This window comes from Engystomops pustulosus, chromosome 2, assembly GCF_040894005.1.
Source record: "Engystomops pustulosus chromosome 2, aEngPut4.maternal, whole genome shotgun sequence".
Classification (NCBI taxonomy): Eukaryota; Metazoa; Chordata; class Amphibia; order Anura; family Leptodactylidae; genus Engystomops; species Engystomops pustulosus.
The window spans coordinates 82,178,005-82,322,183 of record NC_092412.1 but is presented as its reverse complement, the minus strand read 5'-3'; the positions used below and the strand labels follow the sequence as shown (position 1 = coordinate 82,322,183).

The 144,179-nt window shown below is 39.5% G+C and overlaps 2 protein-coding genes across 7 annotated transcripts; both read right to left on the bottom strand.

Annotated features, from left to right (window-relative positions):
• Nucleotides 1-12,595: 12,595 nt before the first annotated feature.
• SLAIN1 (SLAIN motif family member 1) lies at nucleotides 12,596-53,638 on the bottom strand. Of its 3 annotated transcripts, none has more exons than XM_072135403.1 (8): nucleotides 53,556-53,638; nucleotides 37,934-38,073; nucleotides 29,646-29,792; nucleotides 26,214-26,363; nucleotides 22,504-22,857; nucleotides 21,450-21,602; nucleotides 16,494-16,779; nucleotides 12,596-13,565 (listed from the first exon to the last, which is right to left on the bottom strand). In XM_072135403.1, the coding sequence occupies exons 1-8, from the start codon at nucleotides 53,621-53,623 to the stop codon at nucleotides 13,490-13,492; spliced, it is 1,374 nt and encodes a 457-aa protein (XP_071991504.1). In that variant the 5' UTR covers nucleotides 53,624-53,638; the 3' UTR covers nucleotides 12,596-13,489. The 3 variants fall into 3 exon arrangements, with proteins under 3 accessions (XP_071991504.1, XP_071991502.1, XP_071991503.1); XM_072135401.1 differs by lacking the exon at nucleotides 53,556-53,638 and adding an exon at nucleotides 52,758-53,300; XM_072135402.1 differs by lacking the exons at nucleotides 29,646-29,792; nucleotides 53,556-53,638 and adding an exon at nucleotides 52,758-53,298.
• A 9,162-nt stretch (nucleotides 53,639-62,800) lies between these two features.
• SCEL (sciellin) lies at nucleotides 62,801-126,652 on the bottom strand. Of its 4 annotated transcripts, none has more exons than XM_072135396.1 (25): nucleotides 126,522-126,652; nucleotides 108,768-108,816; nucleotides 107,735-107,861; nucleotides 107,137-107,199; nucleotides 106,757-106,822; nucleotides 103,544-103,609; nucleotides 100,034-100,057; nucleotides 99,885-99,950; nucleotides 90,202-90,270; nucleotides 87,161-87,193; nucleotides 85,377-85,451; nucleotides 82,433-82,477; nucleotides 81,044-81,109; nucleotides 78,820-78,891; nucleotides 77,616-77,675; nucleotides 76,939-76,998; nucleotides 76,131-76,187; nucleotides 73,136-73,189; nucleotides 71,777-71,836; nucleotides 70,223-70,273; nucleotides 68,446-68,856; nucleotides 67,550-67,624; nucleotides 67,038-67,146; nucleotides 64,581-64,683; nucleotides 62,801-63,565 (listed from the first exon to the last, which is right to left on the bottom strand). In XM_072135396.1, exons 2-25 carry the CDS (start codon nucleotides 108,799-108,801, stop codon nucleotides 63,549-63,551), a joined length of 1,863 nt encoding a protein of 620 aa, XP_071991497.1. In that variant the 5' UTR covers nucleotides 108,802-108,816; nucleotides 126,522-126,652; the 3' UTR covers nucleotides 62,801-63,548. The 4 variants fall into 4 exon arrangements, with proteins under 4 accessions (XP_071991497.1, XP_071991498.1, XP_071991499.1 ...); XM_072135397.1 differs by having other exon boundaries at nucleotides 99,885-99,947; XM_072135398.1 differs by lacking the exon at nucleotides 103,544-103,609.
• Between the last annotated feature and the right edge of the window lie 17,527 nt (nucleotides 126,653-144,179).

Below are 144,179 nucleotides of genomic sequence, written 5' to 3'. Positions count from 1 at the left end.
AATACATAGAGTACTATAGCTAGAGCCAGTTGGCCTGGCAAAAAATAGCCAGTTGCCTCTGCTTTAGTGTACAAAGAGGAGGAGAAGGAGGAGAAGAGGAGAAGGAGGAGAATGAGGAGGAGGAGTGAATACATGAGAATTATTCAGGTTGAGCTGCTTTCACCTGCTGGAGAATGGAAATCATGAGAAATCCATGCTTGATTCATCTTGATAAGCGTCAGCGCTGTCATCCGACGCTTATCGGTGATGATGCCACCAGCTGCACTGAAAACCCGCTCTGACAACACGCTAGCGGCAGGGTAGGCAAGAACCTCCAAGGCGTACAGCGCGAGTTCGGGCCAGATGTCCAGCTTTGAAACCCAGTAGTTGTAGGGAGCTGCGTACTCCCTCACCATCTTTCTGTAAAGATCAGCCCTACTCTGCCGAGACTGGGGACAGGTGACAGTGTCTTGCTGGGGTGACATAAAACTGGCAAAGGCCTTGTAAAGCGTACCCCTGCTAGTGCTGGACAAGCTGCCTGCTCACCTACTCTCCCTCGCTACATGTCCCGCAGAAGTATGCCCTCTGCCGCTAGCGGTGTCAGATGGGAAAGAATGTTTCAGCTTGTGCACCAGGGCCTGCTGGTATTCATGCACTCTCACACTCCTTTCCTCTACAGGGATGAGAGTGGAAAGATTTTGCTTGTACCGTGGGTCCAGGAGAGTTAATACCCAATAATCGGTGCTGGAAAAAATTCTTTGAACATGAGGGTCACGGGATAGGCAGCCTAGCATGAAATCTGCCATATGCGCCAGAGTCCCAACGCGCAACAATTCACTCCCCTCTCTGGCCTGACTCTCCATTTCCTTCTCCTCCTCCAACTCCTCTTCTTCTGCCCATACACGCTGAACAGTTAAGGACTGAACAATGGTCCCCTCTTCTGTGTCGCCAACATTCTCCTCCTCTTCCTCCTCCTCATCCTCCACCACCTCCTCTTAAACGCGCTGAGAAACAGACCGGAGGGTGCTCTGGCTAACAACAAGGGAATCTTCTTCCCCTGTCTCTTGTGACGAGTGTAAAGCTTCCAACTTCATGTCGACCAGAGATTTTTTCAACAGGCCAAGCAGCGGGATGGTGAGGCTGATGATGGCGGCATCGCCACTGACCATCTGTGTTGACTCCTCAAAGTTACTCAGCACCTGACAGATATCAGACATCCACGTCCACTCCTCATTGTAGACTTGAGGAAGCTGACTGACCTGACTACCAGTTCTCGTGGAAGTTGACATCTGGCAGTCTACAATCACTGTGCGCTGCTGGTAAAGTCTGGATAACATGGTTAATGTGGAATTCCACCTCTTGGGCACGTCGCACAACAGTCGGTGAGCGGGCAGTTGGAGGCGGTAGCTCATGAATCATTCTAAAATCATCTTTCTTTGTTATGTAAATGAAGCTGGGCACCGGGAGAGAGAAAGTGATGTCACCCCTGTTACTCCTCCCCTCTCCTGCCCCTGCTCATGTCTGTGTGTAATGTATGTGTGTCTGTGCTTTATCTGCTGACAGGTGTGTCCTCCTATACACAAGTGTGAGACACAGACATCAGCTACACAAGTACCTGACATGTTCTCCTATACACAAGTGTGAGACACAGACATCAGCTACACAAGTACCTGACATGTTCTGTTATACACACGTGAGAGACAGACATTAGCTACACAAGCACCTGACATGTTCTCCTATACACATGTAAGAGACACAGACATCAGCTACACAAGCACCTGACATGTTCTGCTATAAACATGTGAGAGACAGACATTAGCTACACAAGCACCTGACATGTTCTCCTATACACATGTGAGAGACACAAACATCAGCTACACAAGTGCCTGACATGTTCCCCCATACACATGTGAGAGACACAGACAACAGCTACACATATAGATGACATGTTCTGCTATAACATGTGAGAAACACAGACATCAGCTACACATGTTGCTCATATGTTCTGCTATACACATGTGTAAGACACAGACATTAGCTACACATGTATCTTGCATGCTCTGCTATACACATGGCTGCATCCTGGAGCAGTTGAATACACACACAGGCTGGAGGGGGCGTGGCCACCAGCACTAGGAAGTACATGGAGGAGCCAGCACCAGGAATGTCACATCATTATACAGGTTGTCAGTCATGTGTATAGGAGTATCTCATACACACACAGGCTGCAGGGGGTGTGGTCACCAGCACCAGGAAGCTTATGGGAGGGGTGTCACATCATTATACAGGCTGTCGGTCGTGTGAATAGGATTATCTCATACACACACACAGGCTGCAGGGGGCGTGGCCACCAGCACCAGGAAGCACATAAAAGAGCCAGCACCAGGAAGCACATAGAAGAGCCAGCACCAGGAATGTCACATCATTATACAGATTATCAGTCATGTGTATAGGAGTATCTAATACACACTGGGGCTGCAGGGGGCACCAGCGCCAGGAAACACATAGAAGAGCCAGCACCAGGAGTGTCACATCATTATGCAGGCTGTCAGTCATGTGTATAGGAGTATCTCATACACACACAGGCTGTAGAAGGTGTGGCCACCAGCACCAGGAAGCACATGGAGGAGCCAGCAACAGGAATGTCACATCATTATACAGGCTGTCAGTCAGGGTCGGCTCCTGGTTTCAGTAGGCCCTGGGCGACAGAGCCTCAGTGGGCCTCTTGGGAGTGAACTCACATGGTCTTAAAAATTCAGAGCCTAAAACAGTCTTCTGTTCCCTAAAATATTCCCTAGTTTAACAACCCTTTCATTGTTATTTTATATAAGCCCCCCTAACATCCAATGGATGTATTATATACAGCACCCCCCTCACCCCCATGGATTCTTAATGTACAGACTTATGTGGGCCTTCCAGCAGCTCTGGGCCACGGCACTTCCTTGGGTATGCCCATTGCTGGCACCGGTCATGCTGTCAGTGATGTGTATAGGAGTATCTCATACACACACAGGCTGCAGGGGGTGAGGCAGCCAGGACCAGGAAGCACATAGAGGAGCCAGCACCAGGAGTGTCACATCATTATACAGGCTGTCAGTGATGTGTATAGGAGTATCTCATACTACACAGGCTGCAGGGGGTGTGGCAGCCAGCACCAGGAAGCACATAGAGGAGGGAGCACCAGGAGTGTCACATCATTATACAGGCTGTCAATCATGTGTATAGGAGTATGTCATACACACAGGCTGCAGGGGGCATGGCCACCAGCACCATGAAGCACATAGAGGAGACAGCACCAGGAGTGTCACATCATTATACAGACTGTCAGTCATGTGTATACTAGTATCTCATACACACAAGCTGCAGGGGGCACCAGCACCAGGAAGCACATAGAGGAGCTAGTATAAGGAGTGTCACCTCAGGCTGTCAGTGAAGTACTGGGGTTGTGGCTGTGCCTCCCAGTCATGAATAAGCTTGACATCTGAATATGATAATGATTCATTGGACCTTTCTAAGGTCATTTGCATACAGCTTTAGTACCTGATTGCTTAAGTTTACAGGCATGTAGAGGGACAATGAAGGGAAAGGGGCAATGCTTTCTAATAGGAGTTTATGAAAACATAGTTAGTTTTGGGGGTTATTTGCCTGACAGGTTCTCTTTAAATAAGACCAGTGTCGGGATTGTGATGAAGAGGAGTGTAGGTGAGTACCTGTAGTAGTTTTGTTAGTTGTCATGGTAATTTTCTTTTAAATATAATGAATTAATCAAGCTGAAGGTAAAAACAGCTAGAATAATCTACTAGACTGATATGCGTGTGCGTGTGAACCTAGACAAATCTGGAGAGAGACACCTAAAAACCATGGTTGAAAAGGACCTTGACCACACCCATTCTTAGACAATTACAGAGGAAGGGCTCACAGCAAGGCAGGGAGTGATGGGTTTTGGACCAGGTGGAGACAGTATGGTGGTCTGTCCCGAGAAGTCTGGAATCCACAAGGCACTCGATTGTGTTCAGTTTAGCAAGGCTTTAAGATGGGGACTATTTGGGGACTAGGCTGTTTGTTATTTTCATTCCTCCAAGCCTTTAAAAACAGAATAAAGTTGTTTCTTTAGAATTCCAATAGGATTCTTTACATTTGGCACTCAGCATCACAAACACATCTGTGAGGCCCCGAAAGCTTCAACCTTTGAAACTAAATTACACACAGGTTTCTACACTTTTTTTTCCATTTGATGCTTCAGACGCAATTACCATCCACATATTCTTGGACTAAAGGACAAATTTGTGTAAATAATTAGAAATGTGATTTGTCAAAGTGTTGTAACCTTGTCTAAACATCAGATAATGTGAAATATTTATGTCAGAGTACAATGAACTTCGCCTCTGAGGAAGTTGACATTGATTGCTCTTTTGTTGCTTATATCTTACATCAGTTACTATCATTTCTGGACTTCAAGAATATCTGTAATATTCTCATTTCTATTACTGGAACACTACTATGTAGAAGTGAATGATTACAGTAAACAGCAGATAACCTTCCCCAATGTAGATTTTGCTGTTTCATTCCCAAACTAGTACTGTGAAAATTCTGCAAAGAACACAAGGGATCATTTCCTACAAGCCTTTTCCATTTCAGAAGTAGAAAGACTGTGGTCTAGGGGCAGGGATATTTGTGTAAAAAGATTTCCTGCAAGCCAATATATCATTTAAAAACTCTTCATATTTATTTTACAATTCAGTAAAAAAAAAAAGGGTAATACATCACCAAACTTCTCTTCATTCATTGTCCATAGTTTTATAGTAACAACAGTGAGTATAGCATCTAACAGTCCATGGGGCTTCATGGAACAAACAGGTGTGAATCACCTGGTGGGACTGTTGGACCCCATGGACTGTTAGACGCTATGCTCATAAGTTGTTACCATAAAACTATGGACGATGAAAGAAGTTTGGTGATGTATTTTTTTACTGAATTGTGAAATAAATGTGAAGAGTTTTTAAACAATATATCAGCTTGCAGGAAATCTTTTTGTGCAGTTGTGGTAAAGACTACGGGAGCCTTCTTAAAGTATAGCCTGATTGAGCGTCTAGAAATGGCTTCTTATTGATGTCTTAAATAGAATATTTGTGTGCCATACTAATGATGGGGAGGTGTCGTTTGCAGCCATATGGTGGCTATGGTGCTCATACACCATAGAAAAAAGTGCTTTAGGCTGATCTCAGAACCAATAACTTTGTAATTTAACATGGATTTGTCGCCCACCACTTCTTTGTTGACTGTTTTAATAATATGGTTGAATTACTAAATAAATCACTACACTGGATAATCTTGTCTATGCTGTGTATTTTTTACCATTCTAGAAATTTGAAAACATTTAGCCACATGGGTGTTACCAATTGTATTTGTCACTGCATACTGTGATACTATCAGCACTGACCGGATCAGACTGTACAAGGGCCCAACTGGTAAAATCCAATTGGCAGGAGACATCTGCCTGGTAAATTCTGCAATGATTAGACGGATCAAGAAGTCGTCATTAAGTTTTGTACCCAAAGAATCATCACTTGTGAATTGCCAGAAGCCAATTCTGCTCATGTCTGATCAATGGATAACCATTATAGCTTGTAAGATAGCTCTCAGGATGTGAAGTGTCATTCATAGAGTGTCAATGAGCGAAGTCTACCACCCGTGCCATAGGTTCACCACTGCATATTATGTTTGATTACATTGATAGAATTAAATCCAACAGAAAAACCTTCAGTCTGCCTTGCTTCTTCTTTTTTTTCAACTTACATTTTATTGAATAAATGCAAATTTTCACAGAAATAGCCAATGCAATAGGTTAACAATATAATCATGGAAAGTGTACATTAAGCTCAAATTCAGTAAGTCCATTTAGGACCTTCAAGAATAGTATCAGAGCAGACACAGCAGGTAAACAATGAATTGGCCCAGTAGAGGATTTGTCACCAACAAAAGGGACAGGAGAATAGGAACTTCATGTAGCACCCTCTGCTTTCTGACCTCTAATCCATGTTGTTAGTTTTTATATAGGCTGTTTCTTCTGTAAAGTAGCGTTTAAACAATTTGAAGAAATAAACACAAACATTTCCAAAGGGAAAACAATAGATAAGAAAAAACTATCCATTGATCACTCAATATCCCAACAATAAAGTGAGGTTTATACCGTTAAGGGAGGTTGTCTCCTATAGCATACAAAGCGGCCAAGGTTGTACAGAACTGGTCCATCTTTTCATGTAAAGAAGCAGTCATATACTCCAGCGTCCATGTGTCGTGTGCTCGAGCAGATATCTGCCAAGGAGGGCGGGGGTCGATCTAGCGACCATTCTTTCTATGGAGATGTCAGTACCAGTGCTGTACACTAGAGAGCAGCAGCAGGTCGTCTTATGTATTGTACTGTATGTTGCTCAGGCATGTCTCTGTGCTGGGCTGAGAAGCCACATAGTGTTCACACACTTGTAAAATACAGTTAATTCCTGTACATAATTCATCAGCTTGTTTTATAAAGTGATATTTTATGGAGTGAAATTTATAAAGATGAGGTTTTTGCTAAAAGAACACAGTATCAGGTTCTATATGAGCACATCCTATAATACTCTTTATAAGGACCATCAGACTTTTATCTTGGAAGACATATCATTTTATTCATGCCCTGACTTTGGGTGTCCATCATCTACTAGATGGGACCTGATGTAACCACCACCTGATGACCTACCGGAGGCTTTATGACATGATGAGGGATTAAAACCAAACCAGTATATCTATTACAGAAGGAACAGACTCCCAACTGTAGACAGCACCGTTTCCACCTGGTTGGGTCATCTCAATACAGTATAGGGAACTGGTTTGGCTGGGTGAGAGAGGGAAGTAAGAGTTCTCTTTACGGAGACTGCCATATACAGTTATCATTGGGAAGGTTTGTTCAATAAAATTAGATTTATATTCTAACGGGTGAAGACGTATTACACTGACTGTCATTTGCATCGACCATTTAGGAAAAATCAGAGATAAATATAATCTGCATAAAAATGTGGAATGTCGAGTTTATACAAAATTAAAATTGCATATTAATATAAAGTGCGTTTTAAATATTAGAACTGTTGATTACAGTAGGTATCATTTTTTTCCTGCGTCGAGCAGACTTTATCGCTCCCAGAGTAGAGAGACGATTGTTAAAATTTGAATCCCACCCCTGCTAGGGAGTTTGTTGTGGTTTAACCCACACGGATTACACTCTGCGTGTCCCCATTCATGAGTTTACTTTTGCAATGTTTAGTTGGAGGGTGAATGATGTGATAAATTAGTGCAGATACAAGACAGTTGTGTCTCTGGAAACAATGCAATTTTTCCATTTGGCTGAAGTTCTGGAATAAAATACTTACTAGAAAGATAGACACCACCCAGAACTGTAAAAAGCCTTTATAATTGCACTGTGGTCTCTATAAAGATTATGTATAGGATGTGTCCATATACAACTTTATACTGTGTTCTTTTACAAATAACTTCATCTATATAAATTTCACTTTATAAAATATAAACTTAATTCACCAGCAAGTTTTATTATATGGAGGAATTAACTGTATTTTACAAGTGTCTGAACACCATGCGGCTTCTCAGCCCAGCACAGACACAGAATACAATACATAAGACGACCTGCTGCTGCTCTCTAGTGTACAGCACTGGTACTGACATCTCCATAGAAAGAATGGTCGCTGATGTACAACAACAGAGAATGTTATAGACACTAGAATGCTAAAGTTGTTCTAATTATAAGGCCTCATAAACCACATATACATATAAAAGCCTAATAAAATGTTTAAAACCAACGTGGGAAGTATTGCACCTATAACTGACTTCAGGCTTCATGGTCCACTGCATACCGAGGAATACTAAAGGTTTTCCTGTTAGATTCCATATAATTCTATCAAAGTAATTATACATCATATAATGGGTCTATATTATTGATGTACAATAGGGGGATATGAAATCAAATAAAAGCATTGCATGCAAAAAGTTATTATTGTAATTTTCTTGTATGTCATGAAGTATTTTCAACACACAAACATTTTTCTCTTCTTTATTTTAACATTGAACACAAATTTCTGAATTTTAGGTGTAAACTTTTAACCTTATTCATTTATAAAATCAGGCTGATAAATTGATGTGGTGGTCTCTTAATTGGGATTTCATATATCAGTTTAGTACCGTGTCATCTTTATTCAATACCTCATTTTTAATTCCATGTAGTTCAGCTATCAATAAAGTGCAAAAATCACTAGCACAGTTTTTGTACATGAGCGGAAATATTAAGTGGGCATTAAGAAATTATTAAGTAAGTTGTGTGCAGACCCGAACCACAACATCCCTGAGCATAGACTTAGCTGGTTGCTTTTAAAGAGTTAAAAGTTGCGATTGGTGCAGGTGTTCGTGATCAGTTCAGTTACCTGGATCTTACTTTTTTTCAAATTTGGCCCGATATGATCATCACTGTTAGGAAGACCTTGAACTTGTGGTAGGTGACCACCGTTAGCATAAGAGGAGAATCCCCTAGTTAATGACATATGAGAATTCTAGGTGCACAGAGCTGTAGATATCCACTGTTAAATTTACGGTGGGCAGTGGGAGCTGTATGTGAATCACACTCCTAGCATTTATGAAATTCTCCTATCTAAAATATACTCAGAACTCTGTTTCTAGGTGCTACATATGGCTGTTTGTAATTCAGGCTTATTTTTTTTGCTTATATTTCACACCTACTGGATCCTGCAAAATGTATATCAGCAAAATGTACCCTTATAATAGGGAGGCTGAGCCTTCATGGAACTGACTAAACTAGTTTTCTAAAATAAACAATAATAAAGATACCATCTATGATTAAATCAAGTTAAAATGCTTCCTGGGTCGGTTCCAAACTCAGTACAAAGGAAGGTTGTTAGATATGTGTGGTTCTGTACCACACTATGAACAATTGATAAAGAAGAGCTATCACAGCTCTGCCCTTCATCCACCACACAGTGAATCAACTTTGGATGTTTGTCTCTTTTTATCTCATTTGCTTTCAGATAGTGATGGTTTAAACATCACATCTGCCAAGCAGTAGAGAACATTCTCTTGGGTGCCTTGACTTTTTGAAAATCTGTAAGTTGATATTTGGGGCTTTCAAAAGCACTCCAAGCTTCAAAACATTGGAGAAGATTAAAAACATACTTTCACCGCTCAGAAAACTGTCTCAGGAATAAAACAAAGCAATTCCTTATTGCAGGCCGGTCTCACACTTATTTTCTGGAGTTTTTTCTTCCATCAGATGCCTTTTCTTGCTCTTATCAATGTGTGCTGCCGAGCATTCTTTGTGAAAGTATTGCTTTGGCTGCAAGTCCAAGACATAGCCTTGGGCTTTCTGAGTCTAATGAGCAGTCCAAGCTCTTGAAGCTTAAGGCTAAGCCACAGGCACCATGAACCCGGACTAATCATTTGAGATAAACAGAAAATAAATACATAAATAAAATAACAATTAGTAAGTAGCAGGAAACATAGTTTAGGAATGTGGAATGTATCATTATTATAGTTCAGTTTTGTGCACAGAGAATGTGCTGGAAAAAATCTGAGGTAGAAACTTTGGGAACCTTAACAAAGCAAGAAAATGAATGGTATGTAGGATGGGCCCATGACACATCTGGCCGTTCAGAATTCAGGCCTAAGCTGCACACTTTCCTTACTAACTGTGAACAGGGGCATAACTTGAGGGGGTGCGGTCCCAAACGGGCCCAAGAAGCTTAGGGGACCCATAAAGTGTCACTTTCCCATATGAGAAGAATAGTACTATAAACCATACATTATAGTTGGGGGCCTTGCACTGGGGCCCATCAGCTTTAAGTTACGCCACTGGCTGTGCATAAAATTCAGGTTGCCTACATCTTGCCCGACACTTTTGAAGTTACTTTTTCCATGATTAAATTGTGCCAAAATACTTGTGGGCCTGACACAATGAGGAGAAAGTCTAAGTTTAAAGTCCGTTGCCCACAAGCAAGTTTGGTCCAAATTCACTTTCAGGATTTCAGGACAGAGAATCGCTGAATAAACATGCCGAGTTCAGTTCAGTGATTCTAGGCATGGTCCTTAAAATCCCGCAAGCACACACAGCAAGTTTGTAGGACCAAACATCAAACTGACTTGCGGGTGTAACAAGCAGTAGGTTGTCAACCAGAGGGCATAAAGACAATGGTGCATGACACCAAGCATCAGAAAGCCTTGGTCTTGAAAGGATCAAAGGAAATCTGCCATCAAAATCAAGCATGATAAACCAGGGACGCTTACTCATAGATCCAGGCACTGTGACTTTGGTAATCTTCTTATATTTGTTATCCATTGCCTCTTTCTAAAATCAACTTTTAAAATTATGTTTATGAGCCAAAAGAGCTCTGGAGGGCATTAAGGGAGCTCATCCATGCTCTGGTGTCAGGATTTGAAGCGGCAACCTTTGGCCTTACTAGTTGGTTCTCTATCACTGTGCTACAAAGCCTGATGGTTTATGCCTGTCTTCTTGTTACTTGTTTCTAGATTACCTGCTGCTGTTTTTTAGTTCTCAGCTGGTTTTGTCATTCAGTCTTTGCTAGCTATTGTTGTATCTGTAGCTTGTTTTTTTGACGGTGTGAAATTTGTCTGTTCTCTTGTATTCTCTCACCACTTTCCTGTCTGTTTTCCGTTGTGCTTATATAATTGTAAGTGCCTTGTGGACCTGCTCTGGTTGTTATCCATTATTCCTGTCCTCCCTATCCTTGGTTATGTGTTTGTGTGCGTGCTGGGATTGCTAGCTTGCCAAATTTTTCTTGCAGTATTCGTTTCATTAGGGGGCCTAAATTTAGTACACCAGACCCTAGTATCAGTCCTTTTCCCTACTATCTGGAAAGGTCTTCTTGTTCAGAAAGAGAGAGAGAGTTGTCGGGTCTGAAACTAGCCCAGTTAAGCAGACCATCACCTTCAGACAAGGTCTAACTTAGTCTTAGCCTAAGGGACAGTTTTCCCTTCCCGGTTTCCCTACTTGCTGCGCTCTTTATTCGGTTTTCTGCCTTTTTGTAAACCATGACAGCTTGTTTCACAGGCTGATATACTTTCTCCCCCTTTCCTTGCTTCCTCAGCACTTTCCCCTCCATCTGCCTAATGTAATCTCGCTGCAGGAGTTTCAGCACACAGTGGGAGGGTGGAGAGTGTAACAGTCTGTGAAGACAGAGAACAGAGGGGCTCTGGTAACACCCGCCAAGAGCCCTATTGGCTTACAAGAAGAATTTAAATGTTGATTTTAGAGGGAGGGCATGAATAAAAATATAAGAAGATGCTTATAGATCCAGGTCCCTGAACTATGGTTATGTGCCCCTGGTTTATCATGCTGGATTTTGATGGTAGATTTCCTTTATGGAGGCCGTGCCTTCCTTTGCGGGCATAGGAAGTATTGCAGGTTATGCTGTGCTTAAAATTCTGGGTGACAGGTATGCAAATATATTTTTGAAGATGAGAAAAGAATAATTATGTTTACATTGCTAAATTTTCAAGTCAGATCCTCTCCAACCTTTGTAATGTTCGGAGCTCTCTCAGGAACATGCACTACAAACAACAACAGTCAACTCACCATGTATATCCCTAGCCTAACTTTTGCAAAGGGGGTCATAACTTTAAAATCACATAAAACTATTAAAACAGTCCATTGCACTGTGCAGCATATTTACAGATTCTTAGTTCTCTCTACTTCTATCTATGATGACTGTCAGCTTCTACACCAACCTTAAAGGGCTATTCTCATCTGGGCAGTCACATTCAGATTCATTAATCTGCCATATAAATACACATTTCTTCAATAAGATGTCATTAAAAAATGTTCTTGTGTGAAGATAATTTTTCATAAATGTAGTCATATGGTCCCTTAGAAACAAACCTGTGTCCTTGGATACGGTCACCTCTGCTGGAGTGTGGTCAGGCAGAGCTCAATAGTACATGTCTAGCCACCACTGCCAGAATGTGGGGTGTTCGTATCCAAGTAAACCTTCTGATTTCTAAGGGACAACATGGCTATGTTTATGAGAAATTATCTTCACACAGGAACATTTTGGTTAATAACATCACATTGAAGAAATGTTTACATATTGCAAATGAATTTAATTAAATGTGAATGTCCAGATGGAAATACCCCTTTAAGTAAGTGTTGTAGCCTATAAGACACTATAATTACTGTCAGATGGACTAATGTTAATAATATCAGCATGGTGGCCATAATATCTTATCCTGCATGCCCCATGCATAGAGTAGTCAGAGAAGCATGCAGGCATCTCAGATAGAAGTAGACAGCTCTGACTAGGAATGATCAGATCTAAGCTACACGCTGATGTTTTGAGCTTTAGAAATAAGAAATGTTGTTCCCACTGAGTTATCAGTTTCAATTTATGCTACAATGGCATAATAATGCAGAATTTATAGGGCTAGCTGTTTTGATCACATTTTTTTAAATTTTGATTCTGCTAAAGAAGCGGCGATATTTTTGGGGTTGTATGCGATATGGTAAACGTAAGATCTGAGTTATGTGTATAAAAATGAAATAAAGAAATGCTGAAAAATATTCTTTATTACTGAAACATTCCAAAACTGCAGTATACAGAGGTCATTGATATGAAATCATATACTGTCTTATTAAAGCATTAGTGCAATTTAATTTTGTAAAACGCCTATCAAAAAGTTTTATGTCCATTGAGACCTTTGATTTTTCAGTACTTTGACATAAGTAAAACAGTTGTGTACAGAAGAAAATCCCACTCCCAGATGCAGTATAGCTGCTGAGTAATTACAATATTAATCAAAAATCATTTAATAATAATAAATTAACATGAAACATAAAAAAAGGGACAAGACATAGTTCTGGTGGATTGTGGAACATTACGGTGTTTCTTCTTCGTGACCTTTGTGCTTTGCAACAAAAATGTGTTATGTACAGTATGTTGCTAGTAAATCTAAAAAAAAAAAGTGTTAAAAGTGTATTTTACAATATTTTATGGCACAAAAGTGAAGCAGCGTCTTGAGAGGTGTATAATCATTCATGTGTTACATCATTTAGTATTAAATACACAGATTCCCCAAAGGCTTTAGTAACCAGTATTGCAGTGCTTACTTCAGTGTACAAAAAGAGGTTAAGTGCATTGGCAAGTTAAAAAAAAAAAAAAAAGAAAAAAAGTTAAGAAAGTGGAAAAATGTATGTAAATCGTTAGTTGCTGATGCATTCTGCATACGTCCCATACAATATACATGTTGTTAAACAATATACAGTTATTGTTGTGAAAAGTATATATACAAGTCCACAGCAAACATTAAGGAGCTACATCGTCTCTGATAGCACGCCCACAAAACACATATGTTAAAATTTCAAGAACAGTTCAGTAGTACATGTCTTCTTCCCAGCCAGCTGGGATACATAATACACATAAAAGCATTACTCATAGAGCACAGCTCAGTAGCATCCATCCCTCCAGTTTCCGTCACGTAGAGTGCTCAGTGATGAAAGGGTCTTTGGAGGCTGTATAAAACTGAAAATCAAAAAGTAGAAAGGAAAAGAAAAAAAGAATAGTTACACATTTTTATTTCATTGAGTACACTGCTGAAAGTGAACAACCCCTTTATGAGACATATTATTGTTCGTATAATTAAATGTTCCTCAATTATATTGTTAATATGACGTTTTATTCCTTTATTTTTATTTATTTTTCCTTTTTTTTATATTGAGCACACAGTTTACACAGCGCTACACAGAGCTTGCCAAATCAGTCCCTGTCCCCATGGGGCTCACAATGTAATCAGCCTACCAGTATGTTTTGGAGTGTGGGAGGAAACGGGAGGATCCGGAGGAAACCCACGCAAACACAGAGAGAACATTCAAACTCTTTGCAGATGTTGACCTGTAGTGTTAACCACTGAGCCACTATTCTGCCCTATCGGTTTTCTAGAACTCTGCTTGCTGTCATTGAATAAGAAGGTTCATTGTTAACGTCCGGTGAATAAAAATCACTTTGGTGTCCATTGGATACTGGAAGAAAACAATGTAGCTTCCTACTGATCAACAGCAAGCAGAGATCTACAAAAGCATGGGGAACTGAAAGTATATTTATACACTGTATATTTCATTGCACAAACAATGACATTCATTTTCTGAAACTGTCATTTGGATTATTATAATATTTATTTATTCTACCAACTTGAAACTTACAAATCTAGACTATTGCATAGCAGCTATGGTTAACCACAATGATATGGAGAATAGCAAGGTAAACTAACGTCAGCGTAATATCAAACCAATTAGGCAAGTGTAACAACAGGATTCCAGAGCGTGTTCGACAGGTTCCCATTTCTGAGATGTGGGTGTTCCATCAGCTAACCTTAGTTAAATCAATCTCGGTGATCAAAGAGCACTTTTTTAATATTTACAGAACACTTACCCTATAATCTGACAGTATACTGTAACTTCCAACAGGCCTTGTCAGGAGTCAAGTTTTAAAGATTTTTTTTGCTGGCTTCTACATTTCTCAGCTGTTTTCTACTGAAACCTATAAAAGTCTTGATCCTTAAAGGGGTATTCCCATCTGCACATTTAAATTTCATTGAATTCATTTTCCATATGTAAACATTTCTTCAATTGGATGTTGTTTAAAAAAATGTTCCTGTGTGAAGATAATTTCTCATAAATGTAGTCATGTTGTCCTTAAGAAATGAGAGAACTTCCTCGGATACGACCACCTCACATTTTGGCAGCGGTGGCCAGACCTGCGCTATGGAGTCCTGGCTGTGGGCCATTTCAGTAACTCCAGGACATTATATATATACAAAAACCTTTTGTTTCTATTTGCAATCCCTCCAGCAGGGAGGCCGTATCCAGGGACAAAGTCTTTTGAAATTATCTTCACCCAGGTAAATTTTTTTAATGACATCTAATTGAAGAAATGTTTATATGGCAGATTAATGAATCTGGATGTAAATGCCCAGACGAGAATAGCCCTTTAAAGAAAACCATCAACATATTTTACCACATTAAACTACTGGCCAATGATATGTTATGGAATGCGCTTTCTAGAATTCCCTGGAATTTGATTTGATAAGCACTATGGAAAAGGATGGCACTATATTTTAAAAATTATTGTAAAGATTATGTTGGCTTTAATCGTCTCTTCCCATGACATCATCTAGAAGTGACGATCTGTCTCTTTGACAGCCTTGAGTCTTTTTAAGGCCCAAGGCTGTATGTTTTCTGGCCACTTGTTACAATGTGCCACATGTAACATACAAATAATCAAGACACACAATAAGTGAACTTCAATGGGTTAAAAGCCATGTGTGGTACAATAAATAATTATATCCATGTATATGGGTAGGTAATAAATTTGTCATATAGCATAGCCCCAAGTAAACATGCATAAGACAATGGGGTTAAAATAGATGCACAGATAATCCTGCAGGAAAGAATGACAAAAGGAAAGTGGAAAACAAATACCATACCAAATCAGATCACACATGGGAAGTTGCCCCGACACGTGTTTCGCTATGAGCGCTTTATCAAGGGGGCGCTTTATCCCCTTGATAAAGCGCTCATAGCGAAACACGTGTCAGGGCAACTTCCCATGTGTGATCTGATTTGGTATGGTATTTGTTTTTCACTTTCCTTTTGTCATTCTTTCCTGCAGGATTATCTGTGCATCTATTTTAACCCCATTGTCTTATGCATGTTTACTTGGGGCTATGCTATATGACAAATTTATTACCTACCCATATACATGGATATAATTATTTATTGTACCACACATGGCTTTTAACCCATTGTAGTTCACCCATTGTGTGTCTTGATTATTTGTATGCTACTAATAAAGATGGTAATTTTTTACATTTATTCTTTGTAAGTGTTACATCACTTTTTGGTCAAATTATTAGTGTTTTGTATTGGGACCCGAGTGTGGCCGACAGTATTGTCCACATATATCGGGTCTATCAAATTCTGTTGGTGTTCTAAATGTGCCACATGTGTAATAGTCAGTAATATTCTCCAGATACTACCATACTGTACCCTGATGATATATCATAGGATCAATTAGACAACTTAAAGTACCGCAGGGGGTCTAAAAAAAAAATAGTAAAAAAATAAATGGTAGATATGGCCATGTCCCAAAATCTTAAATACTGTCACTATGAAGTGCAATTTGTTACACAGAAAACAAGCCCTCACACAGCTCTTTACTTTGAAAAATAAAAAAGTTATATATTTTTGTAGGTGGGGAGTAAAAAAAGGGCCTGGTCTAAATATATTTATAAGGGTCTGGTATAAATCATCTATCATCAGTGAATCAAATGGTAGATGTCTTTTAAAGCAAACCTGTCATCAAGATTTCACATTTTCACCCATTGCTCTGGCATGAAAATAAGAAATTAGAGTCAAGAACAAGTATCATGATTTATAATGAGACTTCAATTACCTGCGTGGTGGAGTAGCAATCTTACTCCGGGGAATACTGCTTGCACCAATGCTAGACAAAGCTGGTCTTGGTAGACCACTTCTTGCAATAGGCAAGGAACTTGCAGTCTTGTTGGGCATTGGGATTCCAGAGCTTGATATAGATTGTAGACTAACGGAGTGCGAAATGCCTCCATTGGCTTGAATAGTAGGGCTGACATAGGCTGTAGCTTTAAGAGGTGGCCGCACAGACACCGGGAAATTTCCCACACTATGTACCCTTTGCTGAAGTTGACCTGGTGGTGGAACTAAAAAAACAAAAAGATTATATACATTATTATAGTATATTTGTCAACAGTACCCTTTTAGATGCTTTCTCTGACTGGGCTTAAAGGAAATCTAACACTTTGAAAATGACTTTAAGCTAAACATACCTCGTTCTAGCTTACTACATGGTGATGCAGGAACTCTTCTTGATTATCGTTTAAAACCTTGTCCTTTCTGCAAAAAAAGCTTTTCAAATTATGCAATTTAGTGCTGGACGTTTCTATGCATATAACACAGTGCACTCCGGCTGCTTCTTGTAAGCTCTCATGCATGTGCCCTTATCGTCTCTATTGCCCAGGCGACTGTGAGAGTTCCTGAGAACCAGGTGACGTCAACGGCTCTTGGGAACCGTGGTATTGGTGTGAATGGGAAACTTATGCCTCACACAAGGAGGTACATAATTAGAAGTAGCCGGAGAGCCTTGTGTAACATGCACAGGAGTGCCAGGCGGTAATTTGCATAATTTGAAAATATATTTTTTGCAGGAAGCACAAGGTTATAAAGGATAAGAAGAGATCCTGTATCACCATGCAGACAGCTAGAAGAAGGTATGCTTACTTAAAATAGTCATTTTCAAATTGGTAGATTTCCTTTAATAGGCAACTGTTCATAATAACCTGAAGGCCACTGTAAGACCTTCAGTTACCATGACAACCCCTGAAGGTGGCAGAGGGGAGAGTGGAAGCTCACAACTTTAACACTTGGATGTTATTATTAAGTATTGATCATGGCATTGGAGAATAAACCTGCCAAAAAAAATAGTTACCATATTTTTTGGACTATAAGGTGCACCGGATTATAAGGTGTCAATAAATGCCTGCTAAAATGTCTAGGTTCATATATAAGGCGCACCGGAGTATAAGGCACACCTGATTATAAGAATGAATGACCAGCAGGTGGCAGACCTGTGCACAGTTCAAGGCAGCTGGTGTCTGTAAGTACAGTATTTTTCGGACTATAAGGCGCACCGGAGTATAAGGCGCACCATCAATAAATGCCTGCTAAAATGTCTAGGTTCATATATAAGGCGCACCGGAGTATAAGGCGCACCTGATTATAAGGATGAATGACCAGCACAGTTCAAGACAGCTGTTGTCTTTAAGTATGGTTCATATATAAGTCGCACTGGACTATAAGGCATACCTTTGATTTCTGAGAAAATCAAAGGATTTTTTGTGCGCCTTATAGTCCGAAAAATATGGTACTGCCAAATCAGTAAGACTGGGTGCCAGCTAGATTGTATAGCCAGCACCTGATAGTTATGGTCCTGGCACAGCTCCCAAAGTCTGTGTCATCACTGCACCATTCCCTTACACCGACAGTCGTTTACCACCTGCTCAACGCAACATAATTTTATGGTACATAGCACAAAGTGGTTAATATTTAATACAGTTTGTAAACGTTATAAAAAATGAATGGAGTTTAATAAAAGTGACTTGTTTCTAACCTTTTTTAAAGCTATTATAAAGACTACAAAACACTGAAATCAAACATCTTTCCACATTTTAAGCTACATGTCCCATCTGCACCCGGATTATGATTTCTGTATTCATCCAAGATACTTTACGAATAGGAGAACAAATCAATATGTACACTTCCTAAAAAGCAGATTCCCATAGGCGGCCAACTATTCAACTGCCAGAGCCAGAGGTGAGACTTTGATGACGTATTCCTCACATCACCAAGCGTTCATTGCCAGAGCAATGAGTGAGTTAGCAGAATTCCAACTTCTTTTGCTTGGATCAAAATAAGAAGTTATTGATTGAGGTGTTAGGCCATAGACAAAACAATATCCTGAACCTGGCAGATCGGTGTTGTGGCAATACCTTGTTAATTATTCATCATCTTCCACCTTCATATACTGAGATAGATGCAATGTTTTATTACTTGTTGAGAAGTGAAACTTTGTTGTCAATGAAAACATATCTTTAACCCCTTATCACAGACACTAGTTTTCAGCTTAATGACCAGACTCGATTTTTCAAATCTGGCATGTCTCACGATAATTGGTTATAACTTCGGAACGCTTTAACATATCCAGGTGATTTTAAGACTGTTTTCTCGTGACACATTTTACTTTATGTTAGTGATAAGTTTTGCGTTCCGTTCTAAAAAAAAAAGTGAAAATTTGGCAAAAGTTTGTAAAAATTCTTCATTTTCCAAGTTTGAAATGTCCTGCTTTCCAGACAGGAAGTAAAACTACCCAAAAAGCTTGATAATTAACATTTACAGAATGTCTTCTTTATGCTGAAATGATATTTTATGCGTCCTGTCATTTTTCTAGGATGTTATGAGGTGCATAACTTTAGGTGCCATTTTTCTCATTTTCATGAAAATTGCCAAAACTCACATTTTAAGGGACAACTCAGATTCCAAGTGACTTTGAAAGGCCTAAATAATAGTAAAACCCCATAAATTACCCCACTATAGAAATGTTACCCCTCAACATGTGTAAAACAACTTCTACTAAGTCTATTAACCCTTTAAGTGTTTCACATGGGTTAAAACAATATGGACTTGTGATTTAGAAACTTGAATTTTTTGGGAAAATACATTCATTTAGGCCAAAACTGACAGTTTCAGAATAAATTAAATGATGAAATGCTCTGCAACATTTGATGCCCAATTCCTCCCGAATGTAGCGATACCCCATATATGGTGGTGTCCTGCTGTACGGGCGCACGGCCAGGCATAGGATGAAGGGAGGCGCCCTTCACAGCAGATTTGTATTTTCACATTGTACAAGCTATAAATTTATATTTTTTTTTGGGAATGCAAACATATGAGGCTTATTATGTACGGGATGAGATACAATGTACTGTATAGACAATTCATTTTGGGGGTCTATAGCTTATTCATAAGATTTTATTAACTATTTCAAGGAGGACACAAACAAAATCATCAATTTTTATTTGGGATTTTTAGCATGTTTTTTTCCCCTGCTCACCGTAATGTAAAAAAAATATTTTATATTTTATTCTCTTGTTCACTACGACTCCGGTGATACCTCATTTATATAGTTTTTCTCATCTTTGCTCAATTTTCCTGAGCAAAACCAATATTGGAGAAAATCTTTTTTACGACAACTTTTTAGGGCCATAACTCCTGTATTTTTCTGTTGTCAGTTCTGGTTGAGGGCTTATTTTTTGCGAAAACAGTTGTTCTTTTCAGTCGTATCATATTAGGGAACGTAACTTTTTTTGATCACTTTTTAGAATATTTTTAGTGATGGTGTTTGATGAAAAATGGTATATTACGGGAAGTTTTTAAAGTTTTTTTTTTACGTCATTCACCGAGCGGGTTCAATATTGATTTAGATTTATTGTACAGATTGATACGGACGCGGTGATACCAAATATGTACGTGTTTTTGTGTTTTAAATACTTTATTTGCATTTTGTGTGTAATGGGGGGGGGGGTATTATTGGACTTTTATTTTATTTATTTATTTAATTATATTCTAAAATGACTAAATCTTTTTTTTTTTTTTTTTTTTTTTTTTTTACTTTTTTACATTTTCTAATTCTTGGCTTGAACAAGCGATCATCCGATCGCTTGTTCAAGCCCTTACACTGCAATACACTTGTATTGCAGTGTATACTGTAAGTAACTGAGCATGCGGAACCCAGCACAGAGAGGAGCCGACAGCCTCAGGTCACTCGTCGGAACCCGGGGCTGAGGCAGGAGGGATCGGATCCCCCAGGAAGCACACCGGGGGGGTCCGATCCACGGTGGGGACACTTACACGCGGCAGTCATGCTTAACCGCGGTGTGTAAGGGGTTAAACACCTGGGATCTGAGTTTTTCCGATCCCGGGTGTTAGTGCCAGGTCTGGGCTGTGATATCACAGCCCGACACCGGCACTTGCAGGACCCGATGTCCAGAAATCTTCTTCTGATGCACCGTCGTAGAAAGGCGTTGCATCAGAAGAAGTACCCTTAATGACCGCCGTAAAAAGCTGCGGCGGTCATTAAGAGGTTAAATATATCAGTGATGGTATAAAATTATTTCAGCCTTTTTTGTGCATACAAGTTTACTAGTGTTTTTCTATGTTTTTTTCCCAGTTGCCAAATAAAACAACCAGAGAACTCTGTAATATGAAACATGAAGAAAGATACAGTATTTGGAGTTTGTTTACAAACTGAAATCTCTATAGAAAAGGACTTATATTCTTCACTGAATTTTATTTCAAGTTCTCTACACTATCTTGCACCAGGGTACTGTAACACTCCGGTTGTTCTGGGGCACTATGACTATAGGGTTTTGTGTATGGGAATTGTGACTACTGGCTTCTGTAGGGGCACCCACACACACACATATATAATATAAATATAAAATATATATATATATATATATATATATATATATATATATATATATATATATATATATATATATATATATATATATTTATTATCAGCAGAATGACAGGACTGGGGATCATTCGTATCCGATTCCTCCTGTGTACTTCCCCCATGTGGTCTGCAGCTACTGGGACAGATATGTGCAAGTTCATCAATATGTACAATTTTCTGAGAGAGTAAGGGGGTCCCATTCAGAAGTCTGCTATGCGCCACTGTCTGGAGAGATTGCTGCGGTAATCCATATGAATGGGCAGTATATATAATAAGTAGACAGGTGAAGATACTCACTACTTGACTGCAGTCTGGATAGCCCATTTGCAGCACCATGCAGATTAGAATCAAAACTTTGGCTGTTGCGTACTGTAACTGGAGACACCACAGTGGTAGTTGTTGTTGTGCTGGGCATTCGAGCCAGGTTGGGCATACTTCTACGCAATTTGTCTAGAAGAAAAAAAAAAGGAAGAAAAATAACCTTCATTTTGTGAATGCAACACCTTAAAATTACTAATACATATTGGTATATTGAATCCTGGGATGTTTTTGTCATATATTTCAAACAAACGAAGAATTGAAGCATAGTACATTAATCAAATTTTGTGCTTTTAGATATCAGGGAAAGCCAAATGAGTATATATATTCTAAAAGGAACAGATTCCCAACGGTAGATAGCAATTTTGATGATTTTTATGTATTATAATACTCCAAAATGTCATTAATCAAATGCTACCTACAACACAAATGTGTGCAATATTGGGCTACAAAAACAAACAGTTGTTTGAGGAATGTTTTATTGGTGTGTGAAGACTGCTCACGCGCCAACAACCATAGAAAAAGGCTGCTTGAACCAAGTATGAGCAGGTAACACATACACAGTGCTGTGTAAAACAAGACCTTGTATGCTGTGGAAACAAAGATTAGGGGATGGCCAAAAAACAACACTTGCGTGCATGTATCCTAGGGGTCCTTTAACATACACAAAGAATTGTCTATAGATGGTCCATAGAAAGGACCATCTCTCGAAATTTCTTCTTACAAACAAGCAGCAGCATGTTAGCTTATACTGGTGTATATACTATCGAGAGTCAGCATTTATATCAGCAGTAAAGATTCAATACATTTTTTTATGGTTTTCTTTGGCAAGTTAAACCCAGTGTAAAGTGGATATTGGTAACAATGTTGGCTCAGCCACTATCTTTGGTAATAACATAATCGTCAGCTAAGCTTAAGAGCCACAAATATGCAGACGCTCTTACCTTGAACACTAGATCAATGAATTATTCAATGCAAAGCATTACACCGACTTGCTAAAATTCTGTATAGTCCCTGTGATAATAATGTTTACCTGCAGTTGTTCTACTTTGTGGTTGGTCTGAAGTCTGAGCTTGAGAAGAAAAACTATATTGCTGAAATCCATTAGAATTCAGATACTGGGAACTGGGGCTTCTCCTGCAGTCCCGAATACTGGAGAAAGTCTGCGAGTGAGGAATGCCTCGCTGGAGAGGGGAACATCGACTGAGTCTAGGCTGAGGTGGTGGCAACAGATCAAACTCTTCATCTTCATCATCAACACTATAACGGTCTGAATCCTGGTCACTACTGGCACAGGAAATTTTCTTTCCAGAATACAGAGACAGGCTTGAGCGATGTCTTGATACTGAGCTACAAGTAGAGGTAGATGCAAAATCTTGCCGAAGGCCTGCAACAAGATTGAGTGGCATTAGAATACATTTATTAATCTTACAGAAATATTCATCAAGATGCTTAATTTCAGCGTATACATTTTTTCCCCATCTACACTTCCAGTTTTGATGCAGAATAGCAGAAATATTTGCTATCTTTTTATATTCCAGACATTATACAGGACAACATTTTTTGATACAGCGTTACAAAGTGATCTCCTTTTGACAAATATTTAGCGTGGCTACTATTACATCCCAATAAATACTGAAAATGTTTAACCCCTTAACAACCTGGCCTTTTTGTTTTTTCATTTCTATTCTTCACTCCCCACCTTCAAAAATCTATAATATTATTACACGTAAAGAGCTGTGCTTATTTTCTGCATAACAAATTGCACTTCATAGTGACGGTATGTAATATTCCATGCCGTGTACTGGGAAGCGGGAAAAAAAATTCCAAATGCAGCGAAAATGGTGAAAAAATGCATTTGCGCCGTTTTCTTGTGAGCTTAGATTTTACGGCTTTCTCTGTGCGCCCCAAACGAAATGTCTACTTTATTCTTTGGGTCGGTGCGATCACGGGGATACCAAATTTGTATAGGTTTTATAATGTTTTCATACATTTACAAAAATTAAAACCTCCTGTGCAAAAATATTTTTTTTTATTTTGCCATCTTCTGGCGCCAATAACTTTTTCATACTGCGGTGTACGGAGCTGTGGGTGGTGTCATTTTTTTGCGACTTGATGACGTTTTCATTGCTATCCTTTTTAGGACTGTAAGCCCTTTTGATCACTTTTTATTGATTTTTAGGTTTTTCCAAATGGCAAAAAAGTGCCATTTTCGACTTTTGTGCACTATTTTCCTTTACGGGGTTAAATGCAGCAAAAAAACACTATTATATTTTGATAGATCGGGCATTTTCGGATGCAACGATACCTAATGTGTTTATGATTTTTACTGTTTATTTATATTTATATCAGTTCTAGGGAAAGGGGGAGGGGGTTTATTATAAATTTTTTTTTTACCTTTTTTTCACTTTCACCCGCAAGCCCTCTCCATGCACCGGGACCCGACATGCGCCGTACTAGCCGGTATTAATACACATCAGTATTAATGATAGTAAGAACATTACTATTTATGCTGTGGTAAGAAAACTACTGTAAATATGCTTATGACATTTTATACAAGCTGACCCCAGCTTAAAGGGTACCTGTCACCTACAGTATATCTACCCTCAGGCAGGGCCGACATGCCCATGGCAGCTAGAGGGAGGGGGCAGGATTCTATGGGAAATAAAAAATAATATTTTGCATACTGCCAATTTAGGACTACTGTTGGATAGCGGTGTTACCATTGGCGGCAGTGCAGAAGATGTGGAGGAGTGGCACCTCAAGGCAGGATGCTGAAAGTGATGAATTGCCGACCCTCCGAATGCAGCACAACCGTGAAGAAGTTTATCAGTACACTGCTGTGAGTGAACAGAAGCTGACTGTGCAGCCATCCCCTATGATGAGAGGTTATAACCTCTGCAAAAGTCAGCTCATTTTATGGCTGCTCTGTCCTGTAAGAGAACCAGCTCCATCTCCTATCTTCTGCTTTATGGCACTTATAGTGCTGAGGAAGAAGCTGCCCCAAATATAAAAATCAATATAAAAAGACAGGCAGGTATGTTGTATAAATGCTGAGTGGTGTTAGAGTATGAGGACACGGTCTAAATAATGTAGGTGTATTTTTGTGTATTTTAGGTTACATTTACAACTCATTTTATGTATATGATCAGTGTATATACTAGAAAAGCTTCCAGCCTAGATGTTAAAAGTAAATATGGACATATTGGTATAGTGTGGAAAACACAGAAAGGAAAGACACAGCAAGTTGCATTTTTCCATCCTGCTTGCACCTGCTGAGCAATCTATACACTCAGTGGAGGCCATTGGAGCCAATAGGGGACTGATGCAAAGTACTGTATCCGCCCCCAGCCTCCCAAGTGGAGGATTAAGGTGAACCCTAGAGATGTCAATGTCCTTATGACACAGTGACATCACTGAGGATGCGCCCTGAATATCCCTGGCCGCTGCAGATGTTCACTCCTCCTAGTTTTCAGGTAATGGTAAACCAGGTGGTGATAATGTATCCCATTGATATCAAGCACAACATGTTTTGCATGTGAACAATGCAAAGCATATATTGCTTGTTCCAAAATACAAAACTGTGTTTTGAAATGCAATTCAAACTCTGTTTAAATCCATGTGAACGCAGCATATACAGCATATAAGGACCTCCAATCTGCATCAATAGATACTGTATACGTGGAACCTACTACCTGTGCTTTTAAGTGAAAGCTTTATTTAAAGACCCTACTTGCATCGTATGTGACCAGTGGCTGTTTGGCAAAGAATAATATGGGGTGCATAGAGACTTTGTGCCTAGGGCAGCATGCCCTATAAATACAGCCCTGGTCCTTATAGGCCAACAGTTTAGCGTCCCAAATATGCTTATATTGCACTTGTGTGCCTCATAGTTAAAAAAAAAACTTCTACTTACCTTCAAAATGCTGCTCTTCAATGTGCAGATCTATGATGAAGCAATGGCACGACAACTCGGCTTTGCTGCACATGCCCCAGACATCCAGTGCATGTGCAGTATGGCCAATGGGAGGATGTATCATTAGGCAGGCACCTTGCAACAGTTTTTACTAGTTTTGCCATATGATGTGTTCAGGATTGTAGTATATTCACGACTTGTCATGTGAAAAGTGACACTAAAGTTGCAAATTTGGGGGCAAACAGTTCCTATTTATTTACTTCACCAGGAGGGCGCTAGAGTGGATTCGAGCCAAAATCTGAAACTTTTTTTTTTTTAATGCACCCTATCAGTTTTCAGTCAGCTTTCTCAAGGGGGTGGTGACAGCAAAAACATGTGTTTACCTACCACTACATTCTTGCATTATATGATTTTGGACAAATATATTTTTGATGGCCTAGTCTGTTATTTGACTGAATAATAAAGCTTTTATGTACTGTAATTGTAGCATTGGGTTTTGTTTTTGTGAGAATATACATTTTGTTGTTCATACGGTTGTTGGTAAAAATATTTTGAAGTGGGTACCAGGTCAGTTTACTGTATAGGGCAAACAGTCAGTGATTGACTTGAAATACAGATATTTTCCTACAAAAGTAATATAGAGCTAGATGATTTATCTACCCTGTTCTCTTTGCTGCTTGCATATTCAAAGTAAAAAAAAAAAAAAAGATTTAAAACACAGAATTGTTTGTGTTTGATAAGCATGAAATAATGCAAAGGTAAGCAAAATCCTAAACACCTGCAAGTAAGCTTCAACAAAAAGAAAAAAAACAAAACACAATCCTTACTTTCTTCTTGTAACCGTGCCATGATCTGGACATCAGTGAGGTCCTGCAGTTTGTAACCCATGGAAATTGAATCATCTTCTACCTCTGATGTACTAAGTTCACTATCTATTGAAGATTGTGGGCTCAAGGGTGAAGTCTTCATATGGTAACCTGAAATGGAAAGATAAACTTTACATTCATTTACTGTAAGTAGAGTACATAAAATAAAAACCATCACTCTCCTCCACCAAAATGAAATGAAAAAGACAGACTAAAAAGATACTTGTAATTTTTTGGTAACGACAAATTGTCAACATTTAAGAAACTCATGTCATATTTTGAGAATCCTAGGTCAAGCAATTGAGAAATCACAACTAGATAAATCACTACATATTTATTTAAGTTTCTGCAGCAAGACTGTGAATTAGGTATTTTTTTACTCACAAAAAAGGTAAATTGGAATTGCTCCCATAAAAGTTATTGTCAAGATAGCATCTTTTCTATCAACTTTCACTTGGGCAAAGGAAATAACAGAACATTCTTTATGCATTTTGTTTTAGTATTTTATTTGATGTCAGATGTAAATAAAAGACAGAACTTTTCAATTATCCAAGTATAAAGATATTGTATGCTTAGTGTTTTTTATGGCAAAATATAAGCTATCGCAAAACTGTACCATGTTAAGTACAAGTTCTTAATATGGTCACCCATATAGTACTTGTACCCAGGTTAATTTCCTGTAAAGACGCCATGATGTCCTTTGGCATCATGTGTCCAACAGATGGAGGGGAAGAGCAGACATCACTATCATAACCCTCCAACCACTCCAACCACTGCTATCACTATGAAGTTGGGTTGTGCAGAAAGTAATCTTTGCCCAGTTCCCTCCATCCACCAGAAGCCAACAAAACATGGGGATCAAAGGAAGTCCCGAGTCCTGTTCCCGTCCGGTCCCATGACCAGCCGATCTTGGGGCTTTATAGAAATTATACCAGAGTACAATATGAGTGACCCTGGTAAAGCGATAATGGCCAAACTTTTTTAACACACACACAATAACTAAATAATATATGTATGTGGCAGCACTCAAGATATGGCTGAGAACAACTCAGGTGCACATCCCAGGACCTAGACCAGGGTCCATCCACATACAAAAACGTGAATAAATGGCAGCACTCAGAGATTCATAAATGTGGCAAAAAACGTACTCGTTTATTAACACATGTGTCACATAAATATATAATATCGCCCATTCAATTATGACCTTCTTGATAAGAAACCATTTGATAGTATATATTTTCAGCGACTTACAAATAATAAAAATAATTTTTAAAGTAACAAACATTACTTGATGCTTCATTTCACAATACTGGTCTCACATAAACTAAATATAACTAAATGGAGAGTAAAAATTCAAGGACAGACACATTTGTATTACAATATGTACTGGAGATAATAAGCAAAAGAAAAATATTAGAAGCTTAGGTCACTGGTCAGGGAATCTGCCCATTACACCATATTTGTTGATAAATACTGGTGCCAGTGAGTATATACACAATAACTTTTAACACAGCATAATTGATTTGTGAATAATGACAAATATATAAATCCTTCCAAACACAGACAAAAGTGAATCTGTTCTCAAATTGAAACTGCCTACTGATGTTACGATCCCTTTCTAAACATGACATGATAGAGATATGGATACTGTATGTATCTTTTTTGTTAATCAGGTAAATATGATTTGGATCTCAGTGAGAACCAGAGCAAATCATGGTTTTTCTTCTGGGAAAAACAGTGGGGCACATTTACTTACCAGTCTCTGGCGCGTTCCCCCGATTTCCTGCATGTGTCACTTCCCCGATCAGGTCCGCCGGTGTTCACCTTCTTCTTTCCGGTGTATGTAAGTGCGTGTCTTGCGACACAATTTTAAAGTTAAATTCCACACTCAGTCCGAATCCGTGGGATTGTTCGACTGCCCGCCCCCCCCCCCATTTCTGTTGAATGAAAGCCGGCATGATTGCGCCAAAATCCGATCGCGTGCGACACAATCCCCTTCTAAATACCTGCCACAGCGGCGCAAATCCCGAAAATTTCCAAAATCAAAAAAAAGTGTGTTCCAGAGACCCTTAGTAAATAAGCCCCAGTGAGTCCGAATACCCAACTCTTCCCAAAACAAAGAGATTGACACACAACTGATACAGTAAGAAATAGAATTCACTGTGTGTGTGGCGAGGCAGTGGGGACTCTTTCTGAAGAGTCATGGTAGTATTTACGCCGGAATAAATTCCTGCTCCAATGTACCGTAAATTAAACCTGTATATCATAGAGCTGTGGTCTTCTCTCCCTGCCATTAACAACTCCATATAAGGGAGCTTAAGTAAGAAAATCAAAATCAAGCATGATAAACCAGGGACACTTACTCAGTCCTGTAAAGCCAGTTCACAGAGAAGCTAGGGTAGCCCTTCAGACTCCTTAGCATAATTTTAAAAGTTGACTTTAGAAATAAAGAGACCATTGATGACACATATAAGAAGATTGCCACAGTCACAGTGCCTGGATCGTTGAGTAAGTGCCTCTGGTTTATCATGCTTGATTTTGATTCCCTTAAACATTATGTTTACTTAAACACAATATCAACATAATGGTTATGTAATGTTAACACACTGTAGTCGCAATGTGTCAACAAAGACTCCCACTCTATAGATTTTAATGAGCTGCAGTTGTAACCTGACCCTTTAAGGAGGTGCTAACCCACAAAAAAATAGATATAATTAGGAAAAGAGAGAGTGATCAGTGGAGGAAAGGGATGGCTTAGGGGTAGGAGACATGTCTGCTAAGTGTCAAAACAGAGCCATTTACCAGAAATAAAATTTAGGAGCTTCTAAATATTTAACTGTAATAATAAAAAATATCAAAATACTTGTTAGAGCATGGTTGAACAAGTCCATATACCCTTTCTATGTATTCATGTTTAGTCATTTATTTTTATTGTCAAGGTCTGAGAACCACAAAGCTTTAAGTAAATTCTGAAGTAACAAAACTAATGTGGGTCTTTACCCCAATACAGAAATTTAAAGTAAAAGTTCTTTATTATATTGTGATACATAAAGCTACAGAATTCAAAGAAGATTAAAGTATTTTAAGGTGGCGCTCCACTATTGTTTACTTTGGTTTGCAGGGTCACAGTTATTCCAATAGATACCTGGTCGTCAATACAAATTGTTTGATGGGTATTTCATTTATTAAACTTTACAATTAGTCAAACATCGGCAATATAATTAGTACTATAATGTTAACAACAAAAAGTTGCAATGAAAAAAATAAAGATGCAAAAATTATTAATCACAAAATCATCACACATTAAATGAAAAAATAGAAATAACTCACTAAAAAGAACAAAAACCCACAACATTTTTAAAACAAAGTTAAAATAATAAGTTGCAGGTTTACCTGTCTTTTCTGGTGTTAGTATTGCTTTAGTTGGGGTTTTAAGGATGCTGGGAGAATTTAAGCCATTGCAAAATGGGGTGAGCCTTGCAACTGGACTATATGGGAAAGAGGAAACAGGAGTAGAAAAGAGACTCCTCCAGCGACCAGCTAAATACAAAAAGGAACAAAAATCACTGATTAGTACTTCTTGTTAATCAAAACCCAAAATATGACATGGATCAGATCGATTAAGAAAATCCCATCACCGTGTGACAATTTTATAGGTTTTATAGGCTGGTAGCAACAAGGATCCATCGTACTTGTTCAACAAACTACAAGGATAATGTACCAATTTACCAAGCGGTAATCCTGCAACCATCAGAAACTAGCCAGCTACATTCTGCCGCAGCCACTGGGTGAAGCCCAACCTTTCCATTGCAAAAGAAAGAAAGGCGTTTCCACCGAGGATGTTTTCTGCATTGTGTGTACACGATTACCTACTCTATTATGCTCGGGATTTGATTGCACAGATATTTAGAGCTGCGAATCTGCAGCTAATTCCCTAATTGTGCAGATACTCTTAATATGAGTGAAAGGGTATACATTTTTGTTGTAAATTGGGCTCTTAGAAATGAAGACTACTTATTATATTAGGTCACTGTCCATTTCTTAAGGTACAGTAAAAAACTTGCTGCATACAAACATCGGTTTGCTGCCATTCTAGTCAGTGGAACAAGAAAGTTTATATTTTGTGTGGGATGCCATGGTGTTTCCACGAGGGAAAGTTAGACCCTATCCATGGGATAGGACCTAACTTGCTGATTAGTGGGGGGCTCAGTGGATAGGGCCTAACTTTTCTTCATGGGAAAACCCCTTTAAGGGAAGTCTGCCAACAAAATTACACATGATAAACAAGGGACACTTACTCCTAGATCCAGAAACTGTGACCATGACCTCCTTCCTCAACTTTTATAATGATGCTAACGCCTCTGTAATCTGGCTTCACAGGATGTTACTCAGTCTTACCCTCCCACTGCTTCCTTAGAACTTGTGCAGTGAGAACTTCCTGTTGTATTCTCATTGCTGAGGGAGCAGGAGGAATGGTTAGACAGTATACCAGCCTCTAAAGCCAAATCACAGAGGCGCTATGGTAGCCGCTCAGCCTCATTCACTTCATTTTAAAAATAGATTTTAGAAGGAAGGAGATTATCACATCACAGTGCCCGGATCTATCAGTAAGTGTCCCTGGTTTATTGATGGATTTGTTAGATTTCATTTCAAATTTTATAGGTACAGTTTGTATTTATCGAAAGAGGACACAACTACTTTGATTGCATTGTGCCATGGACTGTTGTAAAATTAAAGAGCAAAGGGATTGTACATGGTGGCAATTTATTTTTTATCAGCTAAACTAAATAATACTGGGCAATAACATTGTCTCTGTGAATGCATACATATAAGGAAAAAATAAATCTACAAAGATTCTGGTACACAATATATGTACATAACATGGATACAATATGCATTGCTCTCCTATTTAATCATTTCTTTGAAGTATATTGAAAGTATATATTCCATTGTGTAAATAAGTCATCGGTTTCTCAATGTTCTTTCTTTAAAGAAATATCCTGTTCAAGGTTACCTTTAAAAGACTATGAACCTTTAAGTTTAACCTTTCTACATCAGCCCCCACTTTATCAAATCAATGTTTCCCAGCACTGGTAACGATTATTGAACCCGATTATCTTCATCAAGCTTATTTACCATAAGGAATACAGATTAACATTATAGATGTTCAGTGTACAATTTAAGCACAGGGAGGAAAATACAGATCACTAAGTGGCTTATACTGAAGATCTCACATTACAGCCCTTGGAGGTTACTGATGCTGAAAAGTGCTGACATATGACCTTGGAAGATGCCAAGAACATTGTCTCCGATTATATAAATCTGATACTCACTGTATAGTCACTGTTCCCTTCCCATAAAGGCAGAAGAACATCCATTCCAGTAGCTCAGTTTCATCTTGAATTTATGCCAGTAAAACAATGATATCACACAGAACAGGCCTACCCTACCCACACATCATTCATGGATTGATACAACAACAAGGACTGCAAAAAACAGGCTGTCTTTGTTTAGGATCATAAATGAGTAACAATGTTTCTTGTATATGTTCAACAAATACATTATAGATAGATACACAAACACAAGCCTATCTATGGCAGGTTAGATAGTCCTTCAGATGAAAAGAACCTACATCATTGCTGCTCAGGGGCCTTTTTATAGGAAAAAAGAGATACAGTGATACATAATCTTTGTAACATGTAACCTTGGTGCATATCTGAAAAAATATTATGAAAAAAAAAATACTTCAAAATGGCCATTTGAAAGATGCAGCATTATACCGAAAAAAAAAAAAATCAGAAAACAGGTTTTATGAATCAAAGTTACTGTAAATGTAAAAACCCTATTACACAGCCATTCTGAGAAACCAGCAATTTGATGTTAAATTGTCAGATGATTGCAGTGTGTACTATACAAACAAAACCAATGTACTACACCAATTGATGGGGTCGGCTGACTATCTTTGGTTCAGCTCACAACTGCTTTTGGACCTACGTTACAGTCTTTCGTCACTTAAAAGACAATAATGAAAGTCTAACAGATCCGATAAAAACAGCCATTGATTTAAATAAACTCTGTTAGTGTCCGTTAGCACCAATTCCATTAGTGCTTCCGTTATTTTTAACAGAAAATTGGATGGGCTGCAGAGCCATTTTTTCCACTTTTTTCTGCTAGAAAACCAGAATGGGCCGATGGCTAATGTACATGGGACCCTTAGGATTTGAAGGGAATACAGTATGCAATGTTTGACACCAGTAACAAACACATTATTGACGGGACCACATGTTCCCATCTAAATTAACTTACATACTACAGGTTCAATATAGTTTTGCTTGGCCAAATGGACGATTCTTTAATATTATATTGTAGAAAGTTTTTTCCTTGCAGATTGCAATCCAGTAATGAGACAGATCCACTGAAAAAGAGCTGCAGCGGCAACAAATTGTCACTCTTAAGTATTAACTCATCAATAATGCTTGTACATCATTTTACTAGATAAATTAATGGACTTGTAGTATAAAATGTTATATATTATATTTGAAATTATGACAAATGTCAATGCAGATTCTCAATGCACACATTTAAAACAAACTTTTTTTTAACGTTTGTTTTACTTTTAAGAAGGGGATAGAATGAAGTGGAAATGAAAAAAAAAAAAAAAAGCCGCAGCCAGAATATGGCTATATACTATAATCCAGAATTGAGAAAAGAACTCAACCATAACTCCAGAAAATTGTTATAAACTTCACAGAGTCTCAAGTGAGACAGAAACAAGATTACAGCGATTAGGAAAGAGCCAGGCTATTGAGGCGAATCGTGAATGGCAAGCAATTTCTCACACAAACCAGTGAAGCGATCACAGAACACATCCCATTCTCCTCCCCGCACATGAGCAAACTGTATCAAATCTTTCTATGAAATAGAAGCAAGTTGCCATTTAATAAATCATTGGATCTATTATGTGCAGCAAAGCTGTGTTTGTTCTTCATGCAAGCATACTACAGATTATCTGCCTCCATTATTTACATGGGCACTGCAGAGGTTCAATGTGCTAGCTCTGTAGATGGTATGGCGTCCCCCTATGCTGCAACTCTAAGTCACAACAGGTTAGTTGCCAGAAAAGCCATGCTTACATTTGACTACAGTACAGTAATATTTACAGTAGCTATTATGAGCATGGATACACTGCAGCAAAGGATACATTTGTGTTGCTGTGCATTTACTTTCTATAGGTCGAAGAGATCCATTAGCTGCTGGACAGGAGAAGGATCAGCTTATGTGCATGGGGCCTTTAGGACTGGAAGGGAATCTGTGTGTTTAACTGTGGTCAGTCATAGATACATAGTTCAAACACTACCTCCAGTGTAAGGGACAATATATGGGAAAATCTATGCATGTCTACAGTAATCTGTTTATCCGAAGATAAAATGATTGCAGGCATGGGGTTGTCAAATGGGGTTGTCCAACACAAACACATTGCTGCTTAAAGGGATCCTGTCACCACATTTGCACATATACAGCCAGTGACAGGTTCCTATAGAGGTCTAACTGACACCCCTCTTTTAGCTAAAAATTGTTTCCTTCACATTCCCATATATCAATTTTATCTTATATTACCTGATATCAGAGAGGGCGTGTTTTGTTAAGCCAGCCCCTCCCATCTAATGCTCCCCATGCCTTATACCTCCTTACTATTCAGCAGTTCATGTCATGTGACCAGGGTGATATCATCAAAGTCCTGTACCCTTTACATTTGCAAAATGTACCCCATGTATGTATCTGATTACATGAAATCACATCAGCCTCCATGGATTTCTACTTATCTCCATCCTTCATGGTGGCTCCTGTGATTTCATGTTATCGGATACAAACAGTAAAGAACAGGTACAGTTTGCTAATCTTATGAGGCTAAAAGACCTGAGATGATGTCCCTATGGTCACATGATATGAATGTAACACAGGCAGAGCTGTCATTTAAAATAAGGGAGCCTGGATCACTGGTAGAGAGAAGAGTCAAAGCCAGAAGACATGAGTCAGCTCATTTTAGTTGATATAGGGAGTACTTGTAAGGCTTTATCCACAGGCATTGTTAGGTGGGGTTTGAAATTCTGGTGACATATCTTATTTAAATGCAGGGGTGTGGTTGAGTTAATCATAAAACAATATCTACCCACCCATTTATATGCAGGTACTTTGGTAGCAGTTATAACAGCTCATGTATTCTGGAGCCCCAAGCCTCCCAACGCAGGTCATTGCCGGTTCAATCGAGGGGCTTGGCTGTGACCTCAACATGAATGGCACATCACTGCCAACTTCAGTCAGTGACATGCTTCAATTTCAACAGATATTCTGGCATCACACATTTTTTATGGAAACTTTTGACATCGTTTTTAGATCCATTGATTAGGGAAGAAGAAGGGTCATCCTTCATTAATAATTATTTTTCAATCATCCCTGACTTTTAAAACAAACTGTACCAAGAACCTCCATAAAACATGTATGTGTGGTTCCATGAAGGATAAATGTTAGTTTTCAAAGTATACAAGTTGTTCAGTCACTTTACACCGCACTGCAGGAGATTTTAGCTGTCTGAATAGGAAACTCCATGTAAATATGTTGCTTTCGGATAAATGTCCAAACTCTGCTGTCTGCATTATAAAACAGGAAACCTGATTGATTTAGTCACACATGGGTAGTATATCCACTATTAAATTTCCTTTTGTAAAGAGAATTCCATGCTAGTCAACAGAACAAATATTGTTTGAGTAAATATTGCAGTCAAAGAGATTTATATTTAACACTATCTAGCAGGAAGTATGCCTGGCATAAAGATAGCATTAGATAGCATCAAGCCAACAGCTTTCTCTCTTCACTCCGCCATACACATGCACACATCTGCCATTGCGACTCTATCTACTGTGTGGTCTGTGAGTCTATCAAATATAATGTATCTAATAAATGGCCAATATAATCTATAATTTCCTTACAAATTATAATCAGACAGTGCAAATTATCCATCATCTTTCCAGTTTCAGAACTACTGTGCTGGCTTCAACAGTCCTATGTAATGTCTGATTGGGCAAGGTTCAAGATGCGCCTTGCAAACTGATCGAAATAAGCATTTAGAGCTTAAAAGGAAACCTACCATAAGGGTGTGGAGTAGCCTTAGCTCCCAGTGCCTGGCCAGGCTAGTACACGCCCCAGTAGCCTCTGCAGTTAATTTAAATATTACTAAAATAAAGTTCTTAACAAGTTAGGTTAGGGCAAGCAGAAGGCATCTACCATCATATATAATTCTGATGGAAAATTCTTCATGGTAGGTTTCCTTTGAAGTGGTTGTCCCATGATAGAAAGTTCGACACTATCTACAAGATAGAGCCTAACTTGCTGATCAGTGGGGGTCTCAGTAATGGGACCCCATGGATCAAGAGAACAGGGGTGTGATGTACCCCCTTCGCACCCAGAGATGCCTGCAGCAGCCGGTCGCGCATGTGCAGGCTGCACCGTTAATCTGTGGAGCTGACGGAGATAGCCGACCACTGTGCTCTGCGATCTCAGCTTCTTGAGCAGAGCAGACTGTGCATGTGCGACTGGCTGCTCCGGGCACCTTGGGGTGCGACGGGGGTACATTGGACCCCGTTCTCGTTACCCATGGGGGTCCCATCATTTATCGCTTTCAGCACTGTATATATGGGGTTTTCCTGGAAACTCAAACACATGCATTGTACTCTCTATTGATTGGAGCATTACTTTTATATCTAATATATAAAGTGTGCGTGCATGCGTGCCCGTTAAAGGAATCTGCACCATCACGTTGACAATCAACAAATTCAGTTAGAAGCTGAGCTTTAGCTGTCTTGTAATCATTGCCTATAGTAACCAGTCAATGTGTTAGGTAAGAGGGATAGAGATAAGGGAGATTTACAGCATCAGAAATGCCCGAGTTAAACTGTTCCACTTGCCTATGGAAACCAATCAGAGATCAGCTGTAACACACACAGTCAGAGAGAGATAGATACACAAAACATTTTTTGGTTACCCATTCTATTTTCTTATAGCAATAAGCAGTTATTTGCTATCCCGGGCAATGCCGGGAGCTACAGCTAGTTCTTCTATATACATTATTATTATAGTTTATAAATATAATACTATATAACAAGGCAGCATGTTACATATTAAAAGGGTACCGATTTATTCCCTATTCATAGGATTTTCTGCACTTTTATGTGGAAGGCTGAGATAGCAGAGCGCTGTGCTCAGAAATTTCCGACACTCCTCTACTATTAAATAGACCAGCAGGACGCCCCCCCCCCCCATCAGTAAGGGACATCCATATTGCAAAATCCTGGGGATTCCGATCTTGTGATCCAAGACCCTCACTACCAGCTTTTTAATCTATTCACTGTATAAAGGGGACAACCCCTTATGTACCAACACATTTTTGCACTTGAAGTATTAAAGTAAATCTATTATCAAAATCCAGCATGATAAACCAGGGACACTTCCTTATAGATCCAGGCACTGCGACTGTGGTAACCTTCGTATCTTTGTTATCCACGGCCTCCTTCCTTCTAAAATAAACTTATATAACAATGCTAATTAGCCAATAGGGCTCATTACAAGAGCCCATCCATGCTGTAGCTTACGCTGTACAATGACAACTTCCCCCTCCAACTGTGTGCTAGTAAGAAATACAAGAAGATCACCACAGTCAGTGCCTGGATCTATGAGTAAGTGTCCCTGGTTTATCATGCTGGATTTTGATGGTAGATTTCCTTTAAGCACAATTGAGGTACATGTTGTCTGCACGCCTCTTTTTGTGGTTCAAGGTAATCTATAATATTATGAAATGAACCAGTTCAAGACTTGCCTATGTTCCCCCCATTTATTAGAAATTTATATACATGCAGTTTGGTAAGCAATAGTGTGCTTTCTTTTACTTTGGCTATTCAAATAAAATTTTATTTTTAACACATTATTTCCCAATCTTCTAAGAATCAAAACGTTATTGTTTTTGAGCTAATGTAGAAACAAGAGGGATTATTTTGTGAGGATGTATTTTGTAATGGCACTGAACAACTTTCCATATGATGTATTTGTGGGCCAGAAAAATTATGGGGAACAATAACTTTTTTTTCCTTTATTTCAGCGTTTAACAATGTCCTGCACAGGATAAATACTTTTATATTGTGACCGTCTGTATGTTTATGTGTCCAACAATAAAAATGTCGGTTGACCAGGTTTTTTTTTGTTTTTTCTTAAAGAGGGTGTTTAATTAGTATCCTGTTTTCTCCCCCAAGACAACTTGTGATTATCTGTGTGTGAGTTGAAAGTCATTACTATTAAGCTGAGCGCACTGCCAGTAAAGGCCACCCATGGTCACCATAACAACACATAAGCATTTAGAAAGAAAGAAATACACCCACTAAAGCGATTGATATGCAAAGAAGTTCCCGGCACTTCCAACAATTTGTGGTCTTCATAACTTCCACCTTAAAACACTAGTTGTGGATGGCCATTCCCATCAGCTGTGTTGAAGATCTGTCAATCAGCCTTTAATCCTTTATAAATGTTCATTACGCAAGAAATTCAAAAGGAATATCGGATTTGCAAAATGCATAGAGACATTTCTAGAAGGACTTAATGCTAAAAATAGCGCAGGTCAATATTATATTGATTACCTTGCTCAAGGCGAAAGCAAAGTGATCTCTTTGCTGCGTCTATTTCAGGGCTTGGATGATCCAGAACTTGCCTACACCATTCTAATGGACTAATGGTAGACTCATAGGGTTTCTGCTTTTTAGCAGGCGACACGTAAAGCCTAGAAAAGAGAAACATTAAATTATTTATACAGTACTATACTTTATCAACCTATAAAGAAGACCAACTTAATAAACAATCTGATCATTTAGCAGCATCTCCATGACTGTAATGGAGACTATATGCTATGGAATTTCCATTTTTCTGAGTCTAACAGCATAAGAAACTTGCACTTTTACTTAAACCGTTTAAAAGAAGCTGTTTGCTGTTAATGTAAAACCATCCATCAGGCCATCAAGGTTAAAAGACTAATAAACCTTGACCTTGTGTCCAGCAACTAACTCTTTTGCATTTGAGCATGATGATTAGGACCATTCAATGAATTAAAGGGGTTGGCAACAAATCAGAAAGTTTATCAGGGTGAGAACAATATTATACCATAGTATTGTACTTTCCATTGAGAACTTTCCCCTGTGACCTATGACTTCCACAAGAATATCATCAAGCCCCCAGACCATACAGTACTGTAATGAGCGCACATCCACCTAACCAAATGGAAGTTTGCAAGACATGGGACATCACAAGAAGTCCTCAAGTGACCAGCAGCTGCTACTGATAAAATGGGAAAGATTCCCAGGGTAAGTACTATATGGGTGACCCTACTGGAGTATTGTGCTTACTTTTCAGATTTTTGGCCCATACCTTTACCTATCTAAACAAACAATATAATTTACATACTCCCAATTTACACCAATACCTTGAATAAAAAAAACATGCATGCTGAGGAAGAAACATTTTCCTCCTTGTCTGTAAGGGATGTCTCCTTGTTAAAGGAAATCTACCATTACAATCAAGCATAATAACTCATAACTCTCTTACTCATAGATCCAAATGGTGTGACTGTGGCAGTCACCTTATATTTGTTACCAGATTACCACAGTCACGGTGTCTGCATTTATGAGTGGTGTATCGCGCTCGATTTTGATGGGAGATTTCTTTCAAGTAAATATGAAATGGTCAGTGGACAAATTATGTAATTGACTTACAACACAGATATAATGTACATAGTGATAAAGCCATTTTCAATAACTCCAATTCCTGATAATTTAATTCACATTTTCCCTCAACAGTTTGTCTTCTTCTGATGGCATCCACCACCTCCTGGCTTGCTTTGTTTTCTAATACAACATTATCTAGATCAGTGATGGCCAACCTATGACACGCGTGTCAGTGCTGACACGCATAGCCATTTTCAGTGACACGCGGTCGCCAGAGAGTTAAGTTTCATCCTCGGCTCCTACACGGCCAGGTGCAGTAGCCGGGAGGCTGAGAGATTGTCCAGCACATTGTAATAAATAGATGATGTGGAAAATCCCCATATACTGCCATACTGTAGTACATGGTAGGATCAATCACACAACCTAGGATTAAATTACCCTAGAAGTTAAATAATTATACATATTTGTTATTTAAACTATAAATATCACAAAATTATGTTTTTTTTATCAAGGTGACACACCACCCGAGTTATGCTCGGTTTTTTGGCGAATTTTGACACACCAAGCTCAAAAGGTTGCCCATCACTGATCTAGATGGTATACAATATTTAGCATGAGATAAAGCTTTCTTTCTGTGCATCTATGTCTCCCATCATTAGTTATTAAGGTCATGAATACCTTAGCAACAGCTTTCCCATCAAACGACAGTCACTTCTCTACCCTACCTACAGTCTTCTCCAAATCCCTGTGTAATACAGTACAATCCTCTTCTGGGCCAATTACTTTACTAAATTTTGTGTTATCAGCAAATATGGAAGTTTTGCTCTTTAAGGCGACACAGAGTCATTAATCAATATAGTGTAAAGAACAGAGCCATGACTAACTCCTGTAAATCCCTGTATTACTGATCAGCTGTTCTTGGGCTTATCAAAACATTTTTAGAGCCTCTATTAATGAATTTTAATTAAAAAAATATAAATTAAAAATTTTAAGAATATTATTTTGATTCACCAGATCCCTAGAATCTACAAAATCTTCCCCAAGGTAATAGACGGCAAACAAGCTAACTAGTATCCATTTTTTTAAAATGAAGTTTGAAGACTGTATTATCTTACTTTACATCTTCAATTTGCTGTCTCTTATTTACACCAGAACAATGAGGTTACTCTTGACGGATTTTCTAAATTTATGGAACAAATCAAGTCAAGTTTCCATTTTCAGGTCTTTGAAAAAAAAAAAAAAAGCTTTGGGTACTGATAAATATTATCCAGTATGTAAGGTGGATTGTGACTGGATGCCAGATCTTCAGCCCCAAGGTCTGTGAAGGATGTACCTTGGGTGTTAGTAAAGAGTGAAGAATATTTTCAATTCATAAAGTCTGTTGATGAATGAATTTGTGTAGAAAATCATGCAGATCTGGACAACTGTCGAAGGATTCAAGTTTGGGGTATGTGCCTTGACGTCTATCTCAAAAGGATCAGATGGAGTGGGGTGATAACTCATTCAAGACAACTTTGCGATTGTGATTGAAACGATTAGTAAGTAGGAGTAGATAGGGGAAAGTGATGCCAAATAAGGTTACCGTGATATAGTGCATGTGTTATAGGTGGGCATGTTCTGAGAAGGAAAGAACCTATTGAAAGATAAAAGAAGGTTGTGCTCTGAGAGTGGGAAAGAAGAATTTGTAAAAATAGATGCAAGAGAGTTGGGAAAAGACGAAGGTAAGGATATTTCTATCCTTGTGAGTAGAAGGATCAGAGAATTGTAAGAGATAGAAGCTGAGAGTTGAAAAGATATATTGGGGTGCTTATGTTAAACCTTGTAAAGAATGGCTACAGCATTATAGGTGCATTATCTCCTGTGTCACCCCTTCTTACACATAGATTTTAAGCTTTTACACATTTTTCAACTTGTGATTTATGATTCGGAAATGAATTATTTTTTGGTATTTGTACCCCATAATCAGTAAAGTACTGTAAAATATCATGGCACTATAGAAATAAAGAGTCATTATTATAATCGGTATCATCTGATTCGCAGCCATGCTGCGTCATATGTAAGGTAGAGGACTGGTAAACATGGATCTTGTTCCCACAACCACCCACTTAGCATACTGAAGGAAACCACATACTCATTTTCACACCTATAGCAGGCAGAGTTAGAACCATGAAAGGCACATGTCACTTCTTTTTTCTCTGCAATGCCTACTTCAAATCAACCATTTAAAAATTCCACACCATCATATAAAATGGACTTCCACAGAATACAGTAGTAAACAAGCATTTTTGTGCAGTAATCACAGTAGAATACAGATGTTTTGAAGTGCCCTTATGACCCAAATGGGCTATGTAAATATAATTTATTTTTTTTTATTACATAAAATTTGATAGTAACAGCCAGATATAGCTTAGCTTGTTTAACCATCTTGTTTCATAGCAGGATGTTTTCTTTTGGTTTGGGAATATGCAACCAATCTAGAGTTAAACGTTTTAATCTTAAAAGTGTTGGCAAATGTGATCCAATGTGATTAAAGTAATAGTCCAAGACTTTACTATTGATGATCTTATAGTACCAATCTCTGCCGCTATACTGGTATGGCACCCTACTGCTCTGACAAGCTATCCTAAGAATATACCAGCAATAGTAAAGTCTAAGACAACCCCTTTAATAGTCTTAAATTCAAGCAACAATGATCAGCTAATTTCCTAAATTCAGCTAACATGTACATCCATGAAGCAGATTAGAGATCATTGCACTAGAAAAAAGGTCAGTTTCTAAATTCGCCTGAAGCATATTATGACAATACACACACACACACACACACAATACACAAATAGCATTCTCTTTTGTCTGTATAACACACGATACTTTCTTGTCACATGCCTTGAATGTGGAGCTAATCTAAAGACTTTGTTTACAAAGAACGTTTTACTCAATTCTTGACCCACTTAGAGTCTTTCTGAATAGAGGCCTCAATATCCTGAAAGGGTTCAGCAAAGAAGAAGAAAACAAGTAAAAGTAGGTTACACTCTACAAATGAGAGAACTTTTTAATAGGTATCAAAAGTCATTCTTCCGGGCCTTACAGGGTTTTTTGGCATTTGGTGAATTATGTTACCAGAAGTATTTTGCTTAGTAAAGCCAGAGCTATGTAACAGATAAGCCTACATGTGCAGATCTTGAGCCGCAAACAACCGATATGTGGTCTGTGTGTCATTGGTATGTGAGGTCCAATTAGAAAGAACTTAAACTGCCATTGGCAGAAAAAAGTACCCATATCCGGACAAAACTGTAAATGGTGTTCATGTGAATAAAACTTAACATTTATTAATCACAGAGTTAAGAAGGTTGGGTAGTAGCTATGCTACAAGAAATGCTCAAGGGAAAAAATGTGTATTAAAAACACAGTAGGTAGGCTCAAGGAGTCAGAAGTGTATTGCCCCTATAGGGTGGGCTAAATAGTCATGTACAGTGTTTATGCACTAAATGACCTAAGGGACAAAGAACTATATCGCTATAGAATACATGATAAAATACATATAGCCATTGTAGTAGGCGAGGAATCAGTCATTCTCGAGGGGCTCAGTAGGGAATGCTGTATTAGCAAATATATATCAATTGACAGTGGGATAGTGTCCGATTCCCACTGTCAGTGGTGTATCAAATGCCGAGTAGTTAGCTGTCCTCTCTGAGCTATCCTCTCTGAACTGTCCCTGAGAGATCAATGTGCTCTGTCCATAAATATAACATAACACTGATGCCGAGCCTAACCTAACTGCTAGTTAAAACAGAAATCGCACTTTTAGCCCCCCGACATGTTTCACCAGCAACGCTGGCTTCATCAGGGGTAGGGCTATTAGTGTGTGCGGTGCGGAAACGCCGAACTTATAAAGGGGATAACCCCTCCAACTTACCATTCTTTAAACCAATGGGGGCGACACTGTAGGTGAGCCTCCCATTGGTGGATACTGATTGGCTCTGATATCAGAGGAGAACGCCCAATGTAGGATGGTATTACCGGGCTCGACATCGACGTCACGAGCGGCCCTTGTGGTCATGTGACCATGCGCGTCAGCTGACTATGTCAGCTGATTATGCTAAACGGCCGATTGTTTATAACACTCTGCGCATGCGCCTGGACTTATTGCAGTGGCCACATATAGTGATCGCTGTGCGCACGCTCCTGGACTTGGTGCGCACACATTGCGATCGCTGTACGCATGCTCCTGGACTTAGTGCGCATAGTCGCGCTTTAAGGTCATGGGTGCCTATGATTTCCCTCATTTTTATAATAAGGAATAAATATCGTTATGCGCGTATGCCAAGATATAATGTGAAAGACGGAAACTGCGTAATGTTACATGTGTAATTGATGGGGGGAGGGGCTGCACTGAGGTAAGTATGTTGATATTTAGGTCATAGAAAGAAGCGATTGGGAGACATCACTCTTATGGGTACGTATTTTATAGGTGACCATGGGTAGTGTATCAATTTTACCAGGCAATAGAGTAGAGTAGATGTAAATTATAGTAAACCTCAGATGTCAATGTAAATGGGCGAGATGTCAGATGGAAGTGATTGAGCCATCAGAGTCACGTATGGCGTAGGTGTTATCACAGAATGGGATGAAGGAATGGGAGTGGAAAGGGGGAACAGTGTTTCCCTTAGAATGAGCATTGCGTTAGGGCTTACATAAACCTAAATTGATTGGTAATAAGAAATGTAAGATGAAAAGTGAAATAATGCTTGAAAGTATATACTCGACAATATTCATTAAAGATATGCTGAAAAGGTAAATCCTTCGTTAAGGCCCATAGGGCTCAGGGATTTCAGTTTGTGGATCCATCTGGCTTCTAGTTGTAAAAGTCTACGATCGATATTGCCTTGTCGGGGCCCCATTTCAGCCTGATCGATAGCCCAAAACTTGAGGGTACTGGCCTTGCCATCATGGTGTAATCGTACGTGTCTGGAAATAGGGGTATCCTTATTTGTGGTGATAGAACTTATATGGCTAGAAATTCTCCTCCGTAGTTGTTGTACGGTCTTGCCCACATAGATGCGTGGGCATGTGCACTGTGCCACGTAGACTACTGCTGTGCTTTTGCAGTTCATAAAGCGTCTGATAGTGATAGTTTCACCGTTAGCCGGGTTGGTAAAAGTTTTGGTTTTAGGCATAAGTGGGCAAAATGCACAGGTCCCACAGGAGTAGGACCCCACTATTTTGTTGGTAGGTCTTGAGGAAGGTAAGGGGGTATTGCTGAAATGACTATGTACAAGAAGGTTTCGAAGGTTGGGACCACGACGGTATGTTATTGTTGGTCTGTCATTGAGTTTCATTTTAAGATCTGGGTCGGCGGTAAGAATGGGCCAGTATCTACGCATGATCTGTTTGATTGTATCAGTGTAGGCATCATAGGTGCCAATGCATCTGATAATTTGTTGTTCCGGATGTTGTTTCAGATCATGAATTAGAGTATTCCTTTCTGTACGTTTGGCTCGGGCATAAGCCTTAAAAAGACATTTTTTGGGGTATCCCCGGCTTCTAAATCTTGAGTATAAGTTGTCACACTCCTGTTTGAAAGTCTTCTCATCAGAGCAGTTTCTACGTGCTCTGAGATACTGACCAATGGGTATGCCTGACTTAAGAGGTTGGGGGTGCCAACTATGCCATTGGAGCAGATTATTTGTGGAGGTGGGTTTTCGATAGATATCCGTACTGAGATGTCCCTGTGGATCTATATGGATAGTCAGGTCAAGAAAGTGAATCTGTGTGTCACTGATCCTCTGGGAGGGAGACAAGAACCTTTTTGAAGAATTCGTCACAGTACTTAATAACAACAACATCGGTATGAAGTTTACATCTGAAATCAGTGACACACAGATTCACTTTCTTGACCTGACTATCCATATAGATCCACAGGGACATCTCAGTACGGATATCTATCGAAAACCCACCTCCACAAATAATCTGCTCCAATGGCATAGTTGGCACCCCCAACCTCTTAAGTCAGGCATACCCATTGGTCAGTATCTCAGAGCACGTAGAAACTGCTCTGATGAGAAGACTTTCAAACAGGAGTGTGACAACTTATACTCAAGATTTAGAAGCCGGGGATACCCCAAAAAATGTCTTTTTAAGGCTTATGCCCGAGCCAAACGTACAGAAAGGAATACTCTAATTCATGATCTGAAACAACATCCGGAACAACAAATTATCAGATGCATTGGCACCTATGATGCCTACACTGATACAATCAAACAGATCATGCGTAGATACTGGCCCATTCTTACCGCCGACCCAGATCTTAAAATGAAACTCAATGACAGACCAACAATAACATACCGTCGTGGTCCCAACCTTCGAAACCTTCTTGTACATAGTCATTTCAGCAATACCCCCTTACCTTCTTCAAGACCTACCAACAAAATAGTGGGGTCCTACCCCTGTGGGACCTGTGCATTTTGCCCACTTATGCCTAAAACCAAAACTTTTACCAACCCGGCTAACGGTGAAACTATCACTATCAGACGCTTTATGAACTGCAAAAGCACAGCAGTAGTCTACGTGGCACAGTGCACATGCCCACGCATCTATGTGGGCAAGACCGTACAACAACTACGGAGGAGAATTTCTAGCCATATAAGTTCTATCACCACAAATAAGGATACCCCTATTTCCAGACACGTACGATTACACCATGATGGCAAGGCCAGTACCCTCAAGTTTTGGGCTATCGATCAGGCTGAAATGGGGCCCCGACAAGGCAATATCGATCGTAGACTTCTACAACTAGAAGCCAGATGGATCCACAAACTGAAATCCCTGAGCCCTATGGGCCTTAACGAAGGATTTACCTTTTCAGCATATCTTTAATGAATATTGTCGAGTATATACTTTCAAGCATTATTTCACTTTTCATCTTACATTTCTTATTACCAATCAATTTAGGTTTATGTAAGCCCTAACGCAATGCTCATTCTAAGGGAAACACTGTTCCCCCTTTCCACTCCCATTCCTTCATCCCATTCTGTGATAACACCTACGCCATACGTGACTCTGATGGCTCAATCACTTCCATCTGACATCTCGCCCATTTACATTGACATCTGAGGTTTACTATAATTTACATCTACTCTACTCTATTGCCTGGTAAAATTGATACACTACCCATGGTCACCTATAAAATACGTACCCATAAGAGTGATGTCTCCCAATCGCTTCTTTCTAAATATCAACATACTTACCTCAGTGCAGCCCCTCCCCCCATCAATTACACATGTAACATTACGCAGTTTCCGTCTTTCACATTATATCTTGGCATACGCGCATAACGATATTTATTCCTTATTATAAAAATGAGGGAAATCATAGGCACCCATGACCTTAAAGCGCGACTATGCGCACTAAGTCCAGGAGCATGCGTACAGCGATCGCAATGTGTGCGCACCAAGTCCAGGAGCGTGCGCACAGCGATCACTATATGTGGCCACTGCAATAAGTCCAGGCGCATGCGCAGAGTGTTATAAACAACCGGCCGTTTAGCATAATCAGCTGACATAGTCAGCTGACGCGCATGGTCACATGACCACAAGGGCCGCTCGTGACGTCGATGTCGAGCCCGGTAATACCATCCTACATTGGGCGTTCTCCTCTGATATCAGAGCCAATCAGTATCCACCAATGGGAGGCTCACCTACAGTGTCGCCCCCATTGGTTTAAAGAATGGTAAGTGGGAGGGGTTATCCCCTTTATAAGTTCGGCGTTTCCGCACCGCACACACTAATAGCCCTACCCCTGATGAAGCCAGCGTTGCTGGTGAAACATGTCGGGGGGCTAAAAGTGCGATTTCTGTTTTAACTAGCAGTTAGGTTAGGCTCGGCATCAGTGTTATGTTATATTTATGGACAGAGCACATTGATCTCTCAGGGACAGTTCAGAGAGGATAGCTCAGAGAGGACAGCTAACTACTCGGCATTTGATACACCACTGACAGTGGGAATCGGACACTATCCCACTGTCAATTGATATATATTTGCTAATACAGCATTCCCTACTGAGCCCCTCGAGAATGACTGATTCCTCGCCTACTACAATGGCTATATGTATTTTATCATGTATTCTATAGCGATATAGTTCTTTGTCCCTTAGGTCATTTAGTGCATAAACACTGTACATGACTATTTAGCCCACCCTATAGGGGCAATACACTTCTGACTCCTTGAGCCTACCTACTGTGGTTTTAATACACATTTTTTCCCTTGAGCATTTCTTGTAGCATAGCTACTACCCAACCTTCTTAACTCTGTGATTAATAAATGTTAAGTTTTATTCACATGAACACCATTTACAGTTTTGTCCGGATATGGGTACTTTTTTCTGCCAATGGCAGTTTAAGTTCTTTCTGAGTTAAACTCCCTGCCGTGACAATTGGTCCATTTCTTATGTAAATTGAGGTCCAATTACACTCCGATGACAATGGAAAAAGACTGCCTAAACAGTAGCCACAAACTCGGGCAGGGATAGGACCTGATCTAGAATTTGTGGCTCAGGCAGTGGGCTCATACACAAAGCTGTGGAAACCAAGGCAAAGCCTATACATATAAATGGGGAAGTGTGCTGGCTGTTAAAAGAATGGCTAGCACACAGCCAATATCAGGGCTCATGTAGCCAGAGCCAGTAGTAATTTATGAAAAGGATGGCATTCATTGGGAGAGATTTACGGTCGTTTCACGCTGGGTTTTTTTTTTCACTGAACCACTTTTGCCTTATGGACACCTACAGATTGGTTCAGTAAGGCGTCAAAGTGAAAAATAACTGATGCCAGGAAGAGGAAACTATTCTTTACAATGGACTTTTTCTCACGTCAGTTTTTTTCAGTGAACTAAAAATGGTCAGGTTCTAAACTGATCAACGAAATATGAAGTGTGAAAAAGCCTATTGAGAAAAACCCAATCAGTTTACATTCATAAGCCAAAATGGCTTCAGTGAAAAATATCCAACGAAAAAAAAAAATGCCAGTGTCATACCACCCTTACTAGTAGCAGCACTTATATGCGTACACCAAAAATCATATTCCTTGGGGTATATCTGAAATGTAGCTCTGGACGCCAGAATTGATAGAGAGTCTTGACACCCACATCAGTCTTTAAGACATAAATCTGACACACAAAGCTGACACTCTTTATAGAAATCATTACTATGGTTTTACCTGTGGATGGCACTGAACTCATCACTAGTCAGCAATTCACCAAATACCTTCCCTGTGGTAGACATCTATAAACAGACGATTTTTGTCAATGAAAATTAAATGACTGTGTCAAAGTCACAATAATGTGTACAGTACAGCACAGATTTTTCTACAGGGAAGTATGGACTCCATGCATTATACTGTATATCATTCTGATTCTCAGAATCCTCATCCTTGGCAAAGTGTTCATTCCATGAAATCCAGCCACAACATGGTTTGGGGTAAGTTTTTAGCCTCAATAAAATCTCCTTCAATTAGTTATTTGTCTTTGGGGCACATGTACCTTTGTTTTGGCTTTGTGCTTCTGTTTCTCTTTCTGCTGGTCAGATGAGTCTTTCGCCTTTTTAATATGTGAGTTTTAGATGAGTTTTGCCTTTTTAATACATCTGAGGTCTTTAATGATTTTGCAACTTTGGTTTTCCGAAAGTCGCAAATAGTTTTCCTTTGCCGACAACAGCAGGTATGGAATTGTGACTTTTTACAAAACGAACCAACTTTAACATCTGGAATCAGGTGATAACACAGGGAGCACAGCAAGAAACTAGGCTATGGTGAACTTTGAAGGGAGGTAGTCTTGGGTGCAAGAAAGTTTGAAAAGTGTGCATGCACCACAAAAAGTCGCCAAAAAGAAGGAAAAGCCAAGCCAAAACAATGGTACATTTTAGTAAAAACATGAACCTGCTAGAAAGAAATGGCAGTGGAACTATATGCAAAAAAGAAAAAAAAACAGTCTACTTAACTACTGGTGTTTTTAATGCAAAAATCTGCAGATGTTTTATTGTTCCTTGCAGGCCATTTCCACATAGACATGGCATGAGAAATATCAGTACACACACCATAGTTGCATGTAACAATTGTAATATTTCTTTCTTTTATTTACATTTTATGTTCCACTTGTCACAGTACTTCAAGAAGCCGAGCCAAGAGGGAGTTTATAATTGGGGAGGGCATTTACTATAACTTTTGCCTAAAAACTAGTGAAGTTTATAGCCAAAATATTTGCAAGAAGCCTCCTAATAAATCTAAAATTAGAGCCGGTATATAACATTGGCCAAAACATGTGCATGAAGCCTCTAACCATTGTTACATCAACAGTGAAGTACAACAATGTTATTCCTGATAAACTTTTACAATATTGCATTTGTTTACTCTATATTCAGATCCAAATATAGGGAAGTTACAAAGTCAATAAGAAAGGATGGTTACAATGTTTCACTTTACATAGTATGATATGTCAAGCAGGCAGAATACAGTAACTTTTTATGCAGGGTATATTTACATGGTCTAAGTTGTTTTATGGAATAAGCTGAATACTTGGCCTGAATAATGGTAAACAAGTAGGTAAAGACTATGGGCTAATTCATACACACAAATCAGTGTCAAAAGCTGCTTTGAATCACTGTCCTATTGATGCACGGGGGTGTATTTTTCACATCTGTAGACATGAACAGACAAAAATAAAAACTGATGCCAATTTTCTACATGACAATATATATTTGTGTTAACATATCCAATAAGCGTGTCAAAGCTACCAAGAACAGAAAAAGACTTGGACTGCAACTGGTCAGCCAGCCACTGTAATAATTGGGCTCCCATTCTTGGTGAAAGGAGGAAGGGAGGAGCAGTCTTTTTTTTTTAGATTTTTTTAGAACAGCAGCCAAATCACTGCATTTACATGGGATTCCATTAGGGCCAAACTTACAGCTTCACAAAAAAGGCATCCTTTAGACCAGTGATGGCGAACCTTTTGGAGACAGAGTGCCAAAACTACAACCAAAATCCACTTATTTTCCCTTGAAGTGCCAACATGGCATTTTAAGCAGTAAATTATTACTACCTGTTCTTCCACATCTTTCAACTGTATCGCCCCCTGAGGCCACCAATACAGTTGAAAGAAGGAGGGCTAATTCAGACTCTCGTTGTAGCTTCTCTCCAGGATCTCTCTGAAGAGGAAAAATTGTTGGTCCAGCAGGATGACCTCCAAAGACATTGCAGTTCTGTCAACACCTTCTCATTTTTCCCGCAGTTCCTAACAGCCAATGAAGTGTCGCTTTAAAATAGCCCTGAAAGCAGCATCTCTTAAGTTGCCTGGGACTTGGTGGATTTGGTCCTATTTGGTGAACTCTGTCCTGGCGTGATGGTCTGAGTGCCCACAGAAATGGCTCCGAGTGCCACCTCTGGCACCCGTGCCATAGGTTCGCCATCACTGCTTTAGACTATCCTGCACCCTGACGTTGTCCAACATTGTTGGGGCATACTGTTAAGTGAGCAATCCTAGGCTAAAAAGGGGAGCCTGGCACCACCACCTGACAGAGAACAAAATTAGAAAATTTGGTGCCGAAACTACAGGCCTATGCACACATTTGGTTTTTTTTCACGTCACATCCATAGATGGCATACAGACTGGCTTGTATACCATGTCCTTTTATCACTGAGCAGAGGTTGGTTGGAAAAAACCTTGCAGCACACACTATTTGTTTCCACATTAGTGGGCCAGACTTTAAAGGACATCTATATCAGTATATCCTATAACTCACCAGTCTGCCATTTTCTCCACTTTATAAAACAATTTTTACTACTTTATAGAGTACTGCTATTAATGAAACATACACTTATATTCTATATGCTAAGGAGACGGAGGCGCTCAAGCTTATAAGGTGGCAGGACACACGCTCAACCTGCCACACCCATTCCCTTGCTTACTGGGGGTCACGGCAGTCAGACCCCCACTGATCAGATTGTAACAATCAAAGTTGTTACAATCCCTTCAACTTGGACCTTTGAGCCCACCTAACTTGTCTGTGTCAGCAAATAATTGAATTCTAAACAATTCTGGAACATCTTTTTTAGACATGCATATTCTGTTATTCCTTTGTTTCCCATTTCTTCTAGAAATTGAGAAACACTAATTCGGGTCAACTAAGATACTCTCTGACCAAACCCCTTTACTTGGAGGAATAATAGAGCAATGTGTAGTTGTATGAAAAGATTGTACAAAACGCTTTTTTCCGGTCGAATTCAATTATTTACTAAAAATACATATCAGAAGAGGTGACAGGACTTGTTTAAGAGAAATGTCATTATAATATGCCAAATATCATATTATACCAGGTATACTAAGGGTAAATAGTCAGTTTATTAACTAATGTTCATAAGAAAGCTTATATTTCTATCCGGTCATCATTATCTCCTTTTTGAACCACTACTGGGGTAACACTGTAGCTGTAATAATAGATCAGTTTCATTTTTACATGGACATGTAGTCACAAGTAAAATAAGCCACACATCAAGGCTATTCTCATATAACAGATCTGTTGCAGAAGTTTGATGCCACACATGGCGTTTTTGGTCAGTTTTTAAGCATGCGTTAAAAACGGACCATAAATGCCACGTGTGGCATCACCCGAAGGGTCTGCATGTCTGAATGGGATTTTACCAGCAGCACTGGAGATCTTCAAGCCCCCATCAGATGCAAAAGACAGCTTCTAAGATCTCTGTTACAAATCTGCTGCTTGTGCGAATTCTGATGTATTCTGAATTCTTACGGATGTAGATAACACGTGCAATGTCCTCAATGTGGTGGAGTAGATGCCACATATAAGGGTGTCTCTTCCTTACCTATTCCATTAATGTCCTTCCATAACCTACAGAGATTAAGGCTGTGTTCACTCGATGTGTCCTGTTGCATTTTTGGTTGCGTTTTTTGATGCATTTCCAAAAGGCTTTAGCTGTGATCTCATGCAGAGGTTACATATCATTTTAGCAAATGCAATGGAAACGCAGTGTAACCTCAGCATGTGATCGCGATTGAAGCCTTTGGAATGCATTAAAAAAACGCAACGTAACGCAATGCATTGTGTGAACCCAGCCTAAAAGATGTTTGGGTAAGCAGTTGGTTAACAAATGGGTCACATAGGGCATAGTCTATAATTAAGGTGACTGGCTTTGCAGGTGTTCAATGTAAGGTCCATTTAATTGAAGGTGGACACACCTTAAATGCTATCTCCAACCCATTTATTAAGGGATCCGGGCTGGCATTGAAACAGTTACATTTTTCTATCCGGCCTTGCATACAAATGAGAATATTAGGAGACTATCCAGCAATGTCCCCTTATAAATACCAGCTTTCTGCACTGCATAGGACCATAGAGATGGTGTGATACACAACAAAACGCCCCCGTCCATGCCCACCAATCCAATGCAGCATAGTACAAAAACAGATGACGCTTTGCCATTCAGAATAAATAGATGAAACCTGCATATACCAGGCAATGCAGGATAAGCCATTTATAGCCAGCAAATCAGCTCAACACTGAGCTGCCATAATCCCAAATCCTATTGCCTGGAACAGACTGTAGCCCTGGGGCTGAGCACTCACAGGGCCTTTTCTGTCATGTAGCAGAGGTGAATGTGTAACATGTGCAGGAGGGGGTCCTAGAGCAGCCATCACTGCAGGCTCATCTACATTCATGCCATGCACCCTCCACCCCAGGGAATTACCAGGTGTCTTCCTCTTCACTACAATACCCATCCTCCAGGTCCAGGACCTCCACCTCATCCAGGATGGTGGCACATGCTGCCGCTCTGCTGTAGTAGCTCATGTTGTCCGGAGGGTACAGGCTTCCCCCGATGGTGGAGGTGCATAGCAGAGTGGGCACCGGGCTGGGCAGGCATAGTCCGGGCGGCCGTGCACACAGCATGGCGGGGGGCGGCAGCAGCAGGTGCGGGCTGGCCGTGCAGTTACTCGCCCGGTTCCGCAGCTGCTCGTTCTGCTTCTCCAGCTTCCTGACCAGCTCCTGCAGCTTCTTCACCTCCAGCTCTGCGTTCACCACCATCCCATTGGCAGGCGTGCCCGCTGCGGTGCCGCACTTTACCTCCGCCATGGCACACACAGGGCGCCCTCTCCGCGGCTCAGGCAGTCAGTGAGTGAGGGACGCTGATGGCTGCTGCATCCTCCTCTGCTCCGAGTGGATGCGCCTCCTGTCAGCGCTGGGAATATTGATGCGAGTGCCGGGCTCCCTCCCACTAATGCTGAAAGAGGGGGGGACACAATGGGAACAAAGACAAGCCAGGCTCTGGGGACTGCTAGGGGAAGGGGTGCCACCCAAATCACCAGTATTTCATCACAGTGCATTCCTGCATAGTACCTGCAGCACCCGGCTCACCACAAAGGGTTAACACTGGTATCAGCAGTTCAGAGAATTGTGCACTATAGTAGTGTATATGTTATGTATATAGCACCACCATATCCTCTGTGTCTTATAATATGTAGCCATAACATGATATTATTATGCTTACATTGATGGATGTAGAGCTGGATGGGGCATCAGATTAGATTCATTGACGTAAAGGGTTAAATTGTGCATTACATGTTTCAGGTGCAATACTCCATTCAAATATCAATTGCTTTCCATCAATGGGTTAATTCCCTCTGGGTCTCATTTATTGTTTGCAGTGCTGGTTCTGACTGCTCTTCCTCTCTTTCTGACAGTCTTACTGGGTTATGCCTAGTTATGCCCTGCCCCTGCTCTGGTTCTGTCCCTGACTCTCTAACCCAGACTAACCCATGACACACTAACATATATTTCAAATGTTTACTTCCCTACGCATTTCTATGGGCTCAACAGGCCCGGAAAAGGGGCTGGAGGTCCCTGGGTGCAAGTTGGTGGGGCCCTCCCCACAATTTTTTCAATAAGTAGTATATATAGTAATAATAAGTAGTATATATAGTAATAATAAGTAGTATATACAGCTCCACCAGTAATGAATATATACAGCCCCTGTCCAGTAATAAATTTATAATGCTCCCCCCCCACCCCTGTAATTAATATATACTGTTCCCCCCAGGAATAAGTACTGTATATACAGCGCCCCCTGAAAATGAGTTTTTCCAGCTCCCCCCAGTAATGAATACATACAGCCCCAGTATGTACACAATGCCATTGTTAACATTTGCATTTACAAAACAAATACGTTAACACGACTTTAAAGCATGTGTTAACATTGTGTCAACCAACACATGCGTTAATGTCATGTTTACATTGCATTTTGGAAAAGCAAATGTTAACAGTTATGTTATCGCAGTAACAGTAATGTAATGCAAATCACCTCTCCCCAGCTGTTGTAATTGTTTAAAAACGCAATGTGGGAACACGCCCTAAGGGTGATGCCACACGGATCATTTTAAAGTATGCGTTTTCAGTCCGTTTATGCGGTGATGTGTGTGATTTTTTATGTTTATTACGGCATTCGCCTCCGCTGAAGGTATGTGGCTCGGAAGTGTACAGCCAACAGCACATGCTCAGTACACGTTTCTCCCGCGCCATAGAGGAGATAATGAGTGCACTGCGTATGTCCAAGTTTTTAAAAGAGAGTGCAGGAGGACAGGGAGGAGGGCAGGTATATGCTCAATGGAGAGCGGTAAGTGGTCTCTGACTACTAGCTGCCCATGATATTTCAGCATGAGACAGACTCAGAATCATTATAAGAACATGTCTGGACAACAATTAATACACCCTATGCCATGCGGCTTGGTTCCCTTTAAGTATCAAAAGGCTAGACACAGATTTGCTGAGGAACAATTAATACACCCTATGCCATGCGGCTTGGTTCCCTTTAAGTATCAAAAGGCTAGACACAGATTTGCTGAGGAGCATGTTGTGTGAACAGAGGAGAAGTGATGAAAGCATGTTAAATGTATTTGGATCTGATGGGTAACATTTGTCAACAAAACAGGGAAAGACAGAACTCAAAATGTGTAAAGAAGTCAGTGAAAGCTGTTGAAGTAAGGCCCCTTCTCCACTGGCGTTTTTCACGCGCGAGTTCTGCGCGTGCATTTGACGCTCAGAACTCGCATTGCACTCTGTCCCATTGTATTCAATGGGTCTTTCTCCATTTGCGTGGTTTTCAACGCGCGTGCTTGCGTTCGTTTGCACGCGCGTCAAAATCGCAGCATGCTCTATTTTTGCGAGTCACGCGCAATTTTCACGCCCCATTCAAGTCTATGGAGATGCATCAAGAACGCATTGCACTCGCAATCATTGCAAGTGCAATGCGAGTGCAATGCGTTTTAAACGTAAGGGTTGCTAGGTGACCAGTATAACAGTATTTCCCCTGCTCGCGAACGATCATTTAATTAAAAAAACACAATGAAGAACAGTGAAGAATAGAATAAAACCAGTGAACACAGTGAAAACAGTGACCACAGGATCATTTAAGAGAAAAACACAGTGCAGAACACAGTGCAGAATAGATTACAGATGTTCGGCACATCTGCTTACTTGTCGGGAGATACGCGCGGAGCGGTGCGAACAAAATAGCATGTGAAGAACAATATATATGTGTGTAAAGAACACATTGCAGATGTTTCCATACATCTGCAATGTCTTCTTCACACATATATATTGTTCTTCACATGCTATTTTGTTCGCACTGCTCCGCGCGTATCTCCCGACAAGTAAGCAGATGTGCCGAACATCTGTAATCTATTCTGCACTGTGTTCTGCACTGTGTTTTTCTCTTAAATGATCCTGTGGTCACTGTTTTCACTGTGTTCACTGGTTTTATTCTATTCTTCAATGTTCTTCACATCTGCTAACTTGTCGGGAGATAATATACGCGCGCGGAACAGTGAAGAATAGATCGCAGATGTTTGCAACTTATCAGAAGACATTATTTTTCAATTAAATAAAACATTTTATTCCCGAACCTTGGTCCCTTTGAAAAAGTCCCATTGACTTAAAAAAACGCGCGTGAAAAACGCACCGAAAACGCAAAAAAACGCGAACAAAAATGAAACAAAAACGCAGCAAAAACTTCAGTTTTTCACGCATTGCACCCTGACGTGAAACGCAACGCTAGTGTGCAAGAGGCCTTAGGCCCCTTCTCCACTGGCGTTTTTCACGCGCGAGTTCTGCGCGTGCATTTGACGCGCAGAACTTGCATTGCACTCTGTCCCATTGTATTCAATGGGTCTTTCTTCATTTGCGTTGTTTTGCACGTGCGTGCTTGCGTTCGTTTGCACGCGCGTCAAAATCGCAGCATGCTCTATTTTTGCGAGTCACGCGCAATTTTCACGCCCCATTCAAGTCTATGGAGATGCATCAAGAACGCATTGCACTCGCAATCATTGCAAGTGCAATGCGAGTGCAATGCGTTTTAAACGTAAGGGTTGCTAGGTGACCAGTATAACAGTATTTCCCCTGCTCGCGAACGATCATTTAATTAAAAAAACACAATGAAGAACAGTGAAGAATAGAATAAAACCAGTGAACACAGTGAAAACAGTGACAGTGACTGTTTTCACTGTGTTCACTGGTTTTATTCTATTCTTCACTGTTCTTCACATCTGCTAACTTGTCGGGAGATAATATACGCGCGCGGAACAGTGAAGAATAGATCGCAGATGTTTGCAACTTATCAGAAGACATTCTTTTTCAATTAAATAAAACATTTTATTCCCGAACCTTGGTCCCTTTGAAAAAGTCCCATTGACTTAAAAAAACGCGCGTGAAAAACGCACCGAAAACGCAAAAAAACGCGAACAAAAATGAAACAAAAACGCAGCAAAAACGTCAGTTTTTCACGCATTGCACCCTGACGTGAAACGCAACGCTAGTGTGCAAGAGGCCTAAGTGTCATGGTTTGGGGAATGTTTTCTGCAGCAGGAGTTGGACCGCTCATTCAGCTACATGAGTGAATGCAAGTGTGTATTAGAACCTTCTTCAACGACAAGTGGTTCCTTCCTTGAATTCTTCATTCAACCAGCCAGCAATTTTCTTGCAGGATTGCGAGAAAAATTTAATACAATCAATTCAGTGAGTACAGTAGATGAAATTAGTAGTTGAAATACTTTGGTAATTATGTAAAACACTCTTCAAGGAGCATGGTGTACCCCTTACACAAAATTCAAATGTTGATCAATAGCTACATTACATTATTTCTAAAATAATCAAGTGATCATACATTGGCGCAGATATATTATTGTGTCTGCTCCTGTTTTTTGAACTAAAAAGAAGGTATTTTAAGATTGCACATGTATTTATTTAGTGTTTTCACCACTTTGGAAATCTGTGTAGCTAGAGGGGCATGTTGGTGTTTGCATTATTAGCATTTATTACTGCGCCTCAAAAGAATTGTGTCCCACTCTGTATAATGAAAGTGCACTAAAAAGAAAGGTACAATTATGTGCACTCTTTCCATAGCAGCGCCAATTGATCCAGATAATTGAACATCGTGCACTACTATTGAATTATCTGGCCCAACCTTCACATGAGTGAGGCAAACTGCAAAAAGCCAGATTACAGCACTTTAGATATATTTGGGCCATTGTTCTCTAATTTTCATCTCCAGTGTACTGTGCCCCCAATACAGTTATATAATTGGTCCCCAATGTGTATATGTTTCATGTGACTCTCTCATTCAATGGAGATTTGTAGCATACTGGGGGAATAAAAATTATCCTACCTCAATTAAACAGTTTTTTCAAAAAATGTAAAGTGCATATCTGTTAAATGGGGAAAAAAATAGAAAACAGATTTACTGTATATACTCAAGTATAAGCCGAGTTTTTCGGCAGAAAAATGTGCTGAAAAACCCTAACGTGGCTTATACTCAAGTCAATGAAAAAAAAATCCCTCCATACACGCCACAGGTGCCCACAGGTCTTTCCCACAGCTTTGTCGCATCGTGGGCAGGCGCTGGCTATATACTGGGGGTCAGATACTGGCTATATACTAGGGGCCAGGCACTGACTATATACTGGGAGCAGGCATTGGCTATATATTTGGGGCAGGCACTGGCTATATATAAGGGGGGCGCTGGCTATGTACAAGGGGGCTGGTGGCTACATACTGGGGGCAGGAGGCTGCTGGCTATATACAAGGGGGCAGGCACTGGCTATATACTGGTCAATAGGTTTCCCCAGTTTTTTTGTGTTAAAATCAGGTTCCTTGGCTTATACTCGGTTTGGCTTATACTGGAGTATATATGGTATATATGACAGGTCCAGACCTTACCCATGCCTCTTTCTCACTCTGACAATTATAATGGACACACAACAGAGATATTCCTTAGAAATCCTTAAACATGCTCTATGAACTACTGTATACTGCATATTTAATATCCTAACTAGAGCCACCGCTATAGATGGATTTCAGTAATTATCATTCTTCATCTTCCAAAATGCTGGTGGATTTACACAAGAGAGTTTATATAGTTCCGCCCCAAACAGACAATCCTTCTGGCTTATGAGCTATAATTAAAGTTGATATTATCAAGTCTACAATTACAGATCCTTCACAGATCGAAATGAAAATTGCAGATTGAAAGCTTTCTTTTCAGCTTCTGGATGCAGGTGCAACTTTGCATTTAACCCTTGAAATCCTAAAACAATCATATAATAAAATTTTTAGCATCACAGAAATAACAAAAGCTTTTTCTTTTCACATAATGCATTCACATTTCTGGCCAATACATTTACTTCTGCTATTGTATTCTTGAAATAAACTTATAAGGAAAGATGGAAATAATGTTGGTGGAGATTACAATATCATCTTTTATTAATTACTTCTCTTGTGTAATAAATCTGAGGACTACTTGTCAGGTTTGCAATATTTACATTTAAACAACATTTTCTACTTGCAAAGGATTGAAGTTATTGTCAGTATGTAGTGTAGGGCAATCAAACAACCACTCTCCTGCTTGGACTACCCGCTTATCCAGAGATGGATGGTCATTTGGACAAACTCCCTGCTCACTTTACAGAACAGGTACAATCTGCCCAATAATTATACCTCAGCTGTAAACAAAACTTACAGTATCCATCTAAGGGCAGCTGCACACTAAATTACCTTCAGAAATATTTTAGTTACATATTCATGGGGGAAAAACATGGAGTTGTAAGTGCTTTGTTCCCCCGGGCTAATAATAGCCATGGATAGTAGCTAGGGACATCAATTTGCCAGATTGGTTGCCAATCCAGGAATATGTCTGAATGGAAATATCAAATCCAGAAGGTCAGGACAGGTAGCACGAGATCAAAGTCGGATGGTCAGGACAGGCAGAACGTAGCAGAGTCAGGAACGTAGCAGGAGGCCACAACGGAAATCACAAAGGCAGACGGGGAACGCTTTCTCAGAGGCATAGAGCACAAAGATCCGGCATGAGTCACAGGAAGAGGCAAGCTATTTAATAGGTCAGCGGATGGCAAGCGGCAGTTAGTGGCGCACTAGCCGTTTAAATTTTACTGAGCCGGCGCGCACACGCCCTAGGAGGCGGGGACGTGTGTGCCGAGCCGAATGAGATGCCACTGGTGCGCGGAGAGGTATGTGAGGCTGCAGCTGACATGAAGTGGCAATTACTGACAATTACTACTCTTTATTCACACCTAGTTACACCAACTGGTGAACTTTCATACACTTTACACTGGGAGCAGGATATAGGTATAGACCTTGTTAAAAAGGTTACAAAAAACACATGCGTTAGTTCTTGGTCCAGATGCAATTGTCCTAGATGTTTGGCATGGATCCCAATTTTTGCTCCTGGTAGTGTGTTGTGTGTGGTGTGACTTCCAAAATGTAGTCCAATTTTGATCTGAGGTATGGGACTTCTAGCTTTCTTCAAAAGACCTTCTTTGTTTATTTCTTGCAAACTAATACAATGTAAATTCCTTGCAGCCCGAATTAGTATTGCTAGGGCATGGAAGACTTCAACCATCCCTTTCCCATACCTGACGGCCAAATGTTCATGGATAATGGTGATTACTTTGGATAGCTTTGATAATCTGTGGGGCCAATGGAAGGCATCTTTACCTGATAACTTACACTGAGCGTCTGATCTCTGCTCTTATTTCTCTTAATTTTTTTGAAATTCATTTTATCATAGATTTATGTGATATTCTTAATGGGGAACATTTACTAAGGTCCATGTGGCAGTTTTCTGTCGGCTTTTGCACGTTCTTTTAGGTGCAAACTGCTTGCACATGTATCTAAGAAGTGTCTGCAGCACATTTGTGTCGCACGCAATTGTTTTGTGGTGCGGCTGCACTATTCTTCACACATATTTCTGCACTGAAGGGGGCGCCCCATTCCGGTGCTCAGTCAGACCGTGCACCAGATACAAAGCTGACAGAAGTGTGTCGCACGCCCTATTTTAAAGGTGCACCAAAAAAAAGTGCACTGTCAGGTGCAGAAGAATGAAGAACGGGTACCACAAGTCATGAATCTGCCGTACCCTGCACTATACACTGGCAAACTGCACATATTTTTGCTAATCTGTGGTTTAAGCGTTGTTCTCGTTACTGGACCCATAGCAAGGAAGCTTATTCTATGTATCGAAGATACTAGTTTTGTACCAAAATACTAATTAAAATAATGCTAAGGCAAACAAATTATATAATATAAAATTAATGTAAAAAAGCTGCATATTGGTAATTAATGTATATAGCATATTTAAATGTTATTTACCCTTTTCTCTATTTTATAAGCCTTTCTATTCAGCAAGTTGTCTGAATGTTTGAATGAAATTAGTAATAAAATGCTATTAATATTCAATTCTAAAGGGTGATTCTAAAGGTTCCTGTAAAAAACAAACTTTATAACATAGAACCATCCTTATCTTGGGCTCATAGGATTATGCAGTACATAATAACATATAACTTAGTATAGCCTTACAAAGTGTCCAGACCAGCCACGTAGTTTTCTCTTAAAATAATGTTTTTATTTTTTTGTAACTTTTAATCTAATATATAGATAAAAGCTGGAAGTTATTTTTGAAGTTATTTTCCTTCCATCCTGACTGAAGTTCCTAGGCGCCAATACAAGGTCCGAACCATACTGAACCTGTTTGGCAAGTGATCCATATCTGTCTTATAACTCTGATTGGCAGTGGCGTAACTAGGAGAGGCAGGGTCCCCATAGCAGAATTCAGTTTGGGGCCCCCCCCCCTTCCCATTTAAAACATATACATATTTGTATACTCACACACGCAAGTTACAATCACATTTATACACTCATGCGCACACATATAGAGCATATATGCATACATATAATGCCATATACAAACATACAGCATATATACACACATACAGTATAATACAGTATATACACACCATATACCCATACAAATGACAGATAAAGCATCACATACAGTATATATTATATACATATTATGCTGTACAATAATGGTGCACATCATCCACTCTTTAGTGTGTCAAGTCGGATGACGGACCCCCTGAAACTATGGGCTCCATAGCAGCTGCTATGGCTGCTACCACTGTAGTTACACCCTTGCTGATCTGTCTTTTTTTCCATGTGTCAGATACTAATAGAATCTTCAGAAGCTAAATGAAAGTGTCGCTAAATCCTGTACTGTGATAATCTAAGCACATTTTCAGCACACAGCAGTGACCAGCCTAGACACTGATAGTAGCAGAAAAAGCATTAGAACTGAGTAAACTTGTAAAGAGTAAAAAGTAAAACGTTAAAAATCATCTTAATTGTGTGAACATCACAAGGGGTTTAAAGTTTTATTGTGTTTTACTCTACTTGCTTGCATTCTACTGGATTTTATTTTATGTGGTGGTTATAGATTATTTCATACTATTGTTTAAACTGTATAACAAATAATAAAGTCTTCTGTAATTATAGTAAAAATAAAAGGGTAGCTTACAGTGACAAAGATCATAAAAGTTAGTGCCAGTACCTACACTAAATTTTGTACATGACTTTGTCTACCAGTTGCAGGAAGAGTCATGTAGGGTTTCAAAATCATTATTCATATAATACAATGCAACAATCAATCTTTCATACAAATATAAAAGAAGAAAGAAGTATAACATACGTATTTTGTGTTCAAGGGGACCTTCTGAGATAAATATTGTTAGAAATTGTTTACAATTTCTGCTGTGTGGACATTTCTTTATAAATAAGAATATGGTCATTGGGGGCATTAAGGTTGGGGCCACATGGGGTTGAATTGCTGTGGGTGAGTTTGTGAGATTGTGGATAATTCACAGGAATGTACAGTACCAACATGGTGGATGGGATTCTGAAGTTTTGACCTCACATTATGATGGGAAGGCTCTATCTGCAGTATTAGTATCTGTGCTGATCTGCAGCACTTGTGTTTTCAAAACATGTTACCCTGCTTTACGGAGATTTAAGGAGAAGGGTATTCACTCCCAATAATGAGGTTTGAAATATCTTTCATTTTTATTAAATTGACACAAAGTCTTTTATTTGATATTTGTGGGTCCAAGTCATTGATTGTTGATATAAATTTATCCACTATAATCATGAAAAGCAGAAATAGTAAAAAAAGGATAATATATTTTTTTTATCCACTATAATCATGAAAAGCAAAAATAAGAAATAGTATCAATGTAATATATTTTTCTTAAATTTGATGTTTTATCTATAATAAAACAGGAATTTAGTATCGAAAGACTAAATCTAACATTGCCCTGCTTCCACTGTAAGTGCTTAACACAAGAAGCCCCCAACATATGATTTCAGTGTGTAGGATGCATGTAGAGAACTTAACTTAACATAATGCAATTTCTTTATTAAACCACGCAAAAGAAAACAAAGATAAAATGTTACACTTTTATTCTAACCATCATAAAGTAGTAAAACAATTTTGTTCAGTCTAGCAAAAGTAAATCCTGCACATTATAAAGTGCTAGATATATAGGAAGAGTTATATAGGCATGTAATCAATTTCCCCAATTCCTGATAATAATGCTTAGACTATTCGGCTATAGACTTTGGCCTCCTTCCCACAATACTATTTGGTCAGCATTTTGCTTCAGTATTTTTACACTAAAATAAGAAGTGGACCTGAATAAGAAAGTAGTATAACGGAAATATGCGTATGTATATATTGTGTTCAGGAGCTACTTCTAGTTTTATCTTAAAAATGCTGATGCAAAATGATGTCCCATGTAAAGGTGACCATTGAGATAAAATACTGTATAGTAAAGCTGCTTCCATGCTTCCTTAAAAAAACTGATCATATATTGTTTATTTGCATATTCTACATTTTCTGTATATTGTAAATCACAGAGGCTAAGCTATAGTAATGCTATAAAGTGTACTGTTAGACCTCTACTCTCTCTGTGTAATATTCTGATACAGCAGTATCTTCTGGCGTTAACATTACTTAAACAGTATTCCATTATTAAATAGGGACAAAGGTTAACTCATTATTCTGTACACCCCCAGTTTTCTGAAAGATATGTATTAATCCATGTTTCATATTTCATTTCTTGTTTAAGGTTTTCCAGTTCTGTATTCAGATGATCCATTTCTCTGGAATACAAAAACCAAAAAGATTTTACAGGCCACATACAAAATGATAAAATATTGTCTCATGAAACACATCAATCGCCTCATAGGCAGCTGGATAAAATCACAAATCCATTTAATAAAACTGTGCTTGTAGATAAAATAACCAGAGCTAATGTGATTTGTACAATAACCGATGTCGCTCTTTCACTCATTTGTTCACTGCTGACGAATGAGTCTGAGATTTTTCATGCCATCAATCTTATGTATTGGAGAAGACTGCACGGCCCAATATTGTGACCTACTTTCTGTATTTCGCAGCTGGATATGTGACCAATGTGACTAGCTCATATGGAAGCCAAATTGTAGAGTATCAGATAGCTAATTTCTTAATTTAGAACATAAGCTGTAGAGGAGCGTCTGCTGTGTGTCCTCCACTTTTGGGTCTTTAAAAGATTGCAAATCATCAATTTGTTTTTTTACTCTGACCATTCAGAGGAAACAAGTAATTTGATGCAAGATTCTAAATTGTCTATTTTCATGTACACATTAAAGAAAAAGTAAAAACATTAAAACCTGTGAGGCGAGACACAAGTTCTTATCTGCTTGTGGCCTCCAGGTCAGAGGTAGGAGGTCATGAAGCTGGCATGAATGTTAAGACCACTTTGTAAGGTGTTGAATCTTAATGTTTTTATTGCCGTCGCGTCGTAAATAAGATGTCCCTGTATTTATCAATCTGTTGTTTTAGAGGGGTTTATTTTAATATCCTTTGATGATCACTGTTTAGTGTGTATAAAATGCTGTGAATTTTCTGTTTCATGTATAACATCATGTCTGACGAAGCTCACCATCAAATAGTAAGCCTCAAAAAGGTATCGCCTGATTTCTTCAATCTTCTTCTGCTCTCCATCTACACTACTATAACCTCACAGATTATACATATATCACCAATACTGTGAATAGGTTATACATATTTGTATAGTATAATTTCTTTAACTTGTATGTTGGGAGTGGTTCTGTATGTATATGTTTTACATACCTCTTGCAGCAAAATAGCAGGGCTCACAGTGGATGGTTTGCTTATAGATCCACATACTGTCTCCAGCTTTAAGATTTTCCAAAGAACCAGTACATGCTTCACACTACAAAAAAAAAAAAAACATGGGATGAAAGAGTGAAAAGCCCAGCTCCTTTTAGAACACAGTGCACACACTTAATGTGGTTTATCAGTTGAGTTTAATTTTGCAGTGAAAATATCCTATTACAGTATATAACCATTTGTCTAGCCCAACATTTACACTCTTTGGAATTATCTCATATAAAGTAAGTTCTTTATGTGGTGCCCAGTGGAATATACGTGAAGGTTATGTGTGCATTTGTGTTACACACTTCTGTAATGGTTTTTATAGACACTGCTTATTACACAGCGATATTTCAGCAATAAAAATGATGAAAAAGAAGAATGTAATTGGGTCTGCCTGGTAGCTTTTGGAACTGACACCATCATGAACAGAGCGTTAAAGGTGAAGTCCAGGACTGTAGCATGTGGTAGTATTGAAGAACAATCTCATTCACTTCAATGAAGGCGAAATGCAATATCAGACATATGATATGGGTGTTGTTAAAGAAAGAAAGCTGCCGTTTTTGTTCAACATTTTTGTACTAACTAGTAATACTAAATCCCACATATATCAGATGTAAGAAAGTATTAAAAGTACAAGTATTTAAGTATATCGAGTACATACAATGCAAATGCCTCATTTTTCTGCAAATTAATCTTTTTTGTGAAAAAATCTTATGATGATAGAAGCACAAAGCAAACAATGTAAGTTTGTACACTGCCCTACAAGAAGTTTGTCCGTTCTACACAGTTAGTGTCTGTAGAACGATTCATTCTGGGCTGTGGACCAGATTCTACATACAAAGAATTATTATAATATCAGCCCAAGTCATCACATTACATCACAGAGGAGGCTTCAGATTTATTTAAAATCCACCCCAAAGTGAACAAGAATTCCTTTTGTTAAATATTATTTGTAATTATTTACAAAATTTTTCTTTTCACGTTTTATATAGAATTTTTACTAATTTACTAATACAGTAAAAGTCAAAATTCCACATTAAAATACACTACTTTTGCAGATTTCCTGTTATGAACCCAGTACAAGGTTTCCCATTGGCTCACATATACTTTTGCTATCTGTACATTAGACAACATAAATTTAGACACTGCAGTCTTAGTCTGTGCCACATGAATCATAGTGGGTCAGTAAACTATTACTTTTCTCTAGAAAACCAGCCCATGTTTGTAATATATCTGGCATACTTCAGGACTTGACAAAACTATGCTTTTTTTTGTAATAACTTTTTTTGGTGCAAATAAATGGTTAACTACTTGCTGCAAATGGACATCAGAGGGCTTGTAGGCTGAGCATATTGCAGCAAACACCCAGTGTTATCACTCTGCACAAGACTCCTGACATTGTAATTTACACAAGAAAAGTCTGCACAAGACTCCAGACATTGTAATTTCCAATATGATTGTCATTGTCATTTCCATTTTCCAATGTGTCGGTGGCCCATTATAACAGATCATCAGCAAATCCACCAAATACAGCTATAGTCTAGTATGGCAGCTAGAAGGGCAGCAAAAAATTTAAATGCAAAATCTTATTTTGCAGGCACCACGTACCCTTGGTAAAACTGCTAAAAAAGATTTGGGGGTATTGGTGGATGGTAAACTTAATTTTAGTGACCAGAGCTGCTAAAGCAAATAAAATTATGGGATGTATCAAGAGAGGAATAGATTCTCATGATAAAGACATAGTTTTGCCTTTATACAAATCCCTGGTCAGACCACACATGGAATATTGTGTACAGTTTTTGGCACCAGTGTATAAAAAGGACATAGTAGAACTGGTGCCGAGGACAGCAACCAGGATTATTAGGGGAATACAATCTGTCTGTTAGGGAATACAATGACAGATTTGGGGTTATTCAGTTTAGAAAAAATACGGCTGAGTGGAGACCTCATTACAATGTACAAATACCTGAACGGACAGTACAAGGATCTCTCCAAAGATCTTTTTATACTTGTGACCAGGACAAGGAGGCATCCTCTACGCCTAGAGGAGAGGCGATTCTACCATCACCATAGACAAAGGTTCTTTACTGTAAGAGCAGTGAGACTATGGAACTCTCTGCCGCAGGAAGTTGTTATGGCGGACTCTATGTACATGTTCAAGAGAGGCCTGGATGCCTTTCTGGAGAGCAAAAATATCACCGGTTATGGGGAAAAAACATCTGTTTAATTCTTAAAGGTTGGACTTGATGGACTTGCGTCTTTTTTTAGCCTTATATACTAGGATACTAATGAAACATGTCTGATGAAAAATCCTGGGCTTACAGCAGCCTGCACTTTGTCAACTGACTTTTTATAAATAGTAATATTATGTTGTGTTACATTAAACTTTTGGTTTTATAGTAAATTACCAACCTTGAAGCATGTTGCATGACAACAAATGTTTAAGTCTTTCAGAACCATTTTGGCATCAATGCCAAGAGGCTTGCGGCAGTAAGTACAAATATCCTTTTCCATGACAGATCTGATGAAATAAAAAGATAAACAGATGCATAATTCAGGAGAGCCAACTAGTAAGTCCTCTAGTTCTTTAGGCATAAGAGAACAGCATGTGAAGGTAGAAGCACTTAGCATGATTTTGTTTAACACTGGCTATTGACATTGACACTGAGATGGCCAATATTAGATTGCATTGGCCTATATTGTCATATCAAGGGAAAATTATTATTCTGAATTGTACGTTACAACAATTACTATCTCTAGTTAGACTATTTATGCCTTATGTTACAGATTACAACTGATCTTTAGATTCTATGTATGGTGTCAGGCACCAAGTTTGCTAAACTTTTATACATGTTTTGACTTGGCAAGAAACATTTTGCGATCAACAAATTAGCTGTCAAAGTGAGATTGTCACTGGTACTTACCGATCAGATGTGGAGTAAACTGTTTTTATGGAATTTGACACAATATTCTGGTCATATGTATTAGGAGAGGGTTTCCTGATAAAATAAATGATTCATTTTACAATAATGGTCATTGATATTCTGTTTCTGAACAAATCAGATTTATTTCTTATATTGTCTCCCGCAAAACTTAACTAGGGACATTTATCAAGTTAACTTGATAATCCTTGTGTTGGCAAAGCAAAATAATTTATTACAAGGCTCACGCCATATCATAAATTAGGTGCATGGCTCCAGCAATTCATGTGACTCCTTGGAATTTGAAGCCAACCATAATCATTATGAGCAATAGAAAACTGGTCTGCACCATAAAATATTTAGTGGAAGCCAGTGGCCATATTCTCATTGTGCCCTTGCTATGTACCCTTTTTTACAAGCATTGGCACAGAATTCTCGTTTGCCCAAACTATTTTGCACAGCTAGAATTGAAGATGCCGCAAACCTATGATTTGTCACTACAGTATTCAGAAAACCGAATAGTGATTATGGTAAATGCAACCCCTGCCAAAATGTTTATAGACTGGATGGATAGATCATGAGATAATTAAAATTATATATGGATAATTTTTTTTCAGAAGGCCTCAGATATACAAAACACTTAATGGTAAAATAACACATACCGTCAGAGCCCTTTTATAATTTTTTACAGCATGGAGTAGAAGTCAGTCTACGTAAGTTTTAAGTTATGTACAAATACAAAATTTTGGCTTATTTTTTGTTAACCTCTTTTGTAAAAATTACAGAAAAATATTGCTAGTGCATTTATCTGTTCAAAAATCAGTGGTGGTGAAAAGGTGAGGAATCTGTAATTACAGACATTCTAAAGCATTCTATTTTACTTTAAATTATTATGCTACCTTGTTTCTTGAGTGACGGTTATGTTTGAGTGAATGTTTGATCCATCAGTGGTGTCCTTGTAAGATGTGGATAGGCGATGAGTTGGAACATTGTAACTATCATCAGTCACTTTGTAGGTTGATGATGTAGTTGACCGTCGACTTGGCAAATCATCATAATCAGTAACTTTAGAAGTTGTGGTTGAACGTCTATATGGAGCATCATTGGTTTCCTCCTTTACATTGTAGGTGGTGGTTGTGGTTGAACGTCTGCTTGGTGCACTGTTGGATTCTTCTTTAACATTGTAAGTGGTAGTTGATGTTGACCGTCTGTTTGATGGACCATTGGTTTCTTCTTTTACATTGTAGGTGGTAGTTGTGACTGAATTTCGATTTGTGATATTAGTACTATTACTAGTTGGCTTGTCTGTACTAATATGATGAAAGAAAATAATCTTAATATACACATGTTATGCACCAATATTTCAGTGCTTGTATTAGTTCTGTAATTTCAGATATAACAATGTAACCTCCACTAAAAACAAAACTAAAAACATTTTACTTCTGGCACCAAATATTTTACATCCTGAGCTATTGCAAAAAAAATATACAAATAAAGGTGGGGTAAAAAGCAACATATGAGCCAAAATAACCACCCAGCAAAAATGATAATATAAAGAAGTATCAGAAGTATCTGATCCCTGGAAAGTTGGGTTGTTCCATTTGCAGTTCAGTTGTGCGTTATGTAATGCAAGGCCAAGCCAGTCATCTGCTTGGGGTAGTGTCCAGGGCTCAGTTTACTCAGGGCTGGTTAATGTTACTTTTGTGACCTGTGGCACTGTGTTAATGTATCTGACTCTGTTTACCTTAGCCTGATCTGCTGCTTATGTGACCTGTTGTACTCCTTACCCTGCCAGATCCTCAAACCTGTATCCTGCCAGATTTAAAACCATGTGTTCCCTCAGCCTGTGTCTATGCTCTAAACCGCAGTGTGCATTTTTAAGTGTACTTGATCCTGTATCCTGCCTGATCTGAAACCCTAAACCTCATTTTCAGAACCCTGTACCTGATCCATAACCCTGAACTTGTACTCTGAATTTTTAAAAATAATTGTTTTGCAAAGTGTTAAATTTATAATCTATGTTATACCGCATGTTGAATGCTATCAAACTTGTCAAACACATACCAGTACTGAATTTCCACCCGATTAAATTCTACTTACCCTTAACCTATGACTACAATGATGACTAATTTTGCCTTTTTAAAGGGGTGGGTAAAAAATGCCCCCCCCCCAAAAAAAAAAAAATGGTTGTACTTGGACTGGTCACTAAGCGGTATGTATAGTCAATTATGTTTTTCACTTATATAATTGTTAATGGCAGTGTGAAGAAAATGCATGTTGCTTTTATCATCCATGTTTTGAGCTCGGAAAATATGTACATAAAGATTCCTCTATTGTCTGCCTATTACTGAGTAAACAGCACAAAAGCCTCTTGTGTGTTACTGGCAGTAACTGTGCCCACAACTCTCTGCATTTAGAGTCTAAATTTAGCAAGCATCACTTTAGCACAGCTGAAATTAGTCAGAAACGTTCATCCCCCGAGTGTTTTCTGATGCCACTGATTATTTCCTTGCATATTTGAGACACAATTTCCATATGTGCATAGTGCTATATTGATAATTATTATCAAGGGAACAATAGCTGAACCAATAGCTGAATATTATATTCTCTAGGAGCTATACATACACTCAATGTACATTATTTCATTTGAATTAAATGTATAAATGTAATTCTTACCCTTTGTTTTCATCTCCAGTTATGGCAATAAGGTCATCCAAATCTATACCTCTTAGATAATGAAATAAAGAATAATGTAAATGTCCAACCTTAACAGCTAAAATTACTAAATATTTAGGAACATACTTTTTTATGGAATAGAAAATAATTGTATTGCACAGAATTGTAGAAATCTGCAATGTGACATGATCAATAAGAAATGCATTTGTTACTAAGAGCTTATCTCATGAAATAACGTTCCTGCCCTGTATTTCTCAGACTGAAGACAGCCATCTGACCTGAACTCACAGCATTTCGTTTTTTTGTGATGCTGTGGGTTCCAGCCTCTGTGGGGCTATTGGTCCTGGAAAGAGTCTGGAAGCAACAGCATCATAGAGAGCTATGACAATGTAAGTTCTGCCCCTGAAATATGGCCTGGCTTACTAGGACTAAACGGACATGTGTATGAGAGCTGAATATTTTAATTATCTGGTATCCTAATATTCATAGCACTACAAAGCTAACTCCTAGAAGTACTATGACATCTGCTGGTCAATCAATGGAGTTTGTGCAGACCATTAGGTTACATTAAATATTTACAATGGTCAGACTGAGTAAGTACAAATTAATCAAGTGCGATACTAATGACTATATTGGTTTCCCGTAAAGGCAGAAGCTTATCTTACAGTAATTCTGGTGGACCCTGCTGTTTGTGGTCTACTAGTCCTACAGCAATGACATCACATGCTGTACATCCTTCGTGACCACTGCAGCCAACTATAGGCCCTATTAAGGACATTTTAGTTTCTCCACTGAGGTCAAAAGAGCATTTCCATGGATTCAGGACAGTTTTAGATAATTTTCCCAATCAGGAGAATGGAAAAATAAAAAAAAAATCGGGCATTAACCATTTACTGACATATAATCATAAGACTTATTAGCAAGAAACTTTAGGCAGCTGCTGAATATAGGATTGGCATTCACCAACAGCCAGACTCTCCATAGGGATAGAAGGGATTCTTCATAAAATATCTGCCTTCCTGATCAATGTATATTTGGTGCGTGCACAGTGCTGTTTATATAGCGCGGAAAACAACCATTGTGTAAAAGTAGGCTGTTCAGGCATATTTCATGTCTCTACGTTATCTTTGATTTTCACAAATAGCCCCCAGATTCATTATTTCCAAAGCTGTACAAGTCTGTACAGCATGCAAAATTTTACTCTTATCTGAGGACCAAATGCTTTAATTGATCTCATTGGACCTGCACAATAAAATGGATAGCCCAGAGATGCTAACAAAATCGACTTTAGGTTCAAAGAAGCAATGACCAATTATCTTTTTTTGGTATTTTCTTTTTAAGATATTAAAAGTGGATGCAATACGATTACTATATGTACATGAACAAAAACATATGTAAATACAATATTGACACAACACAGAAGGAAATACAAGTTTCATTTTTTTGTTAATGGACTTCCATTGCTCCATAGTTCAAATAATGTGGCAAGATACTAACCATTTTTTAATTTTAGAAAATGTCATATCTAAAGATGAACACAAATATCACCCTTACCCTTTATTGACAGTTGTAGTAGAAGGTTTAATATCTATGAGGTTATCAAGGTTCTGACTTCTGAAAAAGAAGAAATGAATTTATATGCTGCATTAAAAAAATCCTTAATGATTTGAAGAGGATTTTTTCACCAACTCCAAATTTTTGGTTCATTTAATAAAAACATCTGCACTAATGCTGACACAGTTGTGATTTTCTATCTAGCCCACAATGCCATACAGTAATCAGTGTCACTATTTTGGGGTCTCTACAGGCAAATTGATGGAGCCAGGCTGTCTGTTGTAGGCCAGGACCACCCCTAAATTGTAAATTATGTTCACTACTGTCAGATAGGTTGTTCTGGACTGGAGGAGACAGTCTAGATTCCACTACATGACAGTAAGAAATCCAAAAATTGGGGAAGTGGAAATAACAACTACGACATATATTACAGGGAGAATTAAATGGGAAGATTTGGAGTTGATGAAGGTGCTGTAAGGTCTCCGTAAGGAGCACTGCATCTGTAGTATGCCCAATCTATTTTGCATGTCTTGTGGTAGGTTGTAGATGTCAACCCATGTATTGAAATAAAAATCTTTAGGAAAATCTACATGTAAATTGAGCACTTTTCATCCATTTAAATGCAAGACACTTTATTAAGTGTTCATTTAACTGCCCTGGCTCCCTGTTGTTGATTGACAGCTCTCACTGATACTACATTCTGCTGGTATGGAACTAGTACTTAGGAACCATCTGCCAATATTCAACTATGACATATACAACTCCATTTACTTTTACCTTCAGGGGCTGTAGGAAAGGTAGGTAGTTCAACATAATTCCTTGTTGGAACATTTAGAAAGAGAGACACAGTCCTGCTACATCATAGACCAGTGTCAGTGAGGAAGTGGTGTATACAGACTGTATACTGCAGCTCCCTGTCTCCATGAGTGGAACAGAAGATGTCTTAAACCGTGTTTCTTTTTAGTCGGGAGGAGGGAGGTCATTCAAGAGACAGGCTCTCTTTAATGTATCATCCAATGTAAACCAACAAATTAAATTTGTGGTCTGTCTGCTATTAATATTAGACTAATTTGAAATTATCAAGACCACCTATGTTTATATGAACAGAAACTACAGCGCACAAATTAAGTGTGTGAAAGTGTGAAAACTGGGGCAAAGTAAAAGTAGTGCAGCCATCCATGACAGTCAATCAGATTCCATGTTTCATAGCCAGTTTTTTTTTAACAAGAAAATTGTCTGATTTTCAGCACTGTGTGTGATCCTCTAATCTTCAGGACTCCAAACAATTGTATGGGTTACATAAAAAGTAAATCTGCCCCTGCTCCATATGTATAGGCCATGACTAAAAGAAACAGTTACCTAGGTTTCACTTCTGGCTTTTTTACTTCAATTAAGTTGTCAAGGCTGTCATCCCTATGAACACAGAAGAGAAATGTATACATGTTACATGTGGGTAGCAAAATAAATGCAAAGTTCTAATATTATTAAAAGATATTTAGCACACTCTAAAATTGAGAATAATTTAGATTTGTGTAAACACCACTGACATTTTTAATCAAAGGTTCAACTTTTTAAAATAATTTATGTATAAGTCTCTCAATCTTTTCAAGATTTTTTGCTTGAAACTAATACAAATGACTTTCTTATAGCTCACTCCAGTGCAATTTATTAAGTTTATCAAGTTGCACACTTAAGAGTTTGTTCCAACAAACATACTCTATGGGGATTGCGCCACTGGACAGAGATTTAGAAGGGGATTGTGTTGCACGCGATCAGATTTTGGCCATCGTCGCTGTCTTTCATGGGACAGAAATCAGGGGATGGACCGCCGAACAATCCGACTGATTCAGACAGAGCGCAGGATTTAACTTTAAAATTGTGTTGCAAGCCATGCACTTACATGCACCAGGAAGAAGATGGTGAACTCTGGCGGACCTGACTGGGGAGCAACACATGCAGGATATCGGGCCACGATCTTAGTCAATCGCAGCACAGTTCATTCTCGTCGGACACTCCGGATCGTGGAAGGTGCGGGACCGGTTAAGTAAATGTGCCCCGATGTGTTATCTGAATTTATTGTCCCTAGGCAAGTTTAGCTGAACTTAACTGACATGCCGCCTTCAGTTCAGATGTACCTGGCTCAGACTGGTAAATAGGGCTTACAAAATATGTTAGAATTTATTAAAGGAACTCTATTGTCTGATTCATACCTCATAAACCAGTGTCAATGACTGAATTCAAAGTGGATTCAGTCAGTGATGCTGCTTTATAAGGTATAAATCAGACAGTAGATTTTTTTTGAAAATGGTACATTGTGTCACTGGATTTATTAAGAGGTAAATCACAGCTGATTTCAATATTTTGATGCAGGCTATAGTAAGGTCAGCCCTGTGCCCCACCCTACTGCAGCATCCCCCACCGGGATTTGTGAAGAGTGCTGCACAACATTTAAATTTGTTGTCTATATTATCCCCTATCGGTGCCAGGTCTTTCTTCGGTGGCTGTTTACAGCCAGGGCCCAGGATACCGGAGGCTGGCTGGCTTATGCAGCCGTGGGCACACTATGGTCACAGTGTTTGGTATTGGGACTGGAGAATGGGCCTATAGCATGGCAGATCTCCAGCAGGTGTTGTGTGCAAGAAATATGGAGGGATAGGCTGAGGCAATAGGTTTCTCCCTGGGCTAACCCCCGAGGTGTATGTAGGAGTCCCTGGATGATGGAGGATGGGGAGCCTGTGATGGTGAAGCAGACCAATCCAGGGAATACACAGAGGCACATTGTGTAAATCAACTTACAGTTCCTTTTTTAACTTCAAACAGCAGGCAATGGCCAAACAGTAGCAGCAGATTCAACAGGCTGAAAGGCTGGTAGGGGATATCTGGTCTGCAGAAAGGATTGCACACAGCCTGGTAGTAACTTCAGTAAGATGGAGCCGAGTCCTGATGGTGGACCCCTGCTCAGGGGATTAGTCTCTGGACTTTCCCTAAGGGTGTCAGGCAGTGGTCTGAGGCACCTCTGCTTTCTGGTATTAAGATGCTGGCTGGTGCAGCTTTGCAGGAGCTGCACTCTCCTCTGCTTGCTTTGCTGACTAAACAGACATTGTGCTCCCACCCACCAGGGTATTTTATAATCCCCTTGTCAGGTGGTGGCACCCTCCAACCAGCTTCCAGCTTGCTTTACAATAGTATAGAGATTCGTATTGGACAACAACATTTCACATTGTTAACTCTTGCCTTACCAGGCAGTGGCTAGAGCTGCAGTTAATAAGTTTACCTAGCAGTAGCTTCTTGATGAGTTGCGCAGGCTCAACAAATAGATGCAGACAAGAAGAGAACACTATTTGCAACAACCACCTTGCCTATGCGTTGGCAGGGGTGTAACACTTCTATACCTCTTTTTCTAAGAGGTGGCATGAGGGGCAGAAAACCCTCAAAAAAGTCCTAGTTGTGTGCCAGTATTGCAACGCTTTCTTTCCTTGTATGCCAAATAACAAATTCTTCAAACTCCTCATGGGCTGGGATCCAATACGACGCACTCCTGCAAATTACTGGTTCAAAGGGCTTTTCCAAGTGCTTGTCTTAAGTACTGGAAAGCCCGTTTAACTTTATAAGAGATCTTTCTTATAAGAAAATGTCCACCTATGTAAGTAACACATTACTGCCACTTTTAAGGATCCACATGAATTCAAAAATGAATAAGAGATTCAGGAAAATTTGAATGCAAATATTGAGTCTGCTTAAAGGAAACCTACCACTTAAAAGTGGTAGTTCTAACCCACAGATGCATGGCACCAGCTCAGGGTGAGCTGGTGCCGGAGCATATTTTCATTAATACAAGAAACCTCCGATCGCTGATTTATACTTTTTTATTAAAATCCGTTTCAGCGCACCACATTAGGGCAAAGCATACCATGTGCGCGACCGTGCGTGCGGCTGATTCTGAAGTGCCGGAGAGCCGGTGACGTCACCGAGCTCTCCGGCACACTCGCGTCTGCGCAACTTCGCACGGCCTGTTTCCACAGGTATCTGTGGGTTAGAACTACCAAACTTAAGTGTTAGGTTTCCTTTAAGACACAGATTTTTCTTAGTTCATAATGGAAGATTCTAACACTCTAATAAACCCCATTGAGTTCCATTGCATCACAGATGCTCCCAAGATGCTCCCAGGTAGATATGGTTAGAGCCTTAAAGTCTCCATGTTAGAACACAATTAGATGCTGCCTACCCCCTTAAGCAGCCTCATATGAAAGACTTTTTAAAGCAGAAGATAATTTAGACATCATACATTTTTAACATTTTTTTGCAATGTTTAGAGATCACAAAATGAAAGAAGTAATTACTATCAGACACTTACTTTCTTGTAAAGTTCTTTGCTGTATTTGATATTTCGATAAAGTCACCCAGGTTTTCTCTTAAAAGGAACGTAAAGGATAGAATTTTATGTGCTATATTGTAAGTTTACATTAATATAATGTACTATTAAAAGTACTATTTAAAGCAAATTATGAGTAATGGTAACTTATATAAAGATTATTGCTTATCCTAATCTTCTCTTATGCTGGCATAAGATGCATGAAATGAATAATATTCCAGGCTTTTAATGATTCTTGTAATATAGGCCAGCCAAGAGCAAGCATTACCCTGTATGGACCTTGGCACTACATAGAAGAGGAGCTGTCTGCTTCCTGGTTCTATTGTTTATTTGTCCTTATAGGTCCAATAGGTCATCAGTAGAACATTCCCAGATAAAAAAAATTAGACTTGGTAAAAGAAGTTTGTTGGATGCAATGCACTTGTTGGCCTGTATTCACATTATCAGGTTTTTGGAGCAGTTCTTAATACAGTTTTTTCCCAAAGCCTGATATGGATCTGACAAAGTGAGAACTATAAAGGTAATATGGTAACTTGTTCTTCCTGATGCATCCACTTGTGGATTTTCTCAAAAATCTTCATAAAAGTACTAAAATTCAAACTGCTGCAAAAACCTTATTAGGCTGGAACCATAAGTAAAGGTTTGTGGTATTTTATATGCTATTTTTAGTTCAAAACATGAGTGGATGCAAAAGAACGGAGATGTATTGGTCTTCAAGCAACCATACAATGTTTCATGATGCACAGTACCAATGGCAGACTCTTTCAAAAGCTTGGGCTGCAATATGTACCTTGTCTTCCCTTTCTCTGTCGGGGGTTTGATGTCAATAAGGTTGCCAACATCTTGAGAGCTATTAAATTAATAAAGAAAAGCTATTAAATTAAGAAAACACACTCGACAGGCATGAAAAGAGATGATAACAGCTGCTGCGATCACAAATCCATATAAAAAGTGTCTCATCTTTAGGGTACATTCACTTGTTACAACTCATATCTATCAGTATTTTTAAGCAGAAACAAGGAGTCAAATGAAAACATGGAAGAGCTGGACATCTTTCCATTTTAGTTTTTTTCTGTTTCAGTTCAACCTTTGGTTGTCTTCGTCATAAAGATACTGTAGAAAAGTACTTATCACAATACTGCCTTACGAAAACCTTGCAAAGACCCAAGGCTCAGTCTTAGGTTTATGCTTCCATGTGCAAAAAAATACATTGAGGTACGGTAGGATCCTTGCGGTTCTATGGCAACCATATTCTGGACTGTATTATATTGATGTGGATCCTATATCCAGTTGAATGTGAAGAAAATCCACAAATTCCTGGTTTATACAATTTTTTAGTGTATAAACTTGTCTATAGTGTATTCCAGAAATAGTTTATGAGGAATAACAGCATGAAGAGTAGTAGTATAAAGATCCAGGTATGATCTACATGGTGGGACATTCATTAGAATTTATCTAATAGGTTACCTTTTAGTGCTGGCAACTTTTGAGGAGGAAATGTCAATGAGATTATCAATATCTTGACTTCTGTTAACAGAAATATACATGTTATTGATATGATTTGGATACAAAAATCCAGTTATAAATAGTGACAGAAATTACACTATGAATGGTATTTTGGTTGAATTATGGAAAAATCACCACTCCAATTGGTCTTTCCCAACTACTGTCCTGTATAATGGTATCAATGGTAAGCTGGAAAGTGAGCAAACTCTTGGTTGTTAGCTTTAAACATACAAGAGGATGATGAACTTTCCTATGACTGTTCCCAATCATTGCCCTGCTCAGTTTTCCAGTGTAAAAGGGCCTTTATTCCATCAATTCATCAAGCAAAATACATTATATAACAATGAATGACTAACGATTATTGGAAATCTAAAGGAGTGGTCTTTGGTTACTTCTACAGGTGGTGCCCTACTTATGGATACCCGACTTACAGACAACACCTAGTTAAAGACGGACCCCTCTGCCCACTGTGAAATCTGGTGAAGCTCTCTGGATGATTTACTAAAGTCCCAGATTGCAATAATCAGCTGTAAGGTGTCTGTAATGAAGCTTTATTGATAATCCTTGGTCCAATTACAGCTAAAAATTTTAAAACTCTGATTTTCACTGGGGTGAAAAAAAATAATTTGTCTAGAACTACAATTATAAAATATACAGTTTCGACTTACATACAGATTCAACTTAAGAACAAATCTATGGACCCTATCTTGTACGTAACCCAGGGACTGCCTGTATTAAATTGGATATTGTTGTCCCTTATAAAAAGATTTAAACACAACTATTATTAATACATCAAGTAGAAATTATGTCCAAATTGTCAGGTTACAATCACATGATACTTATAAGTTGCAGATATTACTATAATTGTCCCTAATTCGATGAATGGAACTGGTTTTCAGTTACAAAATTGTTTGCAAAATATCTACCCTTATTGGTCATTAGAAAGTTTAAACTAAACTATTTAGTACTTGCAACGTTCAATCCAAATATAGTAGAACATAGGAGTGTTCTAGAAATGACGCTTCTAATGTTGTACAAGGAGTGATAGTGCTGGAGCATTATTTACTGTCTTATATTATTTGTGGTTTTCAGTCACAGGGTTTTGCCATGGAATAGAATCAGGAAGCTTAAAAGATACAGAACAGACTAACTTCATCCTTCATACCTCTGCTTTCTTTCCAATGGACTTCTTCTTTCCCCAGTCTCTGTCAGGATAGGCTTACTCGGATATGAAGGACTTAAATAACAATATTCATTTTAATGTTACATATTTATTCAAACATATTTATTTCATTACATTATATTTAACTCACCAAAAAGAACTGTAAACATTCACATAGGTAAAATAGTTCTATCTATTTCACATTTTCACTGTAGGAATTGGTTGAACTACCACCGTAGTAGCCATATACTGCTATATGACCTGTGCAGTGGGGCGGCTCAGTCAAGCATCTCAGTAACAGCTAATTTTCTCCCTGTATCACCATTGAGTCTCTTTCCTGGTTATGTCCTGAAAAGGCCAGCAGGTACCAAGTGGTGATATCATAGGAAGAAGCAGGACTGTTCAAGTGGAAGAAGGGAATAGTGGTGGAAATAGCTGTCTATATGAGGAAATACATGGGGAGGGAGGCTACATAAAGGGAATGGTATAGGTCACATTTTTCTTCAAGTCTCAGCCTCTCAGAAGACTTGTAAATAGGGTAGCATTGGACATTGTTGGTGCTAATAGGTGAGTAGCAATTTGTTCTACCTTTACCAACCAAGCCACAATGCATTATATGGACATGCCCCTCTACAATAGTCCACATCCTCTGAGAACATCATAGTTAAATTACTGTATTAACTCTATTAAACTTTTTGACATGGTTCCTTTCAGCTTGAGACATACCCCTTAAGTGTCAGACATTCACAAGTTTCATAATCAGCCCATAATAAACAGTTAATGGGTGATAATTGTGATAATTATAAATATTATGATAAAATTCTAGTTTTATGCTTACCGACTTTTTACATATATATAGGTACCGTACATATATATATACACTCTCCGGCCACTTTATTAGGTACACCTGTCCAACTGCTCGTTAACACTTAATTTCTAATCAGCCAATCACATGGCGGCAACTCAGTGCATTTAGGCATGTAGACATGGCCAAGACAATCTCCTGCAGTTCAAACCGAGCATCAGTATGGGGAAGAAAGGTGATTTGAGTGCCTTTGAACGTGGCATGGTTGTTGGTGCCAGAAGGGCTGGTCTGAGTATTTCAGAAACTGCTGATCTACTGGGATTTTCACGCACAACCATCTCTAGGGTTTACAGAGAATGGTCCGAAAAAGAAAAAACATCCAGTGAGTGGCAGTTCTGTGGGCGGAAATGCCTTGTTGATGCCAGAGGTCAGAGGAGAATGGGCAGACTGGTTCGAGCTGATAGAAAGGCAACAGTGACTCAAATCGCCACCCGCCACAACCAAGGTAGGCAGAAGAGCATCTCTGAACGCACAGTACGTCAAACTTTGAGGCAGATGGGCTACAGCAGCAGAAGACCACACCGGGTGCCACTCCTTTCAGCTAAGAACAGGAAACTGAGGCTACAATTTGCACAAGCTAATCGAAATTGGACAGTAGAAGATTGGAAAAACGTTGCCTGGTCTAATGAGTCTCGATTTCTGCTGCGACATTCGGATGGTAGGGTCAGAATTTGGCATCAACAACATGAAAGCATGGATCCATCCTGCCTTGTATCAACGGTTCAGGCTGGTGGTGGTGGTGTCATGGTGTGTGTGGGGAATATTTTCTTGGCACTCTTTGGGCCCCTTGGTACCAATTGAGCATCGTTGCAACACCACAGCCTACCTGAGTATTGTTGCTGACCATGTCCATCCCTTTATGACCACAATGTACCCAACATCTGATGGCTACTTTCAGCAGGATAATGCGCCATGTCATAAAGCTGGAATCATCTCAGACTGGTTTCTTGAACATGACAATGAGTTCACTGTACTCAAATGGCCTCCACAGTCACCAGATCTCAATCCAATAGAGCATCTTTGGGATGTGGTGGAACGGGAGATTCGCATCATGGATGTGCAGCCGACAAATCTGCGGCAACTGTGTGATGCTATCATGTCAATATGGACCAAAATCTCTGAGGAATGCTTCCAGCACCTTGTTGAATCTATGCCACGAAGAATTGAGGCAGTTCTGAAGGCAAAAGGGGGTCCAACCCGTTACTAGCATGGTGTACCTAATAAAGTGTCCGGTGAGTGTATATATATATATATATATATATATATATATATATATATATATATATATATATATATATATTCACATCGTTAGTAGCTAATGTGTTATCTATGATCAAATAGGGTAATAGCATGTTTACTTACTAGTCTGCCGTTTTTGCAATAGGTGATTTTGGAGGCAACTTTGGCTTTTCATCAGCATTTATAACCCTAAACATTGTAATAAAATCCTACATTTATTACATTTTATCATAAGATGATGAAGAACAATTATGCTTAAATTATGAGATAAATCTAGATTTATCTTACACAAACTCAATCGGTGAAGAAAATGAGTCAAGCAATAGCGATATATTGTGCCTTGCATAATGAGGGATTTGTGCATGACACATGTATTTGAAGGTGTTTTACAACCTTCAATGTTTATGGCACATGTACAGACAGTTTATGCCACAAAGTGTCTAATACTGTAGCTGAACAGCTATCCAAAACCGAGAACCCTGTTTAGAAAGGCAGCTGCCACATCCGGATGGAGTAGAAATGGACCTGTGTATATGCCATTCTTAATTTGTTTAACCGCCTCATTGGTTAAACATGCCACATACATGTGCCTGTGAATGTACTGATGCAGGATGCTGCATGAGCCATGTCCATGGTCATATTATTTATCAATGTGATCCAAGACAATGGGGCAGATTTACTTACCCGGCCCAGTGGCGATCCAGCAGCGGGTTCTCCGACACTGATTCGGGTCCGGCCGTGATTCACTAAGGTTCATGCACCGATATTCACTAGGTGTCGCTGCTGCATGTCAAGTGACTCTTTTTTTAAAAATACCACGCTTTTTCCGAATCCGTCGGGTTTTCTGATGGCCATGCCCCCTGACTTCCGTCACATGCATGTCGGCGCCACAATCCGATCGTGTGCGCCAAAAACCCGGGGCAATTCGGCGCAAATCGGAAAAATTCGGGAAACCCGACGAAAAGAAGCAATTCTTGCCCTTAGTAAATGACCCCCAATATGTCATTTAATAAAATGGTAAAATATTAGGTCCTGGGGAGAAGGAGTTGCTGCGGGTGTCCAATGCCACCACACCTGATACAGCATCAGTTTCAATGTGTATCGGGCATAGCAGCAGGGGACAGTGGGTCGTGCAAGGCAGGCTGAACTTGTCGTAGCTGAGAGTGCCTGCCTCTATAAACAAACAAGGGGCACAGCACCGACCGTTGGCAGCAAAGGACAACAGGAACGATGGAGAAGGTAAGTATAAGGTTTTTTTTTTTAACACCCGAATAACTCCTTTATATTTGTATCATTCTGCCAATAGAGTTTAAAAAGTTGGGAGAAATAGACTCCTTGCTCTGCCATCTGGATCAGAGCTGTCTCAGACATATCAAATCTGCCCCTACAGCATCTACCTAGTTTACGACAGAGCCACAATAACTGTGATGCATTTAGTTTGGAACATAGCTGAGACATTTTTATTAAAGACATTAATACTAAATTTATAGTTACAGGTTACAAGGGTTTTACCTGGGTGATGTGGGTGGACTTGGCTTTTCCTCCGCCTTTTCAAACCTATAAAAAGACATTAAATTACTGGACCTTATTTGCAATATCTGAGGGCATAGTAATATATTCCTCATATTAATACAATCCACCAGCACTAGTTTTGTTACAATTAGACAATTAGCAATGTATTGCTTACAACAGTGACTTTGTAGATCATGCACGGAGCGTGCAATTCAAAGGGTGAGTGGTTACCATAGCAACCTACAAAATGTAAATGTCTATCGCTTTCTGTGAAATGCGAAGATTAACACTGGCTGAGATTATATTAACCAACAATTGTCCTCACAACGTCCACTGCCATCCTACTCTAGGCCCAGTGACTATATCATTCCTACTTATAATATATGTGCAATAAAAATCTGGCTGTATTATTTTTTTATTAAGTACTGTATTATAATTGTGTAGTGTCATCACAGTTAATGCATTTAAATTACATTATGCATGAATGATTCATTCAGGACTGTGGTATAACACCAGCCAAATGCATGTGACAGAACTACATGTGTAATCCTTAGCTGCCATTATAGAAGGCAGGAGTAGAGCTAAGACATATATGCTTTACAGGGTTCTTGTTTATGGTGTACTGTGGGTACGGAAAGTATTCAGACCCCTTCACATTTTTACTTCACATATTTCTTTTTTTGCTTGTTAATGTACACTCTGGACCCCATCTTAACAGAATAAATACAGAAATGTTGATTTTTTTGCAAATTTACAAGAAAAACTAAAATATCACAATTCGACACAAAGAAAAACAAACCAAAGATTTTTTTCCGTAAATGGAGAAAATTCCTTACGACGCATATGTCTAGAGCAGAAATTATGGAACTGGTCACCCCATTCCGCCTGACACAAGGGTATAACCTGGAAGAACTTAGAGGCACACTGGGGAACCTTAGGATACACACCAGCACCCCTCCCTAACCCCGGGACAAATCTCCACTTGAAGCCACGATCCTGCCTTACCCCATACATGACACGGTAGACATAATGGAAAGGATAGCGGATGCAACCACATAGCAGAAGTTAGATTGAGCCCATGATGCACAATTGTTGAAATGTTTGTAATGAGTGATATCATATTGCTGACCACTCTTATAAAACAATAAAGTGTTATGCATGGTGTACATTTCTGATTTTGTTTTGGAAATAAAATAAAATGTTGTTTCAATGTGGTTTCCTCCACACATACTGCTTTGTGGAACTTTCTCCAATCTCCCTATTGCATCTCCAGAGCTCAGCCAGTGATCTTGGGATTTATCTTTACCTATCTTACCAGGCTCTTCTTCTACGATTGCCTAGTTTGGCTGGGCTGCTAGGTTGAAGAAGTTGTGGTTGCCCCAAACTTCTTACATTTAAGGATTATGGAGGGCACTGTGCCAATAGGAACCTTGAAAACTGACATTCTGTTTTAACCTTGGCCAGATCTGTACCTTGCCACAATTCTTTCTCTGAACTCCTTGGGCAGTTCTTTAGACTTTAGGATTATGGTGTGCTCTGACATACACTGTGAGCTTTGAGGTGTTATATAGACAGGTGTGTACCTTTCCTAATTATCTCAATGAGGATGAGAAGGATATGGACAGCATGTGAGTACAAATATGATTGTCATAGCAAAGGGTCTTAATACTTATGTGATATTTCAGTTTTTCTTATTAAATTGGCTACATTTAGCTACATTTCATTTTTTTCTGTCATGGTATGGTGCACAGTGTACATTGATGAGAAAAATATTACTTTTTTTCTTACCAGTTGCCTGTAATGAAACAAAGAGTGAAAAATTTAAAGGTCTTAACACTTTCCGCTCCCACAGTATATTGTGTTACCATTGTGTATGTACACAAGTGATAAAGTCCCTTTTAAATGTCTCATACACATAAAAAGCAAGTAAGCGTGTAAAATACCATATTACTATGAAAATGAACAAGAATGAATAATATATAATTATGATACAAATCACCCAAATCCAGTATGTGAGAACTTGCCAGAAATATATACTATAAATCAAGGAATATTAAAGTACTAATGTACATACAACAAACATACAAGAACATTCTTCTTTTCAATGTTATATGAATGATCAGGGTGGATTGTATACATTTATTCAATCACATTTACTATTACCATATGTAGGCGAGTAAAAGCCGACCCGAATTTAGGCAGAGGCCCTTATTTTACCACATAAAAACTAGGAAAACTTATTGACTTCAGTATAAGCCTAGAGTGGGAAATGCATTGGTCACAGCCTCCTCTAACAAAGGAAATGTTCAGCATCTCCCCCTCACACAGGACCCCTTGAGTATATAAAAAAAATAAACTTAGTACTTTCCTCCAGTGTTCACCACAGCCCCTCATCTCTCAGGGTTCCTATGTATCAGCACAGGTAGAGATGGGTCCATGTACTCTTCCTGCCCATACATTATGATGAAATCAGGCGGCGACACTGCTGCATCATAGTGTGTGCGCATGAACAGAGCGCTATCCTCTACCCACACTGTTACACAGGAACCCCAAAAAGAGAAGAGGAGCTATTGGGAGCACCGGAGAAAAGTTTTAAATATATTTTTTTACATACCCGAGTATAAGCTGGGTGGGTTTTTTTTAACACAAAAATTGTACATACACACTACCAACATTCCTTGTTTACGTATTGTAAGGTTTAAGGGACTAAATTTAGCATTTGTAATGCAGGTTTCTTGGTTAGGAAATAAAATCAAAAGCTGCTGTTTTTGTGTATATTGTTATACATGGTAGGTTTTTTAATTAAGACCATCCTTATCAGATTTAACATACACTTCATTTTTTAAGATACCTGGATGGATTTCTATATCTTAAAAACATAGGGTATCCCAATCTACTATACATATGTATTCACATTTTTTGAAAATGTACAGATTTAACAAACCTTGATCTAGCACTATCAACAAAGCTGGCTCTGGGTTGCTTATCCACGGTCCTGGTATCCGATGATGTAATAGTGCTAATTGATAAGGCAATAAGGTTGTAACAATTAATATGAATTACAAGTGAATCTGTCATTACAATGGCCTATTACATATTTTATTCAGTGCACAGTCCTGGACCAGAAAAGTTTCTGTTTTATACAGTCATGAATACTGGAGCAATAGAAAATAATAGAGTGAAAAATTACATAACGTCGCTTTATAAGTTATTTGTAATACTTTCAAGTATATTTCCATGTTTAGTGTCCCTAAACTTTTATTTAAAGGGGTACTCCCATGAAGACAAAATTTTTAAATATACTATCGATAACAAAATAACACATTATTGAAAATGACAGCATTTCACAAATATAATTCCAACCTGTATCTATCAGTCCCTGGGTACGACCATAAATTCCTGACTATGGTCGAGCAGATTCCTCTGGCATAGTTTCTCTTGAACTGCAGGGGGTGGAGCAGGAGGAAGAGAGCAGCAATATGCAAAAGCGACAGCAGCAGCTCTACAGACAAGATAAGCTCTTGATCCAAGGGAGGGGGGCGACCTAGCAGTGCTGACTGCATTTATGGATTTTCTATGTGTCAGAATTAATGGAATCTTCAGAAGCTAAATGAAAGTGTAGCAATAACCTGTACCCTGATAATCTAAGGACATTGTCTGCACACAACATCTCATAGCACAGAGGAATCGTCCCCTCTGCTAGTGTCTGACCACACTGCAGAATCTTAGTGATCAGCCCAGACAGAGAAGGGGCAAAAACAAGCAATAAAAGTGGGTAAAATCCAAAGTAAGGGGTTAAAGAGGTTGTCCCCTTTCAGCAAATAATTGATATGGTTTTTGTAAGGAAAAGTTAGGCCCCTTCCACACTTGCATTGCAGATCACGTCTGATGAGTCTGATGAGGGTGCGATCAGGGTTTGGTCAGTGAAAAACTGGTTTTCAGTCAGAGTTTATTCAATGTCTCAGTTTTTCACGTGTGTTTTCAATACATTTTAATGCAATTTCAATGAAATTTCAATGCGTTTTTCAGGCACAGATAACGCACGTGAAAAGGACTCAGGACTGAGTGAAAAATGCATTTTTTGATGCATCTCCATAGACTTGTATGGTGCAGTTTTCACGCGCATGACTTGCAAAAGTAGAGCATGCTGAGATTTAAACGCGCATTTAAAAAAAACCCACGTGTGTGTGAAAAAAATGTCTGGAAAAGTACATTGATTACAATGGGTCAGATTGCAATGCAAGTTCTGCACATCAAAAGCACGCACAGAACACACATATGAAAAACGCGTAGAAGGGGCCGTATTCAATTTGCCAGTTTACTTTCTGTATCGATTCCTCACGGTTTTCTAGATCTCTGCTTGCTGGAATCCTCTATGTTTACTTCCAGTGGATAAAAATCTGCCCATGAAAACCTGTGATGGACATGCAGGTGCACAAGCCGTTATTATCAGATGGCCCTAATCACTCTCTGTGATAATAACGGCTCCTACACCTGCATCCGTTGGAAGTAAACATAGAAGATTTCAGCAAGCAGAGATCTAGAAGACCATGAGGAAATGATGTACAAAGTAGATTGTAAACTGAATAAATTTTCCTTACACAAACGATTTCCATTTTATTCTGAAAGTGGACAACCCCTTTAAAAATCTCTAAGGGATTAGAATTTGAGAACTTTCTGTCATAGGCAAACCCCTTTAAAATAAAAATAGTATAGAACTATACTTACATTTTTTGCCCATCTGCTTTGCCTGGCACAACCCTGTTAAGAAATAATGATTATATGGAATGGAATTAACCAGATTTTCTCTTTAAATACAACTTGTCAGGCAAATTGACCACACTAAATATATGTTCATAAACTTCCATTAGAAAGCATTGCCCCTATCCCTACATTTTCCCTCTACATGCCTGCAAACTTAAACAATCAGGTCCTAAAGCAGTATGCAAATTACTTAGTAGATCCTGACGGTAGATTTGCTAAATGTCACTAATCCCTAATCACCTTTTATTACTTTCAAAAACCCCTGAGTTTTAGTACTTTATTATATTTTTATGCGTATAACCTGTGGAGGTTACTGGTGCTTGGAGTGGCCTCTGTTAAAGGGAACCTGTCATTAGAAATAGTTCTAATAAACCTCCATGACTTTATACAACCGATTTAAACTCACTTCAAAGTTTATTTTCTGGATGATGCCTCTGCACTGGATCAAGAAAGAAACATGATCTGGAAGGTGTTCAGCTGCTTGACAACATACTGGTAGTGGTTTATTAAGTCAATTTCTGCTGACAGGTTTCCTTTTAGCTTTGGGGCTAAGGCTAATCTACAGTCATGTAACCTCAGATTAACCCCTGAGTTTTAATTCTTAATGATAGTATCATAGTAAACAAGGTTAGAAAAAGACATCAGTCCAGTCTATTAAATTATATTATGTTTATCCAGAGGAAGGCAAAAACCCTCAGAGTAACTCCACGGTTAAACAGAAATGACTTACAAAAAGATTTATTCCCATAGGATGTGATATTTTATGCTGATTATCTGCAGAGGCTACTTAAGTGTGGAGTAGCCATTGTTAACTTTGGGGCTAAGGGTACCCCACACCCCGAGTAACTTCTGCAGAGCCGCAAGTGTCCATTCCTCCCAGGAACGCATTGGTGCAGCCTGCGTAGCCTAAGTGGTTTCCAGTGCACCGGAAGTTTAGTGGAGCCAGCAGGGAACCGGGAGCCGCCGCTTCTGCGCAGGCCATGCGTCGCGCTTATAGTGGGGGTGAGGGGGCTCTGCAGGTAATTGCTTGCTGCTGCAGGTTCCATTATACCCAGAACAAACATGGATTTAACTCTGGTTGCTCAAAAATGAATTAGCAGAAATATTCAAATACATCTTTGTGTTGTGTATAATGAGACCTGCAGCAGCTGCTATTTACATGATATGTAGAATCCTGCTGACAGATTTCGTTAAAGTACTACTTGAACTAATATTTCAAAGTGCACTTTATCCTGGAACAAAAGTAGCTGTTTATCCATTTTCAAGCCATGGCAAATTATTTAGCACTAAATGACAAAATGTCATTCATTCTCCCCATCCATAGTCTTGTTCATAGACAATTAGCACTTTATAGTCCCAGAGAAGAGTGGTAGTTCAGATTCAGCACTTACCCAACTAATAAAATAAGCAAAAGTTATCTTTTTAATACTGCAGCTGGGTTTATGTTCAGGGCCGGTTCTAGACAAAGTGGGGCCCTGGGCAAAACTAAAAGTGGGGCCCCAAAATAAAACTATTTTATGACCAGTCACAGTCAGCAAGAGGCTCCCTTTAGTATGGTAAAACAAACTGTAATTTTGAAGAATTTTATAGGAGATAGATAGCTGATAGGGAGATTGATGGGCAGCACGGTGGCTCAGTGGTTAGCACTACAGCCTTGCAGCGCTAGTCAACATCTGCAAAGAGTTTGTATGTTCTCTCTGTGTCTGCGTGGGTTTCCTCCGGGTCCTCCGGTTTTCTCCCACATTCCAAAAAATTACTGGTAGGCTGATTAGACTTGTGAGGCCCATTGGGAAGAGGGACCAATATTTTCTGAAAGCAGACACTTGCCCCATTTTCAAAATAGCATCAAAGAGTTTATGGACATAGGCGCCTTTGATTCGAAATGATGAAACATTTTACAAAAAAATACTTAAAATTTGACTTTGATGGCAAAAAAATGTGCTCCAAACAGAAACTATTTCCCTTCACATCTCCTTAATGTAATAGATGGACATGTGTAGAGCTCACAGATACCTCATATTGATATGTTCACATAAATAAATCATCATAATATCACTAACACTGTAATAACTAGATATCTGCTTTTCAGCTACAGAATTCACACAGATCTATCATTGCTCCTTACACAATGGTCACCCAAATAAATAACTATATATCCATAAACCAAGCTAATGAGATAATAAAGTCACTTTTAGATGTGCGCCATTATATTAGCGGCACAATAACAGAACCCTCCGCGGATCATAAGAAGGAGAGTGAGAACCTTATAACATGGGTGTAAGTAATGGAGGATGGTGGGAAATAAAAACTTTACTCCAGAACATGTGAGTGTTTTTGGTGTTACAGATAACTTTATGGACATGTTCTGGGTTTGAATGTTCATCGTATCAGTCAATTTTCCCAACACCAAAAAACTATCACAAAATAAAAGGGAATAAGAGAGAAAGTGTGTTCTTAGATAGTTCTGCATAGAGAAGGGTTAAAAACATGAACATTAGTTGATATTATTCCTTATCAGAATGTAGTAACATATAAAGTGACTATTTCCATTATCTGTGAGATGCAGCAGCTCCTGTGTGCAGCAAATTCTCCCTGCAGCCTGATGGCTAAGAATCTGGAGGGGGGGGGTGCACTTCAGAGGGCTGTATCTCTAGCTCTGTGACACATAGAACCTCACTTATTTCCTATGAAAGAAGAGAGTCTCCTCTTTTATATGAATCTAAATTTGTGTTTCTAAGTTTTAGGAAAATGGAGATAATAACTGTTGAACTGCTGTTGGCAGTGATTTTTATATATAAAAATGGCACCTGATATTCTCACTTTAAACCTGAATATCTCTGGATCCAGAGCACCTAGAAACACAATTCAAGATTCATTTGAAAGAAGAGATTCTCCCCTTTCAGGGGGCCCTGGGCAATTGCCACCTTTGCCTACCCATAGCGCCGGCCCTGTTTATGTTGTATGTAAACTGTAAAAACTGCAGTTCAATGTGTGTATTTTCTTACTGTCTAGTCTCTGTCGTTGTCGTAGTTGTAGTAGTACTTGTGTTCCGATTTGTTGGAGCCCAGGATTTTCTGTATATAAAATAAAACATTTTGTTCAATGAATAGATTATTATAAAGCTTACACATGTTGGCCTTTTTATTACATGCTTATATCTAGTTTAGAATTATGAGTAAGTGTATTTATCCAATGATCACATAAATATCTTTTTTGATACACAATGCTGTTTTATTGGATTATTAGGTAATATTTCTATTCATATATTGATATTTGCTAATGTAAAACATGTCTATTATGTGACTGTTGTTGCACTGCAATACATATATTATTGTCACAGTGTCACATTATTTTGCTAAAGACAATGGCAGTGCAGACAGCAAAGAACACTGAATTCATTCATGATTCAAGGAGTACAATGTTTAGAACAAAGCCAAAATAAGCAACGCTTGTCCAGCACAAACAGTGATTCATACAATTGTTCACTATAAAATAATCCAAACAGAGGATTCCCACAGATGCAGTTTGATTAAAACCGATTACACTATTATAATCTATTACAATTGGGTAAGCCATGCATCTTATGAAAGAATGAGTGGTCTGGTTACAATGAAAGGGCCTGTGAGAGCCCGAGCTCATCAATATCAAAATATAATAATATAGAATATAGAATACATTTTTAAGAAATCTTGAATAACATTTAACTATTGTATAATGAGCAATCATTCTAGACAGGGGTTTTCCACTAATTATATCGGAATAGTGCAGTGATGTCCGTGCTCAAATCCATTTGTGCACATATGGAATGGTGACATATTCACATGGGGCATTCAGGAGTAATTATGGAGCTCATATTCTCTTTACCACCAAAAAATAGGTCCTTCAGCTTTTACATTTTTATACTCAATCTAGTTGAATAAACAGAAAATGCCTTTAAAAAATCTATCATCAAAATCCATGATAAACCAGGGACACTTACTCATAGATCCAGGCACTGTGCATTGTTATAAATGGCCTCTTGCTTTATAAAATCAACTTTTAAAAATTAAACTAATTAGCCAGAAGGGCTCTGGGGTCATTATCAGAGCCCCTCTTACTCTGGCTTCACAGGCTGTTGCGCTGTCTCACCCTTCCCCTCTGCTCCCTCAGCCCTTCCCCCTCCTTCTGTTGTAATCTCACGGCAGAAGAGGGACTTTAAGCACCCAGTGGGAGGGTTAAGTGCTCCTTGCATACTTTTTGAAAATTGGAAATAGGGTCTGCACCACTCATATATCAGCACGAGACAAAGCACACCAAAAGTAGATAGCTATATCACTAAGACAAAAGAGGTGTGTATATGGGTGCCATTGGCCATATGTGCCCTATTATTTGACTAAATATTGCAGGAATAGATTCACCGTGATGGCAGGTTTAATCTTATGTATAAGATTGATGCTCAGGGTCGGACTGGCCCACCGGAGGGTCGGTGGATCCTCTGGTAGGCCCCGTTACCTCCACTACGGCAGGGCCCCCCGTGGATTGGCCTACAGTGTGCCCCCGGTATGCCCGCTATGGCAGGGGCCCCCGTGGATTGGCCTACAGTGTACATTGATGCTCAGGGTCGGACTGGCCCACCGGAGGGTCGGTGGATCCTCCGGTAGGCCCCGTTACCTCCACTACGGCAGGGCCCCCCGTGGATTGGCCTACAGTGTGCCCCCGGTATGCCCGCTACGGCAGGGGCCCCCGTGGATTGGCCTACAGTGTACATTGATGCTCAGGGTCGGACTGGCCCACCGGAGGGTTGGTGGATCCTCCGGTAGGCCCCGTTACCTCCACTACGGCAAGGCGCCCCGTGGATTGGCCTACAGTGTGCCCCCGGTATGCCCGCTACGGCAGGGGCCCCCGTGGATTGGCCTACAGTGTGCCCCCCGTATGCCCGCTACGGCAGGGGCCTCCATCCCCACCTGAGGCCCCTGCCAGTGCCTGACAGCACCGGTACTCGATGCGGCCGTAAGTGGCCACTCGAGTACTGTCTTTAATGTAATGCGCGCGACGCGGCTGGTCTTTTTCTGCCGGCACGCGCCGCACTGTGACCCCTGATGCACAGTAGCATGATGATGCACTCACGCTGCCGCGCGTATTGTTGTTCCTGTCGGTCGTGCTGCAGGGGGGAGAAGAGAAGAAGAGGACGCGGGAGCGCTGCTAAAGGTGAGTGGATTTTATTATTTTCAACTATTGCAGAAATATATTAAATGGGACCCTAGAAGAAAATATATTAAAATGGGCACAAGAGGACTATATGTAATAAGGGTGGGGGTATACAGGAGAAGAGTAGTAATAGTGTGCCCATATATACAGGAAAGGAGCAGTAGTACTGAGCTCTACCCATATATACAGGATAGGAGCAGTAGTAGTAGTAGTGTGCTGTGGCCATATATACAGGATAGGAGTAATAGTAGTAGTGTGCTGTGCCCATATATACAGGATATGAATAGTAGTACTGTTCAGTGCCCGGATATACAGGATAGGAGTAGTAGTACTGTGCCCATATATACAGAATAGGAGTAGTAGTACTGTGCGGTGCCCAGATATACAGGATAGGAGTAGTAGTACTGAGCTGTACCCATATATACAGGATAGGAGTAGTAGTACTGTGCTATTCCCATATATACAGGATAGGAGTAGTAGTACTGAGCTGTACCCATATATACAGGATAGGAGTAGTAGTACTGTGCTGTGCCCAAATACACAGGAGAGGAGAAGTAGTACTGAGCTGTACCCATATATACAGGATAGGAGTAGTAGTACTGTGCTGTGCCCAAATACACAGGAGAGGAGTAGTAGTACTGTGCTGTGTCCATATATACAGGATAGGAGTAGTAGTACTGTGCTGTGTCCATATATACAGGATAGGAGTAGTAGTAGTGTGCTGTGTCCATATATACAGGATGGGAGTAGTAGAAGTGTGCTGTGTCCATATATACAGGATGGGAGTAGTAGTACTGTGCTGTGCCCATATATACAGAATAGGAGTAGTAGTACTGTGCTGTGCCCAGATATACAGGATAGGAGTAGTAGTACTGAGCTGTACCCATATATACAGGATAGGAGTAGAAGTAATGTGCCCAAATACACAGGAGAGAAGAAGTAGTACTGAGCTGTACCCATATATACAGGATAGGAGTAGTAGTACTGTGCTGTGCCCAAATACACAGGAGAGGAGAAGTAGTACTGTGCTGTGTCCATATATACAGGATAGGAGTAGTAGTAGTGTGCTGTGTCCATATATACAGGATGGGAGTAGTAGTAGTGTGCTGTGTCCATATATACAGGATGGGAGTAGTAGTAGTGTGCTGTGTCCATATATACAGGATGGGAGTAGTAGTAGTGTGCTGTGTCCATATATACAGGATGGGAGTAGTAGTAGTGTGCTGTGGCCATATATATAGCGTAGGAGTAGTAGTGTGCTGTACCCATATATACAGGATAGGAGTAGTAGTACTGTGCTATTCCCATATATACAGGATAGGAGTAGTAGTACTGAGCTGTACCCATATATACAGGATAGGAGTAGTAGTACTGTGCTGTGCCCAAATACACAGGAGAGGAGAAGTAGTACTGAGCTGTACTCATATATACAGGATAGGAGTAGTAGTACTGTGCTGTGCCCAAATACACAGGAGAGGAGTAGTAGTACTGTGCTGTGTCCATATATACAGGATATGAGTAGTAGTACTGTGCTGTGTCCATATATACAGGATAGGAGCAGTAGTAGTGTGCTGTGTCCATATATACAGGATGGGAGTAGTAGTAGTGTGCTGTGCCCATATATACAGGATAGGAGTAGTAGTACTGTGCTGTGCCCATATATACAGGAAAGGAGAAGTAGTACTGAGCTGTACCAATATATACAGGATAGGAGTAGTAGTACTGTGCTGTGCCCATAAATATAGGATAGGAGTAGTAGTACTGTGCTGTGCCACATATACAGGATATGAGTAGTAGTCCTGTGATGTGCCCCTATATACAGGATAGGAGTAGTAGTACTGTGCTGTGCCCATATACACCGGATAGGAGTAGTAGTACTGTGCTGTGCCAATATATACAGGATAGGAGTAGTAGTACTGTGCTGTGCCCATATATACAGGATAGGAGTAGTAGTACTGTGCTGTGCCCATATATACAGGAAAGGAGAAGTAGTACTGAGTTGTACCCATATATACAGGATAGGAGTAGTAGTACTGTGCTGTGCCCATAAATATAGGATAGGAGTAGTAGTACTGTGCTGTCCCAATTTATTATGAATATGAGTATTTATTAGTTTTATATAAAAATATTTGATAAGAGGAGCAGTAAATATTAGAAGAATAATTAAGTAGAGCATTATATAAAACATAATAAATATGTAGGAGCACTATAAGCACTATGAAATGATTCATTGGAAATTATATATTATGTAATTAATTAAAGGGAATGATATCCAATTTAATTCATTAGGTGTATCATATGATTTACTAAGGGGTGTGCATGTAATATACTGAGGAGTCGCAATGTACTATTTGATTTATGGAGAGCACTGTATGGTTTTTGCTATGGGGGTATGTTTTGCATGTATATTTGTGGGGGGCACAGTGTGGTCAGTTGTGTTGTGAGTGGTAAATATTATTTAGGAGCACAGATTAGGACATTGTTATCCAGGTGACATTATGCTGTAGTGACGGTGATATTTTTAGTTGCACAGTCTAGAGATGTGCTACACAGAGATGAAGGTACCTGGTGGAACAGAGTTGTCCTGCAGTTCAGTACCCAAAGGAGAAGACGTGTGACGTGTGAGGTACTGAATCCCACTTCTAAGTCTGGTAACTGTAGTTATTGACTAACTATCTTGACTATAATGTCAGTGCCCTGTCTTCTTATGGGCTGCAGAGAACATACGGAGAAGGTGAAGGGTTATAGTTAGTTATTCTTATTGGTAAGTAAGTGCTAAGCATAATGCAGTCACTGTGAACTCCTGGTAAAAAACGAATATTTCTAGGTAGTGGTATGGTGGGCCCCCAAAATCAATTTCTCTGGTGTGCCCCAGGCACCCCAGTGTGACCCTGTTGATGCTTATTTGTCGGTTTCTTTGCCTACTATTCAACCATTTAATGCATAATAACCGATATATTTACTATTTAAGGAAGAGATATTCGGACATTTTCTGTTACATGTGGCTTTATATGAGCACTGTTACACTTGCCATTGCTTTTTGTTAATGTCTTTCACTTTTAAATGTTTTCAGATATGTGGTTTTGTGATGTTTTATACTAAATAAAGATTTGCTAGATTTTTGAGCTCCTTGCATACTGTAACAGGGGGGGCACAAGGGGGCTCTGGTAATGCCATTAACATCATTTTAAAAGTTGATGTTAGAAGGAAGGAGCTCATAGATGACAAATACAAGAAGATTACCATAATAATTCTTGGATCTACTATATGAAAAAGTGCCCCTGGCTTATCCAAGCTTGATTTTCATGGTAGGTTTCCTTTCATATTTTATTACAGAGTACATCCTATAAAATTGTCCTCCTTGAGGATGATGGCTTTCAGCAAAGGTAAAGGCTCCAGAAAAAAAATTTGCGCCAAGGTTCAGACGTGTATTCATTCCAATGGCAGATTTTTAGGTAAAAAGTATTGTCTTAATATTTCTTAATATATCTTTGTTGTGCCACAGATAATGCAGGGCTCTGATTCCCCTGCATGAATCTAGAAAGACAAAATTTAGGCTACCAAAAGTTCAATCACACCAGAAACAGTAGAATGCAAAGTTAATGGAGCCAGTGAAAGGTCCTCTATAAGGTGCCCTGCTAAAGGTGTAGCAGTAAGTGGCCCTGGAGCCAGTAGTGTCCTGGCTGCTATTGTTATATGAGTCTATTTTGTTAGTTACAAAATACTTTTTAACTAGTGAAACTGAATGGCTGAGGCAAAGCTAAGCCACTGCTAGATACTGTACATACTCCTTCCGGCTATGACTACAATGCATACTGTTGTTGAGCCTATGAGAAGAGTTTGGTAATTTCCCAAGATTAACTATTGAAGAAACTTTACCCAATGGGGCATACAGTAGGATTAAGTACTTGGGAATCTGATCAAATTGGAAGGACTCTGCGTACTGAAAGTGTGAAGCAGTACTAAATCTGGTTGAACACTCACACAGTTTTGTAATAATGTTTAATCTGGGGAACAAGCTGGTCAATCCTTGCATAATTTGTTTCCATAGGATAATCAACAGTCAACAAGAAAAACAAACAGAAAGAAAAAGAAAAAGAGTGGAAATAAGGGATCGTTTTCATCTCGGATATCTCTTTTGCATAATAAGAAGTATTACAATTATTAGTGCTCAATGCCTGCAACTTTAATATTTTCTATAGAAAAATGTCTTTCTCAATTAAAATAGCTTAAATGGGTTTTGGGGGTCACACTATTGGTGCACTGTTAGACTAAGCCATGAATATCAGATTGGTGGTTGCCTGAGTGCTGTGTGTAACTCCAAGCAATGTTCTAGGCAAATTCTGATACTCCCATACCATGTGATGGAGGGCAGGACACATCCTCGACAAGGCGCTCCATCAATTAGTGAGGATAAGAACCTCTCCAGATCACTGCAGATCCATTCTCGTGACCCTCTCAGATCAGCTTGTTGTCCCTTGTGTTACCCTTCGAATAAAAGCTATCCCTTTCTTCCATCTATTTATGGCTTTTACAACCAATGCTGCAATATTATAAGACTGCACTTTACAAAAGTTAAAGGAATCTGCCTGTGTACAATATCAGTCCTGAGTAGAAGCACCTATATGTCAGGCATTATGCACGCTACTATACTTTGTATGTAACTAGTAACGTGATATACATTAAGTGAAGTTCTGAGTAATGACCATTCTGCGCTTCCTATTCCCAGAGTGAAATATTAATATTGTAAGTGCAGAATAGATGTAGTAAATAGCATATACTGACAAGAAAGGTCATAGAAGTCTCTGAGGACATGCACTTTAGCTAGGTTACTATGTTAAGAAAACACAGCTATAGAAGGCTATGTCAAATTGTTTCTAGAAAAAGGTGTATGAGAAAGCTCTAAACCCCTTATGATCAATGGAAGGAAGTGGCGCAGATTTTTTATACAATAAATATAGTCTTCAGACTATAAGGTTCAGAAATCGTAAGCTCTTGTGTGCAGAGCCCTACCTCCTATTGTTAAAATGACAATGTTATTACCGTACTCTGTAATGTCTTATTTTGTTTGAGTGAAGGCTAAAAATACCTAAATGTCTCCATTCCCCTACTGCATTGACAGTATGAACCCAAGAACCACAGATACCATTATAAAACAGGGAAAGTAAAATGGGAGAGCAGTCTAGGAATAGGAAGGAAAAGTACAGAGGAAATACAGGGGTGAGGGTTAGTTTGATTTTTCGCATAGCCTTCCCTCTCCTTTATGTGTACCTCTATCACTGAAGCTAAATGGAGTCTCCCATTTCCTCCAGCTTTATAATCTGTTAGCAGCATGTTGTAGAGAAATGCACTGTGATTTCAAAAATACCTTTATTATTTTGTTCCATTATGTAGTTCCTATTTTAATCCATATGCTAGTGAGGGAGTTGGTGCACCAAGGTCATGTCCTTAGCACCAGGGCCACGTCTATTCTTCATAAATGGGAGATGAACACTAACTAGTGTAAATAACCAGTAAAAATATATTTATTAAAAATATTCACACAAAAATAAAAGAAAATAATTAAAATACATAAAAACACGATGGTTTATTAAGAAATACTATAGTGGTATTACGAATATCTTTGAAAGTATCTATAAATGTGAATAAGCAATGTTACATGAAGTGTACATTTAAACCTTATGTACTCCAAAGTCACTCTTGCATAAGTTATTTGATTTTTGGCTCCCCCTGTATGGAGAGGGCTCACATGCTGAGCCCTCTCCATAAAAGGCGGCGTTTGATGAAGATTGCAGCAAACACCCACCAGTAACAGCCGTGGTTGGTGCTGGCACCAATTGTGGGTGCCAACTATGCAGATGCCTCAAGCAAAGCTGCCGGAGGCAATTAAATCCTGTCGACGTGTGGGCGCCACCATATTGGATTTGATTGCCACCCCCTGTGAAGTCATTGGGGGGCATTAATGGTTTATTATGACAGCCTCAGGACTTACAAAGATCTGAGGCTGTCTGGTCTTAACTCATTCATTACAAAGAAGTGGTAAATCCCCAAATACTGCCATAATGTAGTATGACAGTATATGGTAGGATCAATTAGAAAACCTAGGGTTAAAGTACCCTAGGGCAGTGGTCCTCAACCTTTTTTTGCCCAGGGACCGTCTGTAAACATATATTTTCTCCAGGGACCGGTAGGTGGGGGGGATACAGTCTGGTTTCTGTTTCATAGCCAAAAATGTAAGTTTGCATGCCCCACATAACTCCCTGTGTGCCTAGCTTATATTGTCCAATTTCCTGAAGAAGCCCCCCCACCTTCTACTATCCCAGCTGAACTAAAAACAAAAAAATACTCACCTTCCCTGTTCCCCTGCAGCAGTCTTCTCTTCGCTCACTGTCAATAGAACAGTGCATTTACATGGAAATTAAGTAATGGGAGAAAAGACTGCTGCAGGGGAATGGGGAAGGTGAGTATATTTTCTTTTGTTTGTTTTTACAGAGGTCCAGCGCGGCCTGGAACCAGGTGTTCCATGGCCCGGTCTTGGGCCATGGACCGGTGGTTGGGGAACACTGCCCTAGGGGGTCTGAAAAATAACAAAAAAAAACAACTAAATTTCAAATCACCTCCCTTTCCCTAGAACTAATATAAATATAAATGAACATTAAAAATCATAAACATTTCCAAGTCCTAAAATCTCCAAACTGCTGCCGTTTAACCTTGTAACAGAAAATAGCGCCCAAAGTCGAAAATGCCACTTTTTTGCCATTTTGAAAATATAAAAAATTCAATAAAAAGTGATCAAAAGGCCGTACAGACCTTTAAATGGTAGCATTGAAAACATACGGTAATCAAAAGTCACACAAATTAACACTACACACAGTTCCGTACACCAGAGTATGAAAAAGTTATTAGTGCCAGAAAATGGCAAAATGAAGTTTTGTACAGGAGGTTTTAATTTTTGTAACTGTATGAAAACATTATAAAACCTATACAAATCTGGTATCCCCGTAATCACACCGACCCAAAGAATAAGGTAGAGATGTCACTTCCCAGTATGAAGTGCAATTTGTTAAGCAGAAAACAAGTTATAGATTTATGAAGGTGGGGTCTGAAAAGTATGCAAAAAAAAAAAGGGCCAGGCGTTAACAGCTTAAATTACTCACTGTTGGATATTAGTCAGGTTTTGCCACAATTCTGTATTAATGGTGTGTAGCCATGACTGTAGCTGGGGTAGTGGAGTCTTCTAACCACAGCTACAGTCATGGCTACACACCACTGATACAAAGTTTCATAATCCACTGTCCTATCTATTGTCCCTGAGTCCAGTGTCCCCATTACAGGAGGGTATTTTATCTAGAAATGCCAATCTGGGAAAATGAAAAGGGGTTTGCAGAGCTGAACCAACAGTGCTCTGTAGTGAGAGTCCTAAACAAAATACCTTCAAAATATCTAGACACTTTTGAAAAGTGAACATCATGTTCTTTATTAGTGAGAAGGTTTGACATACCTTTTGGACTCTTCAACAGTGGTTGTTGTAGTTGATGTCTTGTTGCTGGGAGCCCAAGATTGCCTGCTAAATGTAAATAGCATTACATTGTATCAATACCAAAGACAATAAGCCCCAAAAGAATAACTATAAATAAGAAACATTCCTACCTCTTGTTTGTGACTTCTGGCCCACTAAATGAAAAAAAAAAGACATTGTCAGGAGTGGCATTACAAAAACCTCAGCCAGGAATGTTTGAAAGGCTGCCAAATTGTAATCGCAAATAAAGTCTAAAAGTCACCTATGAGGGTCATTGTGTACACATTTCATTATTTACTTCTCTGACCATTCTGTACTTATAGGTCTATTATAGGAGAGGATCAAGGTTTCCTGAAAATAGTTATAAAGTATCACGTGCTTCAAGTGTCCTTGATCATATTTGTCAGCTAAGAGAACAACTGCTGATGCCCAATAGGTGGCGCAATTAACTGATGTACTGTGACTATTGAGGGAATTATTGCTGCTTTAGTCCCTGCTGTTTTCTTTAAAGCAATTTTCACCATTAAACCTAATAAGACATATTACATATAGGAATATCTTAGCCACATTACTAATTACTGATGTAGGTAATAATGTAGATACTGGTAATTACGTAGTATCTGCAAATTTGCTTCTATTTATACAGACTAGTTATTAATGTTGTTAGTGTGTTGATTAATTACGTGGGATTAGTGTATTATTTATAGGTGAAATGTATGTTAAAATAATTAGAGAAATTAGGGTGCAGGTTGTTGTCACGCAAACAATTGTTATTAGAGATTAGTGACATGAACAATGACCATTGAGGATTACATCTCATTGATATAACTCTTTTCCATGTTATTCAGGAACCTTTTTGGGATTATTCCCTGCTCAGAGCTGCCCTCTATAGGACCGAGTTATACTGACATTATACATTAGAAATAAGACATTCATAAAACCTAAACAACAAGATTGGACTCTGTGATAACTCTGTGTAACCAATATTTTCATCTTTTACTATATATACGTTCCATTACGTATTCTTATTAAAAAACAGCTCTAAATAAATTAAATACAACCGTTTTGCACTTCTAAAAGAGCACCGTCCGGTCTCATAACATGTCATTTTTAGTAAATATGAGTAAATAGAGTTATTTTCTCTTTCTCTTAGAACTCTACACTTTGCTGCTCATCTGTTAATCCTTCTAGAAATGGGGTAAAGTGAAGTAAACAGGTTTCCAGGAATAATGAATGTGAGAATGGATTTGACCTATCTGGCTTGTAAGGCTTCACACTTCGCATGATCAGCAGTCCTGTGTCACAGACTGACCACAGTGCTTGGAAAGAGGATTCCTTGCATTACATCGATCTATGATGCAAGGAGTACCTGCTTCGCAGGGGGGTAACTTGAGGGGGTGCAGAGGGTGTGATAGCAACCCGGCCCAGGAGGTTTAGGGGGCCCATAAAGTGTTACTTTCCAATATTAGAAGACTAGTACTATAAAACATACATTATATTCAGGGGGCCTGGCACAGACTTTGCACTGGGGCCACTGCTGCTTCGCCCTCCAAGCAGCAGCACTGACACTGTGATTAGTAACAGTATCAGAGTAGCCGTTTAGATGAGGAAGCAAGTATTGCTTGCATTGTAGAACAAAATGATGCAAGGAATCTCCTCCCCAGCAGTGTGGCCTGCCTGTCACACTGGACTATCTATGAGCTGAGCACTCTGGGACACAATTACTAAGGTACTTGAAAACTGCAACAGTTTTGTATTTAAGAAGTGCCTGCACCACATTTGTATTGCACATGACCGTTTTGTGGAGCAGCTGCACTATTCTTCTTGTAGCACAAATTTCTGCAATGAAATGGGCGTTCCGTTGTTCAGTTGGACTGTGCACCACATTTATCATACAAAGCCTGACAGAAGAGTGGCGCACTCTCTATATTAAAGGTTTGCCAAGAAAAAGATGGTGCACTCTGTCGGAGCAGTGCAGGAGGCACCAGATTCATGAAGAACGTGCATCAGAAATTCTGAATCTGGCGCCCTCTACACAGGAAAACTGCCCCCAGTGCAGTTTGCACTCTGTTTAGTAAATGTGCCCTTCTGAGTGTGAAGGGCAGGTCACAACATCATTGTGGGCATTACGGACAGCCAATTGGTTTGTAGGGATGGGGGTTATGTTGAACCCTTGCTAATGATAAAGGAGGGTAGTGGTGTATAATGCAATTGTTAGTTAACCCACACATTTCCAATAGCAAAATAGTAAAGGCACAATGCAGATTTTTCAGAAAAAATGCTCCAGGTTTTAGATAGTGTATGGGAACTATTTTATTAACAAAATCAGACATGTCAGGAGAAAGGACAGGTCTCCTTTCAGAAGGAGATCTACATTGGTACTGCAAACACACCTGAACACACAAAATAAAGCCATCTCTTGTGCAAAGCTTGTGCAAAGCATGCAAATCAGAAGTAAAGCTGCAGCGTATATGACATGTCATTTATTTACAGTCCTGGCATAGGAATAAAATCTGTTCTGTAGAAATACAAAGCTCAATAACAACATCACTCAATGTCCTGAAATAGTTAAACTCTTTTAATACAGGATTTATAAGGATCTTTATTATCCTTAATATATGTAATCATTATAATCCTTTATAAGATCCAGGATCTTTAGAGTGTTTTCAGTGTATGTAACATGGAAATGTGTAACCAGTGTCAATATAGGCTTTTCTGATTCAAATGTTAATGAGAATCCTTTATTAAAAATACAGTATAACTGGTTCTTCCCAGGTAGTACATGGCATATAATACGGTTTTACAATAAATTTGATATTTTGTTTTGAGCTTAGTGTTTCACTAATTAAAATTAAAATACCAGCACATACCATTTGTTGAGATCCCCTACATTTTTGTCAACTTGTATGACACAATGATGAGATGTCAAATTCTTTTGGCCAGTTAATAACAGAAATGGCCAAGGGTCAAAATATCACTTGCAGGTAAAAGTTAACAAAATGTGGGATAAGTCACACCAAAAATAGCATAGCAGATGTATAAAAAGCCAGCCGAATGAAATAGGAGTGCACAGTCACCAATAATATTGACAGGTGCTAAATGTGTTCAAATCTGTTAAAGAACATCTACCACCAGAATGAAAAATTGTAAACCAAGAACACTGACATACTGGTGTGTGCCCCCTCAGGTAGGATCCATTCTTATTTTAGCTTCATATGCTCTTGTTTTTGCACCTCAGGCTCATTTGCATAGTTGTAAAAGCCCTTAAAAAAAAAAAAACGGGGGATAAGAAGCTAAAAGAAGAGCACATCCTGCCAGAGAGGGCACCAGTATGTCAGTGTGCTTGGTTTACAATCCTGCATCTTGGTGATAGATGCCCTTTAAGATCTCACGCAAAGAGCAACTTTTGTCTTGTACATTACATATAATATATGTGCCAATGTTTTTAGCTTGGCTGTATATGGTAACCTGTACTGCCAGCTTCATAGTGTTAAGATGATAAATATGGATTAAATGGCAGAAGTTCAGATGCAGATCAATGCTGTAGATGCAAATGCAACAGCAAGAAGCTAACAGCTTACTGCCTAGTGCTAGGGCGGTAACAAGCAAATCTGGGCGCTCCTTTATACTCCAGGCACTACCTTATGGGCACTCTTTCCAGAGTGGTTGCTTTATTTCCTCCTTCAAATGTATTTCTTGATGGAATTCTGTTAGAAAATATTGAACCAGAAGTTTTAAAAAAATAAACACAGATTATTTTATCCATGATCTGTGTTTTATTGATGTGTGTCATTTCTGTGTTACCTAAAGAATATTCTGCAATGAAATAGTAAAAGTTAATAAGTCAAAAAGGTTTAAAAAGATAAACACATTGGGACACATTTACTAAGGGTCCGTGGGTCGCATTTCCGCCGGGTTTCACGCAATCAGATTGTTGCAATTGCGCCAGCTTTCATGCGACACAAATCGGGGGGCGGGCTGCCGGACGATCCGACGGATTCGGACAAACCGCAGGATTTAACTTGTGTCGCATATAATACACTTACATGCACCAGGAAGAAGATGGTGAACTCCGGCGGATCTGATCAGGGCAGCGACACATGGAGGATATCGGGCGCATGCTGTAAGTGAATAGCGGCAGCTGTGCATTCTCGTAAGTAAATGTGCCCCATTGAGATCATTTTCTAGGATATTAAAGATATATTCCAGGGTATATAAAGGATTTGGCTTATAGTGGGTAAAATATATAATGAGATACTTACATTTCTCTGATCTCCCACCTCTGTCTTGTTTTTAAAAGGATGCAAATGACCCTGAGCTGATCCTCAGGCGGCTCATTTGCATAATTTTAGAAGCCTTTTATTGTAAAAACAAGAGCAGAAGAAGCTAAAAGAAGAGTGGATTCTGCCATAGGAGGCATACACCAGCATGTCAGTGTGCTTGGGTTATAATCTTTGATCCTGGTGGTAGGTATCCTTTAACCCACTTTCTAAACCATTTTTAGAAAATCCATTTAAAAATACATGTAACAAAACAGAATAATATACAGGCAGTCCCCGGGTTACATACAAGATAGGGTCTGTAGATTTGTTCTTAAGTTGAATTTGTATGTAAGTCAGAACTGTATATTTTATCATTGTGATCCCATCCAGAACTTTTTTGTGACAATTGGATTTTAAAAATGTTGGGTTGTCATAAGAATCAGGATTAACAATAAAGCTTCATTACAGACACCTTTGATAACAGTTACAGCTGTTTATTGTAGCCTGGGACTAAAGTATGTAAGTGGAGTAGGGGACCGCCTGTAATTCTCTGCCAATCCCATTTTACCCCCTTTATAATCCAAATAAAAATAGAAAACGTAATTATGTGTCCCTTTTTCCTAACATTCAGTACTGAACGACAGGATTAGGCATGTTGAAAATCGGCAATAAATTCCATATTGCCTGCAACATCTGCCATAAGGAAGAGTTTAGGGAGACAACCATACATTAGATGGTAGCTTGAAAGAGGGCAAACTATTACAATGTTTCTACTTATATGTACTCTCATATTTCAACTTTTTTCCATGCTGATCCTGTGTCTAGAATTTACAGGAATCTAAAATGCATCAGTACTTCAGTACAACAATCTGCTAAAACTGATTCAGCAAGCTCTGTGCAGCGCTGCGTAATCTGTGTGCACTATATGAATAAAGGAATTATTATTATATAATTATTAAAACCTGGTATTGTTCTCACCCATAACAGTTACATATCATTTCTACAATCAAAGGATTGAATATTAAAGTTATAAAGATAACCAGTGATATTAATAATATTACATAATATTATATAATGTTAATTATTAGTAGCTAAAACATGCAAGTTCATAAACACTTGATTTTTTTAAAATGTGAACATTACTTGAAGATATCACGACTAATAATAGATATGCATATATAGTATAACTTCAAGTACCAAACCTTTTTACCAGGCAAATTTCATCTTTCGTGCAAGTAATTTCTGTAATGGTGCTATATGAAAGTACTTCTACTTGATTAATAATTTACTCATCATATTAATAAATGTATAAACTTACATGTAGAACTATGTGTAAATTTTGCTTAGTGGTCAAATCACCTAATTAAAATCTGAGAATATTTGGTCATGATAAAGACCATCAAAAGCCTCCTGCGGATTTCCCATTGTCAGAGAATGGGAACTTGAGCTTGATAGTATAGCTATTCATGACCATACCTGAGATTACTTGTGGCTGTCATACTCACAGACCCTTAAAGTGTAACTCACATTTGAGATGATTTTCACTATTGTGTTGGGGAATGGTGGTGGTGTGAACATTTTTCTAATAAACTTTGTCAAGAAATTCTGCTTAGCTCTGCAGGCTGCAGAGCTCCATCTTTAGAGCTCCATATTCTAGGTCGTACAGTGTAACTTGATGGGGCTAACTACATGCTTAGACCTAACCTCCCTGTGTTTGATTATATAATTCTTACAAGTAAGGTTAACCCTCATGATCTTTCCATATTCTATGAGCTCTAATTTGTAACAGAAAATCATATCAATCCCATGCTAAGCACCTCTTTCATTATCAGGTTGGAAGTGAAGGTAAGAGACAAGGTGAGAAACAAGTCCTGTATGAATGTAATACTTATTGAAGACTATGGCCAGGAAGGGAGCGGAAATGGTTACAACTCACTGCTCCAAGCTGTGTAAACAAACACAGGAAGAGCAGAAGGAAACCAGCAATCTGCCTGGAATATGGATCTTTACTTTACAAACTACGTCAGATTTCTTAATGAAGCATATTAAGACTTCCCTCCACACACACAATAGTAAAAGTGGCTCAAATGACAGTTACTCCTTAAAGGTATCCAGGGACCTCTTTTTCTCTTAAGAAGCCAATCACACCTGCATTTCAAATATACCTTTCTGCCTTTCTAAAGGAGTGCACACAGTCCCACTGAACTTAATAGGGAAAAGCATACTTTAGTTTTTTTTCATGATCTTCGGTACATGCAGAAAAACTTGATCTGTTTTCCACATTTCAACATGTCAATACATTTTAATAAGTAGGATTCCAGGATTTCCCTACAGGGAAGTGCTGGACTGAATAGAGGATCATAGAAACAAGAGCATTTTCAACAGAATTGTGCTTTTAAGGGTTGGTAGTGGAGTTAACTCATTCTTTCAAATACAAATGGCTTCACTTCATAAGGCTTCCTGAAAGTCATGCTTGGTATAAAGGGGGCTGCCTTCTAACATAGCACTGAGGCAACGTTTTCCTTATCTCATCCTGGTCCATAGACCCATTTATTTTTGACTACTGAAAATATGCAAATCGAAAACAGATACCTGTCCAAAGCATCATCCGATCGAAATCTGTTGTGTATAGGTTTCTTATCTTCTTTCTCCATCCCACTGCAACAAAGCACATGCCACAGATATGATAAAACATACAAATCTACTTATACATCTGCCAAAATCAACATATATTAGTCTATTTACTTTGGTTATATGATATTCTGTACACATTCAGTATCAGAGGCGTTGTTGTTTTTTCTACTATTAATATTCCTTATTGAATCCTAAGTAAGTAATTACTATACAGTATCTGCATGTAACATACCATGCCCAAGTCTGCATATCCGCAGCATATAACACATAATTTGGGGCGTTTTATTGCCTTTAAAGGGACATAAGTACATAGTACTTACTACGTAAAAAATTATTACCTGTCCAAGTCCTCCTGTGATTTATATCGGCTTAGAACACTTTTACCAAAGTTTTCATCTTTACTGTAAGAATGAAAAAAATTGAAAACAGAGATTGTTCACTCAAGCAGAAATATCTCAAACATGAAAATAGTGGGGGGAATTCATCATTACAATTTGTCTTTGACTTGGTTGTCTATGCTCGATTCCATTTTTGTTTATCTGAATTCATCATATGAATCTATGTATGTTGTTGTATTTGATTTTTTTTTTGGATTTGTCTCATAATATAGTTTTTTTTATAAGGTTGTTGCCAAATTTTCTTTTTTTGGTGCACATGTCCCTTGCTGCCTTGATAAATTTGGTAGTGGTTTTTCTACTATTTCTACGCCAGGGGGTGACTTGCACCTAAACGAAAATTTGCACCAAATCGCAAATCATGAATTCTTTTCAGTGTTGTGAAAACTGGTCTATGTAAATAATCAAGTAACTTTCCACCGTAGTATGTTCATTTTGTGCAATGGAAAGAGGCAAAATAGCACTTGTAACACAACTGCGCCAAACATAGACAAAAAAGACAATGATGAATTCCCCCCAGGATGTCTAAATGTCTTTTTACATCTTTTCTTCTTCTTCCTCTGGCCGTTTCTTGATCCAGCTATTGTCATTCAACAGGGTCCTTCTTTTATTTGTCTCCTGTATCACATGCTCTCTGTTCATCGATCCCAAAGTACTGCTTTTGCCATCTTTTGTGCAAAACAGAGGAAAAATTAAAGCAATTACTTGTAAAGAGCTGTCTTGGTTTTGAATTAGCTGTGAATCTATTAAAAGTTCTGCAATGTTTTTTTTGAAATGTAACATTAAGTCCCCTGATCCCCACATGTATTTTAGCTCATCAGCTGCCATTCCTGGTCAATAAATGGTCAAAGATGGAGGGTCATGTGATCTCTAACCAATGTCAGTGTCCATAAGACCTTTCAGGACCTTATGATAATATTCATGATTATAAGGTTAAAATCCTGGAAGTTAGATTGGTCATGGACAGTTAGGGTCACATGATCGTGATCTACATGATGTAGAATGATAAATAGATGTTTATTGGTAAATTACCTTATATAAAGAAAGGAAGGATGTCCGCACTAGCTTGAAGTACTTTAAAAAATGTTCAACTTTATTGGTTCCATGGCAATATTAAAAACTATTCCAATATAGTTGAACATTTTTTAAAATACTTCCAGCTAGTGTGGATGTCCTTCGTTTCTTTATTGCAAGTGTCCATGATCAAGTCCAGCACAGCTGTGTTCATTGCATATGGTCGAGGCTGGGTGAAGTTAGGCATATTTCCTTTTCTTTTTTTACCTTACATCCTGCCCCACACACATAGCCATCCTGTACACAATAATTTTTTCGTCAGGTGCTATGGCAGATTACATGCGGACCACCTTTGTGGACATACAGGTGAGATACGGATTACACACAGCCCACAAATACAGCTATTACACCCATAGATTGTGGACATATAAAAAACAATGATAGTGTGCAGATAGCCTTACACACAAGTTACAAAAATATGAGGTTTAGTGGCAATCCCTTTAAGGTCTTTGTGAAATTTTTAGTTCATTTGTTTATAGAAATTTTTGTATAAAAGTTACCATTTCCAGATTTGTTAAAGCTGTAGGTAGACATCGTAACTGTTATCACCTAAAAAATACAAAGCAAAAGAACAAGATTGGATTATTTCTGACAACTGTAATAAATTCCATTACCTAGAGATATAGCATATTGCAAACACGTTTTTGATAAGCAGCTATTATCATGTTTTTGGTAAAAATTGCCATTTCCCTGGACAGTTTCTTACAAACTAATGCAATAAAATAAATTTAAAGGGAACCAGTCACCAGGACCCTAGTTTTCACTAAAGAAAGGCTGCAGAAGCCCATTACAGTTGCATTGCACATCTCCCTTTCTGCTTTCTCTTAGCATTTGCATAACAATATAATTGTGTATTATAACTTGCACCCTGACAGAACCCTCTGTGAAGTCCCAGGGGTTGGGTTTTGGTATTGATGCATTTCAGCTCTTAGCCCCCATCTTTGTGCTCCTGTACAGCTCCTCCCTTCCCCACTGATCTTAGCTTACCAGGTCGTGAGCTCTGTGAAAGAGCAGGAGTGAGGAGCTGTGCAGGAACACAAAGGTGGGGGCCGAGAGCTGCCCAGTCTGCAGCACAGAAAAGTTACATGTTGTTTTTTGAAATGCATCCAGCCCCTGGACTACACAGAGGATTCTATCAGGAAGCCAGGTAAATTATGACACATAATTATATTGTAATGCAAATGCTCAGAGGAAGCAGAAAGACATATGCGCTATGCAGCTGTGATGGGCTTATATTACCTGTCTTAAGTGAAAATGAGGTGCCTGGTGACAAGTTCCCTTCACTGTGTTAAATTGTTTTAAACATATTAACAGGAAGCTTTCTTAGCTAGAAAATGCTAGACAAATTTGTATTAGTAGTTATGACAATAATAAACTGCAGACAGCATTAGATAGCAGCCATTTATACAATAGCTGTTTTATATTAAGTTTGCGTGTGTTGTAAGTAGCTGCAGAACTATACATTTAAATTCCAATGTTGCAGCTGGACTTACATTTGTGAGCTACCCTCACACTGCTGTGCTGCGAGATTTCTGCAGAGAGCTGCTCTACAGTCCCTACCCTGTACTCAGAGTAATGCCTCTTGTACACAAACCTATTTTTGTCAGTGAGCTAGCCTTTATTGGGCTCAGCCACAGTGTGATGTCTGAGCCATCTGCCTGTCCTGCAAATTATAGAGCAGTTTCTATTACTGCCTGTCTTTGCAGCCTGGGCAGTCATTTTCTACTGACATCCCATCCTATTGCTTGCGGCCCTAAAAGTGCATTTGGCCTAGGAGTTGTGATGTAGCTTCTGGTAGGATACTATAGCAGTTATTTAAAGAAAAGAGGAGCTGCTGCAGAGCTAGGAGCTGTGACTGGCTTCTGGTAGGATACTATAGCAGTTATTTAAAGCAAAGAGGAGCTGCTGCAGAGCTAGGAGCAGTGACTGGCTTCTGGTAGGATACTATAGCAGTCATTTAGAGCAAAGAGGTGCTGCTGCAGAGCTAGGAGCTGTGACTGGCTTCTGGTAGGATACCATAGCAGTTATTTAAAGCAAAGAGGAGCTTCTGCAGAGCTAGGAGCTGTGACGTGCTTCTGGTAGGATACTGTAGCAGTCATTTAAAGCAAAGAGGAGCTGCTGCAAAGCTAGGAGCTGTGACTGGCTTCTGGTAGGATACTATAGCAGTCATTTAGAGCAAAGAGGAGCTTCTGCAGAGCTAGGAGCTGTGACTGGCTTCTGGTAGGATACTATATCAGTTATTTAAAGCAAAGGGGAGCTGCTGCAGAGCTAGGAGCTGTGACTGGCTTCTGGTAGGATACTATAGCAGTCATTTAGAGCAAAGAGGAGCTGCTGCAGAGCTAGTAGCTGTGACAGGCTTCTGGTAGGATACTATAGCAGTCATTTAGAGCAATGAGGAGCTGCTGCAGAGCTAGGAGCTGTGACTGGCTTCTGGTAAGATACTATAGCAGTCATTTAGAGCAAAGAGGAGCTGCTGTAGAGCAGTGTAATGGGTGCACTCTCCTAATGATCCAGCTTCAGTCCAAGAATCTAATGCATTTTTCACAGTTCTGCTACTACTCAATACATTTCCTTTAAATTGACTCCTTAGTAGACGGTAAAGTCTTTCAACTTTGGCTTAAAGGGTAATGGATTAAATGAGGATGACTCAGGCTCCACGCCTCTGTAAAATATGCAGATGCACTGAGTGAAACTGGCGGGTTTTGCTGTCACTCCTGTGCTGTCTCTTGCTAAATATTTGGTTTGACAGATTTAGTCATTGGACAGCAAGAAGTACGGTAGTGTTCAGATACTATGTGCATAATTGCTGCCATAGTAATCCAGATACATTGAAAGCATAGGATTATACCGCAGATTGCAACACGGTTTCTTAAAATACCAATAGTAATTAAATCTAATGCCAGATAAAATATATGCTCTACAGCAAGGGACAGTGAATCAGAAAATAATACAATGGCTCACATTTACTTATGGTTACACAATATAACCTCTGACAGGCAGTCAGAAAATAAATCAAGTTTATTATAATGTTGGAGTTTGTACTAAACCACTTACTGGTCAAGTACTTTTTTTGTTGCAAAGCACCAAATTTCAAGCAATGTCTCAAGCTATGACTTTCTCTGCATAAATATGTTTATCTTCTTTTGGGTTTTATTGTGTTCAAATTTATAAAATTCAAAAATAAAACAGATTTATAATTGTAGGATAATATCCCTAACATTTCTGTCTATGCTCTACAGGAATGTAGTACATTAAGAGCGATAAAGAAGAGAATAACCTGTCTGTCCAGCAATTGTGCAGCCTTAGGCTTACACCTTCTTTCATATCGTGTCTTAATAATTGCATAGTTACAGCTTATAGTGTCATAAAACAACACAAAAAGTTGTGTGTGTCTCCAGGCATATGGTAGCAGTTATGCCTCTTTAGGTTCTGGAAATTAGGTATCAATCCACTAATGAATTTACAGACTCATATATTGCTGAATAGTACATATTAACTTGCACACTGACATGTGTTACTCATATGACATACTATAGACATTGTGGTTTGTCATTGTTGCTTTCTTGTTAATTTGTATAACTAAAAAGGAAAATATAAGCTTGCATTTTATTGCATTTTAATGGTGGTTCCATGAACACTGACTTGTTCCAAGACCAGCTGCTTGGCCTTAAAGGGGTATTCCCATTTCAGCAAATTAATGTTTTTGTTTGTATCATAAAAAGTTCTACAACTTTCTGTAGCAATTCCTAATGGTTTTCTAGATCCCCAATTGGTGTCATTCTATAAAAAGCTTCTACGTCTACTTTCAGTGGATAGAAATCTGACCATTGTCCCACAGGTGCACAGCTCGTTATGTAACAGATAGTAATCAGATGTGGGTGTTATAACGAGCTGTGCACCTGTGCGACCATGGTCAGATTTCTGTCCACTGAAAGTAGACGCAGAAGCTTTCTATGGAATGACAGCAAGCAGAGATCTGGAAAACCATGAGGAATTGATATAGAAAGTATATTGAAAAGTTGTATAACTTTTTATAATACAAACAATAACATTCATTTGCTGAAATGGGACAACCCCTTTAACTAGAAATTGCGCTCAGTATCTGATATCGTAGGCATTGTCACACTTCTATCACAGTAGTGCCTGATTATGCCTTACGACTGCATATAGAAGTATTAAGCCTGCATATACCAGAAACCAGAATTCATTAAGACTAGCATTATGAAAGTCAGTCTTAAAATTTCTCCCGCTGGGGGTCAGGCGCTCATATTCACTAAGAGGCTCTGGCCTTTGGAGATATGCAGTAGCCTCAGCCTATAATTTGCTTCACACCTTGCATTCCATACTTTAAATACACCCTTTTACCTTTTGTGTCGCATTTTTGTGTCACATACACATTGTAGTGAGCATGTAAGCTTAGTAAGTTATTCAGAGACACAACTTGCTGTAAATTGCAGCCCATTATGCAATATGGCCCTAGAAATTACTAAAGTCTATTTGTAGTGTTTCACAACCCCTTACCCACATGTGACATACTACTCGGTTACATGTCGACTGCAGGTATATCGAGAGGGCTCATGAGCTGAGCCCTCTCCATACCAGGTGGGCATTTGCTGCATATTGCAGCAAACACCAACCAGTAGTACCCACACGCGGTGATAAACTAGTGGCACTTGCTCATAGATCCAGGCAACATGACTGTGGTAATCTTCTTATATTTGTTATCCATGTCCTCCTTCCTCTGTGCCCTGGAATTACAGCCTGCTACACTGCCCCTCCCCCCCCCCTCCGCTCCGTCAGTGCTTCCCCCTCAGTCTGTCTCCTGTAATATCAGGAATGTTTCAGCACACAGCAGGGGTGAAGTGCTCCTTGCATACCGTAACAGCCAGTGAAGATACAGAATGGATTAGCACTGATAATGCCCTTAAGATCTTCTGAGCTTAGCATAATGTTAATCATTGATTTATGACGGAAGTTAGCAAATATAAGATTGCCACAGGCTCGGTGCCTGGATCTGTGAGTATCATGCTTGATTTTGATGGTAGATTTCCTTTCTACATTGGCTTAAGGCAGCCGGGGCCCAGAATATTGGAGTGGCTGGTTTATGCGGCCTTGGGCACGCTATGGTCACGGTGCTTGTATTGGGATCAGAGGACTGGCTGGAGGTCTACTGCAGGTGGTGTGTGCAACAAAAATAGAGGGAGAGGCTGATGGAATAAGTTTCTCCCTGGGACAACCCCTGAGGTGAATATGGGGATCCCTCACGATGAAGGATTGGGAGCCCGTGATGCTGAGGCAACCAGTGGTGAGGTTGAGTGTTAAACACATACTGTACTGCATCTCAGATATTAGCAAGTATGAGCTGGAAATGGTGGTTGGCATATCAATTATCCCATAAAAGTAGGTCAGTCGAATACAATACAATTACTGTTCTGCTCTAGTTTGATTATCAATAATGACTATAGAATTTAAATTAAGTTTCTTATTATTGATTATAAGTTATTAATTCTTAGGCATTATGGTATTTGGAAGAAAGGGAACTAATCAATACAAAATCTGAACAAAAAAGTTTACTTATAAAGAAATTACATTTAATCTACTGCAATCTACATTGTTCTATCGAATAATTCAAACAGATATTGAATTTCTTTAATATCTTTGGCTTCCCTGTAGCCCCTGAAATACGCTGAATGGACATTTTGGATATCATGGGATACATGGGGGCAAAACCCGGTCCTGTCGCGATCCCTGATCCGGACGGTCCGTCGAAGATGAAGTCGTCGCGATTCACGTAGCTCGTGCGCCCAATTTCCTGCATCTGTCGCTTCCCCACTGAAGTCCACCGGAGTTCACCTTCTTCTTCCCGGTGCTTATAATACGTGTCTTGCGACACGATTTGAATTTTAAATCCTGCGCATTGTCCATATAATTTAATTTTCCCATTCTGATTTGGGTTCTCACTAAAACTGATCCACAGAAAGCTGTACTCCAGGGTCACATGTGCAAATTGTATACAAGGAAGCGCCAATCATAAAAAGGAAGGGTCTCTTAGAAAGTAGCAAGAGTTGATAAGGAGCAGCCCACCATACTGAATGGGCTGTAATTTATAGAACGACCTTCCGTTTCTATAATCTAAATAAGTAAGAGGTGAAAAATATATATGGCATTATTATTAGTCTAAAAGATCTAATGCCCTGCATTTTTCAGCAATTATAGATATTTTGGCATCTTTTAGAAAAAACTTTATATAGGTTAATGTTTTGGATGTCTGAGCCTCACCCGCTGTATTGTCTGACATGTTTAGTCTTAGCTATCAGTTTAAAATGAGCCTCTCCCATATGTATATTTCTCTACAAATTCCCCATTCTCTCCCTGCATAGATTTACTAAGCTTTTGCCCTTATAGTGAACCCAACAACCCATATAATTACTTTCAGACCATCCCATAATCCGCCCTGTTATGCCCTATAGAGGTTGTTCAATTGAAAGGTACTATGTCAAAATGAAGAGATATTTTTATGCATGAGATCATCTCCGCCCTCCTGCAAGTGAGGTCAAAATAGTATCTTTAAAGGGGTTATCCGGGTTTAAATATTTTTTTATTGCCGGGCTGGGGAGGGATAGTTAAACATAATAAACATGGACTTACCTCCTCCGGCGCCGCCAATGTCCCGCGCCGTGGTCACTTCGATCCGTGCCCCTGTAAACAAACAGGGGCACGGAAGCCGCGCACAGGGAGCTTCCGGTCCGCGTTGTGGACGGCACCTCCCATCCGTCCCTATCTCTCAGCGTTGTAAGCGCTGGGAGATGGTGCGCATGGGAGCATCCGGCCGGCCGGAAGCTCCCTGTGCTCCCTTGTACTGAAACCGGCGCACGGAGAAGACGGGCCGCGGCGCGGGACATCGGCAGCACCGGAGGAGGTAAGTACATGTTTATTGTGTTTAAATAGCCCTCCCCAGCCCAGCCATAAAAAAAATTTTAAACCCGGATAACCCCTTTAAAGTCAATTACTATTTTTAGTTGCCAGAATAAGAAATCTAGCTGTATTTTGGGAGTATTAGATTGATCATGTTGACTTTCATCTGTATCATAGAGTAATTCTGGACTATACTTCTGGAGCGCATTACAAATGTTTGACGCTCTATTATGATATATTCAATCTCATTTAAAAAGTATGTACCTCCGCAGATGTCCTTTCCGATTACAAATTCTACAAATGTACCGATAGATATGATAAAGGGGTTGTCTAGTTTAGTAAAACCTATTTTCACATTTCCTATTAGATAAGTCTGAGATAAAGTTTGCCAGGACTTTGGGGTCTATTAATACCAGATTGGAAGGGTCTAAATTCAGGCACCTTAACCAATCAAGAGGCCCCTTCTCCAGTGAATGCTACATGACCACTATTTTCGACCAATCACAGCGCTAGTAATGGCTTTGCTAGGAATTGCTATTCAATTGAAAGGACTGAGATTCAAAAAGCTGCATAAGAATGTACGGTTGCTATAAACTGTGCTAGACAACATTTCCTAAGGTAATAGATGAGGTTGTCAAGTGATGGATCACTGCCAATCTGAAATTGATGGCTGTTTCTATAAATCCCGGCTTCACTGGCAAGTGTGCGCAGCTATCAGGAGCTGCGCGCTGAAGATGCATTGGTAGGCAGAACGCAAGAGGCTACCGGGGCGTGGACTAGCCGTGCCGTGTAGCCTCATCTCCGGGTACTCCACGCCCCAGTAGCCTCTTTGCAAATTTGCATATTAGGGACATTAAAATGTAGAAATGTTCTGGGCCACACATGAATTAGCCCTAAAAAGGGCTATACTACTATACATTAGAGGAACCTGCCACGGGATCTACCTTAATAGTTTCCTTTAAGAGACTGCAGGATAACTCTTCACATTGACTGATGCAGGGACAATATGTCTCCCTATACATTATGTTATAGGTAAATAGACATAGTTCTTTTAAATGTAAATTTAAAGGGAGTCTGTTAGCAGTTTTTACCATACAAATCTTCAGACAGTGTTAGGTAGCAGTCCTATAGAACTGTTAAATAATACATTTGTGTGAGTGAACTGTGAAACATAATTGTAACATACAGGAGCACGGCTCATTATAACACATGGCACTGATTACTCTCAGTTATAAGGAGTTGTACACGTGTGTGACCACGGTCAGATTTCTGTAACATACAGGAGCACGGCTCATTATAACACATGGCACTGATTACTCTCAGTTATAAGGAGTTGTACACGTGTGTGACCACGGTCAGATTTCTGTCCACTGGAAGTAAACATAGAAGCTTTAGAAGGACAACAAGCACAGATCTAAAAAAGTGTGAGGAATTGATACAGAAAGTATATTAGAAAATTGTATAACTTTTTATAATACAAAAAAATAACATTCATTTGCTGAAATGGGAATACCCCTTTAAGCACAGTGCTGGTGCCCATCCCGTTGTCAAGCAACATTCATTGTAATGATACATTATTAAGGGAAACCTACCACTTGAAGTGGCAGGTTTCAGAAGGAAATAACGAGCACCAGCTCTGGGAGAGCTGGTGCCGGAGCTTATTTTTGTTAGTACAATACAATACAGCGGTTTAAAACACTTTTTAAACTGTATAGCCGGCTCAGGGAGGTACGTGCTCGGCGCTTACCATGCGCGCGACCATGCGCGCGGCTACATAGGAAGTGAAGGAGAGCCGCGCGCATGGTAAGCGCCGAGCGCGTACCTCCCTGCGCCGGCTATAAAGTTTAAAAAGTGTTTTTAAACACTAACTTAACACTAACTTTTAAATACAGCGGTTTAAAACACTAACAAAAATAAGCTCCGGCACCAGCTCTCCCTGAGCTGGTGCTCGGTATTTTCTTCTGAAACCTGCCACTTCAAGTGGTAGGTTTCCTTTAAAAAGAAATCTCAGGAATGATAAAATGTCAATACTCCTCAAGTATTTCAGGCATTCTAAATATGACAGCTTTCTTCGTATCATATAACTGGTTTTAGATCTTCTGGCATAATACTTTGTACTCCTTAGGCATTCCAATTAAAAATACACCCCTGCCTTGGCACAATACCATTCATCCTCCCAGGTTAGTATAGACACTCTGTACAGGAGAACAGAGATAATTACTCTTTAAATATAAAATAACTTATAACCAAAGTTATAACCTATAACAGGTTATCACCAAACAACGTGTTCTGCCGATAAAAAAGAACAGCCCTAGGACTGCTTATTGACTTCCCTTACTAGAAAAAGTTACAGCACATAGCAATTACATTCATGGAGTAGATATAGATAGGTGAAATGTAGCAATCGTTTTGGTCTCAGATAGTCCAGATGTGGTGGACACATTGATCTTAGGTCCACATAAAGGTCACCATGACTAAGGAGAACATCCTATAGCTTGCCCTTTAGGTATAGTGTCTGAGGATAACACATATCCTTTAACATATATTGTCCACATGGCCTTCAAACTTTTTTCTGTCTTGCATCAGTATATGTTACAAAAAGATCTATCATAGTTTATACGGTTGAAAAAAGACACTTGTCCATCAAGTTCAACCAAGGAAGGGAAGGGATTGCATGAGGAAGGGATTTAGGGGAAACAATTCTATATCACATTATCATCAATGTTATTTAGGTGTAAAAAGGCATCTAAGCTCTTCTTGAAGCTCTCTGCTGTCCCTGCTGTGACCAGTGCCTGAGGCAGGCTATTCCACAGATTGACAGTTCTCATAGTAAAAAAGCCCTGTCGCCTCCAGTGATTAAACCTTGATTTCTCCAAACGGAGACAGTGCCCCCCTCGTCTTTTGATTTGATTTAATCTGAAACAACTTACCACCATATTTTTTGTATGGACCATTCATATATTTATATAAATTTATCATGTCCTCTCGTAGTTGTCTCTTTTCCAGACTGAACATTTACTGTGTTTTTGCTCTATTTCAGATTTTAGCTTCGTAATAATACTTCCAAATAATACTTCTGTGTGGAAATGAACCTAATCTCTGTAATAGTTGTTCACTGTAGCAGTTATATAAGCAGCAACAAAGTGACAAATGCACATTTTATAAGCTGTAATGTTTTTATTGCTTGCATTAAGTGGAAGTATGCTATAATGAACAATAATGAGCAAATGTATAAACCTTTTAGCCTTGGTTAATAATGCAACTTTTAGGCTGTGCTCAGACTTATCTGTGGCATGTTATGGTTTTCAAAACGCCTATCCACACATAAAGGAATATTCTGTACTGAAATATAGGAATGCTGATGATTTTTAAATCCATAATATATCCATTATGATATTGAAAATCTATTAATTTCACCATTTAAATCCATAAGAGAATATCTGCATGTGTACTTAATGTAGTTATAGAGAATCTGGCTTAGGCTACATTCACACAAACGTAGCCTGACGTGTGCTCGCCTAGCCGTAGCCTGAGCGAGCACACGTCGACACACGGTAGAGGAAGAGGGGGGACCCCTCCCCTCTCCATAGGAGAAAGCAGCGCACGGTTGTCCACACAGAAAAAGACAGAACATGTTCTATCTTTTTCTTGTGTATGGTGCAGTATGGTGCCACACATGTATGCCACTGCATGCCTATTGCCATCTATGGGGACGTATATTCTTCCCCACAACGGGTACAGCCAACAAATGACAAATCACCTATATGCAGAATAGATAATAAATATATGAACCCCACCAATTTAGATCCTCATTGTTAGGTTAAATGCACATGGCCATGTACCATTCGTGTTTTGAGCTGATGACACATGGCTGTAAGAAATAAAATACTATTTAATAAATCTAAAAGCATGTACATCCATTTTCAAAAAGTAGATCATGTCCTAGTCAGATCCATTCTTTAAGGCTCACTCATAGACAGTTTATCAGGATTAGTGGAAAACAGTTTGACTTTTTCATGTGCAGCTAACCTTAGTCCATTTAAAATTCACTGCAGGTCATTAGGCTTCCTGAAAGTCATGCTTGATGGTAAGGGGGCTGCCTTACAAGGTAGCAAAAGAAGCATGGTTTTTCTTGTCACATCTAGGAAAACCTATAAGCATGCATCCCAGAATCTCCTAGTGGAGCATCAATAGCCATAAGTCTGCACACAATCTACAAAGCGGCCTTAATTGGCAAACTCTCTGTGTGGAGAATTCTTACTCCCTGATCCCAGTCAAAAGCCTCTCACTCAGCTAAACCAGTTCACTACACTGTACTGATGGGACCCAACCAGATCGAAATAGTACTTTCTACAATTGGGAATCTGTTCCTTCTGGAACTTTTGGCCTTAATCATATAATTAGGCTTCCTGAAAGTCATACTTTATGGTAAGGGGGATGCCTTATAAAGAAGCAAAAGATGTGGTTTTCCTTGTGCCATCTACGAAAAACTGATTTTCATATTTCCCATAACTTTTGCAGGGAGAATCTCTATTCAATTTTATTCTCAACATGGTCATACATTGAAGACTTATACCTTTACTTTACTTATACCTGCCAAGAGTGGGTTCTTTCTGTGATCCTAGTAATAAGCCCATAGCCAAATAAACACTTTGGCTTTGGGCTAGTCTCAAAGAGCATTATTTAAGAGTCCCAATAGGCTGGCAACCTTTAACCCTTATACGGGGATCTAAACTTCGCTACGGTCACAAAAATGTAGGGAGTAGTCTCAGTAAAGGTGACAGCTAGCCTAGATTGGAAAGGGACATTGCTGAGTGGTGCTAGTGGTTAGGAAAAGAATAGTCAAAAATGTTCTGGGTAGGCAGAGGTTAGAATTCAAGATGCAAGCAGTAGGTTAGAACATGACATAAAAAAGACAAAATTTGTAGATACCTGCCGGAGGTCAGGAAAGACAGGGTCCAAGAGGAATCCAAGATGCAGATAGGGGTAAAGGGCAGACAGATTTCAAGTGTTGTCAAAGATACATGCTGATGTTGTTGTCCGTTATATTGCAGAATCAGAGTCAAGCAGACCTTGCCAGACATTAGCAGAAAACACACCCACATTTCTCTCCCAGGAAGAACAATAGTGACCTAGGAATGTAAACGCTTAGGCACCTACCATTTTGGAGGAGTTTGCACTCATCATAAGGAGACCTGAAAAAACTGACTCTTTAAATCTTAGAATTTAGCATGAATGCTATTAGACCACAGAACTGGTGGCAAGACATGCAGCCAGAATGGAGCTGGATGCTGGAGAGCAAGAGGTCATGGTGCAAAGTCAGTTGTGATTGAAGGAGGATTTCCATGCTTTACCAAGAGACAATGATTGATGACATGAACCTCTTTTTCAATCGGACAAACAGGACAAAACAAACAGTAGAATAAGTGCTAAAGGAACAAGTGCTTCTATAGCTGAGTGAACCTCAAGCAAACCCAAGGGGGAGGTACCAAACATGAACAGGGTGGAGGTACTGGACGTGCTGAGGGCCCTCAAAGTAAACAAATTTGAGATATGACCACATCTACTCAGAGCTTGTGCAGAGAAACTGTGCAATGTGCTGGCAGAACTCTTCACTGACTGCTTAAGGCAGGAACGGGTGGCCTGTAAAACCTTGTGCATTAGACCACTGAATACCTGAAATCAAGAAACTGACTAGCCCAAAAGACTACAGGCTGATCGCTCTTACATTACTTATAATTAAATCAATCGAGAGGATCCCACTTAAGCACCTAAAAGGTGAAGTCAAAGGACGGCTGGACCTGCTCTAGTTTGCTTACAATGACAGGATAGGTGTGGACAATGCAGTGTTGGTTCTGCTTCACAGGACTTATTCTCAACTGGAGCGCAGGGGCACCACAGTTCGAATTATGTACTTCAATTTTTCCAGTGCCTTCAATACAATTGAACCAAATGGCCAGAGAGAAAAAATGAGAGCCCTGCAAATGGACAGCACCCTAACCAACTGGACCAATGACTACCTGAAAGATCGACCACAGTACTTCAAAATAGGGAACATCCGCTCCAACACAACAGTCATCAGTAACAAGGAAGCACCACAAGGGAGAATACTGTCAGGTTCGCAGGGGATAACGCTGGGACTTCTGGTCCTTCCTCCGGTGCTTCTGGTGGTGCTAGAAGCGTTCTCCGACCTCCTGCGTGTCTCCGCACAGACTCCACCTCTCATCCGCTACCGCCGATCTCTGGTGTGCGCTCCAGGCAGCGGCTGCTAAGACCTTACGCTGTTTAGGGGTTGTGTTCTGGACTAATGGGAGTTGTGGTACTTCTGCATGATCTCTGCGGTTGTGCTTTGTTGTTTTGCACCATGAAGTTGCCAGCTCCTAACAGGTTCTGGAGGTGGGGTTCTGGCTACATAAATTGCAGCTTCACTAGTCACCTGTGCCAGTGTTTGAAATCCCTTCTTCACTTGCTCCAGGATTGACTTGCTCTGTTCTGAATTGTTGTGATCTCGGCTAGTTTTTGACATTGACCCTTTTGCTTACTGATTTTGCTCTTGACGTACCCTCTCGTTGTGACTCCGTCTAGTTTACTGCTCTTTTGTGTTTTAGGTTTGTTAGTCTGTTCATGTTGTTCCCTTCCCACACTTAACTAGTGTATTCGGAGTCTTCAAGTAGTCGCCTGATGGTGAGTGAGTAGCACTTCTGCCTTGCAGTGCTGGGGTCCTGGGTTTGAATCCCACCCAGGTCAACATCTGCAAAGAGTTTGTATGTTGATTCCTCTGGGTCCTCCAGTGTCCTCCCACACTCCAAAACATACTGGTAGGTTGTTTAGATTGTGAGCCCCATCGGGACAGGGGCCAATTTGACATGCTTTGTACAGTGCTGCGTAATCTGTGTGCGCTATATAAAGAATTATTATTATTATTATTGTAATGTATAGAGTGGTTCAAGACTGTGGTGTCTGCTTTAAACCAGCTCTTGGTGGTCTAGTTTCTGAATATTCTTTTATACCCACTGAATTTTTTGGTCACAGACTAGACCCCTTTTCTCGAGGCCATGTGCCTTTTCCAGACAACTCCTATAACTGGAAAATGGTCTCAACCCCTTCATAAATGTGGTGCAAACTATTTAAGGTGCAAATGGATTTCTGGCGTGGACAGATTGATATGTCTCCCCCAATGTCATCTTTTAGGTCAACGCAAATCAAAACGCAGTGAAAATATGAATAACCCAAACTGCAACATATGAAAAGGCTTTGGCTTATAAATATTTCCTTATCATCATCCTTAGAGATATTAATGGGAAATTTTCATGTTAAATTAAAAATCTCTGGTGGCATAAGCTGGTTCTGTAATTGGAAAATGTATGAGAGGTATGCAACAAGTCCTATTTGGGAAATCAGTCTCTGCAGCTAAGGTAAGTATTTACTTTGCTAAAATAGTGGGTGTGTGAAATAGGCTTGTCCCTGCCTAAAGAACAATCCAAACTGTTGAGTCAAGTTTGCAGTTATACAAGATCTTTGCCCTATGTTGTATTTCAAGAATGACTGGTTCAATGTTATGGAACATATTGGAGAGCACGGGAGATGACAGATATGTCTCCGTCATCTTTTATTGTGAAACTTCTAAGTAATAAAATAACAGTTTCATGAAGGAATATTATCAATTCTGGTTGATATGTAAAGTACAAAAGTAGCATATTACTAACACAACATCTTTTTGTATGCCCAAAGGAGGGCTAAGGGTATGGTGCAGCTGTGGAACAGCCACAGTTATGAAGCGACCAGCCACATCCAATTAATGCATTTTGCCACTAATCAATTATAAGATTATTTTTTAGTAACTGTATAATCTACTGCTAAAACCATACCATCACTAAATAATAATTTTGTAAAGAATTATTGGTAAAATCTCTTAATTTAATGGGACCAGCATCCAATTAGCTGTTCACAAAGGAGTTTTCAAGGTCATACAACCTCTTTATTGTCTTATTATTATCATGTCTAAAAAGTAGTAGTCATACATTAATGATTTCAATATTGACTGTGTAGTATTGAATTATATGATCCACAAAATATTAGAAAAGTAATCATACAGGAAAATGGAAATGTCTACTAGGAGAACATGTCCCATGAAAGATGTTTTGTAGGTTAGCTGGAGAAGACACAAGATATCTTTTTCCTGAAAAGCTTATGTCTATAAACCTATTGTCTAGACATGAAAGGAGGAGGACTGGCTTTAGTAAACCTTTAGTATTGTGTGACCAGATTTAAAGATAATCTTTCTAGTGCTATTTTCTTCACTTGATATTTCCAAACCAGTAAAGGCGTCTGTTATGCTCTGCGCTCTACTGATTTCTTGTACTTTTAGAACATTTTTCCCTCTTTCTTCATTTCCAACAGTGCAATTAAGTTCTATCTTTTACAGGCTGATCTGATGCACAGTTTGAAATGTCCTAACAATACATAGAAGCTCAGTACATTTGTAGATTCCTGAACTTTCACTTTTCCCACATAGATATAAAGGAAACCTATAAGGAGAAACTGACTTAACAAACCGCTACCAGTATGTTTTCAAGCAGCTAAACAATTTCCAGATAATGGGGCATATTTATCAGGACCTCTGCGCCACGCCGATAGCGCAGAGGCCCTGAATTAATTGCAAATATTAGCTTATTGCTAGCACTTGCGATTATTTGCCCCAATCCGCCACCTTCACACCAGTGGAGCATGAAGGGGCGTGAAGGTGGGGGCACAAGCTGCCGAGCGGAGGGAGTGGGAGTGCAAGTGGGCCTTGTGGGGTGTTACTGTACCCACACAGGCGCACTCACTGTGGCCGGCGACTATGCGGCTGGGGTAGAATAAACACTGCACAGCCACCCGCCCGATACATCAAGAGCTTTCCGCCTCTTGATGCATGCTGCTGCAAATATGCAATGGCGGGGCTATCATACTCTGGCGCACGAGCGCCAGTGTATGATAAATATGCTCCAATGTTTCTTTCATGATCCAGTGCAGTGGCATCATTCAGAAACATCAACTTTAAAGTGGTTGTAATAAGGCACAGAGGTGGAGAGTTCAGCAACCGATTTGTCAAGCTCTGTGTAGTGCTGCGTAATCTGTGTGAGCCATACAAATAAAGGAATTATTTTTATTATTAATATTATTATTATTAATGAAGTTAAGGTCTCCCTACCTCAGAATGTCCCTTCACTGCGTCCAGGGACATCATAACCTTCCTCCAAATCACACCAGTGTTTATGAATCTGGTGCAGTCTGCACACTAGACAGGCAAACTGCATCTAGTGCACTTTGCACTGTTTTTGATAAATGTGGACCATTATGTGAAATTTACATTTCTTGTAGCATCACATCCACATTCTTGTAGACACACCTATTTGTGCATCTCACAATATTTTCTCTCAGGCATATACCTGCATCCAATTTTGTAGCAGGTCAGTTTGCAAACTCTTATGTTTTTATAGTATGGAGAGAAGCTGTACCTTCAAGAAGCAGATATTGCCCTTAAGGCCTCATGCACACCACCGTCCGACGACTATGGCACCTTGGGTCGGTACAGTGAGCACAACAAGGGCTCACCATTCCGTAGCTTCAAAAAGATAAAGCATGCACTATGTTTGGCCGAATCAACATCCGTGTGGCTACTATTTTCTATAGAGAAGGGTTGGGATCAGCAGCGCTCCTTTCCTGCTCACTTACGTATGCCCGCCTGGCATACCGTCGTGTGCATGAGGCCATGAGTGAAGAAGCTAGGTTTCTACACACAAACCATTGAAAATACCAACACAAAAAAGAAAAAACAGGCTGCCTACTTTTAAAGCTTGCTGGGCATATAAGCTATTTGTAATGTATTATGAGAGCATTGCCAACTTGTTAAAATGAAAATCAAAGCGTAACATTGTGCCCACTGTGTACTTAGAGAAGTATAGTGATATTGAGAAGATGCTGAGATATTATTATTACAATAATTCTCCTTCCTCTACACATTGCCATTACATCTATAAAATCCACAGGTTAGCTCTAGAAGTTAAGCAGCCAATAAATGCTGAGCTATGTAATTTCCATCCTTCGTGTCGGTTTTTTATGGTCTTAAGAGTGAAATGCTGCTGAGTATGTAATTACAGTACAAACACTTCTAATAAAACTTGTCCATATAACACTAATGTGACTATTCAACAATAGATCAACCCAGTGTGAACACAGCTTGAGTCCTCTTGTACTGGCATGTCCCCAATAAGCTTTGACGCCACTGCCATGTCTAGCTGGGTATGCCACACCAGACCTTTCATTGTAGATGGATTTTATGATGCTATACACCACCCACACCAGAAGTCTTTGTAACAGTTTTGAAAACCTATTTTGTACACCCGGCAGAGATGTTCTCCACTGGACTGCTATCGGGGAAATGAATGGACTTATTACTAACACAGTAAATAGAGCAGTATTAGCAAACTAAAAATACCACATCATAACTAGCAATTATAAGCCTGCCTGTCAAGTCTAGCCGATCCTTTGCATCCCACCTAGTCTGACAAATTTGACAATTGAAAATCCTCAGGCAAGTAAAGTACATTTCTTGCTAAAAAAAAAAGCCTATTCATAATCATGAAAAGTAACAGAACTAGTTCTTCCAGGTAAGGGTTGGTAAAGCCTGACTTTTTATAAGTGACCTGTAAATAGCGGAGGGGAGAACACTAATTGTTTTGCGTCATATGAGAGGGACTCAGCACATTCCCAGGGGAGATGTCATGATTGCAAATACTTGTGCACAATACTGGATCTGTGACTCAATGCCATAAAATGATCTTGAACGTTTATCCCTGAAACAATATAGATTAACATAAAGGATCTTAATGTCATATTAAAAGCGCCCCTCTTTAACACCAATTTAGTGATGTTTGCAGCACATCTTATAGGATAGGGGTGCTCCCAATTACATGGAACTGGAATAATCCTACAAAGTATAGGAGTGGTCAATGAGAAGCAGACTTATGTTAAATGTAATTTAGAATGATCGGAGAGCTGTTGCATGTAAAACATTATTTTGTCGAATTTTTTTAATAATGACTAACTTCAAAAACAGATCATTGCATTTTCTAATAATTTAGGGCTGTGTTTCTCTTTATGTGTATGAAAATGAAATATTATTAGAGAGGATTTGACAAAATTACACATACAGCCTAAAAGATACATACAAGTAAAAAAAAAGTACTGTTAGGATATTATAAGAGCACAGTAGACTGATTTCACTAGTTGATACGTAATGCAGTTGTATATGTGAAGCAGCAGACACTAGTGAGGGATGTATATATACTACTCACTCTGCAGTGGGACCAGAGCTCTGATCTTAGATGCGGTAGTCACCTCTCGTGCAGGTATAGGCACACTCAAGTGAGTGAAGAGAAAAAAACATCCGTATGTCTTTTTCCTCACAGGTTGTGACTCATTTATCTTAGAGGCGGGGTATGAAAAGGGTGTCACCGGCAAATTCCTTCTACCTGCTAAGGTTGTGTGTATGTGAGTCAAAGCACTTTCACATATTTGTCATTGCTACAATAAATCCGTATGTCATTGGCCAGGGACAGAACCCTCTGGAATGTTTTGTGTTTTCGGACAGCACAATGAACAATACATTTTTAATATGGCATCCCAGAGATATAGAAGTGCTTCATACTGTATATACAGAGCTGGAGGGTAGACACTGAAGAACCCAGAGAATGCTGCTTATCGTGTTACAGGCTTTAGGGCTGTAAGATCATAAAAAATATTTTAACCCTATAGTTTCACAACTATGGCTCTGTACAAACGTGGAATTGCATGGAACTGCATGGATAGATCCCATGGAAATGTGCAGGCCCAACTGTATCTCCTGGAGTGTCTGATTTCAGACCATTACTTCAAGAGAAAAGTAAAATTGTACTGCAGCATGCAAAGTGCTTACAGCTCCATGGTATGGCTAAATGTCGAGACACAGAGGGGCATTTATTATGGCATTTCAAACGGAAAACTAGCAGTGTTTGTTTTCCTCTCTGCGTCTTTTGCACCTGAATATATGAAGTGTTGGCACCATAATATTGATGTTTTCCAACACTCTTGACTTGTTCTATTCTTGGGCACAAAATTTTGCCACCGCTTTTGAATCCACCATCCTTTAAAATAGCCCAGCTTTAGGCTTTATGCTAAACCTTTCTAAACCTTTAAGTCTGTGCGCCAATTAATTAAAGGCCATCTACCATCAGACTCAAAGATTGTAAACCAAGCACACTGACATGCAGGTGTGTGCCCCCACTGGCAGGATATGCTCTTCTTTTAGCTTCTAATGCCCTTGTTTTTACAGAAAAAAAGGATTAAAAAAATATGCAAATCAGTCTGAGGGGCTCCAGGCTCCATTGACATCTATGAAGAACAGGGCCCCTCAGGCTCATTTGCATAATATTTCAAATCCACTTTACATTAAAACAAGGGCTTAAAAAGCTAAAAGAAAAGCAGATCCTTACAATCCTTTATCCTGGTGGTAGATTTCCTTTAATCCCTTGTGCCACAAACTTATAACTCACTGAAAAATATAGAAAGATTCTAGAACCACCCTGCGCCAAAACTAATAAATGCCCCCCCAGAGACTCAAAATTCCATTAAACTGGCCAAACTCATGATGTTCATAAGGTTTGAAAAAGAAAGACCAATCAAAATAAAATTCTATATAATACAAATCCAATACATTTGTTCTCAGGGTAGTTAGCCGCCAAGATTTCTACCAGTAGTAGCATGCGCCATTCTTTTTGTGCCAAGCATGTATATAAATTAGGGGGCAAGGAAGATAACCATAAGCTGAATGGGCATTCAGCCACAGCTATTAAAGGTATATGCTCAGTTTTGGGCTTAAGATGTCACATTGATGTTAACAATTATATAACAATATAGTAATATATTAATAAGGAAATGATTACATAAATCTTAAGATAAGTTCAAGCCTTGATAATGAATGCAAAGAAGTCAGTGTATTAAAGTTAAAGTTTTAGAGTTTTTAGGCATTAAAGTAAAAGCTAAAAATTTCTTGGCACATGTGTTGCCATATTAATAATAGTCCCCACCCCTTCGGCATCGTCGAATACATAAAGAGGTTCAGATACAATTCTGCATTATCCAGCGACTGTTCAGCTTGAACACTTGTTGGCTGTAGAAATGTGTTGGCTCAATCTGTCACCAACCATATCCCCTTCACGCCCCTCTATGTCCCCTTTGATTAATTGCAGACAATACAAACATATTTCAACATGACTCTACTTGGATACAACCACCTCTGTTGCAGTGATTTTACATATGACATAGCAGGAATTGGCTGCATGTCCCATCGCCATCCTGTGTTAATGAATGCTGAATCCGGGTGGTCTGTCATGCATCATTAGTGCATTCTAAGCCACTACTGCTAGAGTGCGGGGATGGTCGTATCCAAGGACACCTTCTTGGGGCATTTATTATCAACTTTAATTCCCCTTTTTTTCCCCTTGCTTCACCTGTTGTGGCTTATTTATGGAGTGTCGGTTCCACAATATCAACCAAAAAGAAAATGAATTATCTCTGGATCGATTTGCCCTTAAATTCTTTGCTTTGGGCTGTACAAAGGCCATTTGTTGTCCCATTATGGCAAATTGGTACTTGCCAGATGTTCTAACAGACTGGGGCACATGTATTATCGCATCTGCGCCAAAGAAATGCAGTGATTTTAATGTTTTTTTGGCGCAGAACTGTTGCGGATCATTTATAATGAGTTTGCGCCAGAAAGAACAGATGTTTTCGACTATCCCGACACCTCCGTCTTTTTTTGATGCAAGTGGGCATGGCCTAACGTTTCCACATTATCCTCCACATTTATGTGTATTTTGTCAGCATTTTTAGGAGCAATTTTTGGCACACGATAGACCAGGAAAAAATTGTTCAAATAGCAAAATTAAGGCGCAGTCCAGGTAAGATTTTGGCGCACATCTCATTGATGTCGGCATTTTTATAGCGCCCGACTGATCAGTTCCGTCTACCCATTAATTACTAACAGCCTTGCCCCACTTAACTACATCGGGCTGTGCTTTGCGGAGACTGTTTTCCAATGCCGACAGACGTGCTTGCGCCACAATTAGTAAATCCCCACCACTGTGTAAGAAGACCTTCTTAGAACATTGGAGCACATTTACAAAGGACTGTGCAGCAGTTTTCTTTCAGACTTTGCAATATTCTTCATGCAACACAAATTTAGTCATTGAAGTATGCGTTACTCAGTAGCACTGAGCGCCACATTTAACATGCAAAGTCTGACATGGCCCATGATAAAGTTGCACCAAAAATTATGTGGCGCGCTCTTACAGCCATAAATCTGGCTCACACTGCACATGCAAACTGCAACTAGTGCAGTTTACACTGTTTTTAGTAAATGTGAAACATTGTACTTTTAGAGCAACAGTGAGAAACAGTGGGGAATAAATGTGGTAAAACTGCACAGTAAAGATGACAGTAACTGGTTAGGCATATCTAGGTTTGCAGAAAATAGGCTTAAAGGGGTATTCAGAGAATAGGCATGTCTGATTCAGAAACCAATAATGCTATAAATAAATGGATATAACAAAACTCAATGTCATTAGTCACAAAATGGAGCTTAAATAATTTTATATTATGATTCACAAAATGTTATGGGCTTTTTAAAGTAGGCAGAGTTATCACCAAGATGGACGCCACTGGAAACTCGCATGATCCTTTAGTTCTCAGTAATTCCTCCTCCATCCTACGCTCTGCTCCCAGTTATGATGTAACAGATTGTCCTGTTCTGTTACCATAGTAATGATGTGTACCTGCCATCACTGCACATCACCTCACTGAGATGACGTCTCACCAAATCACTGGTCATACTGGATGTATCCAACTGACCACACATAGTGGTGATCACATGACTTGCCCAAGCAGGTGCAGGACTTGTGATGTGGACATGTGACCACTGGCCATCTTCTGTCCTGTGTCTGCTCTGCATGGAGAAAATGACAGAACTGATTAAAGGGCCAGTAGCATTTAAATTCTTTGTTACAGTGTATTCCCACAGCATGTTTCTGGAATATTTCTGGAATACCCCTTTAAAACTCATAAAAAAACTTTAAAAACACATTGATAAAACAGTCATTAAAAATGTAACTGAATAAAACACAGCAGGGGAGATTTATCATCAAGTTTCTGAGGTAAAACTGTTCTAGTTGCCCATTGAAACCAATCAGAGCTCTGCTTTTATTTTATAAACAGCTGTGGGAAAATGGAAGCTGAGCTGGTTGCCATGGACAACTAGAACAGTTTTGCTCTCATACACTTATGATAAATCTCACCCAGCATATGTTTGGAAACAAATACTATACCATTGATACGTTATTACAGACTGTGGGGGAACGTATGATAAATCTCAACCTAAATTCTATAATAATAATAATAACTATACATCAACTCTTTCCAATTCAAATTCATTTGTACATACTGGAAAATGTACATTTAAAAGTTACTCTGCATTTTAAAAAAAGTAATATATTCAAAGTTGCGATTACACCCATCTTGTCTTGCAGTAGAACCTGTTAGTCTTCTCCACCCTTTTTAAAGAATTCTTACAAAGGCAATTTTTGCTTCTGCTAAACAGGAGGCATTGGCCGGAACATCTTCATTTCAAGCTACACCCTAAACATTTCAGAAAACATATTTAAAGAATTTCACCATTAAAAAAACACTGATTTAGGTTTAATCAGAAGTTTATTAGTGAAGCAAACTGAAATCGGTCTTGAAGAACCAAATATGTAAATCTGGAAACAGCATAAGACAACAGCGATATGAACAGAGGATATGGTATTGAGAGAAACTGCAAAGTAGCATGAGTAAAAAAAGAAGAGCAGGTGAAGGGGGGAAAAGAGAAGAAAAGAGTGGAGGGGGACCCAGGACAGGGTAGTGGTAAGGGATAAGTCGTCACAAATGTACATGAAAATGAAAGGAACATACATTACACAAAAAGGTCATGGAATTAAAGGCTTGGATGGTCTCACAGGGAGTCCAAGAAGAAATCAATTTGCCTGTGCTCACAGAGTCTCCAGCCACCAACTTCTCCATCCTCTAAATAGATCAAAGTTCCGGAATCCACTCAACCACAGAAGGAGGCTAGGAACTTCTCCAGTACCTTGGGATCATAGTCTGAGCCACACCAGTCAAACCCATTGCTTAGATCCAGCATGGTGATGCAGTCAACCGAATGTATGAGAGCCACTAAGTTATATAGTTTAGAGTCAGGTAGGCTCAACCCCCTTCTGGACTTGTGTCCGGACAATACGGCAAAGCTAATACACCTGAACCCCCAGATGAATCTTCAAAATCGTGAATGCAAATTTGAAAAAACGAGTCCGAGTGGCTTATCGGGACAGTCTGGTACATGTCCAAGAGATGAGGCAAAATGTCCATTTTGACTATGTTTATACAACTGAACCAGGAAGATGGTGACCAAGGTACTGGGTCGAGTTTCTAAGGGTACGGTCTAAAAAGGAGGCATCCTTAGGTATGCCCGTTGTTTAATCAACACCAATTGAAGAATACCCTTCAAGGTTTCCCACTGGATAGAGAGAGGTAGTTGGACTCCTATGTGAGCCAAAGAGAACTCAGCAATCTGTTTGTGAAGGTCGGTAATACAGACCGAGTCCTTGAGTAAATTATTCAGGCGCCAATGCACAGGTGAAGAGCAACGCCCAGGAACATCCAAAGAAAGGGAGATCGAGCATAGTCTGACCACAGTCCATAGGCTATGGAAGATTTTACGGGGTTCTATGTCAGAGCATGGTGACTAACCAGGAACAAATTGATATGGCTGAATGAACGGTGGGCTGGGGAGTAATATGTGTAATTTTTCCCTTGCGGGTTCAGAATTTTCCACATATACATCAACTGAGAATCCCAAAGTAATTTCTATAACTCTCACATTTGTGAAGGGGCAAGATAGGGTTGTGGAGTAGAACAGTCAGTAAGGGAGACGCTAGGAAAATTAAAGTCCCCGCCAAGTACCGTGATACCCCCCTCCAAATTCCCACAGGTTGGCCAGAATTTTACAAAACGCCCATATTTGATCTATGTTAGGTAAATATAAGGAAGCTAAAGTAAGCAACTGACCCCAGAGCCTGACCTTCCAAAAAATTTATCTACCATCCGTAGAGTAAAAAATTTCATGGTGGAGCCACATATGAACTGCAACAGATGCTCCTCTTGATTTGGTCTCTGGATTCACGCTGTGAAAACAGGAATTGTAATATCTATCTCTGATGTTAGTTACATGTCTATGGGTCTCCTGCAAGAAAAGAAAATCAGCCCGTAATATATGCATGCAATAAGGGATCTGGTTACATTTTTTGGGAGCATTCAGACCCCTAACGTTCAAAGAATAACATGTAGTAGGAGCTATCTGTGAAACCAAAGAGAAGGGAAAGGTTTGGGAAGGGGAAATGGGAGATGGAAAGAGATGGGAAGGGGGGACAGAAATATCTGATAGGTAAAAGAAAGAAGAAAAGAAAAAGTAAGATAACCAATAAAGGTTAGAAGACAGACAGTACAAGTGAGGCAACACTAGTGGACAGACCAGATGAACACGTAAGCCTCGGCAGGAGACAGGCTTACCACTAAGGGCTATACTCCCACATCAGGTAGCCATGTCCTGGAAAATGAGAATAAATTATTAAAATCCAGCAACAGGGCCGGGGGTGGAGGTGGAAGAGAAAAAGGGCACCAACAGAACCTAGGTATAACAACCTTACCCTTTGAGCCTAGGAGTTTCACAACTGAACTACAAAACTTCCCAGTGCCCTAAACAGCTCAAGCACTGGAGACCCTCGACTCGGCAGGTGGTAAAACGTCATTAGGTTACCTGTGTTCTCCCTGTGTAGAGAAAGAGGGGTGAGGCCGGAAGGGAGCAGTTGTGGTTGTGTGGGAGGTGACCTAGGCATGCGTGTGTACCCCTGGAGGAGCAGTCCAGTGTTAATGCAACAGGGGACGTTTGGGTATCCATGGGCACAGCCCATGGATACACAATGCTGCATTTGCGCATAGTGGCTTTGTATGAAGAGGTTTGTATGCTAATAAAGGACTTGGCAATGCTGTAATGTCATATTAAGAACTGTAGTGGAGAAAGGTATAATAGGACAGTTAGAGAGTCCCTCGGGTTCCTAGAGGGTTTAATGCAAATTAGTGGGGTATGGTTAAATTATTGGGAAATGGGATAGGCTTATTTTAAAAGTTGTGTGTTTGTTAATAACTCTGAACAACAATGTAGACATAGCATGGTATTGGTTTACAAAACAGATGTATTTAGAAGTGTGCACTCGATTTTGATGATCTGGGGAGGTGATGTGTGTTTCCATATTTTTTCGATTTTTGGTGCATATCCTTTTTTCAATTAATTAAATCTTCCAGTTTTAATGTTTGGGTTTCTCAATATCTGATCTACTCTACTGTATTTTGATAGAGGAATTGCATGTTTAGTCTGTGGGAGATGGGAACTCTGGTAATGTAATAGGATACTGCAATCTGTTGGTTTGACATATAGGTTTGCTGTTATCAATCCTTGTGGATCTTTTATGACAGTGATGGGCAACCTTTTGAGCTTGGTGTGTCAAAATTCGCCAAAAACTGAGCATAACTCGGGTGGTGTGTCACCTTGACAAAAAAACATAATTTTGTGATATTTATAGTTTAAATAATATGTATACTATTTAACTTCTAGGGTACTTTAACCGTAGGTTGTCTAATTGATCCTACCATGTACTGCCATACTACAACATGGCAGTATATGGGGATTTTCCCAATCATCTATTACTATGTGCAAATCGCACATTGTAATAGATCGGTTACAATCAGACAGGTGTGGAAATGCTTAGTAACCTGTGAACTTTGTCATGAAAGTTCACAGGTTATAGCGAGGGCACAGGCACCGCTGTCTGCATCTTCCTCATGCCCTCTTGGCATGGAGAAGGTATGAGGAGCAAAACAATCGCAATGTCTGGCGATTTGCAAGGCGTTGCGATTATTTCAGGGCTTGTACATCACAAAACTGACACACAAGCCCTGATGACTGTCTTCTATCATACAGTGCACTGACCTTACTTACTATATGATGAGAGAGGTTGTCCTCCCTTGCCCCTGCTGTGGAGATGGTCAGTGTAGAGGTGGCAGCTGCTGGGACATCACACAAGGCAGCAGCGATGTGACCTCTGACTGTGCTGCCATCTTCCCTCCACCACAACTATCAGGAGCTGCAGAGGAGCCTCCTGGGTGTATGACCGGGTCACCTCTCCTGCTGTGCCCCATGCTGATACCTTTGCTGACTGGAGACACTAGGCACAGCTCACACATGGGGAGGGGCCGGCCCAGGGGAGGAGGAGGAGGGGGGAGTGCTGGAAGCTCAGTGCAATCTCTCAGCCTCCCGGCTACTGCACCTGATCATGTAGGATGAAACTTAACTCTCAGGCAGCCGTGTGTCAGTGAAAATGGCTACGCGTGTCAGCACTGACACGCGTGTCATAGGTTAGCCATCACTTTTTTATGAACAATCCAGAAAATAATTTTTTATGGTCATTGTGAAGGATCATAAACTGTAAATATGGTGTAATGGATTTGAGGAAATTGTTGCAGGGAGCCCCTCCATACGCAAAATATATTGTCAATGTATCGTGCCAGTAAATAGAGCCTTTCTTAATTTTGTCATTATTCTAGACATAGGTCTCTTCAAAGATGTAACAGCCAAGTCCTGTCCTACAGGCTCTCCTCCATAAACAGAACTGCAGTCAGCAATTGGTCTGGCTTCTCTGCACAGTGTTGAAAGCCTCAACCCTTAATTCCCCTTCCATGACATCAAACCCATATCTTCCTGCAGTCCTGGATCTGGTAGAACCATCCTGGATCTCGGTTGTATCTGCTGTCCCAGGCAGTAGCAGGTAAGTTCAGGAAATGAGCCTCTGCTATGTGGTGTTGCAGAAGGTGCAACATGAGGAAGCAAGACTACTGCAGGGGAACGAGGAGAGGTGAGTATCTGATGTTTACTGTTTACTATACCAAAATAAGAAGAGGGCCACAATAAGAGGAGATACAGAGAGGGGTGTCAAAATGAGAGGGGGAGCAGAGAAGAGGGGCACAATGAGAGGGGAACTACAATGATGGGAGGTCCAAAATGAGAATGGGTGCAGTGAGAGGTATAATGAGAGGGGGAGCAGAGAAGGGGCAATAATGACCAAGGATTGACAATGGGTCCAGAGAGGGGAGAGCACAATGTAAGGAGGAGTAGCTTGGGGGCCATTAAGATGGATTTTTAGCGGTGTTTGAATACCAAGCGGTGTGACAGTGGGTATGGCTTATGGGTTAAAAAATGCTCCTCTTACCCCACCACAGACATTCTGAGTTATGGGAAGGGAATGGCCTCAGAGATTTCAAAGACACAGGATGACAAATAATAAATGTCTCTTAATAAGAATGGCTTCTTCAATTAGGTAAAATCCTCTTCTAATTGGATAGTAGCTTGATTAGCAAGATGCAAAGTTGTCAAAGTTGCTTACTGCATCTTGCCAACTTTTTAATTGAAGTTTTGTGAGTTGTACTACTCTGAGCTTGTCCATGCATGTTGTCTTTGCCTTATGCCTTGAAATTAGATATGAGAAATGCCTGCTCTTCATAAAGCTGCCTTAAAAGTATGAATAGGAAAATGTACAAAATAATCGCAGTACTTCCAGAAAACTACACAAAAGGTTTTATGTCCCCTTCATAATCTTTACATGGAAAAGATGCAAACTCCTCTCATATTCTCAAAATAGAAAAGATTGAGGAAAAGCAAAGATTATAGATGCCAACTGGCCCATAGTGGGGGAGAAATATTCATAACTCTAAATATGGCAGTAAAAGCACATCCCAAAATTTAAATCTATCTATTTCATAACGTGATCTGTTTACTTTCAAGAAAGGCATCCTGTTCTTGAACGTGTACAATGCATCAGCCAGCTCCTCAACCTGTACACAAACATGACTAGGACCAATCATTCCTGCCATTTATTCATGGAATTCTGGTCTTATTCTGCATGGATTGAATGAATGCCCCTCTATACAAGGAATAAAACCTAGAAAACCCATAATTTTCATTCTACATTCATACACACCAGACCCACTGTCTGGTTCTGGGAATACACTTTAGTTATGAAGAACTTCTATAAGGGTTTGGAAACAATCTTCTCCTTATAATTTTTCTTCTTTATTTTGGCCTTCTTCCTCTGGGCTAATAATGTGACTTTGATCTGTGCGTTCTCATATTCCTTTCTCTTCACCACATACTACTGCTAAACTATTTACCATAATTGCACAGTTGTGTCCTAGCCTGGCACCATGTGGGCAGCTTTCTCCAACTAACAGGTCACCGGTGAGCTTGTCCTCATTGACAAACACCCATTAAAGACCCATTAACCCCTTAAGGACGGAGGGTTTTTCGCCTCATTTCTCGCTCTCCAACTTCAAAAATCCATAACTTTTTCATTTTTCCGTGTACAGACCTGTGTGAGGGCTTATTTTGTGCGTAACAAATTTTACTTTCCCGTAATGTTATTTATTTTAACATGCCATGTACTGCAAAGCTGAAAAAAAATTCCAAATGTGGAAAAATTGAAAAAAAACCGCACGTGCGTCACGTTCTTGTGGGCTCAGTTTTTACGACTTTCACTCTTCGCTCCAAATAACATGCCTACTTTATTCTTTGGTTCGGTGCGATCGCGGTGATACCAAATTTATACAGGTTTTATTGTGTTTTAATACATTTTCAAAAATTAAACGAATGTGTACAAAAAAGAAAAAAATTTTTTTGCCATCTTCTGACGCTAATAACTTTTTCATACTTTGGCGCACGGAGATGTGTGAGGGGTCATTTTTTGCGAAATGAGGCGACGTTTTCATTGCTACCATTTTGAGGTCTGTGCGACATTTTGATCATTTTTTATTTCATTTTTTATGTTATGTAAAAAGGTGTAAAAGTCGCATTTCGGACATTTGGGCGCCATTTCCCGCCTCGGAGGTCACCGCCGGCCGTAACCGTTTTTATATTTTGATAGATCGGGCATTTTGGGACGCGGCGATACCTAATATGTCTGTGATTTTTACTGTTTGTTATGTTTTATATCCGTTCTAGGGAAAGGGGGGTGATTTGAACTTTTAATATTTTATTAATTTTTTTTATTTTTTAAACTTTTTTTTTTCTTTTTTTTTTCACTATCTTTTAGACCATCTAGGGTACATTAACCCTAGATAGTCAGATCGCTGCTACCATATACTGCAATACTTCTGTATTGCAATATATGGCATTTTTGCAGCACATTCATTACAATGAGCCACTGGCTCATTGTAACGAATATGCAGCTGCCAGATAGCCTCGTGTCAAAAGAAGACACGAGGCTACCATGGCAACTGATCGCCGCCCCCCGATGACGTTCGGGGGCGTGGCGATCGAAAAAAAGATGGCGGCGCCCACGCGCCGCCGTCTTTTAAACGCCGCCGGCGACTTTGCCGGCGGCGTTTAGGGGGTTAATAGCCGCGATCGGTGCAAGCACCGACCGCGGTTATTAGCGGTGGGGGTTTTGTGCAAAATGCAAAAACCCCCACCTTTGTATGAAGAGGACTCAGCCCGTGAGCCCTCTTCATACATCCCTTATACCTCTGCGCCGTAGAGCTACGGCGCAGAGCGTTAAGGGGTTAAGAGCCGTTTGTAAATAGACGCCGTCTGTAAGTCGGTTGTTCTTAAGTAGGGGACTGCCTGTATATACTAAGCATTATTTTTTTCTGTAATTTTCATATGCACCACATCAGGTTTGCCAGAAGATGGCACTATATGTCTAGCTGACTTCAAACAATTGTGGTTGTATTTCATGTCAAACAACATTTTGTTAAATTAAAAAAAACTGTGTTGGGTAGAAGAAGCTGAAAATACTTTAACAGATAACACAAATTTTTACCTTGACTTGAAAGAAAAATACAGTGAAAAATTGTTAGGATGAAGGAATCTGTTCATAAAAAAAATAATTTCATTCACTTGGATGGAATGAGGATTATGTAAATTGTAGACTGAAAATATATATGAATATATACTTCTGTTGTATCAATTTTTAAATGAAAAATAATAAACTTCACAATTCTTTTGTTTCTTTTATTTAAAGAACAATACAGTTTTGTATGTACAAGGATTAAACTGATTTATTTCTGTGTGTAGGCGATGTGAACAAATAAAGCCTTTGATGTGTGATGTGTGTGACCCTGTGTGACTGGATGTGATGATGTCATCGTGCCACTGTACAGCTGTTTCCAGGACCCTCGATGAAGGCACCATCTGTGGATAGCTGAGCATTTACCTTTTGTGCCTTCTATTGGCTACTGTAGGTCATTGTGACTATACTGACTGCTGTGGGGATTCTGTGACTACTCCCACTGTGGACACTGTGACGCTACATTCACATGAACTTGTATTTCTCCAGCTCTGTATTTCTGTGCTGTATGAATGTGTATGAATCCATATATAAATGACGATCTTCATCCGTATGTGCACGTATGTCACTGCATCCGTACTGTTTCCGTATAAAATACCGTGGGCTGGCAAATGATGGATGGCTACTAGAAGTTTTTGGGATTTGCGCTGCTGTGACAGGTATTTAACTGGGGATTGTGTCACACGCAATCGGATTGATCGCAAGCGCTGGCTTTCAGGCAACAGAAATCGGGGGGCATGTCGTCGGACGATCCGACTGATTCCGACTCAGGATTTAACATTCAAATTGTGTCACAAGATCAAGCACTTACATGCACCAGGAAGAAGAAGGTGAACTCTGTCGGACCTGAGCGGGGAAGTGACACATACAGGATATCGGGGGCACAATCTTAGTGAATCATGCCAGAGTGCCTGATCGTCAGACAATCCGTACCTCGTGAACTCCAGTGGCCAGGTAAGTAAATGTGCCCATATGTGCACAATCGTATGTAGCATGTATGCAACCCGTATTTTATGAATTCCCATAGATTTCTATGGGGCATATTGAATGGAAATACATGAGAAAATTGGACATGCTCAATATTTTTATATGCCTTGCTTACTACTATGCCGTACTATGGTACGGTGGGCAATATGGGCATGTAAATGGATGGCCGTATTGTCCATTGAAATTAATGGGGCCATATGCTACCCATACATACGTTTTCATGTCTTTGTGTGAATGCAGCCTAAATGTGTATTGAGCTCAGAACAGAAACACAATCCTGAATTCTGAGAAAAGTTGACTTCAAATTCTTTTCACTGAGAATACACTTTATAATTTATCAAAACAGACATGGTCAGGAGTGATGCCCAATTCTTTGTGAATACATATGATAAGGGCTAATCCTTCAAGTACAGTCTGAACATTGATAATACTCAATATTTTTATAATGTGATTGAATTTTGTACTTTATTTATGTATTGAGCTTGGTTATGATGCTGCATGTATGTACTGAGCCGGTTCTGGTGCCACAATGGGGCATATTTACTAAGAATGTGGGAAACTGCACTAAAAACGCCCCCTAGATTGTGTTGCATAGTGGCTAGCGTAGCTGAGCCATAAAAGGGTTGCGTGCAACACATTTGTGGTGCAGACAATTTTAAATACCTGTGCAAGCAGTTTACACTTAAAAGAATGTGCAAAGTCCATCAGAAAAGAGGTGCAAAGCCCTTAGTAAATGTGCCCCATTACGTACTATGGTGGGTTCTGGTGTGCATTAGTGTACTGAGACAGGTTCTGGTGTTGAACTTATTTATTGAGTTTTGTTCTAGTGCTGCATTCATGTACAGAGCCTGGTTCTGATGCTGTATTTATTTAGTGAGTATTTACTGTATTTATGTATAATACCTGGATCTGGTATTATATTTATAGTGTGAACTTAATTCTGGTGCTATATTTATACATAAAACTTGGTTCTTTGTGTTCTAACTTCTGGATCTATGCCATTAACATGAAAATGACTTATGAGTCTCATGTAAATGTTTTACTTATGATTTCTTTCACTTATTACATGTTCGCTGCTCCTCCATGTGATAAAAGCTGCCAGGCTAGTCACCATATACATCATGTATGTGCACTATGCAGTGTTCAGTGGATTTACTTGTGGAAATCTAAATAATGCTAAATTACTTTGAGTGGGAACACAAGGTATGGGATCTGTGGGAAGATTGAATGGTACTCAACTTCAGGTCAAGTACAAGAAGAGGTTAGTCAAGCACTTTCAGAACAAAAAATGCCATACATTTGGAAAGAAACGGATGAGCATCACAATATGGACATTGTTCTGTTTGTTTCTAAAGGGGAAATCACATGACATAATTTGGTAAAGTCATTAGGACAGGACCAAAGTAGGCGGGAAAAGGTGCTGTTTGTATATTGTTTTTAAATATTGTCAAATTGTTTATTGGGTTCCGTTTAGCCCGATTCAGCATACACAAACAATAAAACTAAATGTGTTGTGACAATCCTCATTGTCTCACCCCCCCTAAGGTAAAGCCCCATCCCTGGCAAAGTATTGCTTAGTAGCAGAGTCCTGTAAACCTTCTCAAGCTCTACCAAGGATTCAAGATCATTCTTGGCAAAGAACTATTGAGGGGGGTCTCCTTGATACCACTCCATTGCTACAAAGCATCTCTAATGTTCCTTCTCTTTTCTGGAGACATTTGGTGGATGAAGCTCTTCCATGTATCAAATAAGTTTTTAACACTTTTTTCTCTCTGCAGGGAGGCTTCAATCCAGTCCAATCCAGAGACAAACACAGTCAAAGACAAAGACAGTCGGAGACATACAGAGACAATCAGAGACAGAGACGGTCAGACAGTCAGACATGGTCAGAAACAGAGATGGAGATAGAAACGTTCAGAGAGAGATACAAATAAAATATTTTTTCTTAACCCATTTTATTTTGTTATAGCTAAGAGTAGTCAGCACTATCCCGGACAATGCAGCACTGCGGACAATGATGTAAACGGACACCTGGGAGCAGAGTCTAAGTGGTACCTGTTTTCACCAGAGCCCACCACAAAGCGGGTTGGACTTGTTGTGGTGTGGTACCACCAGGTCGCTACACAGGCGCGACTTTGTTTGTGGTGACAGCTAAGACCTAGTGCAGAATCTTAAGGTAAAACCGAGGTCAGAGATAGGCAGGAGGTTGAGGCAGCAGAGGATCAGAGTGGGGGATGTAGCGGCAGGTCAGGGTAGACAGCACAGGAACAAAGTCAATAACGGATATGGGGTCACAACAGGAAATAACAGTATGGGGACAAGGCATAGGTAACAAGCTTTCTCAATGGCTATGGGCACAAAGATCCAGCAAGGGTGTACAGGAAGAGGCTGATTTATAAGGAAGAGAAATGGGTCGCAAGAGCACCTGTGACACTGGGATTTGCTAAATCTCTACCTCACTGCTCTCAGTTCAATTCGGTTCAGACTGGTCATCTAGAATACCTGAAAATCCTCTGGCTTGCCCAGGTTTTAACACTTTATTATGGGCTCCAAAGATCCAGCAGAAGACAAATGAATTTGGAAGTGAATGGTGCTATCACTTGGCAATATGATCTATTTGTTATAGGATGATTCGCCAAAAACATGGATTAGTAGATCTTATTGATGATACATCCTACTTGGGGATTTTATGGGGGAACTTCAAGATAACCACCTCTGGTAGTTGCATCATACCCCTGTCCAACCCTGGTCCACCACACTCTTCACAGATGGATCCCCCACTTAACAGTGTTCAAATCTGGTTAAGGAATTTTTCAAGAAACCAAATAAAAACACATATTTCATACTCAAACAAACCTTTGAGAATCTGCATTTTACAGAACAATGTGACCACACACAGATACTTGACACGAAAACCTGAAGCAAAAGTTACATAATCTTATGGCACATATATGGATTTGTCCACAGCAGATGACGGATAAGGTACAGTCACGTATATGGGGATTACTGGCTCCACAGTTGGGGTTTAATGCTATACTTCCGATTAAGTAATTACCCTCTCGGAATGATACTCATATTACTAGACCACATAAATCTGGAAGCTGTTATATTTTTCGGAATATCAACAAATTAGAAATAAGGCTATAATTACCAGCATCCTCTAATTTTACTCAGCATATATAGTATTTTGATAATTCCATGGAAATTTCTATTTCCTGCACCTGGTAGATTGTTCACAGAGCGATTGCATGTAAGTGGTTGAAATAAACAGATACACAGTACTTTGTATCTACTTGTAGAAAGCATTGACATAATGAAGTATGTGCTACATTTTTGTTAACACTTATGTTCTCTTCTATTAACATTCATTTTTACATAATTCCCTGTTGCCTAGCAACATTGGGATAGCCTGGGATGTTTAAGACCCAGCTGCAGATGAAAAATCTGATCTTTCAGGTAATATTTGTTGCCATATGAAGACAATCACTGTTTCCTGTTTGTTTATATTTTAAATATAAAACATTTCTATGAATTGAGAAAAGAGAGAATGGTTTGAAGAAGTTAAACACATGTAAACATTATTTGTAGGGTTATTTAAATATAGCTATTAAAGGGGTTGACCGAGGTTAAAAAAAACCCCTTGGGATTCCCATTTTCCGATCACTCCGGTACGTGCCCTCAGTAAACAAACAGGGGCACGGAAGCCGTGCCTGGTCTGGCTGGCCGAAGTTTGTGTGGCTGGCCACCTCATCCATCCGGAAGCTGAATGCAGCGCGGCTTCTGCGCCCCTGTTTGATTAATTATCTCTACTGTGATTATGCACTGATATGGATCGCCCTCTCAGGATCTCATGATAGTATTCATGTATATAAGATTAACCTCTACAATGCTAAACAAGGATATTCTATCAACTCTGTACTGTCATTAAACCAGTGCCAAACAAACTGCAGTTTGACATTTAAAACCACTGTGCTGGGACCGACTTTCCTTTGATGCTGAATAATCCAAATAATTTCCTGTCCTGCTACATAGTGAAGAACGTGGAGAAATTGTATGACACGTGGAAAGGGTGATCTGAACTGGCAACTGCAGCTAAAACCAGAAGTGTGCATACACTATATAAAAAGACACATATGCATGTTTTTCTCAGTATCTCACATGAAATCAGAATAAACTTTTCCCATTTTTGGTCAGTTAGAATTACCAACCATTTTTTATATTTGCCAAATACCAGAATAGTGAAGGGATTTTTATTACTTTCTACAATGCAAAATTTACATACATTTCATTAATACTTGGTACTATTGTACTTAAACTTTATGACTTGGGTCAAAAGTTTTAGATATCCTTCTACAAGGTTTGTTATCCTTAAGCCACTTTGTAACCGGTTTGGCAGTATACTTCAGGTCAGTGTCCATTCGGAAGACCCATTTGCACCAAATCTTTAACTTCATGGCTGATGTCTTGAGATGTTTCTTCAGGTTTCCTCCCACACTCCAAAACAGGGGTCAGGAACCTTTTCGGCTGAGAGAGCCATAAGCGCTACATATTTTACAATATAATTCTGCGAGAGCCGTACAATGGGGCTTATTTTCTAAGGGTCCCGCGGGCACATTTATGACGGGGATCATGCGCGGGGGGGGATTGTGACGAACGTGATCGGATTTTGTCGCATCGGCGACGGCTTTCATGCAACAGAAATCGGCTGGGGGGGGGGGTGTCGGACAATCCGACGGATTTGGACTAAGCGCAGTATTTAACATTTCAATTTGTGTCGCAAGCCCAAGCACTTACATGCACCAGGAAGAAAGGGAACTCCGGCGGACCTGACCGGGGAAGCCAAACATGCAGGATATTGGGCGCAGTGTCTTCTTGAATCGCGGCAGATATGCATTCCGGCGGACATTCTGGATTGTGGATTGTGCAGGACCGGGTAAGTAAATG

Excerpts from the sequence above, each read along its gene's own strand:
- SCEL (XM_072135396.1), bottom strand. The coding sequence starts at position 108,801 with ATGTCTACCTACAGCTTTAACAAATCTGGAAATG. Across the intron at positions 107,862-108,767 it reads CTTTAACAAATCTGGAAATG|ATGGCAAAAGCAGTACTTTG; the intron begins GTAACTTTTATA and ends TTTGCACAAAAG. Across the intron at positions 99,951-100,033 it reads CCAGAAGTCACAAACAAGAG|CAGGCAATCTTGGGCTCCCA; the intron begins GTAGGAATGTTT and ends ATTTACATTTAG.
- SLAIN1 (XM_072135401.1), bottom strand. The coding sequence starts at position 53,140 with ATGGCGGAGGTAAAGTGCGGCACCGCAGCGGGCACGCCTGCCAATGGG. Across the intron at positions 26,364-29,645 it reads ACTAACACCAGAAAAGACAG|GTTACCATATGAAGACTTCA; the intron begins GTAAACCTGCAA and ends TTTCCATTTCAG. Across the intron at positions 16,780-21,449 it reads ATCCAGACTGCAGTCAAGTA|TTCCACCACCAGGTCAACTT; the intron begins GTGAGTATCTTC and ends TTGTTTTTTTAG.